Source organism: Cydia fagiglandana, chromosome 4 (assembly GCF_963556715.1).
Source record: "Cydia fagiglandana chromosome 4, ilCydFagi1.1, whole genome shotgun sequence".
Classification (NCBI taxonomy): domain Eukaryota; kingdom Metazoa; phylum Arthropoda; class Insecta; order Lepidoptera; family Tortricidae; genus Cydia; species Cydia fagiglandana.
Window position 1 is genome coordinate 20461551 of NC_085935.1, and position 144179 is coordinate 20605729.

At 37.4% G+C, this 144179-nt stretch overlaps 1 protein-coding gene across 1 annotated transcript; it reads right to left on the bottom strand.

Moving 5' to 3' along the window:
- Positions 1–18071: 18071 nt before the first annotated feature.
- LOC134664049 (transcription factor Sox-21-B-like) lies at positions 18072–88119 on the bottom strand. The gene is made up of 5 exons (XM_063520619.1): positions 87865–88119; positions 77872–78101; positions 57035–57229; positions 31352–31488; positions 18072–19343 (listed from the first exon to the last, which is right to left on the bottom strand). Exons 1-5 carry the CDS (start codon positions 87867–87869, stop codon positions 18897–18899), a joined length of 1014 nt encoding a protein of 337 aa, XP_063376689.1. The 5' UTR covers positions 87870–88119; the 3' UTR covers positions 18072–18896.
- Between the last annotated feature and the right edge of the window lie 56060 nt (positions 88120–144179).

Consider the following 144179-nt stretch of genomic DNA (forward strand, 5'->3'; position numbering starts at 1 on the left):
TCACGGACGTCTCACTTAATCAATAGGTAGGTAGGTTAGGTTCGTTAGGTAGCTTCAGATGCCCGAAGGGCAAACCGCTCAGAAATAGGAGCCCCGCGAAGCGGGGCTCCGTCTAGTTAAGTTGCGAAGGAAATTTTTTTATGAAAAGAAACAGTCCGACAAACTCCAGATTTGATGGACACCCCAGCGTTTGTCAGGCAGCGCCACGAGTGTTAAAAATGGGAACTAAAAACTGTCAAAGCGGCGGCTAATGACTCGCTGTATTACATTACGGCTAGCCTTGTTGAAGAACGTATGGCGCCGAATACATTCCGGCGGATTCTCATTCAGCCGCATTCAATACGGCTAATCGTTAAACCGCCGCATTTCAAAACGCCCCTGTTTTTGAAAACGGCTAGCCGTAATGTAATACGGCGGATTATACGATCCGACTGCGACAGATATACATACAATAAGGAATAAAACGTCAGCCGCTTTGATATTTGACGAGAATAGATTAAGAACTTGTCAGGAAAATAGTTATTTGCGCAACAGTGGCGGCGATTTTAAAGAGGCCTGCAGATTATCAGTTCGCCTGATGATAAAGGTGGGATTCCAACTGTTTGCGGCACTGTGTGGCACAAGCATTTTTGTACCGAATATGCTTGTGCCGCACGCAGGTGGAATCCAGCCTTAAGTCTGTCAGTTAATTGCAAAAGGTCACACGCTAATAGCTGCATTTCAGGTTAAGGCATGACGACTAATACGAACCAAGAGTGTGTGGCCGCTTGACTATTCTGGTCAGCGTCGACAGATATTGGCCGGACAGTCCGTGGTCTTGAGGCGAAAACTGACTACGTGTAGTCGCAGTGGCAGCGGCAGGCAGTGCCGGATTTAGACATTTGCCGCCCGTAGGCTATGCCGATTTTGCCGCCCCTATCCGGCTCGCTTATAGGTTTTTTAAATTACTTTCCTATCAGAGGCGTTTAATTTTTTAGTACAACACACCATAGCCATATTAAAATGCATATAGGGTGACGTCACTAATGTCACATTTTAGATACAGATTTATATGGGCCGTTTTTGTCACTCAATGACGATGCGACCTCGTTATATTTGCCTGATCTGGTGTTATGGTGGGTACGGCTGGGTATTTTGCCATTGAAAAACAAGGTGAGGCATTACCAATGCCTAAGCATTGGCAGTCAGGTTGGATATAGCTAAGGGGTTCGGTCGGGTCTGGCATCGAGTCTGCTCGAGGGACTATGCTATACAAATGAATCGCTAGCTTTTTGTCCGGTAGCCGCATAAGAGCCGTGTAGTACTCGTAGACGGAAGCTGCTCCGATAGTGTGAACATTACCGCTGGCGTTTCACTAGGTTCTGTGCTATTAATGCTGCATATCAATGATAATCATTGCTATGCAGATTGCAGATGACAGTAGTAGGGATACGTATTACACAGGCCGTGCTAATATCCCTTATTCTATGATGCTGGAAAGTCATGAAAAGCTTGTATCTGATATCGAGAGCTCTCTATCCATCCTGAGTTTCGGCATGGGATCGGAACAATTTAGTGAGATTCAATACCACGAACACACAAGAATCGACGATGATCCCAAAGTCACAGTGTAGTCAGATGGTGGTCAAATAGGTCACAAGAAATGAAAACGCGAGCGTAGCGAGCACAAAATTTTTTCGAGAATATAGTAGGTAGGTACATTTTTAAGGTTCCGTACTTCAAAAGGAAAAAAACGGAACCCAGCATTATACTACCAGGACACAAGAATCGACGACCATCCCAAACTTACAATGTGATGTATAAAATGTATCGGGTTACAAATAATATGTAGGTACTTAAATGAAAACGCGAGCGTAGCGAGCGCGAAATTTTTTCGAGAAAATTGTAGGTACCTACATTTTTAGGGCTCCATACTTCAAAAGGAAAAAACGGAACCCATATAGGATCACTTTGTTGTGCGACTGGCCGTCGACTGTCTGTCTCAATATAAAGGGTCTTGACATGACAGAAGGCGGCAAAATCGACAAATAATGTGTTATTTAAATTTTACAAATAAATTCGGGTCGACACTTTCTGAACGGCACGTACGTACAATATTTTTTTGACCCGAATTTGCCGCCCCCTAAAATCTGCCGCCCTAGGCTTCAGCCTACTCAGCCTAGTGGTAAATCCGGCACTGGCGGCAGGCCATTGCTGGCAGCACAGACCGGCAGGACTATAAACTGCAGGCGGACTGGTAACGGACTAACCTACCTAAGGCTAGGCACGGCACATACGGTGAAATTGCGCTTATATTGTAGGGAGAACTATTAAAATACGACAACAAAAGTAAATCGTCCCATTTACTCGGGCCACATCAAAGCATGCTCCAATGCAATTGAACCCTAATGCACTACAAACATTACCTGTAATACCAGACATAATGTTCATCAAATTAAAAAGTGTCTTCATACATTCTGCCGTACTCCATAATTTCCTTGCTTTGCTGTGTCTACACCTTAATCAATGGACGAGTAACTAATACTTACCCTTAATAATCAGTTGCCATCTTGCATCAAACTATTATTTTCCTAGGCAGACATAAAGGCGATGTTGATGCTTATGGTGTTGTTATAAGGCTGAATTTAGCATGTTTTTTATTGTAATTACGCCTACAACTGCAAACATTATAATGGCAGTCCAAACATTTAGATGACTAGTTATAGAGGAGAATTTTCTTTGTTATTATTGGACATATAATACGAAACAATAACTTTGCAATATAACTAACTTTTAGGTAAGTACATTGGTTTTATTCGGACTGAAAAAAAAAAGTGAATATCTAAAGTAGTTAAACGGGCGAGTTGGTAAAATTACCTGCGCAATCTTATTATGTACTTAACAATTAAGTTATTTTCCGAACATTTGGACACTAGCGGACTGGAGCTTAGGCCAATTAAGTCAGAGAGGTATAGGGTTACCAGATACAAATTTTGAATTACCTGACCAAATTCCTGTAGTAAATAAAACAGTACATTATTAAAGTATATTTCTTCATTAAAATTCCGGCCGCATTCCTGACAAACGGCCAATATTCCTGACTTGTCAGGAAAATTCTTGACGTCTGGTAACCTTAGACAAGTAGACACCTGTCTACCTAGGTAAACACAGGAAACGTATTTCAAGAACGTATTTTAAGAATGAGATAATTATATTGTAACATATCATTCCTGTGAAATCGAATAACTGACCCCAAACGGACACCGTGTGAAATATCCGTGATAAGCCGCTTTCAAACTAACTTTTGGTCAAAAGTCGATTATCCAAACAAAGCACGTTGACAGCTGTCAACTGTCAAAGTCAAGCACGTGGCTGTAAACTGCGAGGGAGGTGTAATTGTGTTATTGTTTGACCCCGGGGTCCGAGGTTTCTGAAAATGTGGAAAGTTTAGAAAATTGTATGTCAGTTGCAAGACTTGCAAGTTTGGGATTTCTCTGCACTTAATGGCTCCTCTACACGATGGGCCAACGCCGGCCACTCCAAGGGACGCAATTATGCGTTAGAGGGAGCAAGTGATATTATTATCTCATTCTACCGCATGGCTGCGTCCCTTGGACTGGCCGGCTTTGGCCAATCGTGTAGAGGAGCCGTAATTGAAGACGGATGTGTAGTATTTTCGAGTTTAAGAGGAAAAGGGACCGCCGTTTTTCTATACAAACGTAGTCCCGATTTTCCTCTCTGTATTTTTACATTAGCAGTAGTAGTAGTAGTAAACTCTTTATTGCACAAAAATACATAAGTATTAAAAATAACATAAAATTAGTAAGAAGTACAAAGGAGGACTTCTCTCTTCGAGGGAAAATTATGTTTACAAAATACAGTTTAATATTAACCATAGACGTTATTATTAAGTATATATAAGTATTTCGAATATCATTTTTGAGCATAGGAGGACGCATACCTAGTACCTAATACAGTAATTTTGGTGTTTTTTACAATCTTTGGTATGATAGTTAGGTTCAAATTTTCAAATTAGGTTCAAACACAAAATTCAATGTTCAACGGCAATTTTGTCAAAAAAAGAAAAAACACTACACCATTATTTCTAAAAGTGAAAACTCCAACTGAAAAACATCCAATAATTCCTTCGAGACAACAATATCAATATTCCAATTGACAGGGGATCTTAAAGAAAGCCCCTTTACTTTTAAATTCCGCCGAGGGTTGCCAACAATGGGTATTTTTCATACAAACAGGGAGCGACAATACTGTAGGGTTGTCAGATGGAGAAATCGTTAATATACGCGCGTATGTAAAGGTATAAAGGAGATTACAATGCGTTGACAAGGAAGTTTTCGACAAAATTTTATTTTATTTTATTTTATTTTATTCGGGATGCTTACTGCCTAATATACATAGGTTAATAGACTTATCTACTATATGCAAATTACAAGCTTCCACATATATAATGCTAAATAACATAAACATAAAGGTCTCAAATTAGCAGAGTATTACACTATATAGGAATATTCCTGATAAACCATGAACGCAAACTTAAGTCAGGTAACGTTAACTATCTATTGAAAATAATATTTTTAACATTATTAATCTTGCTGTGAAACAAATCTACATCGGGCATATCATTAAGTTCATTAAATAACCTGATTGTACGAGGGAAGAAACATTTTTTACGAATGTTATTGCGAGAAAGAGGGAGGCGAAGCAAGGGTCTTCTGCGCAGTTGCGAGACAGGTATATAAAATTGTACTTTGCTCACAAGATCCGGGGAATCGACTATACCTTGGGCAATTTTCATTAATAAACTTACGTCATTTGCCAATCGTCTCTTAAATAAAGGGACAAGATGGAATTTTTTGCATGACATAAGATAGTTGTCCATAGATAGCTTAAATTTAAAGGAGAGGAATCTAACAAACTTCTTCTGAATTTTTTCAATATTTTCTGCATACACCTTATAGAACGGGTTCCATATTTGAGAAGCATATTCGAGTTGAGATCTTACATAGGCACAGTATATGATTTTAATTGTTTTCATTTTTTTAAAGTCACCAGCAGATCGAATCAGAAAGCCAAGAGCTTTATAGGCTTTGTCAGTAATACTTTCTACATGCTCATTAAAAGTAAGTTTATCATCATAAATGACACCTAGATCCCGGCAGGACTTTTTAGTTATAAGGTTATGTGATTTAATTTTGTACACACTCTTATAAACATTTCTTTTCCTAGTAAAACTCATACTAAAGCATTTTGAAACATTTAAATCTAAATTGTTGTTTTTACAATACAAATCCAGTCTATCTAAATCATCTTGCAATAATTTTGCGTCAAATTCACTATTAACTATTTTGAAGATTTTCATATCGTCCGCATAAAGCAGAAACATACTATTGATAAAAATTGAACCAATATCGTTGATAAAGATCACAAATAAAAGTGGCCCTAACAATGATCCCTGGGGGACTCCGGAGGGTACCCTTATCCAGGACGACTTGAAGCCATTAAGAACAACAGCCTGAGTTCTATTTAATACGTAGGCCGAGAACCACCTGAAAAGATCACCACGGATACCCAGAGTCTGTAATTTGAATAATAATATGTTATGATCTATTCGATCAAAACATTTGCTATAATCGGTATATATCACATCAATTTGGTTACCTTTCCCCATATTGTATGAAACAAAATCGTTAAAAGACACTAAATTCGTGACGGTAGATTTTCCACCGACAAAGCCGTGTTGCTGAGGAATGATTTTAGACTTGATATTGACATAAACTTGATTATAAACAATACGCTCGAAAACTTTAGCCAAGATACATAATTTGGAAACGGGTCTATAGTTTTCTATATTATTTTTTGAACCTGATTTGTGAATTGGTGTAACATATGCCGATTTCCATATAACTGGAATTGCCCCGTCAGAAAGGGAACGACCGAAGATGATTGATACTGGGGTTGAAAGTTCACACGCACAGTTAATAAGGAATGTAGCCGGGATTGTGTCAGGTCCTGCCGATTTGTTAGGGTCAAGTGACTTTAGTAATTTATAAACTTGGTTGCTATCTACTTCAATAGAAGAAATGTCACAGGGAGTGGGTAAACAACTATCTGGGACATTACCTGGCACGCTGGAACAGCTCTGTGAGGGTTTCAGAAATGTAGAGGAAAAGAACGAGTTAAATAGCTCACTTATTCCCGCCCCGTCACTACTTGATTGATCCTGGTAGGTCATCGTGGCAGGTAGCGCGCCATGTCTTCTTTTGTCTTTCATGAACGTCCAAAATAATTTAGGGTTTTTCGTTATAGCCTCCTCCACGTATTTTATATAATTTTTATAGCAATGTTCTTCTGTTTTAACCAACCTTAGACGAAGTAATTTAAATGTTAACTCATCACGCTTATTATTATAATTTTTATATTTTTTATGAAATTTAGATTTTTCCTTTATGAGTTTAATTAGCGCTGGAGTGTACCATGGCGGATAATTAGTATTTTTGCTTTTTCTGGTAGGAATGAATTGACTTCTCAACTTGTAAAGAGTAGAATAGAAAAAGTCAACCACTGCCTCAATATCGCCAGTTCTAAGCTCAACTTCCCAATCTATCTCCGATAAACGAGAACGTATATTGTGGTAGTCACCGCGGCTATAAAATGTGTACCAACGTGAAAATTATTAAGAAGGAAGTAGGTATAGCACGTACTCATCGATACAAAAAGAGAAAACGTTTTTCCACTTCTAAATATTTTCCATTCTCCATGATTTTTAAGTATGTTATTGACACGATGAAAAACTACGAGTAGGCTTGTAGGTTTTCCGTTTTTCAAAATTTACAATACTAAAAAGAAATATTTTTATCTAAAGGCCAAACTGGAGCTGATCGGACCAAGGTCGCAGTCCGGTACGGTACTACAAAACGCCCTTAAATTAGAATTAGGGTACCTATTTTCTTTGTAAATAATTTTATTTGTAAATAATGTAAATAATTTAAGTATAAATTCAATGCTCACGGGCGCAATTGCATGGCATATGTAAATAGTTTTTAAGTATAATTAACTGAAATGTTAATTTCTTTTAAGAATAATAAATATCTTTAACCCGATTTTCCATATAGATAGCCTAATTCTCATTCAAACATTATAGGTATCAGAAATCTTAACATTATTAGCAGCCCTAGCCGACATGTCAGGAGGTAAATTATGTGTTTTTCCCAACTCGTCGACTTGTAGGTGGACAATTTATGGGAGTTGCGCTTGTATCGGACTATGGGAATGGGACTATGACAAGGTTAAGGTATATTTTATGATACGATATTGACTTCAGTCCGTCCCTCTTGCACCAGTATATAAGTGCGAGTTAGATGCACTGATAAATATCAAACGAATGTCATGTTTAAAAAATCTGAAAGCGCTTCTCTCGCAGAGACAGATGATGGTTGGACGCCAAAAATTACAAATACATAGTTACTTAAATTATTTAAAAAAGAATACTATTCAATGCAATAAAATAGGGGATATTTTAGTGTGATATCGTATGAAAACAAATTTAACTGATTTGCAAGACCAAAGTGATCCAATAAGTGTACCGCGAACAAAGTTTTGTGCACTAAAAAGCTTAAGTAGCCTATCAGTAAGCCGTGTGACTCTCAATCTGAAGATCGCGTTTCGAACCCTGGCACTACTGACTCCAACCACTGAGCACTGAGTTTCTTAACGAAATATCGTTTTTGGTAAAGAAAAACACCGTAAGAAAACCGAAAGAGTATTACATACACTGATTTAAACTTTCACGATTTTTACACATTATTAAATTGTGGTCCCCGTGGTCTCGAACTTTAGCCAGTCTTCTCCGAGTCCACGGAGATAACGCCGCCCTCGAAACGTCGGAGATAAATCTTAAAACTTAAATACACGATTAAGTCCCGTTGAAGTACGATTTAATAAGAGTATGACATAGTTTATGTAACAGCATTGTAATTGTTTCTTCAGTATTATATTTACAAGGTCTCTGGTCTGTACCAGGCCGAAGTGCCCGGTAAATGAGCGTTTACGCGTCGTGTTTGGTGTACAAACAGCGCCTGCGTCGGACGCGATTGTTTGCTTTCCTTCGTTTTGTGCGTCGGCCGCTACAGGCTGTCCTGAAAACTGGATGCAGAGATTTAGTTTTAGAATTGAGAGTGATTATTAACGATTACTTTTCATCATAATGGCTAGGCCGGATTCGACCTCTACTCGTCCCTGCATGCTTGCAATATACGGAGCATTATGATTGTTTCTTCAGTATTAAATTTAACCTAAACCGGCGAGCATGTATGAGGAATGTTATGAATGTGAAGGAAGCGAAAGAGGTATGTCAGGATCGTAGCAAGTGGAAATCCGTGGTCTCTACCTAGCCCTCCGGGAAATAGGCGTGATTATATACAGTACAATACCATTTATTTCTCTCATATAAGCTTACAGTACTTTACCAATTCGCTTACACGGTAAAATATGTATGTATGTATGTATGTAAATTTACAAGGTCTCTGGTCTGTACCAGGCCGAAGTGCCCGGTAAATGAGCGTTTACGCGTCGTGTTTGGTGTACAAACAGCGCCTGCGTCGGACGCGATTGTTTGCTTTCCTTCGTTTTGTGCGTCGGCGCTACAGGGTGTCCTGAAAACTGGATGCAGAGATTTAGTTTTAGAATTGAGAGTGATTATTAACTATTACTTTTCGTCATAATGGCCAGGCCGGATTAGACCTCTACTCGTCCCTGCATGCTTGCAATATACAGAGCATTGTGATTGGTTCTTCAGTATTATATTTACAAGGTCTCTGGTCTGCACCAGGCCGAAGTGCCCGGTAAATGAGCGTTTACGCGTCGAGTTTGGTGTACAAACAGCGCCTGCGTCGGACGCGATTGTTTGCTTTCCTTCGTTTTGTGCGTCGGCCGCTACAGGCTGTTTGTAAACTGGATGCAGGGATTTAGTTTTAGAATTGAGAGTGATTATGAACTATTACTTTTCGTCATAATGGCCAGGCCGGATTAGACCTCTACTCGTCCCTGCATGCTTGCAATATACAGAGCATTGTGATTGTTTCTTCAGTATTAAATTTAACCTAAACCGGCGAGCATGTATGAGGAATGTTATGAATGTGAAGGAAGCGAAAGCGTATGTCAGGATCGTAGCAAGTGGAAATCCGTGGTCTCTGCCTAGCCCTCCGGGAAATAGGCGTGATTATATGTATGTATGTAAATTTACAAGGTCTCTGGTCTGTACCAGGCCGAAGTGCCCGGTAAATGAGCGTTTACGCGTCGTGTTTGGTGTACAAACAGCGCCTGCGCCGGACGCGATTGTTTGCTTTCCTTCGTTTTGTGCGTCGGCCGCTACGGGGTGTCCTGTAAACTGGATGCAGGGATTTAGTTTTAGAATTGAGAGTGATTATTAACTATTACTTTTCGTCATAATGGCTAGGCCGGATTCGACCTCTATTCGTCCCTGCATGCTTGCAATATACAGAACATTATGATTGTTTCTTCAGTATTAAATTTAACCTAAACCGGCGAGCATGTATGAGGAATGTTATGAATGTGAAGGAAGCGAAAGAGGTATGTCAGGATCGTAGCAAGTGGAAATCCGTGGTCTCTACCTAGCCCTCCGGGAAATAGGCGTGATTATATACAGTACAATACCATTTATTTCTCTTATATAAGCTTACAGTAGTTTACCAATTCGCTTACACGGTAAAATATGTATGTATGTATGTAAATTTACAAGGTCTCTGGTCTGTACCAGGCCGAAGTGCCCGGTAAATGAGCGTTTATGCGTCGTGTTTGGTGTGCAAACAGTGCCTGCGTCGGACGCGATTGTTTGCTTTCCTTCGTTTTGTGCGTCGGCCGCTACGGGGTGTCCTGTAAACTGGATGCAGAGATTTAGTTTTAAAATTGAGAGTGATTATTAACTATTACTTTTCGTCATAATAGCTAGGCCGGATTCGACCTCTACTCGTTCCTGCATGCTTGCAATATACAGAGCATTGTGATTGTTTCTTCAGTATTATATTTACAAGGTCTCTGGTCTGCACCAGGCCGAAGTGCCCGGTAAATGAGCGTTTACGCGTCGTGTTTGGTGTACAAACAGTGCCTGCGTCGGACGCGATTGTTTGCTTTCCTTCGTTTTGTGCGTCGGCTGCTACAGGGTGTCCTGAAAACTGGATGCAGGGATTTAGTTTTAGAATTGAGAGTGATTATTACCGTAAAATACTATAATATTGCCCTTTCAACATAACTTTAGCCACCGCGTCACAGTTCAGTAACGTAAATGTAGTTACTAGATACACTGTCTGAAGAAAGTGAAGAAGCTTGTACTGAACTGTGATGCGGTAGGCAAAGTTATGTTGAAAGGGCAATGTTATATAGTGTTTTACGGTACTTACCTATTATTTTTCATCATATTGTATAAAACAATACAGTCATTCAACCAAGCCATCTAGACAGGGTAATAGTGCGGGTAGAGAGCGGTGGGATGCGCGCACCTGAGCTGCATACATCTCCATTTTTAGTAGCTTGGTACTACTTTACTTGTCTTACTTTTGAGCCTAGCGTCTCTTTTTTTGGGCAATTGTGTAAAAGTCTGTGACAGTCCTGCTGTGTTCTTGTGCGTTGTCGGCATTTACGCAAACATCAAAGGGAATCAGTTCACTGTTACTTTTTACACTGTGATACTGTCCTGGCCGATTTTCACCACTCCACTACTTGTTCTTGCATGATTGCAATATACAGAGAAAAATGTGCATGTACAGTCACCACACGGGATTCCATTTGGGGTATGCCATTTAGGGTTCTTGCTAAATTAGACATTACATATATGTATAGGTAGCGTAATTATTACACAACCAATTTAGCTAGGACCCCAAATGGCACAATAATCGCGGAGCGTGATGATACCTAATAGGTACCTACAGAAGAAACTGAACTAATTTCAGGACATAATGTGTGTAATTATATGAAAGACTACTTCAGTATTACTTCTAATAGATGCTACGAGTAGCTAATAGACACTGACTCGAGGATCGAAAGGTAGTAGGGAATGCAATACCGGGATACCAGGATCCCGAAATACCGGGATCCCGCATGCAATTTGCGGGATTAATCCCGCTCGTAAATTAAGCGGGATCCCGCGGGATTTGCGGGATCGAAGAGCGACGTGGTTCTTACGTGTTACTACAAGGAACACAGGCTCGGGCACGTGCCTACTGGCGAAAATTCTTCACGGAGCCTAAATGCATCTATGGAGGAAAGGGGTAATGACACGGAAGAGCATTTTGCCCGAATTTGTCTATTTATTTCATCACACTTGCTCGTAAAAGGTGTTATTTTACGTAGGCGACGCGGTCCGTAAATCTTAAATTTGTACCCAGGGAATTTTGTTATGTCGGTACGTCCGAAATTAGGCAGATTTTTTATTGTTTTCCCTCTTTTTTAGGGTTCCGTACCCAAAGGGTAAAACGGGACCCTATTACTAAGACTTCGCTGTCCGTCCGTCCGTCCGTCCGTCCGTCTGTCACCAGGCTGTATCTCGCGAACCGTGATAGCTAGACAGTTGAAATTTTCACAGATGATGTATTTCTGTTGCCGCTATAACAACAAATACTAAAAACAGGATAAAATAAAGATTTAAATGGGGCTCCCATACAACAAACGTGATTTTTGACCAAAGTTAAGCAACGTCGGGAGTGGTCAGTACTTGGATAGGTGACCGTTTTTTTTTGCTTTTTTTTGTTTTTTTTGTTTGCATTATGGTACGGTACCCTTCGTGCGCGAGTCCGACTCGCACTTGCCCGGTTTTTCCTCACAGGTGTGATGAAAAACATTGTGTGTGCCACGAGTGGTACAGGACTTACGAAATCGCGTTAATTAAGCCTTTACACACGTTCTTAAATTCTTGATTACTGTCATTATACCGTATTCTTTTAATACAAAATGTACTATTTCTAATTTTAGTTTACTTTTTGTTTTCAACCTTCATATTTAGTACTAATTCGTAAAATTGTATACTAACTTGCGGGATCCCGCAAATACCGCAAAAATTGCATTCCCTAAAAGGTAGCTTCATTGATTTGAGAACCATTAAATTAAAAAACCGGGCAAGTGCGAGTCGGACTCGCGCACGAAGGGTTCCGTACCATAATTTAAAAAAAAAAACAAAAAAAAAGCAAAAAAAAACGGTCACCCATCCAAGTACTGACCACTCCCGCGACGTTGCTTAACTTTGGTCAAAAATCACGTTTGTTGTATGGGAGCCCCATTTAAATCTTTATTTTATTCTGTTTTTAGTATTTGTTGTGATAGCGGCAACAGAAATACATCATCTGTGAAAATTTCAACTGTCTAGCTATCACGGTTCGTGAGATACAGCCTGGTGACAGACGGACGGACGGACGGACAGCGAAGTCTTAGTAATAGGGTCCCGTTTTACCCTTTGGGTACGGAACCCTAAAAATACCTTTCTTCAACTAATGAGATTATAGACCGCGACGCGCTCATTCTTTCTTCCGTGGTATTTTCAATTCTAACTTGAAACATATAACCGTTTCCAATTGTTTCATCGTTTTATTCAAATCATACAATTACATAAACCATGAATACAACTAAACCTAATAGAAATTAAAACTTATACCTAAACATATTCAATCATCAAATTAATAAATTAAAAAACACAAGTCAAAAACAAAGCAGTCAACCGTCAGTCAAATATTCCACCCCGCGTCATCCCTGGCGCAAAGGTGCCCAAAACGCTTGCCGCATTACCGCGCTGAATCGCGATGGACAACCTCTGCACCAGGAATGACCCGGAGCGGGGATCCAGGCCTCTATCTTGCAATCGGTTCCCAACCTCCTTAAAAAACTCTCTAGCCTCTGAGCACCAACAGCCAGCCGTTTCGACTGCCAGAGGCACAAACAAATAGCCGTCCAATTCCGCATACTTCTCCCGTTTTCTCAGCGCCGCCACCTCAGCAGCTGCCCCTGCTGCCCTCACGGTGCGGCCAATGTGCGATGCAGCAAAAGTGCTGACGCATGTAGCGTCCCAAAGCAAGCACTTTCCTCTCCGCCAAGGCACCAGCGTCAACCCGTCCGGCCTCTTACCATCCGACCGGCTAAGGCCTGGGGGCTCAAGCATGCATGGGACATTCGCGGAAACAAGCGCCCTCCGGATCAGATCGTTAAGAGCGTGATGGCGTGGGAATCTCCCTGCACATCGACCACAACTCAAAGCGTGGTGGCCGTTGCTCTCCACCATAGTACCGCAGATGCATAAGTGAGGAACACACACATCGCAGCCCAGGCGAAGAGCCACCGCCACCCGCATCGAATCGTTGTGCAGGAGGGTGCCCAAATGCGGAGATGGAAGCGCGTGCAACCACGCCCCCGATTCCGATTGGGACCCCGCCAGCAGCTTCCAATTGTTATGTATCTGCAGTAATATGTTCTTCGAAGGCCGCAAAAATATTATGTGACACCCTCTTATGGCTCTGGAGCATTCCACGGGCTGTCCCGTACAAACGCATTTTATTTCATATATTACAACTTTTTTTTCGGCGCTTAACCTTTTGGACGCCAATGACCGATATATCTGCACCGCAGGTCCAACACCAAAGACGGATTAACCGGTCACTTACCACAGAGCAACATAGACCTACGTGCATATGCATAAAGTTCAATTTTAGTTTTGACACTTCGGTGACGTGGCGTCCGAGTGACAGCTTTTGTGTTTGACACGGCGTCAAAAATGTTATGGCTCCTCTTCACGTTGGGCCAACGCCAACGCCAACGAGGGACGCAGCCATGCGGTAGAATCCTCCCTTTAACGCATAAATGCGTCCCTCGTTGGCGTTGGCGTTGGCCCAACGTGAAGAGGAGCTATTAAAGATACTCGTATCAGGTAGAGCTACAAATAGGATCGTGTCAGATTTCCGCGACCTTCGTTGTGTAACATATTATTGCAGTAGACTGTACACAGTTTAGTAAGTACAAAACTACTGCAATTATGGCACACCCTGTGAACCAATTTCCACCTTCCATCACAAGAGGGTGCCCTGTTTATTGTTCCTTCGTATTTCGCCACCCGTGTTTATATTATGCCCAATCACTACCCCAGTGATATCTATCAACGCATATTTTACGAAAAATCTAAGCAAAATAATAAAAAAATAAAAACATTGGGGAGCGCGCTCTTAACTAATTTTTACGTCATTATTTCATCTCCTATAACAAATTAATTTGAGTCTTATTATTAAACAGTTAAGGTTTGGAATTGTTTGGAGTTTGTAGCGACAGTCGATTGTTTTATTAAAGGGGTTGCCAGTGTTATTGCAACGGTTTAAAAATAATTGATAGGTGATAATGACAGCGTAAATATTGCTGTATTATGGCTTGTGAAAATAGTTTTGAAGTGGGGTTTCATTTTACGCACTTAAGTGTGGTGAGTTTAGTATTATGCTAAAAATACATATAAAAAGTTGATTTTGCTTTAGGTATAAGCATATTGCATTATAGTTAGGGAGGCGAATAGGGGAATTTTTTGCAATACTCGAGCGTGGCAGTTTAAGATATGAGAGATACCTTAGACCTAATAGAACAACCTTGTAAAGTATTTAGCTCTATATGTAGTGACGCGCGCCTAGGATAGACGATCAGATTAGTAAAAAAAAATGGATAGTCTGAAATACTCGAGCGCGTCAGATTAAGATATTGGGGGTTGATTTTAGTGTTTAAAGACTAAATTTAACTAATCTGACGATAAGTCCTTGACGCCGCCGAGTTATAGGGTCGCGAACTTGTAAAAAAAAAACGTTAATCCGGCATTCTCGAGCGCGATTTTTTTATTTTTTATTTTGAAGAATATAATCTAAAACTTACTAAAAATACAAAATCTGCCGGTTTCCGCATGACCGGAAGTGTGGAGGAGCCATTTCGTCTTCCTAAGAACGCGTTGCGGCATATAAGTCGCGAACGATACATTTTACAAAAAAAAGTTTAAATAAACAAAAAAGGTAATTTTATTTTACACAAAAAAGGTCTCTTTACATTTTTGTCCAAAGTTAAAACTTTTTGACTTGAAGCATCATAAAATCGGTCAGATTAAGAGAACCCACCAACATTTTTGTCAGATTAAAAAAATATGCTTTCAGGATACCGAGATAAACCTCCCCTATGAAAATCTGACGCGCTCGAGTATTTCAAAAAAACTTTTATTTTTTGCATTTTCAAAAATTCATCGTAACTTATCGTCACGCCGAAATCGTCAGTTTTTTTAAAGGAAGCTTCCTTGGGGCCTACTTAACACCCCTTCCGAAAATCTGACGCGCCCGAGTAAATTTTTTTTTTTTTGCATTTTTGACTACTTTATATGCCTACCCCCACCACGCAAACCGGCAGATTAGTATACCGTTGTTATCAGAGGCACTCGGGGCATACGTAGTATGAATATCTGACGCGCTCGAGAATGCCCAAGTAACTGTTTTTTTTAACATTTTTGAAAAACCGTACACGCCAAACCCACCGCTAAAATGGTTTTTGCCATACGAGCTTTTCTCTTCGAAATTATTTTATCTTTCGATTTTGATAGGTCTCGACGGCGCCGTTGAATTACGCCATTTAGCTACCTCGCCTCCCTAACTATTAGGATAGGGATAAACCTATTATATACATACTTAATAAATGTATGAAACCGATTAATATTACGTTCGATTTTAGGATTTACTTACGTTATAATAGCGTATCTGGCTGAATGTATACGTGTATACCTTACATTTCAGGAAAGCGAATAATGTAAAATTTGACCCATACAACTTCAGGAAGTTACGACCAACTTTAATCATTTTCTTACATCTTTATTTTTATTTTATTTTCTTCGGGATGCTTACTGCATCATATACATCATCATTATCTTGCCCTTGTCCCATTCACTTGGGGTCGGCGCAGCATGTCTTTCTCTTCCACGCCTCTCTGTCGCCTGTATTCACTTGCATTCGTTTCATATCATCTCTCACACAGTCCATCCACCTTTTCCTCGGTTTTCCTTTCCTCGTACTTCCCTCCACATTCATTCGTAATACCTTTCTCGTCACATGACTTTCATCCCCCGTACCACGCTAGGCGATTTGCATACTGCATCATATACAACATTATACATAGGTTAATAGATACGTATATCTATTCCCATACCATTATTTAAATTATACAGATCATTATAAAAATGTCTTCAGTGTAATCTCTACTGTGTTATGTAACAAAATGTCCCTTACGACCTTTGGTTTACATTCTATATAGGTAAGCAAGAAATGAGAACGATAACTTCAAAAAAATCTTTTTTGACACATTATTGACATTATTCATTGAAGGTCGTGTCCCTGAAAGTTTACTAAGGCGTTTTGTAAGAACATGTTTCCATTTCAATCGAGATTTAGGGTTAAATACGAGTAGGGTTCGTTTTTTGTAATATTCAAAATAGGCGTCGTGGTTCTGTCAAATTTGCTATTAAATAATATATTATAGGACAATCTTACGCAAATTGACCTACTCTCACTCAGTAATTCTTGAGGAAGGTGTAGGTGTGTAATTTGTTAAGGTTTAAAACCCACAACATACATGTATAATTTAAATGTAATTGTATTGTATATATTATAATGTATTTATTATTAAAGAAATAAAAGGCTTAAAAAAAACACACACAATTATTGTGTAGCCCGTGCGAAGACGGGGCAGGTCGCTAGTAATAAGTAGATATGTCGTGGCTGGATCATTTCATGTCATTTGATGTTACTTATCGTAATGCTCGTACTTTGTTCCAAATTGAGGCAATTATAAATTAGATTATGTATCAACGTAGCAATTGGGATAGAAGGTAGGGATTGAAGCAATAATTATAATTACCCACAGGGGAGCGAAGTAAGTCCATTTATGGTACTTTCCTTACATACTTTAACTAACGTAACGACGACGTCTGTATGGAACAATCATGAAAATCTGGGTTTAAAAAATTAAAGCACGAAATCGATTTTTCAATAGTATTTTATTTACGTATTTGTTATAATTTTTAATTAACTTCTAGTATATAGTCTCATCTATACATTCGACTTTAATATACAATAATTGCCTTTGCAAAATCAGCCAGGCTTTGAAAAAGTGTTACATCGAAATAATTGAGCAAATTAAGGACATTGATAATTTGAAAATTGATTGTTTTGATTTTATTTCAATCAGTGCACTAGGATATTGATAATTAATAACAGAACAAAATGATTGAATAGTAAAACAAAACAAAACACATATTAAATCATCAATATAATTATAAACACAAAGCAATGATTTGTATTTAAGGATGTGTCAAAACGCAGTAGGTAAGTACCAGAATCATCACAATGTGTTTGTTGTATCTTAAACAAAAATTGTTTTAAATAAGGTAAGTTACCCTTACCTTAAGTGGCTTAAATAAATAAAAATACTGTTCTCCGAAAGAAAAAAAATACATTTGTACTTCTAACATTATTATTCAGAAATAAATTATGCTTGAGATATAAAAAGGTATGGCAACATATAAATGCATGGTTAGGACATGGCCACTGACACTAAAATCGCTGCGTTTTGTGCGAGCGTTTTTTCAACCGCAGATGAACGAAAACAATTGCTTCTAAGGCCTTAAATCTTACCTAGATCTAATGACGAAACTATTAATTTAAGTTAGCTTAATCCTTTATTATGTACAAATCAACATTATTGTTCAAATATTTTATTTACATTTAGTTAACATGTAGAATCGTTGTGAGTGATATTGGACATATTGTTTAGAGTACTTTTTTACTTTATTTGTAGCTTTTATATAACAAAACGAAGTGTGAAATTGGTGAAGAATCGTACAACATACTTGTACTCAAGTATGTTATGGTAATTATTATAAATAATAATTGAAAGACAACATCCATGAGGGGCCCCACTGATTAACAGTCCGCCGGACGGTATCGGCCTGTCAGTTAGAACAAAATTTTGACAGTTCTGAACAACTGACAGGCCGATACCGTCGGGCGGACTGTTAACAATGGGCCCTTTAATAGGATAAATTGCGAGCATAGATGAAATTAACATCAGGTTATTTGACCTTTTCCCTATTTACCCCGCCTAACCTTATTTAAATTATTGTTGAGAATATCTCACCAACCAAAATATACCGCTTTGAACTTTGATAATAAAACTTGGTACGACAAATACGTAAGCCACGAGGCTTGAAAGATACATTAATATTGGACTATAAATATCTACCAATACTTTACATTTACTTATGCACTAGGAACTTCAATATTTACAATATACACGAATCTAACGGCCTGATTAGAACTTTAAGATATGTACATCAAAAATTTGCTAAGGAGAAGACATGGATCGGATATGTCAGTGTCAAAAGTGACGTTTCTTCAAACAAAAACGCTACTTTTGACACTGACATATCCGATCCATATTCGTATCTTTAGCAATATTTTGACGTGTCTTCAAGTTCGAATCAGGCCGTAAGTCACAATATAATTTCTAATCCTACAAGAGGAAACCGAAAGAGGAACTTTGGAAAACACGAAATCGTGAAAAATAGGAAAAAAAGATGCGCAACTGGGCAATAACGTGGTGCAAATACGGACATATATTTGTTAAGATAATGGACTACTTTATAACACCTATGGGTAAGTGTACCCATTGTCTACAGTGGTGCATACGCCTAGGTGTAAAGGACACAAATGTTAAAAATACAGTCCGCTTTACCCCCAGAGGAACCAACACAAAACTGCAACACTGACAAACTTAAACAAAAACGAGCTCAATAAATAAACCGCTCGCGCAACTTTTAACGAACGCGCTTACGTGTCAGGTCAGAATATGACTGTCAGCGGCCGTCGGAACTCGCCGCCTTGGCTAGCCTGTGTGTACTGAGCTGGATATTGTGGCATGAGGATTCCTGGGGAGCCTTGATAGTAAGGAAGTGATGGGGATGGATTTGATCCTGAGGAGGAGCTGCCTTCAGTACGATCATGCCCCTTGACGGCTGTGTCGGGAGATTCAGCTGGGGAACGCGGGGATAAGCTCGACGGCGCTGGAGCGACTGAGTTTAAGCCAGCCATGGCCGCTGCGGACGCTTCAGAGTACATCTTACTGATGTCCATGGGATAAGACCGCTGCTGCTGCTGGTCCATGTACATGTAGGCCTTGGAGAGCGCGGCGGAGTCGAGGTAGCCCCTTGAAGGGTCGGGGTACATGCCGTAGCTCCGGTATTTCTCGGCCTCGATGGAGTACTTGGACATGTCCATTGTAGAACCCACCTGTAACAATAATAGGACAATTTAGTTCTTGGTAATTACATCCATAAATATAGGTAGGTCAAGTCTACGCTCTTTTATAAGAAAATCGTAAAGGTTTGTTACATACACATTTTGATAAGTGTAATTAAATAGTAAATAATTTAATCATAAAATGTTCCATTTTATTTTATTTCGATAACATATAAATGAAAGTTACTGAATGCGTTTTACGCTAATCGAAATGAGATGAATTTAATGTTAATGGCTTTAATGCATATGGCTACATGTCGAAATATTTTCCGATCACCACCTTCACAATCACAATGCATTTAAAAACATAGTTAATTTTATTTAAATTATTATAAAACGTATGAATGGCCACAACTGGTTTAATCCGGCTTTGCATTAAGCACCTCATTAATAACTTCATTCAAAATATAATTTATTTATAAAGTGATTCATACAAATTGAATGACACCTACAACCAAGAATGGCCTTTACGCCCTTCTTATTATTTGACTTTAGGTCGTAAGTGCCAGAGATGTGGACATTCATCATATTGCACCTTTGTCCACATTATGTTTTTAAAGCCGTTTGGAAAAGTGTGTGATTGTGTGACTACAAATCACTGGGACAAGGGCACAAATATATCGATTATTTGTAATTTAATGAACTGTGTCAGGTATTGTAGGAAAAATATTATATGAAGTATACACACCGCTCGTGCGCTGAACGAATAATATCCGTTTATGAAACACTAAATTAGCGAAGTACTTTCCGATTGCATCTTTTTAACTCTAATATTTTAGAGAATTTTAGATGCTCGATTTAAAGCTTTGTAATGTGTAGGTACATTTTTAACTGGATAAATAATTGAATAAATAGGTAATATAACTTTATTGGGGTAACTCTCGTTATACAATGGAAGCAATTAAGTTGTAGATGAATCAGTCTTAGAGTTACACCATTAACAGTCTGCAGCGATTTTGATAGCCCACGCAGTGCAACTGTTATTTATATACGTCATAATTTCATAGCCGTTTGACGTTTAAAATAATACTTGCCTTGCGTGGGCTATCAAAATCGCTGCAGACTTGTCTCGGTCTGACTCTAATTATGTCCACTTTAAAATGTTTTTTAATAAAACGGTCATAAAGGGTATCTACATAACACCTGTCATGTAGATAGTCCTGGTAAAGTATCTGTTGTACCTAACATGTTGCCCAAGTTAAGTGGAGAGGTAAGTAGATTACCTAAGTAATAACGGGTCTGCATGATATGATATGTTTGCTTGTTGATTAATTGATTATGTTTCCTCTTCATCAGGGCCGAATTTCCGCTTAGGCCAAAGGCCCGGGCCTTGGGACCTAGGCAATCTAGCATTAATTTTGAGATGGAGAAGAGGTCCTAAATTCAAGTGCCATAATAAGTGCCTAGGTGATAAATGAAACGAAAATTAACAGGAATCTAGTCAGGATTGCTTTAATTTTCTGTAAAAAGCAATCGTAAATAAAATACAAGGGTCACGGAGTATAAGAATATTAAGTTTAGTTTCATACCGAACCGTCTAGCGCGAGACGGATTCAAACAAGGCGCGATATTCGAAATTCGAATGAACATTTAAAACTAGGGGTTCTAGGTTTCTAAATGCTCTCCATTCTACCCAGCCGTGTGTCCCGCATTACCCCTAACATACGACCGCGCAGCGCTAAATCAGGCTTATCCAGCGACAGCACTTTACGTACTTACAATACACCGCTATTTTATAGCGTCGTAAACTGGTGACGCTGCTATAAGCTGTGTCCGAGCGTTAAAATTTTAAATTGTTTACGAGCAGGATTATCCAGGTTTGAAAGGGAATAATGTGGTAGAATTGAATGTCGCTTACGGCTTTCTGTGTTGGATAGGTGTGGTCTGAGTTTAGCCTAAGGGTTTGATCAGACTTGTTTATATAGACGATGGCAAATATGTAAGAAGTATAATAGTAAGACCAAACTCCACTCCAAAATACCACTAGTTTTAAATATTTAGGCAGCATCATAACAGGAGACTCAAGATGTACGCCAGACATAAAATCTAGAATAGGCTTAGCAAAACACACTTTTTACAACAAAAAATATTTAATGACTGCAAACATCACCATCTCACACACCATCGTCATCATCACATCTGCAGGCACCTTCTGGGCGAGCTCGCTCCATCGTAGGCCACGTCTACGCCTCGGCTAGTCTGTGGCCATGAGTAAGCCCATTCATAATAAAAAAAAAAAAAAAAAAAACAACATATCGAAGAAAACCAAGAGAAAATTCATTAAAAGTTTTATATGGAGCATAGCGCTGTATGGATGCGAAGCATGGACCCTGACACAAAAAGACAGAGAACTACTAGAAGCGTTTGAAATGTGGTGTTGGCGGAGAATGGAAAAGATCAAATGGACAGAAAGAATCACAAATGAAGAAGTGTTAAAAAGAGTAGGAGAGAAAAGGCAATTGTTGAGGACAATAGAGAGTAGGAGAGGGAAAATGATTGGTCATCTTATACGACATGACGCTTTTATAAATAACATAATAGAAGGAAAGATTGCAGGCAAGAGAGGAAAGGGAAGGCCGAGGTTATCCTCACACAAACACAAATAAAAGAAAAGGTAGCTGTAATGTCGTATAAGGAAATCAAGGAGGCGGCCCTGGATAGAGTCAAATGGAGAGAGCTACACCGACAAGAGTCCAACTCTTAAATTTACGACGACGATAATAGTAAGGCGTAAGAAGTATAATATTACTGTTACTATTCATGCTGTGGTACAGCTTTCTATTGATTGTCTGCTGAATAAGCTTTTCTTAAAAAGGTTTCTGACCCCTGCTTAAGGGTAAAAAGATGGCCGACAAATGAATAGCAATAAGAATACGGGCGATGTCAATGTCGTTCTCGTATTGATGAAATGCGTAATCGATACAACAGGTTGGGGACGAATGGAATTATTGATCCAGTTCTGTGGAAAGGTCGGCAGGCGTCGTCTTTTCATAAAATTTACTATACAGGCTGTAATCGTTAAGTGTAGCCAGGCGATAATTCCGTAAATATAACAGATATCAGAAAACTTCAAATTGATATCGAAAGAGCGTTACCCAATGAGTAAAATTACATTAATAACTTTTTTAAAATAAAAGTAGAAATATCCCAAACATTAAATTCAAACCCTCCCATACATTTAGTACGACGACTCACCCCTCAAAGAACGTCGGTGTCGTAAGAGATAAAACTGCTTGAGATTCATTATTTGACTTTACTTGGTCAGTCTTACGGGTTAATTTATCAAGAAAAATGCCCAAATTAACCATTACATGGCTAGGAATGTGCTTAAAAACCGTGGCTACAATTGATATGGAGGTTAATAATTTTGGCCGGTACTTACTGAACTGAATCTTGCCGAAAATAAACTGTCCATTTTGTCCCTCCCATACACAAGTTATTTAATGAAGATAACTACGCAGTACCCTTTCTTCCCATTGCTGTCAGATTCACAAACAAATAATACCTTAATTGAAACCGTATTGTACGGCGCTGCCTTTGTCCAACTATGACGTGACTAAACGGACTCTAAAGCAGTTTTAATTGATCTAACACGATTGAATCCAATTAATCGAATGCGTGTTACGATTGTGCTTATCGCGCATCGGCTTTCGCTTTCGAAAGGATTCGGCGAAAGTTTTTGACAAGTTTGAGAATGCCTTAAGGTGACAGTCCATTTCCAACGACAGAAGCACTACCATTCATTTTACTATGGAAATTGACAATAACACCGACGCGTTCGTCCTAATAGTGCAACTGCTGCTGCCTTTAGGTACTCGCGATTGATCGTATAAATAGTTCAATTGTCAAATTGGCTGTCAGTTTTCGAGGGCTAAGTTTTGGCTGATATTCTTGTGACTAATGTGAAGGAATGAACGTTACAATCGCGGCAGTAAAGTGGCGGCGAATGTCACTTTTATCAAGGATATTGTTGGATACATCTGTGGCAGCAACAGCAACAGTAATGCTGCAGTTGACATTTGAACGTCACCTTTACAAAAAGAGACGTGTCGTACACATTTTCATAAACTAATTACGGGTATTTTTTTTCTTCTATTATGGCTTTTGGAACCTTAGCCAATGTCAAGTTGTGAAGGTATTAACAGTTAGGGAAACAAGGAAATACGGATAATCGGGTAGTTTAGTGGTGTTTTATTTAGATCTCCGTTGACATTTGCTGGGACGTCAGTCTTTCTGTGACCGCAGCTGGTGAAACTCAGCTGAAACGTCGGAATTTAAGGTAAAAACAATGAAATTCGCGGTAGACCCGTTTGTGTAAAATATTCAATTTGTGTACAAAACGCCAGAGTTTAAAGTGTTAAAAAGAGACGAGTAAAATATGGTCCCATATTAGTCACAAACTCGTAAACAGCTAATTATCCATAGCCACGGGCAAACTATAACCCGGTGACCCACACCCCTTGTCCATGTCGCAGTCGGATCGTATAATCCGCCGTATTACATTACGGCTAGCCGTTTTCAAAAACAGGGGCGTTTTGAAATGCGGCGGTTTAACGATTAGCCGTATTGAATGCGGCTGAATGAGAATCCGCCGGAATGTATTCGGCGCCATACGTTCTTCAACACGGCTAGCCGTAATGTAATACAGCGAGTCATTAGCCGCCGCTTTGACAGTTTTTAGTTCCCATTTTTAACACTCGTGGCGCTGCCTGACAAACGCTGGGGTGTCCATCAAATCTGGAGTTTGTCGGACTTTTTCTTTTCAAAAAAAAATTTCCTTCGCAACTTAACTAGACGGAGCCCCGCTTCGCGGGGCTCCTATTTCTGAGCGGTTTGCCCTTCGGGCATCTGAAGCTACCTAACGAACCTAACCTACCTACCTATTGATTAAATGAGACGTCCGTGAAAACATTACACTTTGGGGAAAAAAGCGTAGGTAGATAATTATTAGGTTAGGTTCGTTAGGTAACTTCAGATGCCCGAAGGGCAAACCGCCCAGAAATAGGAGCCCCGCTTGCGGGGCTCCGTCTATTTAAGTTGTGAAGGAAATGTTTTGGAAAAGTAACACATGTAGTGCGGTGGGACCATGGTAGAAATAAATTAAATTGCAAACATTGTCAAATTCCGGTTACGTAGGCGACCGAAAGAACTGGTCACTCTACAATGTACGATGCGGCTAAACGTGGGCCGCCTTATTGAAGAACGTATCGCAGTGACAATCCGGCTAATCGTCGAACCGCCGCATTTCAAAACGCCCCTGTTTTTGAAAACGGCTAGCCGTAATGTAATACGGCGGATTATACGATCTGACTACGACATCCATACCATAATCGAATCACCACAATGCTCCAAAAAACGCGCACTCACCATTTTTAATACAGGTAAAATACTGTTCATACTCAATGGTAGCTGATTATATTGTTTCTCGGACGGGGGTCGATTCCAAACGTTAATCGAAAAAAATGCGTTTCATTCGATAGTTCGGGGTCTATTAAAGCAGCACAATGGTTGATGGATCGGGGGGCTACTGATAGGTTTTTCTTTTCAGTTTAGTAATAGGCTGTACAATATCTGTCTTCCTTGGAGAAAGTAATTTTGTGGATCTGATAGCAGCAGGGGTGTAACCCTGACTTCCAAAAAACTTCGTTACAGATTTTATTATGGCCGAATAAAAATAAACAAGGTTAATATTTGAAACTACTTATTAGTGTGTTCAATGAGCATCATAAATGGAATCAAATTTCCCGTTTCCTTAAATAGATAAATATAATTGAAAGAAACCATAATTTTATTAAAATTGGTCTTCTAAATCACATCATTGAAATTTATGAATTGCGATACATACCTATTGAGGTTTTATTTGTAACTTCAACTTCAAAACAAAATCGAGATTTTCCTTTTTTTCTTACTTAAGAGCTGTTGTACGTAAAATTTACCTAATCGTGTCTATTTCTCACAAATTACTATCAATAATTACCTATAAATTTACTTTTTCTACCCTACCTACATATGTCTTACCTAACCCTTTGCCTATGTATTAAGTACTTATGATTGTTGTAATAAATATCTTAATTTGTAAACCATAATTACCTATATGATTCTCATATATCCGGCTTCAATAATAAAATTAATAAACTATCCCTAACACTTCAGGCTATCAGGACATAAAGTGGTATTTAAATCAGAAACTATAAACAAATAAATATGCATCCGTTACTCGAATGAGTCACCCACGCCTGCAATCGTAAAATTTCTGGAGTGGCATCGGTATCCGATCTTTGAAATTCTATTTATATGTAATTTGCTATAGTTATGTGTTGTAGTTAGGCTAGCTTGACATATGCGTGCCAGTCATGGATATACAACCAACAAGCGCGGAATAATATACAACGCTGCCAACGTGCCATAGAAAGATCCATACTTAATATAAAATTAATCCAAAGAAAGAGGAGCAAAGACATAAGGCAAATAACTGGTGTAATCGACGCATTATCATTTGCGCAAAAATTAAAGTGGAAATGGTGTGGCCACACAGCACGAATGCATAAAGACAGGTGGGCAAAAATAACCACCCTATGGCGGGGCCCGTCGGGGACAAGGAATAGAGGGAAGGCTAAAGAAAAATGGCTCGACGAAATCGTGGCTACAGCCGGGCAAGACTGGTCACAGAAAGCAAAGGACAGGAAAAACTGGCTGTATCTGGAGGAGGCCTTCACCCGAAGAGGGGTCTCTACAAAATAATAATAATATATATATTTTTTTTACTTATTAAAACATTTTTTAAACTTTCTATGTAACATGTAGAGAATTAATAAAGGCTTTTAATTTTTTATTTATTTATTTATGTGTTGTAGTAGTAAGTAACTAGTATGTTGTACTTGCAGATTCTACTCGAATCAATCTAACATAGCAAGAGTCAGACCAAGATTTTATAGCAGAATTGATCTTCTTGTCAAAAAAATAGCAGTGTTTTATGTTTAAATTTTTTCTTAGTCATATTTTGAGAATTTGTATTTAATGAAACTGATGATTAATAAGTTCGAAGCCACCACTGTGTCTACATAACTTGCGCTTAAAAAGATCTAGCAGGTTATGCGACAAACTTATCTGTAATGGCGTCTCATTACTAATTTATTATTATTCAATACAATAAATTCTCGCTAATGGAGTTTTATTCAGTTTTAAACATAGATCTGCGAATCTTTATAGCTATATTTATTGCAAAAGTATGGTTGTTAACTTGGTAATACAGGGTGATCAAAAGATACGTTGACAAATATTATTTCTTTCTTACTTACCTACGTTTTTTACAAAATGTCAACTATAAGAAAACGTAATTTCCTCAAAACATACTTGTTACGCTTTGATTAATGCAAACACTTGTTAAAAATTATCAGAAATAAGCTGCTACAAAAAAACGACGTGTTTTTGAGCCAGCGTGTATATAGTTTAGAAGCTTTATTTTGCAAATAATAGATGGCGTTGGCGCTACACTCAGACATCAGCTTACGCAATGCTTAGTTGACAGTGGCTTTAAGTAGGTACCCTACACATTTAAAAATAAGGCCAATAACCTATAACCTAAATCAGAGCTGAACTGGACTGAGACATAACGCACCCCAGCTACTTGACACTAGCTTGTACAATTAATTCCGCCATCCTCCCCTCTGTTTGGCGTTTAATCTCCCGGAGATGTGTTTAACACTACGCCATCTACGCAAATGGGCGTAAGTAACACGTTACAGGGTGTACCTGGCATGGGGGTTTGAAATGGAAATTCTTAAACTTAAGCTTTAAGTATTATACATCCTCATAAATAGGCGCAAGTAAAACTCTATAGGGTTTAACAGCAAGACTTTTAATAAATGTGAAGTCTAATTTATAGGTAATTAAAGCTGTGGTTACATATAACAGACAAATATAAATGTAGACCGGCATAATTTACCAGAAGGAATGATCTAATCATTGTTCTGTCATGAAATAGGAACTTTTGATAAACAAATACCCTAAGTGAACCCATATGTAAATTACTAGTATAACTGGTTTCAAAGTCACTAAATAGTTTTTTCATTGTATTTTTTGCCAGTAATAAAATTAATTTAAGTAATTGACTTCGCTTGTCATACCTACTACAAATGGAAAGCTAAAACAACCTAATAAGTTTTAGGTACTTGAGGAACAAGGACGATCCTTGCAATTCAAGCTTCAATGACATACGCACCCTGTATAGATAGTCACTTACGTCGTTTTACATGGAGTGTGTGAAAGAGGGTTCCACCCCGGCCTTATTGGATTAACATTGCTTTTTGCCATTTTTAATTGTAATTTTTGATTGATATAAATCTGGTGGGTTGTTAAATATAAATTGTTTATCTTGAGAGGGCATACGCTTCAGATTACGGCTGGTAGTAACCGTCATTAAAATTTAAAATTTTAATCCTTTTGATGATAGGGACAAAAAAATACTTTGGACCCACAGTAACGTATCTTACTTAACACTATCTTTTATTTAATGTTTTGGGAGATCATTTGATGTCAGTTTAGTTTATGAGTTACTAGCGACCCACCCCAGCTTCGCACGGTTATACACCTAAACAACCTCTGGGTTGGATACTAATCCTATTAAGACCTAGTTTCCCCTATCGGTTCGAGGGTCAGATGGCAGCCGCTTTCGTAAAAATAGTGCCTACGTCAATTCTTCGGATTGGTTGTCAAGCGTACCTCAAGCTTCCATGAGCCGTGGCAAAATGCCGGGATAAGGCGAGAAAGATGGCGATGATGTAACTGGGCATATGTCGTGAAAGCCCCTTGTATTCGACTCCCTCGCAAAATGTTTGTTTTCGTAAGTCCTCAGTCAAGCGATGCGCCCCCCGATGAACAGATTAATGAGATCGAATCGAGAGCACCGCCCCATAGAATTAGTAACGATTCTTTATGAATATTGAGTTTAGTCCTAAAGGGCTATTCATAAATTACGTCATATCAAATGGGGGGGGGGGGGCTGGACATCGGATGATGTAAGAGGAAACGGGGTCATTCGAAGAATGATTTTTGGATGATTTTAGGAGAGGGGGGGTCAAAAATAGATGACGTAATTTATGAACAGCCCCTAAGTCCTTAAGTGATTAGCAGGAATAAGCAGCCGTTTTGGTAAAATATTATATTAATATTATTATGTGAACATGTAGATGCAGGGTAACGATATAAGGAAAATTAATGAAAATTAGACATGTGCATGTGTTCGTAATAATTTTCTATCGATATCAATTTTAACCTTTTTAAGTTTTGTTTCGAGTCTGCAAATATAGTCTGGTTTCCTTGTAATTTTTTCATGGCATTTTCCCTTAGTCAAAATGTGTATAAAGTCAATATACAAACTTAAATTTTGCGTTAACCCCCTCTTTACAATCATCACACACTAAGGGATAACCCGCAAGATGGAAACCTCATAAATAAAGGTAGACAAGGAGGGTAGAGAAGTTACAGACAAATGATGACATTAGTTACAATTACAAATAATCGGTCCTCGTTACAACACTTACAACAGTTACAACTGTTACCCGTCGCGTCGCACCCTCGCAGATTAATGTTATCGAGTGGTTTGAGATCCCACCCAAATTGGTGTAACTGACAGATTTTCTTTTAGAATTAGGGGTGAGTATTTTTTATACAAGCTAGCTGGTTTTGCGTAAATGTATACTTTAGATCGATTGTCTATGACAAAAATTTAAAAAATACAGCGTGCTTATACCTACTACTACTAGGTAGGTAGGTAAATAGGTACACTGAGAGAAAAATCATCACCAGGAATTAAATAACAGTTCTGTACTGGGGGAAAAAATGAAGTTTTAGTAATAATTATGGACGTTTCACTATATCTGTAAAGTTTATTTATTTCCACAAACAGCTCAGTAATCCCAAATATAATTTCAACAAACAGATATTAGAAATTGCAAGAACTAATAGAAATTACTAAAGTCAATTTGTTCCTATTAGTTAACTCTCCTTGTCCCCGGATTAAGTTTATTTTTGTAATTCTAAGTGTATTTTTGTTGTACTTTTCTCTCAGTGTAGGTACTTATTATAAGCATATGCATATTCTCTATTCCGTGAGCAATGTGAGCATGTGGAGTCAGTTATAGATATGTTAATCTCCTCTCTCTACTTGAGCGATATCAAAAAGTTACATTTTCTCTATCATGTCGTACCATACGCCTAACGAATTGATAAAAAATATCAACAATTTTCTGCCGGTAAATCTCAAACGCCTGCAAGTTATCCCGGATCCTACAAAAAATAATTACATCAACAACTTTTACACGCATTTAACGCATTTTAGGTAGTTAATAATCTTGTTAACAATACAAGTTTTTTACTCAAAAATATTAAAAAGGTATAAGGTAGAGATGAAGACAATATGTCGTGTCATTACACGCTTGTCCAATAATGGTGCATGACGCCGCAACGCTGTGAAACTTACTTACATGGTTCGTAACGGATACTACGCCCATATGGTTAAGTACGGCTACCATCAGTTTGTCATTGACATAAACGCTATCGTGAACATAATTTACTTTCTATATATCTCTTTCGCACTAATATGTCAGTACGAGCGAGATGCATATAAAGTAAATTACGTTCACGATAGCGATTATGTCAATGCCAAACTGATGGTAGCCAGGTGCTGAGAAATGCAGCAAAATGTATAAGTTATAAAACCTAAAGCCTTGAAGCCTGAATGCCATTATAAGGTTGTTTTTTTTAGAAAAAAAGCTGGAAAACTAGTTCATTAAATACTTCGTCAATGACCTACAATTCTTAAGGTCCTGACTCCTAATCTAGGGCGCCTTAATAGCCCCACCTTTTTTTTCTCAAAACATTGAGAGAGTTGTTCATGATTTGGTTATGCATAAAACGTTGTTTTAGCTGCCGATTGCCGGCATTCCATAAAACCCATATTACGACCAGTAGCCAATCCGATCGACAATTTGGCATATCGCATTCTCTACGCACGCACTTCTTATTTCACGCGATTTACCGAAGCACTAAATGGGTGTAAAAATAGCAAACCCGCTTAATGTGTGTAAAAGTGATTTTGCCGCTTCTGGCGCATTAATTATAATGTGCTCGATCATGCAACAGGTAATTATGGAAGATATCGGTTATCCATTAGCGCGATTTTGTACGGTTTGAAGATGGGTCTTGGCAAAAAAATGTGATGACTTTGTGATGTATTACATAGTATGCTAAAGGGAAGGCTATATCCCATAAGTAAACTAAGTTTACCCTAAGTAAACTAAGTTTACCCTAAGTAAACTAAGTTTACCCTAAGTAAACTAAGTTTACCCTAAGTAAACTAAGTTTACCCTAAGTAAACTAAGTTTACCCTAAGTAAACTAAGTTTACCCTAAGTAAACTAAGTTTACCCTAAGTAAACTAAGTTTACCCTAAGTAAACTAAGTTTTCCTTTAAGAGGATAGTAAAAGACCACTTTTCCGTATCACAAACGTAGTTCCCATTTTTTAATTATTGTAAGAATTAGGAGCGAAATAATAATTCACACAAATGTTTGGAAGCTCCAAACTCTTTTAGTAATTATAACATCAACAAATATTAACGGAAGGGGCATAGCTGTAGTTAAGGTAAAAATAAATTCCATCATATCAATACTTTGTATGGTGAGGCGCTCTTCGACTCAGAGAGTTAAAACAATTCTAGGTCCCGATATGCTGGACAGAAAATCTCAAGTGGGTCGTAAGAAGCTCCGAAGCATCTCATCTAACTCACACCTGAGGGCCACAAAACGCAGGCTCAGAGCGTATAATCTCCACGCTGATGCTACAAACGCTCACCGACCGCCATCGCTCATTAATATACGGTCGGTGAGCATGCACGCTTGTGAAGTTCGTAGCGTGCACGCTTGTGACGTTCGGAGCGTGCGATCCGTGGCGGAGGTATTAAAGTTTCTATATATGATATCACTAGTTTAATATATTTACCTGTGCATTAGGCGTGAGCGCAGCAGAAATGGCGTTTTGCTGCGCGGCTGCTGCCGCCGCCGCCGCCATACTGGCACCCAGCGGTCCGTACGCCGCGCCGTAGTAGCCGCCCATCTGGCCCATGCCACCTCCCATGCCTGTGAATAAAAAAAATATGATTAGTGATTATAGAAAATTATGTTCATTAATATTAATTTTATTTTAGAAAAATTAGAAAATTAGGTCAACGCCTACGAGAGAAAAGCGGCGACCCCAGGTCTGGCGCATTTTTTAATCCAGCGTATTTCGCTAGCCGTGTAAAGAGGAAACGCCAGCAGCGTGCTAGATACATTTAGCCGGGTACCTATGGCCTAATAGCATGTTATGTGTTGGCCCTTCATTTTATATTTACTTACCTAGTTATAAGTTTGTAAATTTCTGTTCCTATTTGTATTTAATAAATTAAAATAATGTTCATTTTCATTTTATTTTTAAGTAGATAGTCGTATTTATTGCTAATTTAGTTTATTATTCATGTTCTGTAATCGTTGTGTAAAAGCACTTTGATTACTTTGCCACACACGTAGATATAAAAACGAGACCTAAGGACCCTGTACCTGGCAGTTGGTGTGTCCAAAATTACTGCACTTAGCGCCACTTGCACCATCCCACTAACCCGGGGTTAACCGGTTAAACCGTTAACCCAGTGTCAAATTGTACTGGTAACCATTGGTTACTCCATGTTTAACTGATTAACCCCGGGTTAGTGGAATGGTGCAAGCGGGCCTTATGGAATTAAAACTGCACGAGGCCATGCGCGTGACGAGGAACAGAAGCCTATGGAGGAACCTCGTCTTCAACAGAACATGATGTCACGATCTCATCAATGACATAGATTAGAATACTCTTTACTGGCACGCCTCAGTAAAAGATACAGCTTCAAGAAAAACAACCTTAAACTGAGGAAGAATCGCCGTTAACATGACGTATATGTCCCGCTTTGGCTGGACTGTGGATATTTACGAATGGATTTATCGGGCACTAGACTTAAGGCTTTTTTGTATAACTCGCCTATTTTGTCACAAGTCACCACTGAAGTCAAATTATACAGGTGTTACTGACTACAAATTACTGACTACAAACTATACAGGGGTTTTAAATCCAGGGCTCGTTCTACTCGCTAAACTGAGCTACTTTTATTATGGCACCAACCCCGAAATCCCAAAAAATTTTTTTACATTTTCATACAGTTTGTCTGATCAGATGTCGACGTTTTCTATGGAAAAGCCAAAAAAATTTCCCCGATTTTAGGGTTGGTCCCATAGTAAAAGTAGCTCAGTTTAGCGAGTAAAATCAAGCCCTGGAATTAAAGCCCCATTGTCAGACACATACTGTATAAGATTTTGTCTTAGTTTAGATCTCTCGACTACCCGATTACTTGCCTCCATAATCTTGTTTTGTTTGCGTGCTGTGTTTCCGTATAGCTGTAGCTATATTTATATTGTACCCGATGTTTTGACGTAAACAAACTGCACGAAAGAGGGAAATTAATCCGAGCTCTCAAATTTCAAAACCACCGCTCAAAGGCGCCAAACTTCGGCTCAATATCGAACCATTGATAGTTAATTTGATTTGCAGAACCCTTACAAAACTCAAAAGCTGCATTATTAACCCTAAAATAGCTGGCGAACTTCGATCGTCTCCGCCGCCACAATGACGACAAAAACTCAATTAATTCTCGCAAGAAAGGGTTAAATTTACTAGCGAAACCGCAAAAATGCTCTAGAATCAAAAGTGTAGCTTTGAATGGATAAATTTAATTAACTGAAGGCTTTACTTTAATTTCAACCAGAAAATATACCTGAGAAGTCTAGCTTTAACTACATTAGTTTAAGGAATAATTTCGTGCAGCCAAGACTGTTTTTTTACTTTAAAAACACAGCCCATGAAATTCCGAAGTTGAGAAAGTTTTTATGTTTTCATTTGAGATTACAATTTGGAGTCCACTCCGGTTTTAGCTGCGTCAAAGTAACTCTAAAGGGTTTTGTTTCGAATCCCTCAAGTTAAGTCAAGTTGCTCGGTTCGTGTTTACAATTTTCTGTTATTATTTATGCACGTGCTTAAACTTTTATTAATTGCCGCCAAAGTGGCTGCTTAGAATATTTCTATTTTTTTTATTTTATTGTATGTTGACTTTTTTTAGTTGTATGTTGAGTGGGTTTTGTGTTGTGTTCACGTGTTATTTTGTCAAGTTTTATTTCACATCTGAATGCTTGAAATTTTTCTTGTTTTTCATAGTTTTCTTTACTTTTGATCTTTTATCAATCTCCACAGTTAAAAGAAAATTTTACTGTATAAAATAAACCGGTTTTTCCGTTTTACCTTTTTCGGTATCCCTATTTGAAAAGATTTAGATGGTACTACCCCATTCTCATTATCGCCCCAACGTGATTTGCATACAAAAGCGCACGTGAAAAACACCCGATCGTCCAGAAAACGTAAATTTTCCGTAAAATTTAACACATTCGCCCCACAATAATTGAAAAGAGCCCAGAAAGGAGACCCTTTCAGATCCGAGAGGTAAGCCAGCAATGCACGTTATAATATAACGTGTTATAATGGGCATATTGTGAGGGGAGGACCGTCATTATGTCCTGGACAGTGAGATACCGCATTGAATCTCTAGGACTGCAATGTTACATTGTTGAACGGCTTAGGGAGTAAATTTACTACTATAGAGGCCGATCTAAATTTACGTAAAGTACGTCTAAAAATTTGTGATTATATTTTTCTAAAAAGTCTGGTTGTAGGTATAGGTATCTACTGTGCCAAAATATATATACTAAAGATAAGTAGAAGAAAATAATTATACAACATCAGGAGAGCGCGCACTACCTAGTTACTCTTCAAAATAAGTAAAGTTTTAAACGGATCAACGGATCGGATAATCGTATCAATACTATCAATGCTAGCATCAGTATTACATATATTTATGTTGAATTAAAACAACTACACAAAACAATTTGTAAGTATCATCATCCGCTCAAGCACTCCACGGAACACTTCATTAAATAGAGTTCCCGAGACCAGAAAACGTCAAGCTCAAAATTAATAAAACCCTTCAATAGATTGAAGGAGAAAATTCATCACTTTCACGCCAATAGCAGACAGACTAGAAAATACCACAGAGATGACAGCGGATTTAATTATAAAATATAATAATAAAAAACCCCGATCGTCCCTTACAAACACCCCTGCACCCCAATCAATCCATTCTCAACCTTAATTCCTATTCCACTCCCACTTTTTTCATCGCAAATAAAAATTGTCGGCGATCGTAATAAATTGTAGACTCGACGTCACCGTGAGGGCGTCATATTTTTATTTAAATTCAAAATTCGAATCTTCGCGTTCGATTTTCGAATGTGAGTGTACGTTGACATCCTAATTCGGTACCTATTCTAACTCGATGAGATACTCAGCGAATTATTTAGTAGAGAGCGAACGTTTGACATCGATTGTCGATTAGGACGTCAAGTGTAAATATAAATAAATTAACTGGATGGAATTCGAGCTCCTCTAGAATGAACCCGATTTTCCTGTTTATTCTGTAGGTGTTACTTTCGGAGATTGCCAATTAAACGAAACGTAATTACTTTCTACAAATACATTTCGATATAAATAAGCTAAATCGAATAGTCTCGATTAAATTTTGGATGGCGGTTATTATTTCTAAAGCTCACGGGAATATTTAAGCGAAATGAAGTCCATTAAGGGATTCCTATGTTAAGACTGTTCCAATATTTATACATTATTACTGTCAATTCATTTAATTAAATTGATCAACAAAAGAACGAATCAAAAATAAATACAGAGGAATAGAAAGCTACTCCCACAACCTCACTTTAACGTCAGTTAAACTCGGTACCAATTAAAATTGTCCCAGTACATTCATAGCACGTCAAATGAACTCCCAACTAAGGCATGTTTGATAAACACCTCTAAGGAACTGACCGGTAGTTAATGGTCCTCCACTGACCAACTATGTTACTGCCAATACGTCGTAAGTTACTGTGAATGCTTGGTCGTATACGCCTTTTCTTAGTTACTTATGCCTTTATGGTTTGGTAATGCAAGCGGCATTCGAGCACAATGAAATAATTAATTGGTGCTCAGGCTTGGTGTCAACATTGCTTACAGAGCGCAAGCAAATCGAACACTTAGACGGACCAATGTAACTATGAACTAGAGATCCATAATAACTATGCTTGGCTGGGGAATACTCTTATACTGGTTTCTCTGAGCTATCGTTCCACCAGCACTTGGCGACCGATTGTAATATAAGCTCTGGCCGGCCGTTAGGAGAGGGCTTAACAGTCTGTCTGAGGTGTGAATTTGAATTTGGAATGTTTCGAACTATTTCGAATTTGGGTGTGTTCGAAATTTATAACGAAAAAGTTGCCTTCATAGGCATTTTCTCATTTTAAAGCACACACCAAATTCAGAGCCCGAGTCTACAAACAAATTTAGATATTCCGTGATCATACAATTTTTTTCATACAAAAAGACAGTGTCGAAATACTCTAATTGACCCGTAAGTGGCAGTTAGATATGTATATTATATGAATTCTGAACAAAATCTGATCGTATGTGATGTGCCTAAGAGTTACAAATAACGGGTAGCCTAGAGGTCCAAGGCGTTAGCCGCGTAAGTTGAAGGTGCCGGTTCGAATCCGGCGTCGGCCACTGGAGGACTCTTGGTATCTTTATCTTAATCTTTAATAACAACTCTCTTCCTTCCTTGCCGTATCCGGCAATGGCGACTCCATCAACAATTCTTATCCGCATTATGAAATGCCTTAATGTGGCTCGCAGAACCAAACTTTGTCTTGAAGATGCGATCACACGATGCGCAATGGAGTTGTCCCGTCGAGTTGCGTGTGTATGTGTAGGAGGGCTTAGGTCGCGTCTTGCGGATATGACGCTTAGCATCTAGGTCTTCCAGACGCTGCTGCTCAAATTGATCTACTTTCTTATGAACACTAGAACGCCATTCCGATCTTTGTAATGCAATGCACTCCCAGCAGTCAGTCGGTATCGGTATGACAACTAGGTAGTACATCAGGTAGTAGTGCGACTACTCAAGAAAACACAAATCGAAATACAAATTTGATTTGTTCCCCAAGTTACCTATATACCGGGTGTGGCCTGTAACACGAGCAAATAATTAAAACATAGATTGTACTCCTCAAACGGTGACACTTTTGTTCAACAACTTTAAAAAATTATGAAGCATTTAGACTCCCTATTTTTTATACAAAATAAATATTATCTTCAATGGACGCCATCGCCACGCCATTATCATTATGATTGACGTTGCTTGTCACGCCTTAAACATAACAAAATTCGCAATACATTGCGTCTTAGAATAAACTTTAAAGTGTATTAAAAATCAAACCACAAGTTATTTTTAAAAGTTGCTGAACAAATGTTGGTCAGAATGAGGAGTACAACCTACAGTTTAATTTTTTGCTCATGTTACAGGCCACACCCGGTATATAGTCAAATGTAATTTAAATTATGATTTTGAATCGGTATTGTATTTTGAAACCATCTCTATTCGGCATAATAGGAATCTGTCCTTAGTCCGTAATCTGAAATGGAAGAAAAACAAAGAGGGCTGGATTCTACTGGGTTCTATTGAAAGGAAATATTTATTTGCATAATGTGTATTCTCAGGAATTTATCTAAACTAGCAAGATTTCTTGCATTATTCGCGTAACCTATCTAGTTTTATGTATAGGTACAGTTAAGTTTACATATGTAATTATGATACTTATATATAGGAAGCAAACAACATTTTTTCAACCAAAAAAGTCACTTTTGACACTAATCAGTATCATATTGGAAACAGATCGAAAAACTAAACCTCGAACTGGTCTGTATGTCTGTGCTATCAAAATTGCCGCAGAGTTAGCTTGGTCTGACTTTAACACTAGTAGGTATTCTAACGTTACCGGACACCAGAACACTCTCTTATTCGTGATAGTTAGAGAAAATTAGACACATATAAAGTTTTATGAAGGCGGTTCAAATTCCATATGCGTAATTAACTTTCACATTTGTCTTCATCCATAACACAAAAGTAATAAATAACCTCACCATGATTAGCATATTATATACGCCATATTGCAACGGAAGTGTCCAATAGCGTGCGTCCGGAAGCCCCCCTCCTTCCGGCCGCGTGACGTCATTTACATGACATTGGCACTTGCGCGCGGGCCGCCGGCGCGGGCGGACGTTTTTTTGGGGAAATGACGCAGGAATGGCGTGTCATTGTTGTTGGGAAAATAATGCATATTAGTTATTATTAGTCATTGGTTAACTAGGTCTGAAATTGAGATGCAAGATATGGTGTGGGCTGCATATATTGACAAAAAAAACAGATTTAAATCAAGTGTACAGTTAGCTACAGAAATTGAATCCACTCTTTCCCTGCATAGAAATTTGCAGCTCTGCAGCTGACTGTAATTATTTACAAATTAAGAGAAAGTATAGTAATAAGAAAGAACAGTGAATGATAAAAATAGTAGATAGGCAGGTGCTGAATGACAAATGATACTATTAAAAAAATTAAACTATCATTTAAAATAAAAGTCATGGCCTGACGACGTACCTAAGAAGGTACGTCGTAATCGATGGTATTTCAAGTCCAAAAAAACTGATGCTTTTCAAAAAAAAAAAATTATCAATACATTATAATAACCGAGCATTTCTAGACACGTTAATTACTAGATATTCCCCGAAATTACCGAAAAGCAATAACGCACACAATGCAAACATTAAGCGTGTCGTGATTTGCAGAACGCGACTAATCTATCAATTTAACCACGGTTTGTTAGGCCCGTAACAACGGCATGTTCCGAAAAGGCGTAACTACACTAACATGACTGTCTTATTCTCATTCCCTACCTGACACTTGCCCAAAACATATCAGTATCTTTTTTAGAAAAGTCCTTTTTGACGTTTTTCTCTGTTCTGCTCCTTTTCTGGTTTGTTCTGGTCGGTTTCTGTTTTAAGTTTAAATTCTTAATTCTGGTTGCCCTAAAAATCTGTGCCGTATTTAATTCATACACGGCTTATGATGAACGGCAACTTTGTGTCCTTGTGATTTATTATTTTGTTGTTTTTATGGCACAACACAAGCTTTCTTGAGCTTACCGTGGGGCTTAGTAAATTTCTGTAAAAATCTCCCATAATATTTATTTAAGTATTATGTTTTTACGCCAAATAAAATCCACCACCATCGTTGAGAGGCCATTGCTTTGCTTTAAAGATTATGCAAAGAGGGACATGATTGCCTTTCATATCGACGACATAAAGTGCGCGATTACGCATAGTTCTTGACGATACGCGGGGGCCTACCGCGAAAAACGAAAATCGTTTTTTTTTATCGGTAAGCTCTGTCACACTGATGAAGCCCAAAACTTCGACTCGCGAACCAATAGCAACACCCAGCAGGGACTGGCGCATCCGCCCTTCTTGTCAGTTTGTGTTTTCGGGCGAATTTTCGCTTGTCATTTGCTGGATGTCGGACCGGTGATCTATTTTGAGGGTGACGAATCTATACATTTAAGGGATGAAGTGGTTCGTTCGTAAACAGAGTAAAAAACTTGAGTGTTTTGGCAGACGGGTGCTGATTCATTTTCGCGCTGGGTAGTATGTATACTAGTAATGTATAGTATGAAAGGTAAAGGGGCCTACTAATTAACAGTCCGCCGGACGGTATCGGCCTGTCAGTTAGAACAAAATTTTAACAGTTCCGTACAACTGTCAGGCCGATAACGGCGGACTGTTAATCAGTGGGCCGGGGTCCCTTTGTTTCCCATAAAGTTTTAAGTCATAATGTATTGTTTGTCATATTATCGTTAATCATAAAACTGAAACCGTTAACTTTTCAGGATTTTCCTAAGGTTATTGTATAAATAGGTTAGGTTAGGTTAGGTTTGTTTTCTGGCGAGGTTGCGGAAGAGTACTTCGGCGTTCCTGGGACCTCGCCGTATAGCAGCGAGGCGGCAACAGAGGGGTTTTAGTGGGTAAACCTGGGGTCTCATGAGCCCACAACAGGGAGTCCCACATAACCATCCCGGCCCGTCCCCGCGCCGGGGTGGTATGCGTAAAGCATTTCCACTCTTAAAAAAAAAAAGGTTAGGTTTGTTTTATAGCAATCCTGAAAAGTTACGCGTTTCTAAGAAAAACCAATTATGACTAACGAAAATTCGGACAAACAATAAAAAATGACTTAAAACTATTTGGGAAACAATAGAGACCCCAGTGGGCCCCTTAAGACTCAATCCATCCTCGAGATATTTTTGAAACTTTGAAATTGAAAGTTAAATCGACATACCGTTGCTGATTTATGCTAAAAAAGTTAAGAAAGTCCCACTAGCATGCTCTACAAAATACGCTCGCAAATGATAAACTCACAACAACTTAAGGATGACTCACATTAGACCGGGTCGTGTCCGACCTGGAGCTACCGGTGCATTTTTTTCTATGAAAAGCATCACGTGATCGCTTGTCATGTCATGTAAAAGTAAGCTCCAGAAGTTCCGACCCGGATACTGCCCGGTCTAACGCGAGTCGTCCTTTAGGCATATTTCAATGCACTTGTGAATGCCAAAAACTACCACCTAACCAACATAACTGCTAAAAACCGTTAAAGTCCATGGGTAGCATAATATCACTCATATAATATGAGTCCTATCTTAATCTGACACTCTGGAGGAACTACAAAAATCCCCTCTTGGACTACCTCAACTGTTTGCTACCAAGCTCCCATACGACCAACACAACTGTTAAATGGTGGCGACAATGTTTACGCAGGACATTTCGTGAAGTATTTGTGATATTCTGAAGTGAAAATAACATGTAATTTCCAAATAGAAATTAATTTAATCTAATATATCGAGGAACAACGGGGGGCATGTATGTCTGTGTGGTTTTATTGAGATGGCACACTCATAATAGTGTCGTTTTATTTATTATTTACTTACTTTACTAGTCTAATAAAAGCAGGCAACTGATTGCTATCATGCTCCCGAGCATACGACCAACACAACTGATATTGGTGTCAATGTTTGCACAGGACATTCCGTGAGTACGAGTTCTTTTATCGAGGGACAAAGGAGTGCATGTCTGTGGTTTTATTGAAAGGGTATACACAGATAGTGTCCGTATATAAACCTTATTACATCGACATAAAGTCTACCATTAGTAAAGTGTGGCGCTGTCATAGTAGGAACACTCGCTGCACGCGAATACGTAGTATGCTCTTTATCATACCTACCTAAGGCGGGAAGGTGTGACAGAGAGCACATTACGTTTGATTTTACTACAGCTACTTGCCACGTTGACACAGGTGCATGTTATGTTATTGGTTCTATTGTACTTGCCACTTGTTTGATTCGGTTTAAATATAACAGACTTGAAGACAACGATCCTTTTAACTCGTGTGGTAGGTTCAGTTTGAGAGGATTTTCAAATATGACGTCAAATTATGGAGAAGGATGGAAGGTATAAGCTGGAAAGAGGAAAACAAAAACGGAAGTATTAAATTTAGTACAATTCAAAATAGAAGGGGAAACATGTTGATACGTCACAATACTTAGGTACATAAAGTGTATAATTGAAGAAGGATTAGAAAAAAAGAGAGGCAGAGGGAGACAGATACGTGAGTATTTGGACTAGGCCAAAGAGAAAATCAACCTAGTGACGTATCAGGAGCTCAAAACAGGGGCAGAGAGAAAACGGAATGGCGGTTACTCCACCGACAAAAGCCATCAGGCGCTTAAGAATAATGATGATGGTGAAATTATTTCGTATAATGGTCAGCAAGCGAACAGACGAGCGCCGGATGAGAAGCGGTCCCTGTCGCCCATGGACAAAAGCAACATCGGAGGAGCTACTTATGCGTTGCCGGCCCCTGAGAACCCTGAATACCCTGAAGAACCCCATGTCGTAGCACAAAGGAGATACCGCAGGAGGTAACTAATTCCATATTCTGCACGTTCTGAGAAGAAACGAGTCTTGTGGTAATTTGATTATTGAATTGAATTAAATTCATCATTCTCTTGCCCTTGTCCCATTCACTTGGGGTCGGCGCTGCATGTCTTTCTCTTCCACACCTCTCTGTCGCCCGTCATTTCATCATTCACTTGCATTCGTTTCATATCATCTCTCACACAGTCCATCCACCTTTTCCTCGGTTTTCCTTTCCTCGTACTTCCCTCCACATTCATTCGTAATACCTTTCTCGTCACATGACTTTCATCCCTCCGCATCACATGCCCGTAGCACGCTAGGCGATTTGCCCTTACTTTTTCTGTTATGGGTGCAACTTTCAGGCTTCCTCTTATATACTCATTCCTTATCCTATCCATTCTCGTCACGCCACACATCCATCTCAACATTCTCATTTCCGCTACATGCAAACCGATACTAAATAATTTTTAATGAATTTTAATAATATACGTGTGTTGTAAAAATAATGATTAAGCCTAAGTATAGAGATTTTGTCAAGTTCTCTGGTCGATGCTTAGTTTTTTTTCGCTTAATTGTTAGTTGAAAACAAATTTAAAAAAATTTGGAGAAAAGCAACGCAGTTATTAATTTCGGGTAACCATAAAAAAACATTTAGAACTACGCGCTATACATACCACATAACAATACCAACAATAAGCACTTTGTTATACATAATGAAAAGAAACATGTTATAAATAATATAAATGTTATTTATATTTAATGAAAAGACATTAATCATTTACAACAATTGTTCTCAGAACAATAGTGAGCAAACATCAGAATAAACGACCAAACTGCGTCAATTAGCATTATTACATTGAAAACAAGTATCTACGTAGGCCGTCCATACAATTTACCTTACAAACATGCACAGAACACAGGTTGCGAAACAATAACCTAATTATGAAACTGTTTGGTCAGGCGAGCACTGTGTACATAATACGCGACCTTTACCTATACAAAGGCATTATCTTTACTATATTTACAAGTATTTAAGACTTTTTTAAACTAGAGGTGTTACAGCGTATTCAATTGTTTGAATTTATAAATTGAATTGGAACAATTACTTTGTATTGAAAAATGTGGCTGGAGAAGAAAGGCATTCATCTTTTATTTGAAATTAAAATATGTGGCGGTAATTATTTCAGACCTATTGGAATTTCTTAAGATGTAAACACAAAGAATTAATTCAAATGTTGCGACAACACGTATTTAATTTAATTTGATTTTATTTTGATAGAAAATTGAAGATGGCTCATAAAAATGAGTCTACTGAGCTCAGAACAATACCAATTTTAATTATACCTAAGGTGCAAAGGGCAATTTCGACTGCGGGGAAATTTGAACTAATCGAAATATCTTGTAGGTATTTTGCTTTCTTCGTAAAGTGTTTTGCCTTACCTATCGAACAAACCCCTATTTTTTTTCAAATCGATGATTTTTGGTGGGCCTTCCCGAATATATTATTGGGCGTATGATAATATGTCTAAAACACATCATATCATTATGTCAACACTTATTAGCCGAAAACCCATCAATTATTTCTAAATTGGCTGGCTGGGAGCGTGTGTCGACACCCTAACGACCTCAATGTGAACCAAAATCCTATACAGTATTATTAGGGTCACGAAACCACTACTTTTTTTCTGAAAAATTGGTAGCTATAGATGGTCAAGCAAATCTTGTCAGTAGAAAAAGGCGCGAAATTTAAATTTTCTATGAGACGCTATCCCTTCGCGCCTACATTTTTCAAATTTGCCGCCTTTTTCTACTGACAAGATCTGCTTGACCAAGTATACATAACTTTTTAGAAAACTTATGACTGGTCAGGGATTGCGCACGAAGGGATTCGTACCATTGCTAAAAAAAATCACGTTTATTGTATGGGAGCCCCACTTAAATATTTATTATAATCTGTTTTAGTATCGTTGTTATAGCAACAACAGAAATACATCATCTGTGAACATTTCAACTGCCTAGCTATCACAGTACAGTTCATGAGATATAGCCTGGTGAAGGACATACAGACGGACGGACAGACCGACAGACGGACAGCGGAGTCTTAGTAATAGGGTCCAGTTTTTACCCTTTGGATATGAAACCCTAAATATGTGAAATTTACTTGCAAACTTGATGGTAAAAATAATTGAAAATCACTATTAGGGGTCATCCATTAATTACGTCACACGTTTAGGGGGAGGGAGGGGGTCAAGAAAATGTGACATATTGTGACATGGGGGAGGGGGGAGACACAAACTTTGTGACGTCACTTTAACTTCATCAGTAACCGAAAATTTATTTAAATTATTTAGTTCGCTGTATATTTAAATAACAAGTTTTTAAAACGAAAATAGTTTTTAATCGTTTAATTTTCTTTCCTAAGCAGTTTTGGGTTATAAAAGACTAATATTTATATCGTCAAAAATATTTTGATAAAATATTAATAATACTTAGGTACTTACTTAATTCGATTTGGCGATTTCGTAGAAAAAATGTGACGTCACACTAGGGGGGGAGGGGTTTGCCAAATGTGACCAAGTGTGACAAGGGGGGGGGGGGTCAAAAAACCTAGAAATTGGTGTGACGTAATTAATGGATGACCCCTTATTTAGCTTAAAAATCAACATTTTAAAGAGTGTTCAATTTTTTTTTACTATTCACAATTACAAATCTCAAACGTCACACATCACACTTAAAAACTGTATATACACACACTTGCACAAAACGTCAGTACGTTTTCGAATCAAATATTGGTAACCCTCAGTGTGAACTTACCCTATATTTGAGCTAATGTGCCAGTGTGTGCTAGCCTTTAGCGGCACGTGTTCGTCGCGTGTGCAATAGCCCTTTTTATAGGGCTCTTAGTACAGTTAAAGTAGATATGTGTAGTTATATGGTAGTTCGGGAAGGGACATTTTTGAAAATGTATTTCCATCTAAAATGGTTAACGTAATGTTAAATGAAAATGGGTGGCCGAAATGGAAAATGGGCGGCCGAAATGGAAATTGAGCACGCAATACATATAATAATATGTATATACCCATTTTAGGTACACGTTTTAAACATATCGTTTTTATTTTTTGATTAACGGATTAAGTTTTTGGGCTTTAATCGTAAAAATACGCAATAAATCGGTTCCTTCCACGCACAGCTAAAAAGGTTAGTATTTGGTATTCCATTGGTCCAATATCTTGGTCCAATTTGTATTTTCGTCTCACATTTTGCTTAATGAGAGACTGAGACCCATTGCTCATTCGACAAAGAAATTGGATAATTGGAATACCACCCTAAAACTGTCAATTGTGGTATTTTCCAACCGATACGACCTTCAAACCTTCAGTAAAAGAATACATCTTCCAATTATACCTAACTATACCTTCTAAAAGCAATGGTGGCCGAGTGGATATGACGTCTGACTTTCAATCCGGAGGTCGCGGGTTCAAATCCTGGCTCGTACAAATGAGCTTTTCGGAACTTATGTACGAAATATCATTTGATATTTACGACTAGCTTTTCGGTGAAGGAAAACATCGTGAGGAAACCTGCATAGGTACATCTGCGAAGAAATTCAAAAGGTGTATATGAAGTCCCCAATCCGCATTGGGCTAGCGTGGGGACTATAGCCCAAGCCCTCTCGCGCATGAGAGGAGGCCTGTGCTCAGCAGTGGGACGTATATAGGTTGAAATGATGATGATGATGATGATGATACCTTCATTTTCCCTGGGCTCTTTTTACGATAGGAATTGAAGGCAAACGAGCAGACGAATCGCCTGATGATAAGCAATCATCAACGCCTATGGACGCCTGCAACGCTAAAGGGGTTGCAAGTACGTTACCGGCAATCAACATGGGAGTAATCTCTTTCCTTGAAAGTTTAAAGGTCTTATCGGTCCGGAAATACAGCGGGCGACATCACAGTAAGACATACAGTACTTTTAGTATTTTACACCATTGCCACCAACGTACATCTCCAGTAGGTATTTACCTAATCGAAGTTTACTATCAGTACCTACTATACAAAGACCACAAACAAGAAAATAAATTATAATAACATCACAAAAACTCGACCACAACAACACATTACACCAAAATTTAATTTTAAAGATTAATTATTCACCCCAACTGCGACATCAATTAACTTAAAAGCCAGTGTGCGGCCGCCCTTAACTAAGGGCCGTTGCACACGTGCTGCCCCGCCCACGACCGCGGCTGAAGTTAAATTTGACAGCTCGGCGGTTTGGAAATGGTGGCCAAACAAATGGTCGCTTTAAAATCGGATGCCAATTACATTTTATTGCAGTTTTGAGAAATAAAACTCATTTCTGGACTTAGTACCTAATGTAAACGTCGTAGTTAGAAAACATTCTTCACTCAGGACAAATTCATCACAAGTATTTGTGATTCATCACAATGAGCCCCCTAATGAGGCACTGGCTAGGTTTGCATGCGCCAGTTCCATATGTACCGGGTCATAAGTTAAGTTAGTTTTGTTTTATTTTTAAATTTTAATGTATTATTTAGTTTTATATGATGTTAACCCTAATTTTAAGTTTAGTAATAATGATACTAACCCCAATGGACCTAAAGTCTGAAATAAATGAATTTTTTTTATTATAATAATTACTTAAAAATTTCACTCGGCTTACTTGAATAAGACGCACTGAATTCGTTGAAAAATATTTTACCATCTTTAAGAGGAAACGGGATGAAGTCACGTGACCTCTTTATATTTCTGCATATTAACATTATACAACATATTTTGACGCAAGTTGATGACAGGATGTTACCACAACCACAGAATAAATAATAGTACTAGGTACAGAAGACTCACTCTCTAACAAAACGCGTCTGTCACGATCAGGACCGATATGGCCGCTAGGTGGTGACAGTGCCACGCGCGGCTTATGGCAAACCCCAAAATTAGGGTCGAACGGATGTACTTTTAGCTACCTGTAGCAAAGCGACGAAATCGCGGAGTGAACCACGCCTGCCACAACCCTATGCTATGTCACCACTGTGCCCCCTTCGTATTTTTTTTTTCTTAGTTTTTTTCACACTTTACATTGAATTTTATTTCGCTCCTTACTCTTAAAGACGTACTATAGCCATGGATAATATACAACAAATTGTGTAAAAATATTTTCCAAAAAGTCAATATACAGGGAGGAAACTGGGGACTATTTACGTGTGTATGGAGAAGCGGTCGTACACTATCCTCTTAATATCCTGCAAATCAAACCCAGACCTCCAGGCTACAAACACCAACCACTGCACCAGTCAATCCCGCAACACCAATTAACATGAAAGCCAGTGTGCGGTTGCCCTTACATAAGGGTCGGTCCACACGTGCGCCCCGCCCACGATTAGTGCTCTCACCAAGGGGTCAGATCAACCCAGTTAACTAATAGTTACAAGTTACGTAACTTTGACTTTGATATGTCTGAAGATCAGTGAGTCAGCGTAAATATTTTTGGTATACATATAAGTATTTATTTATGATTTGGTGAAATGGTGAACTTACTGCCCGATTCGAACTTTAAGATACATGAGTTAATAGATCTAGAAACGATATGGATTAGATGTGTCAGTGTCAAAAGAGACGTTTTTATTTAAAGAAACGTCACATTTGACACTGAAGTTCGAAACGGGCCGCTTTAAGAGTCCACTGAATTTCATCTTCCCATACAAACGGAGCTTCGTTCTCATTTTAAAACTACGTGTTAGATTGTAAAGGCCCCAGTACACAGTGGTGAAGGATGGGCCATGCCACACCCTGGCCATTGTGTACAGGGGGCTATGGTATGCAATGGCGGACGACTGCCGTCAGTTGTCAGCCGTGGTGAGCAATCGGGGAGTTGTCGGTTTTTTGGCACACTTCAAAGGAATCGTGGCGTACCGTGGCCTGTGGTGTTCACACAGTCGCCATTGTTTGTTTAGTTTCTTGAATTTTGACCGCTTGATTAAATGTTAATAGCCCAAAATGTCATTATTGTGGAGCAATGAAGAGACTTATCAGTTTATTATAGATTTATATCAATCAGAGCCTGCAATTATGATTTTTTTTTGTTTTTTTTTTATGCACCATTGTGTGAACACCTACGTGATATAGGCCGACTGTTGCGCACTGCAAAGCATGGCTTGGCATGGACCATCCTTGACCACTGTGTACTGGAGCCTTAATGAACTTTGCACATACTCGTACAATGACTTGAGGTGTATTAGGCCTGTACAAATTAGGTTATATAGCTCCAGCGCGTATAACAAACTTAATAGTGTAAAAATATTTTTTATGAAAAACTTAAATTAGCTGGATTTTTTATGCCTGTCAAATACAGATGTAATGGTTTGTCATCTACTTAGCTGTTTGAAACAGCTTTAAAAAGAACATTTGTACAGCTTCCCATTTAAAACAATTGTAATACAACAAGTTATTGCATAATCGCTACGATAAAGTTCCTTTCAAACCACAAATATTTCATACAGTTAATCATTTTACAATTTTCGTACAACACAAAACGCGTGGGCAGGTGTCACCGAGCGGCCGTTTTAGCCCTTTCATTATGTATTGTAAAGGTTTACGATCCCTGTGATACTTTATAAAACGTGCCAACTGTTTATTACGGCTTACATTGTAGGACAAATTCGGCTGTACAGGTTAATTCGAACGTACACTGATATCAGAATGATATCAAATTGATGTATCGTGCATTTCGCTCGTAATTGTCCGAATATGTATTGACGCGGGCGAGACGAAGGATATAGTCTACTCGAGAAACTGAAAACGGTGAAAAATAGAGATACTATACTCCTAAAAATACGTGTGATACCTCATTAGATTCGTAATCATGTCTAGAAAAATGTGTTCGAAGCGTTTATTAGCTCACAAAAAATATCAAAAGTTATTACAAAAAAACAGAGAAAAAGAAGGTATTTTTTATTTCCTCAATATCTCAAAAAGTTAATAATTTTAATTAATATTTAAGAAACCAAAATTATTATTATAAAAGAGGAGGATATTACGAATAAAACATTCCATACTTGCTGAACTGTATCTCTATTATTTATACTTTTTATTCCACGCGAACACAGCCATCCGCAATATAACTAAATAACATGATTCAAATAGAGTTATAGTTCGTTTTTTTTAGCATTAGAAAGAACTCCACAGAAGCAAGCGTGCAGTTTTTATCAGGCTCTTTAATTGTTAATAATTATTGAATTATCTAATGTAGCATGGTCAGTACATATAATTTACTTCAAATTATTACCGCTAAAAGTGCCGGATTTGGAACCACAAGCTTACTTCTGCGAAGTTCTTTCTAATGCTAAAAAAAACGAACTATAGACCAAGAAAAGTCTTATTTAAGCATGTGTTATTTATGCGTCATATTTTCATAACGTAGAAGCTTGACGTTTAAAATAACACTGACACTACGTGTGCTATCAAAATAGCTGCAGACTTTTCTTGGTCTAACTCTAAGTATCATTCTGATGTCAGTGTTTGTTCGAATTGGCCTGTTGTTCTATGTAATCAGAGGGCAGTTAAAGGTTTTTGAGTGATTGTGCGATTATACTTGGAGCAAAACAAATGATTTTTTTATAAATACCTTTACGTAATTGTTAGAACTTTGACGAGTGCGAAAGAAGGATGCTATAGCAAATTTTAGTATCCCTTTCATACCCATGATGTATTGTGAAAGCTTTGGGAACAAATCAAATTAGTTATGAAATATTTTTATTTGTGTTTTTTTGACGTGATAACGTCTTATATATCGATTTAAACTTTCACGATTATTAAACATTATCAAACTGCATAACGGGACTTAATCGCGTATTTAAGTCTTATCTGAGACCACGGGGACAACGCCGTCCTCGAAACGTCGGATGTAAATCTTAAAACTTAAATACGCGATTAAGTCCCGTTGTGCAGTTTGATAATGTCTTATATATCGATGAACACCGGTAGCAAGCACGAAAAGTGTCACGTTGTGGACAGATCTCCATGGTAACGTTTTTCATAAATGTTATCTTATGACGTTATTACGCAAAATTTTCGTCCGTAAACCGACTTTACAGACAACCATATTTTTTTTTATTGGGAGAAAGAAATTGGAACGGGTTTCACCGGGACCGAGAGGCCTAGGCCTCTAGGGGTTGATGGTGGCTAAAGACACCGGTTCGAATCCTATGTACCTACACTAATTGTATCTCAATTAATTAATACTTTATTCTAATAAAGAGAATATAATTTAGTTCATTTATAAAAAGCGCTAAGTTTATTAGTTTTAGTTAAACGCGCTGGTGGCCTAGCGGTAAGAGCGTGCGACTTTCAATCCGTGCGGGTTCAAACCCCGGCTCGTACCAATGAGTTTTTCGGAACTTATGTAGGTACGAAATATCATTTGATATTTGCCAGTCGCTTTTCGGTGAAGGAAAACATCGTGAGGAAACCGGACTAATCCCAATAAGTTTCCCCTCTGGGTTGGAAGGTCAGATGGCAGTCGCTTTCGTAAAAACTAGTGCCTACGTCAAATCATGGGATTAGTTGTCAAGCGGACCCCAGGCTCCCATGAGCCGTGGCAAAATGCCGGGATAACGCCAAGAAGAAGAAGAAGAATTTAGTTCATTTATATAAACAATGGCAAGACAGCGAACTAAACGGTCTATTCTTCAGATGTCATCGGAACTATACTTTAGTTTAGAGGTACAGCCGGCCTAGCCAAGGTTACAATCGCTATCGCTTCGACAACGAAAAGCATTATGTCTCTCTATCACTCTTCCACATTAGTGTGACAGTGACAGTTGCGTTTCGATCGCTACGGAGCGTAAGCGATCGGCATCTTGGCTACACGGCCAGAACTACATCACAGCGCTTCGTAAGCTTACGCAATATCCGTCCATGGCGGTGCTGCGTTTAAATAAGCGGATTCACAGAGCGAGTGGAATGGCGAGTAGTTTAGTTCATTGACCGAGCGCGAGCAAAGCGTTTCCGTTTCAGAGAGCTTAGCTACGATGACAATCGTGGATAAAGTATGGAAATAGTGACGTGAGTTTTCGTAGCATTTGTAATCCCGATACATTTTTCGCTTCGTTTCGTGTTTGTCGATACGATTGTCGTCTTAGCTAGGCCCCGGCTTGGGTTTTGTTTTAGTAAAGTATCGGCTGTCCGGGTGTTCTCCTGTGCAGGTCTCGTTTTGGAAATGTATTTTTAAATTACTTACCTAACACTATCATGACTCGAATCATATCTACAGTGACGTGTCCATGTCTTGTATTGTATAATTTGTATATCTTCAGCATGAATGCACCGAAGGTAGCATTATCGGCATTCATTCAAACATTACTACAAAATATTAAGATTTAAAATCAGTTGTTTTAGGCAAAATTGCTATACTGGCAAATAAACTGGAAAGCAAACTAACAGTGGTCACGATTTCCATCTCAAAGGTGTTTATAAATATAGGGGCATTTCACGCCAAGCGGGCAGCGAAAAAAGTGTCAGGTCATAGAATTTGCTGAAATTTGGAATAATTATACTACTTGATATTCTAAAAATACGCATTTTTTTATTTTTTTTTTATTTGGCACCGTTTCCGGTTTGGAAGCATTTAAAAAATGGACGAAAATTGAGGAGAGCATTTTACAAAAGCTGATGCAGCTATTATTTAATAAACTGAAAAATAAGTTTAATATTGGTTTGTATACAATTTTAATTGCTTTATCTTGCAGTTATAACAATTTTGATATTTTTTAATTTTTTCATACAAAAAACCGGAAATGAAAATTTCAAGTCAAATTTATATAAAGTTCGGTATTTTTGAAATTTTTTATTTTTACCTCAAAATGTAGCTTATAGTCCATCAAAAATACATGGAAAGTTTGAGAGTGGGATCTGCATTAGTTTCGGAGATACATGAACTAAAGTGCAAACGTGCAGGTCTGAGTAGGGCATGCAGTACCGGTCCCGGTACCAAGAATTTCATTTCCCGGTTCTGGGCATGGCCGGAACCGGGATTCCCGGTTCTTCCCGGTTCTCAAGGCATCTTTTGATTACTTTTAAGAAATTGTTTCTGTTAACGTACAATCTTTATGAATGACTTATTTTCATATAAATAATTGCATAAGAATTAATAATTGACTTATTTTATTATAAACAAACACTTAATTGGCGTTCCAACCTATTTTACGAAATTAACCGGCACACATTGGCTCCGCCTGGGCCGAGCCACACGGCCGTAGCGTAGTCGATGCACTCAGCACTATATGACGGCACGGCCTGCCTTCACGAATGCCTACTTTACTAGGTTAATTTATCGGGTTATTTGGGTCCCCCGTTTCATAGCACTATTATTAAATGTTATATAATGTCCCGAGCTAAAGTACTAATACATTACTACTATTGAAATGGGAATAAATAGTCATATGATGAGAACCGGGAAGTACCGGTACCGAGTCTTCAGTACCGGTTCTTTTGATACCATAAAATTCCCGGGAATTCCCGGGAATATGAGAACCGGGAATTCCCGGGAGCATGCCCTAGGTCTGAGCGTCGTACTGGCGATTCCTTAGTTACCCAGTCAAATAAAGGTTTTGTCCCTGGAATGACAAATAATAAGCTGGAAACTCGTATAACCACACCTTCGTTTCGGCGGTCTTTAAATTACGATAAAAGTCATAGAAAACCTCGTGTTCGCGCCGGAGTTTATTCAAGGTCAAAGGTCACAAAAATTGCTTTATCACGAATATCAAGGTTTCTATACCTCCAACGATGTTTACATATAAATGAAGATTGTAGAGCATACAATTTGAGACAAATCATGTTCAGGGCATTTTTCCCGATCCTCAACCGTTTTGTAGGAATTGTCGGATAATTCGGATATAGACGGCGCAAAACGCTTAGCGGTCAGCCATACGCTCCGTAATGCAAGTTCACCGTGAATTCCGGTTAATAATAACTTCTATAAAGTTATTTATTTCATAAGATGCTATTTACGGATCATACGCTGATTTTAGAACAAAAGTTGTCTCTCCTGTGGACAATAGTTAACAGCTTGTGTGATTTGATTTGATTTTGATGAAGCTTTTATCGCGGACTGTACTTTTTTTCAGTTATCTGCTCAATTCTGCGAATATATTTTATGGCCATGATGATGGGCTGATGTCATTATATATTCTTATTTATACATTAAAAACGACCAGCTTCGCACGGGTTAATAAAATTATACATAAACCGTCCTCTTGAATCACTCTGTCTATTTAAAATACACAGGGACAAACAACGGGAAGCGACTTTATTTTAACTTATGTAGTAATGTCATTAAAATATTGCATTGTCATTGGTTTTTCATAAATATGCCAAATTTTAACTCAATGTAAAACCAACAAATAGTCAACGTTTGCAAATGTTGAAGACAGATCGAAAAGATACATATTTCCATCGCCAGTTAAATAAAATATTGTGGAAATGTTTACTTGTATTATTTGTACTTCAACTTTACCTCTTTTCTGTGGACACTAGAGGCAACAAACCCTAATTTTCTAATTAATCCTAATGAAGGGGTACTTCTTTTACATATTAGCCTATTTCATAAAATGAATGCATAAATGCACAAAAGCTGTTAACTATTGTCCACAGAAGAGACAACTTTTGTTCTAAAATCAGCGTATGATCCGTAAATAGCATCTTATGAAATAAATAACTTCATAGAAGTTATTATTCACCGGAATTCACGGTAAACTTGCATTACGGAGCGTATGGCTGACCGCTACGCGTTCTATGCCGTCTATATCCGACAATTCCTACAAAACGGTTGAGGATCTGAAAAAATGCCCGAAATATGACTTGTCACAAATTGTATGCTCTACAATCTTCATTTATATAAAAACATAATTGGAGCTATAGAAACCTTGATATTCGTGATAAAGCAATTTTTGTGACCTTTGACCTTGAATAAACTCCGGTGCGAACACGAGGTTTTCTATGACTTTTATCGTAATTTAAAGACCGCCGAAACGAAGGTGTAGTTATACGAGTTTCCAGCTTATTATTTGTCATTCCAGGGTCAAAACCTTTATTTGACTGGGTAACTAAGGAATCGCCAGTACGACGCTCAGACCGGCACGTTTGCACTTTAGTTCATGTATCTCCGAAACTAATGCAGATCCCACTCTCAAACTTTCCATGTATTTTTGATGGACTATAAGCTACATTTTGACTTGAAATTTTGATTTCCGGTTTTTTGTATGAAAAAATTAAAAAATATAAAAATTGTTATAACTGCAAGATAAAGCAATTAAAATTGTATACAAACCAATATTAAACTTATTTTTCAGTTTATTAAATAATAGCTGCATCAGCTTTTGTAAAATGCTCTCCTCAATTTTCGTCCATTTTTTAAATGCTTCCAAACCGGAAACGGTGCCAAATAAAAAAAAATAAAAGAATGCGTATTTTTAGAATATCTAGTAGTATAATTATTCCAAATTTCAGCAAATTCTATGACCTGACACTTTTTTCGCTGCCCGCTTGGCGTGAAATGCCCCTATAAACAGAAACAGCTGTTTTATGGCTCCTCTACACAATGATCCATCATATTGGCCCGCTAAGAAGGGCCAACGTATAGAGAGGGTAGTGGTGTCGGACCGCTTATGGCGCGATAGGATGGCAACGGTTAGTGCGTACGCATCTACATCTACATAACACCTGGCGCATTCTATAGTGCATGCTGTCAACCATCGCATTAGTCATTTCACTGGTCCAGCGCTGGGCCATCGTGTAGAGGAAGAAGTCATAACCATCGCATGGTCACCTCGCTGGACCAGCGCTGGGCCATCGTGTAGAGGAGCCATTACTCGCCAATTTACTTGAAATCTAACTGGAAAGCACTAAAGACAGCACCGCGTGCCCATCGTTGTTGCAACGAAGTGTTGGTCACGATCTCCGTGACAACGGTTTTTATAAATCTAAACACAAATAGCCGTTTTTTCGTTTCGATAACGGTATTTAATATTGCGTGATTCGTAGAGAAATGGGTGCGAGTGTTATTTTAAACGTCAAACTTCTATGAAATTATAACGCTTGCACTGCGTATGCTATCAAAATCTTTGCAGACTTATCTTGTTTCAACTCTATTTGTTATTGTTGTTTTGATTGGTTTACAAAAAATATTGTAAACTATTTAATAAAGTAAACGCAAATTTCTATGGGACACAGCTGTATCGATTTTTTACTAGGTATGTATAGTTGTATATCAAATGTGTGTTTTTTATTTTTGAATAGGTACAGTCACCTGCAATAATATGTTACACAATGAAGGCCACAAAAATATCTGACCTGATCTATTTGTAGAGCCATAAGAGCGTGTCACATATTTTTGCAGCCTTCGAAGAGCACCATATTATTGCAGGTGACTGTTAGGTACCCAATATGTAGGTATAATAAAAACAAATGTATACCTACAGGTAGGATGGAGGATACACAAAATTTTATTTCTACGCTACAAAGACTGAAATAATACTTAAATAACTACAGTTTGACTATTTGATCTATCTGCAATGCGTCCGTCTCTGTCTCAACTCTCAACCCTATAAGTAGTAGATATACCAATGACCTTTTATTTATGTAGACGTGTGACGTTCATAGTTGACAAAACTAAAATTTGATCCAACGATTTTGACAACTTGACAGGTTGGCGTCACCCATGATGATGATGATGATATCCTGTTATCCCTCATCAGGGACATAGGGCTCTCAGAAGGGATTTCCATTCTTCGCACCCCACCCATCACCCCCACGACACCCATACGACTAACTAAATATAGGTTCCGGAACCTATATTTAATGGCTCACGATCGTGCGCCTGGTACCATATCTACCTCAATTTACTTACATCTATGCCTATAAGTAGTAGATATACCCTCTTATGGATTAGCACTTCGATTTTCATAAGTTTCCCCCTATCTTTAAGTACCGTAAAGCACCGTCGTGTATTTTCATCTAATACACCACACGCTTTCACTTAACCATTATTACATCGCACTATTAAAAACTCCAACCCCAAATATGAAAAGCGTAGTTTAAGTTTTGCATTTGACAGTTGACAGTTTCTGACAATGGCTTGTGGGGTGCGTCATTCACGCCCTCTGTCGTATTGACAGGCGATTTAAATTATTGAAAGATCTTTGTAAGGGTTTTAGGGTTATCCGCGGGAGGGTCAACGACTTTTCTCTTTGACCTGCTATTTAAATGGCTTCCTTTGGATTCGTATTGCATCAGTTAGGTATTCGAGTTTAGTTTACTTCTCTGATGTAGGACTTTTTATTTTTGTTCTTTATTTTGTAGGTTTCTGTCGAAATCCAGTAAACATGGACGATATTTTCAAAGGCAAACTTGCTAATAGACTTTACAATCGTTCTTTGGATACCAGTATTTATGTGCAATAAAAAATAAACAGACATACTAGGACTTAATCTGACGTTCGGACTGCACCAGCGTTACAGCCGGCCTAGCCAAGGTTACAATCGCTATCGCTTCGACAACGAAAACCATTATGTCTCTCTATCACACTTCCATATTAGTGCGACAGTGACAGTTGCGTTTCGATCGCAACGGAGCGTAAGCGATCGGCATCTTGGCTACGCGGCCTGCTTCCGACAGCATTGCTGCCGCAAATGTCAAAATTCCGAGCAGCAACATCGATATCGACATTAATATCGCCCTGCAACACAGCAGCAGGAAAGCTCAAAATTAAACCACCAACGTCGCGTTGTATATTATATACTTACCTGCATTCTACAAGCATATGTGATTTATGCACATGAAGCATAAGGACCCTCTGATTGAAAGTCACGTATATACTTTGATTGTATTCCGAAAAAGGGGTAGTCAGATCCAAATACATGGAACGTGCCGTGCATTCAAGATGTACCTATTGATGAATGCTTTTTGGTTGATGAAGCAAATACCTACACGATACATTTTACAGACGATATTGATGTAAAAAAATACACTACCTAATCTTCAGAACGTTAATATTAGGTTACATTAATTTTGCTTGGTAGAATAGGATTTTGAAATACTTATAGTTTAGTTATTTCGTAATTCTTAGGCAAATGCAAGATGGAATGTAAGATGGTCAAATAAACTAGGTCTTGTGTATTGTAGGCACGCTAGGATACGATATGGAGTACGGACATCTCCTCCTGTCTACAAGGGACCCACTAGCTCTTAACGCGTACATAGGCTCGCTAGGATCCGGTATGGAGTACGCATATCCCTCCTTCCTTAAGGAAACGTTAACGTTAAAACGTTAACGTCTTAGGTTACCATCGCGGCCTGTACTTGTAGTAGAGAAATTATCTCAACTGCTTCCTTTACTGACGCTTTTACGAAGTATTCGTTTCGCTTCTCCTATAATAGGAAGTACAAGGGACTCACCAGCTCTTAACACGTCCATAGGCACGGTGGGATATGGAGTACGGATATCCCTCCTTCCTTAACGGTTTAGGTTACCGTCGTGGGTATCGTCGTCGTACTTATAGTGGAGAAATTATTTCTACTGCTTCGTTCACTGACGCTTTTACGAAGCTTCGCTTCGCCTAGAATAGGATGTACAACTCACCAGCTCTTAACGCGTCCATAGGCACGCTGGGATATGGTATGGAGTACGGATATCCCTCCTTCCTTAAGGTCTTAGGTTTCCGTCGCGGCCTGTACTTGTAGTCGGGATGTTCCTTCATGTGCATGGCTCGGAGACGCTTCGCTTCGTCGATGAACGGCCGCTTCGCGTCTTCGGAGAGAAGCTTCCATTCAGCCCCTGGGGAAGAAAATAATGGATTTAAATGTGCATTTTTTTAAAGAAAAAAATGATTAAACTTGTATTCTATTAGGTTGCAAGTTCGCGTTTTGCCTAAAGTAGTGAATTTTTCCTTTAATATAAAAAATGGTAGTTTAGCTCACAGGCAGATAGGATAGGTATCTGAGTTCAAAAACTGTGGATTAGAGTAGTGTTTTTTAAGATTTGTTTCTAGCTCTGAGCTGGGTAGTGTACCTATGGCTAATTCTACGTTATTACGAAAACAAATTAGATCACAAATGATTAGCTCTTTACAAGGCTTCCCTTTTTTGTATGTAAGTATATAAATGTCAAATTATAGATTAACGTACAGCTATTACAGAAGAATTAGTAAAAAAAACTCCTTTGTGCTTGAGATCAACATCGAAGATGCAAATATTTCTAGTTCAACTAACTACACTGACAGGCTCAAAATACCAGTAGATGTTAAGTTGAAATCAGAACCTAAACAATGCTTCCATTTATAGTAAAAAGCTAGAAAATATGCTCTTAACCTGCACTCGATGCTGAAGCCGGATGCAAACCTCCGCGTATTTAAATAGCGGCAAATTGCATTTAACTCAAGTGTTCAATATCCGAGAGCCTCTCACACGACGCCATTACTAACCACTATAACTATTCGCTAATAGGCACATTGGAAACAAAAGAAGGCTGTGCCATTGGCTAAAACAAAAGCATAGCGTTTACAAAGTCAAAAACATTGAGGAAAGGACAAATAGACTGAAACGTAGAGAAAAAGTCCAATGGACAGCTACTATCTACACGCATTGTCATTAGAAATGACGCTATTACTGCACTGCACGACAATTCTGACAACCGACTAGCAGTTGATTATGCCTGACAATGCTACTGTCATAAGCCACCATTATGAAACAAAAACAGAAAAGTAATTTGCTCTAACCATCCCCCATTCCGCCGACAATGGCATTGAATCGATACAACATAATCGAACGCCCGAACGACCCGTCTCCCGGCGCGATTCAAGAGACCAACCCTTTGTCTCCCCCCATTTATGGAAGGCTGTATTCATCGATACCGTGGAGGGGGCCGGCCATTCAAAGAGACAAGACAATCCCGATTCAGGGCAGCACAAAAGCGAAAACAATGTCGCCAACACAGAAAGGAACAATCCGGCTCGGAGGACCAACTCTCTTCTCTCTCGCGCTTGTGACTGTTGCTATAAGGGCGACCAGGACGGCAACAACAATGGCGGAAAGCGCCGCCTAATGACGAATTTGCGCTTTTCATTCCGCTACAGAAGTTTTTCCCGTTTCGTCATTATTGTCAATACTTGGGAGGGTAGTCCTTTTGTCGGGATGATAAGGATCGTGTACTTAGCGGCATAATGCTCGACACTGTGGTTGGAGATTTTACCAAATGAGATTTCGCTTTTTAATTTCCTTGAAATGGCGTGCGTTTTCAATATTTTTAGCTGGCAGATAAATCGAGCGTAAATGACAGCTGTGACTGTTGCGTGTCGTTTTAAATTATTGGCAGTATAATTTAAGCATGTATTGCACAGACATCACACAGACATCAAGATATTTTCAACAGGTTGTTTCTTCGGTTACTGATAAGCTACGTAAACTTTTTGGTGCCATTAACCATCAAGTTACAGGCAACCAATTTGCTTATGGTTATAATTAGAGGTATACCTGTAGAATCTTTGCCACCAAATAAATTTGGTACCCTTATTGCAATAGGTATCACGTCAACATCCAACTTCTAAGAGCATTGTCGTTAATGACCCTGCCTATGAAGCAGGAGGTCCCAGTCCCAGGTTCGAATCCTGGTAATGGCAGTTGTTTGTATGCTTATCACAGATGTTCCTGAGTTATCTATTAAGTACATCGTCATCTAATACCCACAACACAAGCCTTATTGAACTTACTGTAGGCTTAGGTTTTGTTTTAGAGTGTGTGCATAAATATGTATTTTATTTAAGTACAAATTAGCCTTACATAATATTATGTATAATTATGTTGTATGCGGGAATCAAGAAAACTACTGCAAAGAAAATACAGAAATGTACATGTGTATACATTATAAAGAACCATGAACTACATTCACATTACTTCATTCGCGTGACGAATTAATGACATCTATTTAAAGTAAGCATTTGTATGCAGACTGCAATGCTAAAAACAAATGTTCCTTTTGTGAGCGCCACAATGCGCTTAGAACGACGCAAAGAGCTCTTTGAGGTAGGGTTACCATGCTTTGCGAGGAAACTGTCTTTTGTTTTAATATTTTTCGCATGAATATTTCATGCTTGACTTATAATACCTGTACAGTTGGGGACTTAAATGTTGTTTCATTTGAATGGATTTAGTTGGACGAGTGGAGTGACAGTTTGTTTACTTACCTTGGTTGATGGATGGATGGATAAAAAATACAAACATCTCCATTGACTATAGAGCGACCATATAAAATGTGATATTCTACGGGTAAAAGTATCTTATTAACATACTAAAGCGATGCTACGCGACATAAGCGCCGACCACCACGGTGGTGGTGGAACATCACTAACATTTTACTATGATGGCCAATAGGTTATCAACAATACTCTGAAATATAAAATAATCATTTTCATTGGAGTTACCAAAGTAGGTATATAATTAACAAATTAATTGAAAGAAAAAAAAACTTTCTACTCAAAATGTGTTGGCTTCAAGGTTTGCCGCTCCAGGACGGAACGTTAGGGTCTTTTAAATTGCTAGTTTGATTTATAAAACATCTCCTACAACTGAAAAACAATGAAAACTGAAAAAAAAAAACAAATTAACAATATCTGTACCGTAAAATCACTCCAATATAGTCCAAAAGTTAGGTCCAAAATTAACCCAAATATTTTCGTTGAGGTGAGGCTTCCATTTTAAATTTTTAGTGCAAGATATTTTTAAATCGAAGAAAAAACTCAGACAATACCAAAAAGAATATTGGTATTGATACAGCTGGTAGTACTAGACTATAGTTGGTTTTACGGTACCAATTACTTGTCGCTCATAATTAAAGACAATCCCAAACAAACCTACAACCGCTGGCCACCATACTTCGTGTATAGCAACTGTCACATTCGTGGAGACAACTGTCACATTCTGCATCGTTGTCCATCGCCACAATGAGTAATTGTGATGTAAATATGAGTCGACATTGAGTATACGAATCGAGACAAAGCTGTAGAATGGCTGTTGCTTTGTGTTTGTCTGCTGGTGTGTTAATAAAATGTGAAAAGAGTCATTTTCTATAGCAGTGCAAAATTTTATAGGTTATTCTTAATTTAATTTGACTTGACGTGTAGATGACGCATGCAATACTAAAATTACATTTTCCAACTTTTATGCAATATTCAATACATTATTACATTGCCAGAGGTTGACCAAGAAAAGTCTGCAGCGATTTTTATAGCCCACGCAGTGCAAGTGTTATTTATACGTCACAATTTCATAGAAGTTTGACGTTTCAAATAACACTTGCACTGCGTGGGCTATCAAAATCGCTGCAGACTTTTCTTTAACTATAATTACCGAGTAAATACAATGAATTCAGTCAAGTCATGCAAGTTCTTGACTCGTCTAAATGGGGCTTAGTTTAACCCTAAGTGTACTTAACCAATTGCGAACTATGTAGACAAACATACAATGATCATCATCCTTAGCATTGAAAGGACCAAAAAGATGCTTTTCACTTTAACCTATTACTTTTGCAAAAGAACGCAAATCCGAGGGCGCAATCTAACGTGCAATGCGTCATAATGCTGAGTTCAAACGAATTCCGAAACAATGTCTCATTGCATACGCCTTTGACTGTCTGTGCAACCGCTGCAGTTAGCGGGTTTTAGGGTTCCGTATTATAACACTAAATACCACGTCGGTGGCAAACAAGCATACGGCCCGCGTAACTGAGACTGCTTACCGTAGCCTATGGACGCCTGCAACAGCAGAGATATTAACATGCGCGTTGCCGTTGCGGACCCTTTAAAAACCTGTACACTCCTTTTTTGAAGAACCCCATACTAAATCCAAATAGTTAAAAAAAGAATTTAGATTAATCTTCAAAATTGTACCTAAAATAAATCTGTGGAGTGGTTTGGTTGGTCTAAATGGACTTCTGTAAAAAAAGAGTTAAAAGTTGGAAGGGATAAAGCTTAGATGGATGAAGATGAAAGAAAATCTAATACATACACAGGTTTATGATGATAGTTTCTCTGTCAAACTGAGCTGTGCAAAAGATTACACATGGTTTATTATAAACTAAACTCCTACAGAATCCTCTGTATTAAAAACATCGATCTTGATTGGTTTAAAGTTTCCATAGCAAAATGGTTGTCACCAGAATCTCTCCAAATTATGCTAATTGTGTATAAAAGCGGAAAGGAATCTGTTGCTTTTTTATTGAAACTTAACCTCAATACTCACTACTTATTAATTCTAATCGAAAAGGCACAACAACATTTTTTATTACTTGTTTTATAACTCTGCATAACGCTGGCGACAAACTCTTTTCAACTAAATAAAGCAAAACTTTTGTTTCTTCTCACCTTGATCGTAACAATTATATGCAACAAAGAATAAAACTTTTACTGGTATTGTTTTGTTAGGTTAGATTAAAATGGAAAATGGGACCAAAGTTTACATAACTCTTTTACTGTGGTTAAAGTTAGACGGGCTATTGGGGGCCCCAAGGGGACACAATGTTACATAGTGTTCAACGTGGTTTAAAATAGGTATATATATTATATACCGGGTGTAGCCTGCAACAGGAGCAAACAACTAAACTGTACGCTGTACTCTTCAAACTGACCAACATTTGTTCAGCGACTTAATAAATTTGGTTTTGATTAATTTACAAAACGTGACAAGCAACGTAAATTACACTGATGAATTGATGATAGCATACATTGAAAATAATGTTTATCCCTATGAAAAAAAAATCTAAAGACTTCATAAAGGTTCTAAACTAACATTTTATTATTATGGCTTTATTATTACTTAATTTTACTACTTAATTTTACAGTGCATTAGTGTTAGCTGTAATGCTGTAAAATTTGATTTCAATAAATATCAAATTTTATCATCAGGAGTACAATCTATGTAATATTCTGTTTCGTGTGTGTGGTGATTCCATGGGAATCTGCCAAATCCTACACTGGAACAGGTGACGCTAAAGAAAACTCTGTGACGCCAAAATGGTTTCTATTTAGCTTTTAAAAATATTTTAATTGTATGTATGTTTTTTTTGTATGTATGTTAGTTTGTAAGGAATGGGTTTTAGTTGCCTGAAAATAAATGATATTTAATTGAATTATTTAATGTCATTTATTTGCTCGTGTTACAGAAGTCACCCGGTATACGTAGGTATAGGTATTAGGTTGCTTTGCTCAAATATTTTTTCATTTGTGTATTATAATTGTAATATATTAAACCAACATAAAAGCGCAGCAACACTAACAGTAAAAAGGAATCTATTAACATTTAATAAAATCATGACCTAAATAACGTTTCTTACCATTTCAATTTTCCGGGCGGGGGTACGCCCGCCTTCATGCGTCTTTGTGTCACCCCCTAGGGTGGAAAACCCCCTTTTCCACCATTGTCGTATGGCACACGAGCTTTCAGAGTAATGAAGAGCATTTTCGTCCGATTCTGAACACAATGTGCTTTAATACAGCACAGAGAGGCAAGTCCTTTGTTGCGATTTGTATTGTGCCTAACGTGTGTGTATTGTGATGTATGTTTGTTTGTTTTTACGATTGTGCAAACAATGGGTTTGTTGGTAAAAAAGTGCGGATGTAACTGGAGGTATCGATCGTGGGCAAAGTGGGGCCTTTTATGTAGCTTTTGTGGAGGTTGCATGGGAAAACGCTGCAACTATTGGTATTAGGCATTCAATGTAGGTACCTACGTAACTCAAATACAAAAGGTCTAGTTTGCATGTGTAAACTCTTCTATGATTAAAACGTTCACTTGGTTTAGATAATAATATGTGATAATTTATAGTATTGTATTGCGTCACAAAAGATACAATCATAAACCTTAAAAAAGACACATTATTTTGGAATGGTTAAATTATTGGTAGGCAATAGTACCCAAGTTAATTGTAACGAATAGAAATAAATAATTTGTATTTTTTGTGTTTTATAAGTTACCTTTGCTTAGCAACGATACGTTGCCAACCAAAGTCTATTTTTCAGACAAAGATTATAGTGTTTTTCTCCCACGAAAACAATTAAGTATCACAAAATAACACTTCAAACTCTCGTGTTTTGTACACATATAATTTATTTAAGGTAAAAACAATGAAATTATATCGCGGTAATTATATTATCAAAATTCCTAAAATACAAAGTGTTTCATGTTTGATCTAACCCGCCATGTTTTCATTTACACCCCGCATTTTACTTAATTCCAGTAAAATCTACGAAATAATTACCGAACACGTGTTTTGGTTATTGGTATTAACTATCAACTAGTTAATTAACGAGTCAATTTGGGTTTAATAGGGGTTTTATAATTACTAGGCAACACCCGCTACTTTGTCGTTAAAACGATTTTGACGTGGTTTTGAGCTTTTATGGCAAAAATGGTTATATAAATAATTTGCCCTTGTGTAATCATTAACTTATATAACATATATAGAATATAACAACTTAAATAACACGCGAGACATGCGAAAACTTCATCGTTTTTCAACTTCTCATGAAAAGCTTTATATTTTTAAGGAAGTCAATTCGTCGGATCGTTCGTTACCTACACCTACTACCTATTTGACACTCTGATTAGATTCTCGTAATCTAAAAAAATAACGTCAACATAAATAGTCCAGGAGCCGACAAAAAAAAGTAATAAGTAATTAAACAATCCCACCAGAGACGTTATGCAAGCTTAGTGCACAAGGGCAGATGTGACTCTGCCTTAGTTATGAAATACGCCTTTTTGTGTACGTACATTTTTGTCCCCTACGGCTGCACGGGGCAGATAAGCCTGCGTAAGTAGGCGACAATGCGGCGGTTTCAAATTAAAAACAGTAATGTCTTTTACAGCGATTTGTGGCGCGTTTGTGGACAGATATGTAAAGTTGGTTTTTTAACCGACTTCCAAATCTCAAAGAAGGAGGTTATCAATTCGGTTGTATGTTTTTTTTTTTTTTTATTTTTTTTATTTTTTTTTTGTTTGTTACTCTATATCTCCGTCATTACTAGATCGATTTTGAAAATTCTTTTTTTGATTGAATGTATATGCATACAGATTGGTCCCGTTTTTGTCAAAACCCAGTTCTGATGATGGGATCCATGAGGAATCGAGGGAACTCCTCAAATCTTAAAGGCATACATATAGTGATTTTTGGGTTTTTATCAACAAATCAAGCATATACACCCAAAAAAGTGACATTTGATGAAGTGGAACTGCTGATGATGATCAGAACGGAACTCTTTAACGACGCATAGTTCACGGTTGGCGATTTGTCCTCTTCGTTATGTTTGTTAAGCAAGTTAAGTTTTTAAGCCACATTTTTGTCAAGCTCGAGTTCTGATGATGGGATCCATGAGGAATCAAGGGAACTCCTCAAATCTTAAAGGCATGCGTATAGAGATTTTTGTATTTACATCAGAAAATCAAGCATTTTCATTAAAAACTGTTGCATTTGATGAAGTGGAACTGCTGATGATGATCAGAACAGAACTCTTCAACGACGCATAGTTCACGGTTGGCGATTTGTCCTCTTCGTTATGTTTGTCAAGCAAGTTAAGTTTTTAAGCCACATTTTTGTCAAGCTCGAGTTCTGATGATGGGATCCATAAGGAATCAAGGGAACTCCTCAAATCTTAAAGGCATGCGTATAGAGATTTTTGTATTTACATCAGAAAATCAAGCATTTTCATTAAAAACTGTTGCATTTGATGAAGTGGAACTGCTGATGATGATCAGAACAGAACTCTTCAACGACGCATAGTTCACGGTTGGCGATTTGTCCTCTTCGTTATGTTTGTTAAGCAAGTTAAGTTTTTAAGCCACATTTTTGTCAAGCTCGAATTCTGATGATGGGATCCATGAGGAATCAAGGGAACTCCTCAAATCTTAAAGGCATGCGTATAGAGATTTTTGTATTTACATCAGAAAATCAAGCATTTTCATTAAAAACTGTTGCATTTGATGAAGTGGAACTGCTGATGATGATCAGAACAGAACTCTTTAACGACGCATAGTTCACGGTTGCCGATTTGTCCTCGTCGTTATGTTTGTTAAGCAAGTTAAGTTTTTAAGCCACATTTTTGTCAAGCTCGAGTTCTGATGATGGGATCCATGAGGAATCAAGGGAACTCCTCAAATCTTAAAGGTATGCGTATAGAGATTTTTGTATTTACATAAAAAAATCAAGCATTTTCATTAAAAACTGTTGCATTTCATGAAGTGGAACTGCTGATGATGATCAGAACAGAACTCTTAAACGACGTATAGTTCACGTTTGGCGATTTTTCCTTTTCGTTATGTTCGTTAAGCAAGTTAAGTTTTTAAGCCACATTTTTGTCAAGCTCGAGTTCTGATGATGGGATCCATAAGGAATCGAGGGAACTCCTCAAATATTAAAGGCATACGTATAGATTTTTTTGTATTTTCATCATAAAATCAAGCATTTACATTAAAAACTGTCGCATTTGATGAAGTGGAACTGCTGATGATGATCAGAACAGAACTCTTCAATGACGCATGGTACACGTTTGGTGATTACGAATTTCGATTTTGACTTGGACACGGACCCGGACTCGGACCCGGACTCGGACCCGGACTCGGACCCGGACTCGGACCCGGACTCGGACCCGGACTCGGACCCGGACTCGGACCCGGACTCGGACCCGGACCTTGACCCAGAAAACCACTATGATACCTTAACTAAATAAACAACTATGATTACCTATCATAAAATTAATGTAGGTATAAAGTACGATGATGCCAATCTTACTAGCCCCTCCCGCTTAAACCCCCGTACACCGCACGGCATGCGCCATTAAGTGGGTTAGGTTAGGTTTGAACAGCGATCCTCACAGAACCGAACAAGGATTAGGTTAAGTTAGAACTGCGAGCCTTACAGAAACGAAATGATGCTTGAAAAATGGGTTTGATTAGGTTCGAACTGCGATCCGCACAGAACCGAACTGCTATCTGAGGAGTACGTGGGTTAGGTAAGGCTAGAACTACGACCCTCATGGCTCCTCTTCACGATGGAGCAACGCCGGCCACTCCAAGGGACGCATTTATGCGTTAGAGGGAGCAAGTGATATTGCTATCTCATTCTACCGCATTGCTGCGTCCCTTGGAGTGGCCGGCGTTGGCCCATCCTGTAGAGGAGCCATTATACAGAAGCGAAATGCTAGTAGAAAAGTGGGTGGTTTTACCTCCTTTTCTACATAGTGTACCATCTACAATAATCTTTCATCGGCCCCCATGGAAGTCGGTTTTTTTTTCTTAAAAATTATTATCTGTTAGTGCAGAGAAAGTACTAATTCTATTTTTATATTAAAGCTAGGGTATATTAAAGGTACCATGTGATAGTACAATTAAATATTTTGCTACTTTGAATTTACTTTAATTCTTCTAATACTTATCCTCTAGCCGCCCATACGTCAAACCTTGCCAAGCAAAATTAAATTTTATTTTGTCAACACAAAGTTCAAATTAGAATGGAACAGGAGACCTTTTTATAGGTCTCTGGGCGGCTAGAGGATATAAATTACATGATGATTAATATACTTACCTACAAATTGTACTAATGCTATTCGAAATAAGGTAGTTCTTACCATGAGTAAAGTAGCGTTGCATTTGCCTTTATACCTACCTACCGCTATACTTTTCTGTAACGAAGTAGTGGCGATAACATAATACAATTGTAAATGGCACCGAGTTCTGAACATTGGTAATAGGCATTCACCGTTGACATTTGCACTTCTCAGTTCATCGACCCATCTAAAAAAACTAACAATATAGCTGCTGAAATCTATTACAAGCCACAACAGTAGCGTAGCACGTAGACTAAAAAAAGCAAAGAAAAAGCAACAGAGCTCCCGGCCTACCCGAGAAATAGTCAGTCATTCTTTATTATTCAGTAAAATAGTCACTTTAATAGATTCCATGGCAACAATACCTATAGAAGCACAGAAAATATACATTCTTCATAGTTAAAAAGTACCTTTATGGTGGCTTTATACAATTATATACGGTGTTCGTTACAAACGAAAATGGGTATTAAAGTATTTGAAATACATACACGCTTATGACTTTTTTCGCTTGAAACGTTAGCCAGCGAGTTCAGCAGCCAATAGCGAGTTACGGTTCTTTAATTACTCCATCTGTTACAAAAAGTTGAAACAAAAAATGGCTTTAAAAGGGGAAACTGGTCTATGTAAGGAGCGGGGCGAATCGCTGTAAATTAATAGCGGGCATATGTTGTTACGATATCTTTTGAAACATTATAATTTTCAATTTTGTACTTAAGTAGCATAGAATAGAGTTGTTGTTTGCATGTATTGGGATTTCTTTTTTTTAATAGAAGGATTATGTAATTTTCGTGTGAAGCGATTGCGTGGATAATGTGGTACATATTTAACCGATGACTTGCAGTTTATTTGACTGGATCTTTGACTATGTAATAGCTGTGAAGCTTCTATGCACATCGTTTTAGAAAAAGGTCAGTGTGGACATTATATAAAAAATATATTAAGTAATATAAACTCGGTTATAGCTCCCAGTCCCATCGTTCTACCATGATTATAACGGGTGTCGCAATAACACAATCAAGAAAATTTACTGAAGGCTACGACGGCTGCTCAAACTACGAGTAACCAACAATTGTTCAGTGACTTTTCAAAATTATGAAGTCTTTTGAAATCCTATTTTTCATAGAAATTAAATACAAGAGTGTAATGCGTGTCACGCTTTAAACATAACAAAATTCGCAATACATTGCGTTATAGAGTAAAATTTAAAGTGTTCTAAAGATCAAAATGGGTACAAATTATTTTTAAAAGTTGCCGAGCAGATGTTGGTTAGTTTGAGGAGTACAGCCTACAGTTTAAAATTCTGCTCGTGTTACAGGCACACCCGGTATAGGTATCTACGTATTGCCAGTGCGAAAATATAATTACATATCAATTAAAATATTTATGATGCTTATTAAAGTCGGTATTTTTATATGTGGAGCTGGACTTCCGTACACATATAACACAGACGTGTAAAGCCGCTACGAAAACGCTCGGGTTCATAATGAGGGTATCCGCGCAGTTTAAAAACATCAGGGTAGCGATATTGTTGTACAATGCTTACGTCCGGAGCAAGTTAGAGTTTGGAGCCATAGCGTGGGACCCCAGGGAGGAAAAATACCAGTTAATGGTGGAGAGAGTCCAAAGACAATTCGCCCGATACCTGTACAAGAGGCAGTATGGATACTACCCTCTCCTGTATCCTTCGCTTTTCGTCTCGGGTATGGTGGGGCTTCATACGCTGGAGCTCAGGCGGAAACTGTTGTTGTTGTTACACTACTATGGAGTAATAAACAACACAGTAAATAATCCGAGTGTACTGGCTCGACTCGGCCTGTTCGTCCCGGTGTGGCGTCCCTGTCCCCCGGGCCTGAGCGCGCTGCCCGCGCGGCGCCCGGCGCGCCTATTCGCGGGGTGCCCCGCGCGCACCCGCCGCGCCGCTAACTCGCCCACGGCTCGGGCTTTAGAGCTTCTTAATGTCTTGTCCAAGTTTGCCCCGCAGATCGACATATTCGCGGATAGTGTTGGTAGTTTTGGCAAAGAGCTCTCAGTATTCCTGAGTCGTTATCTGACCAAAAAATGTGTGACATGAAAAATTTTATAATAATTTTAATTAAATTTTTAATTTAATGAAAAAATGGATGAAGAAGAAGTGTATAGCTAGTTTGTAAGCGATTTAGTGCATCTGTTATGCTTATGAATGTCTAATAAATAAACAATTAAACAATTAAATAAGTAAGAATTTGTTGAAATTAAGGGTTATACAAAAATTTGTAATTTTAATACTTTTTTTTACGTAGGTAATACATAAATTACATACAAATATCACAAATTCCTAATGAGTGACAAACTAACATCCACATTGAATAAAACATATTTTTGACGATATATCTGATATTTAATTAATTACCAATAAGAATCTACATAGTGCCTACGTCAAATCATGGGATTAGTTGTCAAGCGGACCCCAGGCTCTCATGAGCCGTGGCGAAATGCCGGGATAACGCGAGGAAGAAGAAGAAGAATGTACATAATACATACCTACTTAACATATGTTACCATCATACCATACATTATCCCCATAGCAAAACCAAGTCCCCAGTCCCCTACAATCATGATTCTACGAAATGCATATTGAAACATGAAACAAACATACCCACCACCATATACCTCTACAGCCAACTACCGAACTAACTTAAAACGTCACATAAACGTTCGCAAAGTATGGCTTCTTGTAGCTCTTTAAATTAGCAAGGTTACCTGGAAATGTGTTAAGTGTGAGACTTGTGAGGGTGCGATTTGCTTTTGTGCGTGTAATTATTAATATTAAGAGGAAATCCTCCATTTAAGGTGTTATGCGTACAGAATTGAGGGAACACTTTATGCAAATTTAAATAGATATACACAGAACGTGCCTCGGAAATCAAGAAAAAGTCATTCTCGAATAGATGGCGCCATTACCTTTGGCCTATTCTCGGCTAGATGGCGTTGACGACACCGTTTGATGAACAATTTTAACACATATCAATGAAAGTATATACATGGGTCAGTATGGAATAATAAAAATTAAAAATAATTTATCCGTAAACATATTTTGATTAATTATACATTTTCAATTGTATTTTAAGCTTTAATCGTGTGTCGATAGATGGCAGTAAATGTACCGTGACTATAAAATTTACTTTGGCAATAGCCCTCTATATACTATCTATTCTCTTTGCTGTTAGCCACTTGCACTATCGCAATAACCGTTAACCGGGTAAACCTTTAACCATGCATGCATGCATGTAGGCATGGTAACACCAGGTTTAACCGGTCAACCCCGGGTTAGAGGGATGATGCAAATGGCCTTAAATGCAAACATTTCTTTCGGTTTTTAATCATCAATTCGTCATGTTTCAGTATCCTGAACAAAATATTTAGATTTGTTTAGCTAACAAGTATACGATTTTTGAGAGGTCTTATCATAAACACGCCTGCCGGTCTACATGTCCCATACACACAAGTCACACAACTGCCTACCCCTAGATTACAGGCGTGACAGTCGAATGTGTATGTAATCGCTATTACGTAACCTGAGACAGTACGAGGGCGCTCCCCTGTTAATTAATATTAACTGAGCGTTGGAGGTGCATCGGACAGAAAACAAACAGGGGTTTGTATAGAGATATAGGACTGCGAGCTTGTAGGGAAACATGTTCGATAAATCGATGATGACATAATTTAAAATTTGCTGAGACAATTATCACAGCAAATATCATCGTAAAAATCATAAATGTAAAATTTCTTCACGATTAATTAAGACCTACTTACTATCTTATTATTATATCAATTTTATTTTATATGTCCTAATTTTCTTAAATTCTAAGTCAATACATAATGTATCGCGCTTTTCATGAGGTTGAAGAATAAGATATTTTTAGGCGATGTTTACCTTCTGACAGAATTTTAAGTAGGTATGTTATTTTGCATTATTCGTCAAGAATCAACAAGACAGGCCAGTAGGGTGTCCATAAATTAGGACCAAACGTTTTTAATTATGAAATATGGAATTGTGGTTTTTACGTTTTCATGTTTACAAACGGCTTTAAAGTCCATCTGTACTATCATGAGAAAACAACATCTAAAGAAGACATTGTGTTGTGTGCCTATTCTACAGGCACAGGCCTGGGTAACTTTGAATTGAAATCGACCGTTGGTCCTATATTATGATGATACGAAAATGTTACACATTATGACAGTGTTTGCATATTCCAACCATTTTCCACTATCCTATCAGGTAAGTATACATTTGTTCTGCCTTTTCGATGCCATCTTGCCCCAACTTTGCTCTTTGCTTTAACGCTGATGGCACAGTACGGATGTCTACTGTCTCCAATTGTCCCTCAATTGCTCAAAGGTTAACTGGAAGAGATCCCTTAAAGGGATAAGTTCGCCGTTGTACTAATGACGAATGTTATTCTTCCTGTTTTGTTTTGATTTTTGTACAATAAAGTGTTTTACTAGGTACTTACTACTACACAAAAAAAAAACTTTTTCCTTTCGCTCCCCATCCTCGCGCCCCGTATGTCGCACACCAGCAAAAACGTTCCATTGTACACCTACAGCATTTCGATTGATTCCGTAAACAAAACCGTTTTGTTCGTCGATTTATTAGTGCCGAACACAGTTACACCCTTATTGTACCGTAACAAGGGTGGTTTTCGAATGGCACTTTAAAGTTCGTAGATACGTATTGACAGGTGGACAGATGTGAGGGTGTACGGTCTCTGGAGTGTACTATTGTTTTTATTGACAATAAACTGAGGTAATTTGGAGTGCGTTTGATATCCTGTTATTATGCTGTCTTGTTTGAATTATTATTCGGTTTAATAATCAAGTACGCTCCGATTGGTTAGTACTAAAAGAACAGAACTTAATGAATATTAGTGATGACTTTATTTTTGAAGTTATTGTGTTATTTCACGAGCTCTTTCGATCCTAATAGGTGAAAAAAGCTGTCCCAAGATTTTTTTCCATTCCCATACAGTTTTCGTAGACTTTGTAGAACTTTAAGGGAATGGAAGGCACGAAAATGGATGGAAATTTTGGGACACTGCACAACCTGTAAGAGCAAAATGTGTATAAAGTTTACAAAGCATTTCTCGCGGAGAGCGGAGAACAAATTCATCCAACTCTTGAAAGCCATGAATAAATTATTTGTATGTTTGTATGGGACAATACGGTCCACTTTTAAACGCACCATTGTCACCCTACTCGCGAAAGCAACTGTTACTGACTGTTTTCCGATGACGGTGACAGCCGTTTTTGTTGAAGACGGGACGGTTTCACGTTGGATTATGTTTACATAAGGAAGGTTAGAAAGATAAAATATTCCTATTTTTAGAACTCTGTACAGTCGCCATCAGACATATCGGAGCAGCCGAGGTGCTCACAATATCTGAACACGGACTCTAACGCATTGACAATAGAGGCGTGTTCAGATATTTGTGAGCACCTTGGCTGCTCCGATATGTCTGATGGCGACTCTAACTACCTATAACGAAACTGGTGAAGACATTATTCGCGCTTGTGACATGTGTCTTAAGGAAATATTTAGTCTTAATGGCGATATTAATAAACTAAAATGCGGAACCTTTGTCTTAAGATGAAAGGGGACGATATCACGTGACCGCTTCTCCAAACAATATTCAGAGGAAAATGGGGACTATATTTGTACTCGTATCAAGAAAAACAGCAAGAAAACACGCGCCAACCAAAACCACAAAACAAAACAAAATAGAAAATGGCGACGTCACCAGCAGGATGCGTTTATTTTGTCATTGCGTCTCAGCACACAAGCACAGTGTTCAGTTCCAAAATAAGAATACACCTACGACAAAGTGTCGGAAAATAGGATAACCTACCTAGCCTACCGCGAGCCACATTCGACGTGTTACCTCACTGTCGCACTTGTGAATTCGTACGTAAGTGAGGGAGGCAACATGTCGAACATGGTTCGCGATAGGCCCTCTGGGTGTCTAGCCAGCGGCAGATTTCCGATTTCAAATTCAAATAGAAATACGCGGGTAAGTTTCGTTATTACGAATTGATTTGTGACAATAGATGGTAACCAGAGTGGCCATGCAGAGGCTTGTAAATCATACCAATCGCTTTACGCAAGGCATAAGTTCTGCATTAATTCCAGAATATGTGGAAAAAGTCAAAGAAGTTCGTTCGTTCATCTTCTTTTCATTATAACTAGTTGATTCGCTTTCTGTTGCCATGTGAAATTGTTTATTGTCTTCCAATATTACTTAACACGTATTCATATTTCTTGATCTTTCTAGCACAGTGCGAAGTTCGCAACATATTGTTTCACTTGTTAAAATCATTCTCATCAATGACGCGAAAAGCTATGTAAATCTGACATAGACAGTAGCTGGAAAACAGCCAACCAATCTTCACAAAACCTTTTCTACTCCTTCGCTCCCAGTATACTTTGACTTCCAGATTAATAGGAACAATGTGCGAATAGAGGTCTAAATTAAATTGGTCATGTTTAGTAACTTAGTGAATTTTAAAGTCTTTCGGTTGTTGATTAATTCGGTGGCCGTCCCCCGCTGGGCTCACGGTTGATTGCGCTCACTTTTTGTGATTCAAGTGTTTTTTATCGGTTTAAAATTTTCAAAAGCTCTCGAGGCATAATTTAAGGCAGGTTACAGAATGTTTTCTTATAGAATGCCGGATGGTTTGTGGTGTTTATTTATTTTAATTAAATGCGGATCTTAAGAGGAATATAAACAAAGTTAAGTACAAAGTGAGTAAGGCCAATTACTTTAATTTTATTATATTATTTGCATAGGCAATTAGGCAGTAGGCATTCTGATAATTTTACAAAACGTATAACCTTTCAGAGAATGCCATTTGGCATTAAGTCCGCTATTTGAACGTTGTTGTATATATTTTGTGCAGTAAAGTTTAAATAAACCTTTCATTTTTGATTAACTATACGTGTAGGTATGTACCTATATTCATTTACCTATTTATCCCATACCTTTCACAGTAACTATATTATTGTATTAAACATCCTTAATTTATCAAAAACAAGCTGGATCATGATATTTTCAAGAAATAGACATATAATCATATTATTACCTAACGATAAAAAAAACTCTGAAATAGGTTCCCTGTTATAAACGAAATATTCGGTCAAATCTGATTCTTTAATATGAAAGAAACTTCCCTTAATGATCGCAAATTCTGCCTTTACGCACGTTTTGTTTCCATAAATTGCACAAATTGCCAAACACCAACATTAAAGAACCCAAAAACCATAAACAAACCCAAATTAAGACGCTCGCTATATAAAAACCCGTAAATTTGTGTTTCCGACACATTTGCATACAAATAATGGTTCTTGACGAGAATTTAAACATTTACTTTAGGTAAATATGGGTAAATTGGACGGCGTATCGCAGGGAGCAGACGTATCTGATATATCTTACTAAAAAGTTGTTGAAAATCTGCAAAATTTTATTTTTTACTTAACTTTAAAATGTCTCCAACATTTTGTCTCATAAGTACCAATAAATGTAAAGACAAATGAATTTCAATTGCATTTCAGATTTGACTGACGTTTATGTACCTATCGGCGCGATTCGGGAAATGAATTAGAGATTCAATAGATATGAAATAGTAAAGACAAATATCTAGTAAATCCATTACCCGAATCGCGCCGTATGTCTTATGTAAAAGTATAACCCCATAAGAGGTTATAAATTTTGTGTTTTTTATTGCTACTTACTTCCGGACTCCGTCATCATGAAACCAACAGAGCAATGCTAATAATACTAAGTAAATACTTCAAGTGTCCATCGTAGGCCACGTCTACGCCTCGGCTAGTCTGTGGCCATGAGTAAGCCCATTCATAAAAAAAAAAAGTGTCAATCTTGAACTCAATAAAATTGTACCAGAAAGTTTATTTAACTTATAAGATTTGTATGAAACAGACCAGCCGACACATAATGCACATGCACAAGTGAAGATGAAGACAAAATAAATAACAGCTAGTAAAAAGTAGCACCAACTCTTTTATAGTACCTGAGTACTCATGTATACAGTTTTAACATTTTGGAAAGAAATTAAAAATAAACACCTATTCAGTAAGACGGTTCACCACCATGTTTCAGGAGTTTTTCATCTAACAGTTTTTGACCCATTATCTAGACACGCGGCAGCGTGTCAAGCCAAGTTCAAGCAAAGGAACTGGCTAGCCAGCGCCGAGTGTAATATTACACGAACCACTTGGTGCCACTTTTGACCCTTCTATAACTCAAAACATCTTTGACGTAAACACATAAAACTACGTGTGTTTAATTATATCCATAAGGATATCTAGAAGCCCAAATTTCATGAAGCTAGCTCAAACGGTTATAAAGGTATGAAGGTCAAAAAGTCGTAAATTTTAAGACTGACTTATGACTTATAGTACCTAAACCTAACCTACTTCCAGATGACCTAGAAGGATGAAATTTGGAATCCAGCTTGGTTATTGTGTGTAACCGTAGGAAAAAATCTAAAAATAAAATAAAGTTAAAAAATAGGGGGGGTCCCCATACAAAAAAACCACTTTTTATTGGGACTGACATATAAGTACCTAAACCTAACCTACTTCCAGATGACCTAGAAGGATGAAATTTGGAATTCAGCTCGGTTATTGCGTGTAACCGTAGGAAAAAATCTAAAAATAAAATAAAGTTTAAAAATAGGGGGGGTCCCCATACAAAAAAAACATTTTTTATTGGGACTGATATAAGTACCTAAACCTAACCTACTTCCAGATGACCTAGAAGGATGAAATTTGGAATCCAGCTCGGTTATTGTGTGTAAGCGTAGGAAAAAATCTAAAAATAAAAAAAAGTTAAAAAATAGGGGGGGTCCCCATACAAAAAAATATTTTTTTATTGTAGCGTTGGAACCGTTACAAGCAGATATTTGAAACTACCCCAATATATGTATTATTATATTTGCTATATTAAAATAAAGTTTAGTCAAAAAATAAGTGGTGTCCCCATACAAAAAACTTTTAATACGCTCTAAACAACCGGCCAACGGTGTGTCGTCGGCGGCGCGCGGTACCACATAATTATACAAAGAACAGAAGTAAAAACCATACAGCGGAAACACAAGAAAAAACATTAAATCTCAATACCTGCCTAGTTTTCTTTACAAAAAGTATTGATATCCCACCAAAAACATAAATGTAAAAAAGGAGAGCCAAGTTCAATACAAAAATTATGCTTGGCTGTGGGGCTCACCGCAAAAAGAATGGAGATCTAAATGAGTGCCACTGCCAAGTTCTATGCAAAATCCAAATATGTATTTATAGGAACAAAATAACATTATAAACAAGTATTAAACTCTATTTCCTTGCTTTATTGGATACCTATAACAATTGCTGTTATTTAAAAAAATGTGAGATCTTAAAGTAGGTTAGATTTGGCTTGGCCAGGTTTTATCAGAATTACAATATATATAAAATGATTGATATTTATGATTGATTGATTGAAAACTGGCCAAGTCAAATCTAACCTACTTTAAGATCTCACATTTTTTTAAATAACAGCAATTGTTATAGGTATCCAATAAAGCAAGGAAATAGAGTTTAATACTTGTTTATAATGTTATTTTGTTCCTATAAATACATATTTGGATTTTGCATAGAACTTGGCAGTGGCACTCATTTAGATCTCCATTCTTTTTGCGGTGAGCCCCACAGCCAAGCATAATTTTTGTATTGAACTTGGCTCTCCTTTTTTACATTTATGTTTTTGGTGGGATACTATTTACACTTACACATTCAAAATTGCAAAATTCCCAGATGGAAGGTCAGAATCTTCTCATATTTTGGTACGGGGAACGGATTTTCCATTTAGTGAAACTTTCCTTATTATATTGTGAAATTATTGTGACAGAAATTTCATAATTATTCAAAGTTTTAGGAAACCTAACATACACATCTGTATTTCTATGCATATGTGGGTTACGTCAAACATATTTCAGACTTAATCATTCACTTGTGCATACCGAGACGAGGATAACTAATTAAACCAAATCATTCACTCACAGATCCGCTCAGAGCGGTGAATGGTCAATTTGCAATCAAATGAGCCCTTTACACAGAGCAATCTCAGGTGCTTTCCATCACAATACGTCGGGAGATAAGATCAAGAGCGAAGGATCAGCTTGATGGAAGAATAAGACAATGCCTTTGGCTGTTGATAGCTATTAACTTAAGATTCACTTAGATGAGATTCTAACATTGTTTAAGTGATGTGAACATTGTTAAGATGCGTTGTTAAGATGCCTAGTTAAGATGCGTCAATATTGTCAAGGCAAAGTGGATGTTTGAATATTTTTATGCTGTTTCTGGATTTTTATTAGTCATCAGGTCATCACTTCCTCGATTTATGTATTTAACTAACTAACTAAATTTGGTAAAAGCTGCATAAGTGCACCACACCGAATTGCAGCAGATTTCGGACTTGTGCTTATAATCATTAATGGAACTTTTGTTCCTTTTATTTTATGGCGATATTTTCCGAGACTAAAGTCCGTCTTGGGAAAGAGCAATTCATGTTGCATCAGTTATTGTAGTGGTTATTGTAAGATTCTGGAATACTATTCCAGAATGTATACGCCCCATCAGTTTTATTTCTGTTCAATTCTTCTTCAACCACGTCGTTCTATTCTTTTGCAATCACTGACATCAGATTAATTTCTCATTCTTCAACAATACTCTTCTTCAAGTTCAGGACATCTATAAATGGACCTACTATATCTATAACTACATATAACTAAAACTCACCTAATCTCTTAGAGATCTCAGAATTGTGCATCTTAGGATTGTCCTGGGCGATCTTCCGCCGTTGCAGCCGGCTCCACACCATGAACGCGTTCATGGGTCTCTTGATGTGTTCCTCTGGGGACTTCTTCTGACCAATCATGGGCATAGAGCCGATGGAGCCCATGGACATGCTCATGGGGAAGCCCATGGAGCTGCCGAAGCTGGCTCGGTCGCACATCGCACCAGCGGCACTGGGGGGAAAAGGATAGCGTTAGAAATTATTGGCGGGTTGAATTACCTAGATATATCTAGTTGGGTGTCACATAATGTTGGCATTAGCACCCAATAGGTAAGACAAATCCTTACAGACACAAATGACAGTGTGATGTAGACATCTATGTTCGACAGACGAAAGGCCAATGGAAAATGTCAATGAACATCCGTCCGTATAAACCAGGATTTAAACTCACGACCCTATTCGGAAGTCAAAAGCTTTACTACAATGCGTTTTCGACCAGTAGGTAAAAAATTAATATATTATTTACACAAAATCATTCCCATTCCATCTTCAACAAAATCAAACCACTAACAAACCTCGGGATAGAACTAAATTAAATACTTCCAAATTCCAAAACGGCACATGTGCCCTACAACCGCCATAATTATTCGCCATTTTGACATAACACGTTAAAACCTGTATTACAGGAACAAAACCGCATTTCAGCACGTAATTACCCCTCAAATTTGCATTAACGTTCAACAAATCATCGCGGACAAGTAAATTAATGTCCTATTTCTATCCCGGTGTAAAACATGTGCAGGGATTAGTGGAGTGCCGGATGCCGTAACGAGTTTTCTCATTCCCGGGAATACAGTATAACGACAATATTGCTGGCAATGTAATCAATAAGTTTACTTAAGCAGTCTACTGACGACCCTTCCAAATCGATGCCGTTACAATGGATTCATCCAAATGGACGGCATCCTAATAAACATTGTACGTTTTTGACAGTCACGGACCGATTTTGGATTGCAGCCACGCTATTTGCACTGTTGGAAGGCTTGTCAGTGGCCACCTTTAGGAAAATGTTTAACATAGGTTTGTTATAATATATGATTCTGATTTATAAATGATTCATGTTTTTTAAGAAGTTTTGTAGGAGGAATTGGAGATAACTACAAAGTATAAAACTAGTATTACAAAATAAAACATATTAGTATAAAAATAATATCTCGGTATGTTTACCCTAATAGGATGTTATTGTGCTTTCCACTTTGTTTCTGTACATTCTTAGTACATATTAAAATAGTAAACCCTTTCCCTTGGCTTTAGAAAGCAATGTAAACAAGAAAGTGTACATACCTATCTGACACAAAAACTGTCGCAAGATTTACCTATGTAATGGCTCCTCTACACGATGGCCCAGCGCCGGCCACTCCAAGGGACGCATTTATGCGTTAGAGGGAGCAAGTGATATTGCTATCTCATTCTACCGCATGGCTGCGTCCCTTGGAGTGGCCGGCGTTGGCCCATCGTGTAGAGGAGCCACTGTGTAATACACAATTACACAGCACATATGGGTTTTGTGGAAATTGCAATTGGCACGTGACGATCATTCCCACTCCAACCAATATTGCCAGCAACTGACAACGTTCGCAGCGCGAGCAATGCAAAAGAGAGGGCGCAATATTGCCGGCAACCTTCCCAGTTCGGGCAATATTCCCGACAACGGTACGTCTCTATCCGGGATAATTTGTCAGGGTAAAATAGGATTTGCTAGTCACTTGCACTTAGCTGGAAACGTAGTTGGATTCTAATAAGATGGGTTATTAGTTCATTTATAATAGAATTGGTTCAGAGTGTGTTGAATTCTGTAGAATGTGGTAAGAATGAATGTATTTAATAGGTATTAGATTTTTATAGATAAAATTGAGTACCTACTCATGTAAACTGCTCTTCTGATACTCTTGTAATTCAAGATAAATATACTTGTATTTTATGTAATTTTTCTCATTAAGCGAAATGTAAATTTCTTTGAGAAAAATATAGTTCTTTAAACCTAAGTACAGTCAGCATCAATAGTAACTGATGAAACAAACGCGCCAAAAGTATCTACCCTAAAACTACTTTTCAAAAATACACGGTGGCTAAAAAATTACTGCATTCCCGTTGCCAGGGAGGTTTTGGGATTATACTGATCAACTTTTATTATGGGACCAACCGTGAAATCGGGAAAAAAAAATTACCCTCCCATAATAGATAATGGACCAGTCAAAATGTTATGAAACATCCAAATTTGCTCATTATAATCCCAAAACCTCCCTGGCAACGGAAATGCAGTTATTTTTTAGCCAACCTGTAGGTAAATGTCTACAGTTCACGTTAAAAACTGTATATATGTTACAGACTAATTGTTGTAGGTAGGTACATATAGAGATATATATATCTCTTTCTGTTCAGCTGTTATTAGAATGGTAGATAGATACCTACTTTATATAATAAGAGAATGTAACGAAACCAAACAAAGGGATATACATCAAATTGTGTAAAAATATTTTCTATAATGTCAATATCCAGATAGGAAAATGAGGATTAGGTTTGTATGGAATCTTAATTGTTATATATAAATACATATTTTTCAATAACGAAATCAAAACGAATAATATAAATAATTGGATCTAAAATGTGTCCAATAAGTAATAAATAACCTACATATACAATACAAGGTACGAATACAAGTCACAATAAACCACTTTGCGAACGTCATAAATCCAGCTAATTGTCGCGAAATACCTTCCAGAGGGTCTTGAGACTCCCAATTAAAAACAACTTGGACCCCCCCAGCTCCATATTAATATTTTCCACCTTTATGAACGATATAATTGTCGCTAGTATTAAAAGTTGCAATATTATTCCCAAAAAAGACGTAACTCAAAAACCGGTATTTGAAATTGAACTTTAATTCTATACAAATAAGGTTTAAAATGTAATTATACAGTTGCGAGATGCGACGTTTTTAAATTAATTTGAACACGTGGATTATCGTATAGGGTACGAGTACCTATTCGGGAGATATTAATTTTTAACATAAGGGATAACGAGTTTGGCTCAATTATTGAGAATGAGTATGTTAATATGTGTGACATAAATAAAACATGTTTTGGTTCAATGTAATTATGTATTAAGGTAATGCACGTGTCACGAATTGGCGATGTCATGATTTATTATATTAATAAACCGTTTAATATAAATAGTCGCTTTATTATTATTAAGGTTTAATAACGGAGCGGGTCGTGGTTTCAATAATTGACTCGCGCCTACTAAAACTATATACCTACTACGAAATAACATATTATAATTGAGATTGTTTCCGTTAAAAAGTTTACTCTTGTCATCTACCACAGGTAAAGAAGTAGGTATTTAGTGTATTTTTTTTCCAAAATTTTAGTCCCAGTAGTTTCGGAGATAAAGGGGAGGGAATGGTCGGACAGACAGACAGACGCACGAGTGATCCTATAAGGGTTCCGTTTTTTCCTTTTGAGATACGGAACCCAAATTGAGGAACGGAAAAATTGGGTTGATAGGTACCCAAGGATGTTACATTTAAAACATATATTTGTAGTTATATGTAATAGGTAGTTAAAATATACTTCCAAAAGCATACAGTGGCTACAAAAATACTATTTGCTACTTTGCTTACAAAGTCACAGATCTAAAGCGGGCCACAGACCATCAGTTTTAACTGCACAGTTTTAACTGTTCAGTCAAACTGTTCAGTTAAAACTTTATCTAATGAAATTTCGATTAGATCGTCAGTTCAACTGCACAGTTCAAAATTTGCCTACACACGTACGTTTTAACTGAACAGTTTGACTGAACAGTTAAAACTGTGCAGTTAAAACTGATGGTCTGTGGCCCGCTTAACAAATCCGCTCATACAAGCAAACACGCTACTGGACTACGCTTACCAGAAAAAATATGGGGCATTATCTATGAAAAGGGACCTTATTGTCGATGGCGCTTACGCCGCACAGTTTCGCGCGGATTTGTATTTATATCGGAGCATATTTAATAATGGCGTAAGCGCCATCGACAATAAGGTCCCTTTTCATAGATAACGTCACATATAGTCAACATAAAAACATTTTTAACCTTAACACAATGACATAAGGTGCAATTATGACTGTCATGACCTTTTCTAATCTATGTCTTGACCAGTTAACCTGACTTGCATCACTATATGAACTACGGATAATCAGGGATCACATAACACTGGTTATATGTATAGCCAGGGGTTGTCAAGCGTTGGGAAGACATTTGCTTAACCAATTAACAAGACTTGTCGGACGAAAAAACTGTTTGAAATGTCAAAGGCTGTGGGACTGGGAGTGGAATGTGTACCAGTTGGAAACTAAGTAGAACATTTTAGATGTTCGTAGGGTATTTGAAGAATATCTTTAGGTTCATTCCTGAAAATTCTCATTCGCCTGGCCTTACCTATTCGCATATTCCCATTCCGATTCTCATTTTTGGTGACCAAGTAATACAACCAAAACCGCTGAGTGGAATCTTCGGGAATTTGCAAATATGCATAGCCAGGGGAATGAGATTGTTGAGGAATGATCCTAGCCGGTAGCCTAGTCAGTAGTGAACCTGCTTGCGATGCAGTGGGTCACGGGTTTGAAATGTTTGAATCGTGGTGGTAGGGTAATTTATTTGTGTATTTATCACGGATATATCTATTATAAATATGTATTATCGTCTAGTACCCACAACACAATGACTGGGCAGAGAAACACGTATCTAAAGCGCTAACCTCAAGTTAAGATTAAGATTCGGCACCTTCTGAGTGAAATCGGCGCACGTCGCTAACTACCAGCGCAAACGCACTGTTTGCGGCGGCGAGAACACAGCTCATTAGCGACAGTGTGTTTCGTCCATAATGTACCAACAGCTCTCAACTGGCCATAGGTAGTCCTTGTGTCTCGGCAATACGGTTCAAGAAGTGTCAGTGCCATTGGGCCACATACTCACTGATACTTTGCGAACCTTATTTGCTAAGACATAAGGTTCAACGATGGTCAAAGTCGTTAAACACTGTTATGGATGAACAAGTGGGTTTTAGCCGGCGGTGTCTAATAAGTAATCATTGGTGCTACATAGTTTTTTCGTGGAAAACAAATGTTTAGTTTTGTGGTGTTATTTCTGGGTCAGAAGATTTCCTTTAAATCCATTTAAAGCGGTATAAAAACGTTGTTACAAAAATTAACCGTTTTCATAAGTGATACATTCACATTATTATATTACTTGGATATTATTCTACTATTTAGCAACGAGGGTTAGGTAAGTAATTAGGTATTTCAAGTCTATGTAGGTTTTACATTATCATTTACAGGAAACAAATTAAAAGTGGAAAAATTCACTGTCTTGGATGGGAGTTGAACCCACGACTACTGAACCGCTAGCCCAGTGCGCTGCCATCTGAGCTACCAAGACTTTACCCAATACAGTGAAACCACCACCATACCATTATACAGGATGACTAAAAAAATAACTGCATTCCCGTTGCCAGGGAGGTTTTGGGATTAGGTATACTGAGCAACTTTTACTATGGGACCAACCACGAAATCGCGAACAGGCTGTTTTATACATTTTTTGGTTGATCCATTTTCTATGGGAGGGTTAATTTTTTTTCGCGATTTCGGGGTTGGTCCCATAGTAAAAGTTGCTCAGTATAATCCCAAAACCTCCTTGGCAACGGGAATGCAGTAATTTTTTTGCCACCGTGTATAGCTAGCTGTAGACAAAAGACCTTAGTTACTTAGTTAATTTTCCACCAACAATAATAATACGGGGTGTTTCCTGTAACAGGAGCAATAAATTAAACAGTGGGTTTACTGAGTTGTACTCCTCAAATTGACCAACATTTGTTCAGGAACTTTGGAAAATAACTTATGTTTCGATTTTTATTACACTTTAAAGTTTATTCTAAGACGCAATGTATTGCAAATTATGCTATGTTGAAAGCGTAAGCAACGTCAAACACACTGATGTCAGCGTACATTGAAGGCAATATTTATTTTGTATGAAAAAGAGGGATTCTAAAGGATTCATAATTCTTAAAAGTTGTTGAACGAATGTTGGTCAGTTTGAGGAGTACAACCCACTGTTTTATTTATTGCGCCTGTTACAGGAAACACCCAGTATATCATAAGCTGACGAACATTTTATTACGCACTGGTCAAAATAACAAGCCAAGAGAACCATAATCGCCACAAAAACGGAAGCTGAAAATACGCGCCAAATTAAAGCATTGTTTTCAACTTTTTATCGCCGAACAACATCATTTGAGCGCCATTTCTAGGGTTCCGTAGCAGAAGTGGTAAACCAGAACAGAGGCAGAGAACATTACCATTATACCTATAAGAGGAGTCTTGCGGGAATGAACTTTGAAATTCAGCGGAGCGGAGAGCGGAGGAGATGTGGATTATCTATATACTTTATTGCACAAAATACAAATAAAATGTACAAATGGCGGACTTAATGCCTAAAGGCATTCTCTACCAGTCAACTATAGGGCTAAACAAAGATGTAATAAAAATGGTGCGAGAAGAAAAGTAAGAGAATTTAATTAGGAACTACTGCAAACAACTGAAAAACATAATAACAACCAAACCAAATAATGCTAAAGATTGTTTCCCGCACGTTCCCTCTCGTCTCCGCTCATCTCCGCCTCAGGAAAGGCAGCCTAAGGCCCCCCCCCACATCTAGCGTCTTTCGAGCGTCGGCGTCTGTCGGCGTCTGGTCAGCGCTATGGAAAATGACGTCGCTGCGCAGTTGCGTCGACTCTGCGTCGACGTTGCGTCGAGCAGCGGCCATAGAATTGTAGACGCCGACGCTCGAAAGACGCCAGATGTGGGGGGGCCCTAAGAGGATATCCGCGAAATGGAATTTATATCTAACAACAATACCATTTTTAGGGTTCCGTACCCAAAGGGTAAAACGGGACCCTATTACTAAGACTTCGCTGTCCGTCCGTCCGTCCGTCCGTCCGTCCGTCCGTCCGTCCGTCCGTCCGTCCGTCCGTCTGTCACCAGGCTGTATCTCACGAACCGTGATAGCTAGACAGTTGAAATTTTCACAGATGATGTACATATTTCTCTTGCCGCTATAACAACAAATACTAAAAACAGAATAAAATAAAGATTTAAATGGGGCTCCCATACAACAAACGTGATTTTTGACCAAAGTTAAGCAACGTCGGGAGGGGTCAGTACTTGGATGGGTGACCGTTTTCTTTTTTGCTTTTTTTGTTTTTTTTTTTTGCATTATGGTACGGAACCCTTCGTGCGCGAGTCCGACTCGCACTTGCCCGGTTTTTTTTTAATTGTGGTAACTAGGTTACATTAGGTACAACAGAGCAAACTTATAGGAAATCAGTTACATTCAATAGACTGAAAATGGAATGAAACCCTCGGCACGCGACTCCGACTCGCACTTGACCAATTTAATAACTGGCATAAAAACGAATTGCGTATTTAAGGTGAATAACGTGAATTAATTTTTTTTTTAATTGTCCGTCGGCCGGCACAAAGACTAACTATTGTAAATGTGTAAAAAAATAAAAAAGGTACTTTATGGCGTCGGTCGTAAATGTCGGGAGATTGTGCGTTCATTAGGCTATCTGTAAAATACCTAATTGGTTGGGTTGTTTAGCGGCTAATGTTTAGGTAAAAAAACTATAATAACATAATATGTATATTTTTATTGTGATTTTGGTAGCTGATTAGGTACTGTGAACTAACGTGCCAAAAGTATCTGCCATCCTGGAACAGGTACCTTTTTTCCAAAGAGAGATATTAGGTACCTACCTACACAGTATTACAGGGTGCTATGTTACATTTTCAAGATAGTTGAAATGCGACATAATGTCACTATGACAATGTTCAAATTTCAGTTCGACAGAGGCCGCGGTGGCCGTTTTGTATGTATAACTAAACATTCCAATAAATGTCATTATTAAAACGTTAAAATAAGATTTCTACACATTACACCCTAACGACCCTAATTCGTCGCCAACGGGGGTGGGGACCCCTTTTGACCAATTTTAAAGTAGCAGTGCGGCTAGCATGACTTTAACGGCTTATTTTCGATCCGCTAGTCGCGCGAGATATTTGCTCTCTTTCGCAGTGTAGGTAATTATAATGAAGGGGTAAGCTATCTTGAACAATGTCTTATCTGCTCAGCTATAGGTAGGTACAGTCGCCATCAGATATATCGGAGCGGCCAAGGTGCTCACAAATATCTGAACACGCCTCTATTGTCAAAGCGTTAGAGTGCGTGTTCAGATATTGTGAACACCGTGGCCGCTCCGATATATCTGATGGCGACTGTAACCTACTTACCTAATACCCATATTTTCGAACATTTGTAGGTAAACAAGATGAAATGTATCTACCTATCTATGGCTCCTCTACACGATGGGCCAACGCCGGCCACTCCAAGGGACGCATTTATGCGCAAGTAATATTGCTATCTCATTCTACCGCATAGCTGCGTCCCTTGGAGTGGCCGGCGTTGGCCCATCGTGTAGAGCAGCGGTTCTCAAACTTTTTTTGGTGACGGAACCCTTTAGGAAAGCGAAATATTTGACGGAACGCCAAATTAAAAATTTCCGTTCGTCACTGTGGACCAGATATCCCTATAGAGGTGCTGGTTTTTTTCTTATTATTACAAGAATTTTCGCGGAACCCCAACAGAGGCTTTGTAGAGAAGAAGAGAAGAAATGGCTGGTGTAGAGAAGCCATAAAGTAGATGCATTTCATCTTGTCGAGATTTCGCATTAATGGATCGGCCGCGGGATCACCTCTGCCTACCTAGGTAGGTACGTAGTATCTTCAGGTCACCATAAAGATGACGTTCGGATGTGGACTGCATCTACATTACTGTTACAACATCGTTGCTGCCGCCGCTGTATCTGTCGATTTCCTTAATAATTATATGACAGAATGAACATTAGGTATAATCGCAGCAGTAGGTATTTTATCAAGGTTATTGACAGATAGGTAAGGTTAGCATTCCATTTCTGACCGCAGCTGCACCACTAGTACGAACGCGTCGGTAGTGCTGCTGAATGGTAGTGCTGCTGTCGTTGGAAATGGACTGTCACCTAAAGCGGCAACCACAACAACGCCGCAACGGTATAAACCTGCAATTGACATCCGAACGTCACCTTTAGCTGTAATACCTACGTACTAGGTTAACCTACCTTTACCTAAGATGTCGTGTGAATTTATGTACTTACGATTTATTTTGTTTACATCATTTTAATAAAGTACTAACTTTAATACCAGTACGGATATGATGGTCGTTCTATGTCTACGTGACAGCGTGATAAAACGGTGTCCGTCACTATCCCGCGTTAAAGTGACAGTTATTTTATCACGTGGATAAAACTATCCGTAATAAGCCTGAGGGTCTATTTATTTATTTGATTCAACATAAACAATATCAACATGAATAGGTGATAAATAACCTGCCAAATAATTTAGGTACATTAACCTAAACAATACAATAATAGATCTTACAATACGTAGGCGAGTAATAATGCTTATAAGAACATCAACATACGTCTACCTTCACTATTATCGAATGAAATATATGAATATACCTTAAGGAAATATATTAAACTACCTATACTTACAAAGTTTTGTTCATTGTTTAGTTTTTAGTTTAGTCAAATCTAATAATAGCTGCTTTAAAACAAACTATTATCATTTAGAAGTTACCTAAACTTTCAAAACTACTTACTTATTCTAATAAGACTTCTTCGGTAATAACGGTCAATGCTACCTATCTACTGGAACGCGCCGAAGAAGCAAATCAAATTCCTATTGTTCATAGTTCAATCACCCCTTCCTCTTACCTTCGACTTCATTATTTCAATCTACACTTACCCAGTCATTTAAAAAAGCATTCGGAAGGTGTTTTATAGTGACATCTTGTTTATTTACCTCATAAAGTGCCCGCTGGCACGCTGATGTAAGTCCAGCTCCACGTTGTCGCTTTTACGCACCGATAAAACACCCAACAGTCCGCCGCACTACACGAAAACCAAACACTGTTTAATTAAAAAAACAAAACCTTCAGCTAATCTAGCATAATCCGATCGATTAATTCGATTAGCGTTTTATCGATATTATCGCGTGCGAGTCGGACAACCGCCGCGCGCGACTCCCGGTACAATGGCGACAATCGACAATCGTGCGGCGCGACTGCGGTGACCGCGCTCGCAACAAATCCGGCGATAAACTCGCGCGGCTTCGCCAATCAGAGCGCGCCAATACGCCCACGAAAGCGCGCCGCGCGCTTCTATTGGCCAAGCAACTGCCATTGCCTTACGGATGTTGTTATGCAGAACGAGACCAACTGTTCAAAATTCGAAATAAGAATTTAAACGTTTTCGAGCCGGTCGTAGCAACGTAAATTGGTTGCGCGCGTGGCGGCCGTGTTCTCTTTCAGTTGTTCTTGTCTTCTTTTTGTTGTTTAAGGTGGCTCGTTGTATGGAGAGGGATATTGGTGCGACGTTCTTGGGATTGTTTCTCCTGAATCGCTCAATGCCCGTTTCAGCCGCCATTGTATTGTCCTCATTGGTTCACGAATAGCTTTACGAATCGATTTAGAAGGCTTCTTCGTAATTCTTTGTACATGTATCTTTTAAATATCGTTAAATACATATGCATAATACCTACCTTATGCACCTACTCATATACTTTTTAACTACCTACCTATATGTAGTTCGTTTTTTTTAGCATTAGAAAAAGACTACACGATCTTGACGTGTCTTTTAATTTTATTGAAAAACGCTTTTAAAAATCAGCAACTATTATATATAAAAGCAAAATAATGTACATAAATAAACGTATATTAATTATATGATTCATAAAATTGTTACATATTTGCCGTGAATATTTTTTCAAAAGTGTTTTTCAATAAAAAGATACGTCTAGATTGTTTACCCTTTTTCTAATTTAATAGTATGTACCTATAGTAAAATAATAATCTGTATAGGTAAAAGTAAATAAAAATGTAACCTGTCAGCAATTGGGAAAAAATATAAACAATGTTAACAAACATTCACTTTTCTCTACGTACGAAATGCTATAATATAATACCTATATGTATGTACACATTAGGCATAAGGCATAATACACCTCAACACAACGCACACAAATGTATTCACAACCTGTGTGGCTTACATAAATAAAAATGGGTGGGTGTGTAAAGTGCTTATGGAGCACCTGATACAAAAATAGAGATCGAACACTTTTGACGACGCATATCAAACTTAAGATTTTGAAGAGATATGTATCGGTAGAAGGAACAATTTAACATATTAATTTTAATAAAAAAGATAGATTAGTACTATACTGTACTTACCCAGGTATACCTACCACTAATTTTAAATATAGAAAAGGACTTACATTTTAGAAAACTGTTGAATAGAAAAATTAAGCAACAGTATATAAAACCTTTATGTGTATAGTACCTACCACTCAAATCTACATAATCGCACAGTAAAGTCAAAAAAATATATCCCCAGTAGACGCAGATATACATATGCAGTAATTGTGCATACCTGAAGAAGAAGCGGTGAAGCGGTGGTGGCCGAATGGTATGACGCCCGACTTTCAATCCGGAGGTCGCGGGTTCAAATCCTGGCTCGTACCAATGAGTTTTTTGAAACTTATGTACGAAATATCATTTGATATTTACCACTAGCTTTTCGGTGAAGGAAAACATCGTGAGGAAACCTGCATATATCTGCGAATAAATTCAAAGGTGTATGTGAAGTCCCCAATCCGCATTGGGCTAGCGTGGGGGCCATAGCCCAAACCCTCTAGTGCTTGAGAGGAGGCCAGCAGTGGGACGTATATAGGCTAAATTATTAATTGTGCATACCTATATATGTAGGTAGTTAGGTACCTCGTCGTAGCTATGATACATCTAATATTACCTAAAATATCTAGGTACATAGATATGAATGACACTAGCAACGCTGGGTTAGGTACCTACTGTAGTGCACATTTGATAAATTATTAAATAAGTATTTCTATTTATTTTCGAAAGCTTGTCATTGATATAGATGAACACTAGACTGCAATTTAAAGCATATTTTATTCACTTACCCGCCGCTTACCGCAATTATGATTCAATATCGAAATATTATTGCGGTAAGTACATATTTACCTACTAATACAATCTTGGTAAATGGATACTTTCCAAATTCGTATTATTCCATGAAGACACGTATTAAAAGATGTAACAAAAATAAAAGTTAATCTTCAAAGTGATCTTAGGATCCCTTTGACGTTATATTTTGTAAAACAGATTTATTGTAAAATATATTATAACCGCTCAAAACGTTTTGCTTTAGATCAGCAATTGATATTCGAAACGGTAGAAAATTTTGCATTTGAATCAAATATTTTTTATTCTCATAATCTCCATGTTATTCTTAAAAATACAATAAAAATAAGTATATCGATTTCCTAGTACAAGACCGTTAGAATATATTAAGGTCAAGAGGATCACAAGGGTCGCCTGAATATTTTTCTTGTATAAAGAATATCATAACGGATATTGATTAAAGAATAACAAGGAATCATGACTTCTTTCACTTGACTACCGTTCGACATTCGAAATCGACATCTTTAGAAAAATTAACATACGTCCATCATCCAGGATATGATCCGAAAAACATCAATGCGAATTGCAAATTCGAAATCGATACGAATTTACAAAAATGTCATTCGTTCTTTCAAATTTAAATATCGAACATCGGTATGGCCAGCAATAAATGGAAGGCCGTTTAAAAATTACGTTTATGAATATGGCACAAAAGCGGGATTCGATATTTGAATTGTAACGGTTCAAAGGGACAGCGGGTCGCGCCCCCCGACCCCACAATGCCCACAATGCACCATACGCAAATTAACTACATACAGTATACAATTTTTATTGCCAATAGAAAAATCCTATTCACAAATTCGCGCCGCACAGGTCTTGTGCCAGTAAAAAAGGAATTTTAAACGGCAATAAATGATTTTTACATATGGGGCACGGTGTCATACATATGGAGATTTTGCAACATGCGTACAGGTAGTTTGGTTTATTGGGTGCAATGTGTACGTGTAATTTAAATTGGATTGTTGGATCACAACTGAATTCGACAGACCGTTACAAATTTGATTATTCACAAAGCGATATAAATAAATTAGTATTAGGCAAATGATTCCATTAAAAACTAACATTAAATATTAATGCTTTGTAAATTTGTTTTGTGAGCGAATTGGATTATGTCGCTCCGAGAATGGAGTAAATAAGCATGTAGGCACTGTTGTTATATTGACAGGATTTATTGATAACTCAGTTAAGGTGCCGAAATACCATGTCCTACCTACAACACAGTAACAGCATACTTATGTTGTAAATTACTGATACAAGGACTCCTTCCAACCACAAATGCTGAAACTGCACTGTTTTAAAGATTGATTTAATGCACAGGAAAGTAGAAACCAGATATAAAGAAGATTGTTAAGAACAATACAATATTTATATACATGAAGTAACAGTTCAAATTCAAAAGACTTTGCTGCTGAAAACACATAGTAGGTATTTTCTGCGGGTTAATTGGTATCATTTGTTGATACCATGCAAATGATGACAGACTTTCTGAATATTATAAGCCCCCTGAAAGCGTACAATCGGTTCCGCCACCATCGGGTTATTTCCACAGAATCCTGCCTGGTTTTGAAATTAGCAGCGATTTTATACCATAGGACCATATAATAAAACACATTTTTACGAGCACAATTCAGCACCATACGAGCTTTTAGAAATTATGTCCTAATTTATCTATTCTGCACGGATGCAGCAAATCACTAATTCCGATTGTACAATGAAATTTTACACACCAGTAACAAATAATTCAATAAACTGACATTACCATATTTACCACGTACTACTTCCAGTCAAAAACGACGAATGTATCTATCAATTACAATGTCGTTTATGATTTTTGACGATCACTTTAACATAAAGATTGCTCTGCCAAATGTCAAATATGGTAATAAACCGATTGACGTACAAAACGTTCCATTTTCAAATTTGTATCGCTTTGTGCAAATCTTTGTACTTACAGCGTGCAAATCCGTTAGATATCATTTTGATGCAAATTATGGATAAAAGTAGTCGATTTAATATCGATTGCGTTGCCTTTGTGTGTGAACGGGCGTGAACGAATGGTATGGAAGATTTCATTTGATTGACAATGGTTTTGACGTCAGTATCATGTACATATTTAAAATAGCTGCTACTGATATCCTTGGGTGTGCTCTCAACCGTTGTATGAAATGCAGAAGTTACTATTAATCTTATATAATCGTTCATACCCTACTTACTTTACTCATTCGTATCATCACTATAAGATGGATAGTATACGTTATGTTAAAAGGTTGCCGACCGCTGCGTTAAACGATCAGGAATAATTAAGCCATGTGATACATACTTGAAGTAAATAAAAAGAAAAAAAATCTCTATATACGGGAAACCTGTTATTGAATTGTTTCTAGTAATGGTCAATATACCTACTTATATGTAAATCCTAGTGTAAGTACACTTACCCAATATTTATATCCATACCTAACCTAAAAGCATACATATGTATAGTCAAATAAAGAAACCCGTCATGCCTAACCGCATAGAATATTTGTTTTTCATTGTTACCTACACATTTGTCAACCTTTTTGGGTCTTCAGTAGCAACAGGTTAAGTAAACCGTAAAATCGCTGCAAAGATTACACGCCGAATGACGCAAACTGTCGCTAATACCTCTTTATTTACATTTCTCACAGCCGATTATCGATTCATTCGATGGACAATCGATGAGTGAATGGTTGTGTCGTTGAGTGGCTTGCGAATGATGAGCGTGTAGTATTGAATTGTTCTTTTTAGGGTTGCATTATGCCGTCCACTTGTAAATGTTTGACGAATTCGGAGGCGTTATTTGTTAAAACAAAACGGTAGGTATTATGCCGTGTACTGTTCAAGAGACGCTACGTATTGTTTCAAGCTTATGGACTATATTTTTGGTAAAATGTTAATTCTGTCTAAACTAAATCTAACCATACAAACACACCCAACTCGTCAGTAGAAAAAGGCGCGAAATTAAAGTCTTCGTGCCTACATTTTTTTTTAATTTACTTACCGTCCTTTTCTTCTGAAAGTGGGTGTGTTAGAGTATATTGTAGGTACCTACCTTACCTAGGTACTTATGTAGATCTCTATCTATATGCATATATAGGACGCAGAGCAATAACCACAAACAAACCATTTCGTTCGTTCGTCTTTACGAAATTTGGATTTTCAATCGCGATTTCGCGGTATGCCTTTAGATAGACCGTTTTCGAATTTCGAATCTAGGTCTAGCCTTATTCTAATGGTAACTGCTCGTATCTATGGGGATGACTGCGTACCTACCATATAATGATAGACGACCGGTCTGGCCGAGTGGGTAGTGACCCTGCCTGCTAAGCCGATGAGCCTGGGTTCGAATCCCAGTAAGGGCATTTATTTGTGTGATGAACACTAATATTTGTTCCTGAGTCATGGGTGTTTTCTATGTATATAAGTATGTATATCGTCGCACGTCGTCCTAGCACCCATAGTAGGTACCTACAAGCTTTGCTTAGTTTGGCCTAGGTTGATCTGTGTAAGATATCAAGAAAAAAAAAGAAAAATGTTAAATCCTTCAGAAAATTCGGTCGAATGGAGAAACCTGTAGAGTGTAGAATGATGTTTAAATAAACATCAATGGCTGCAGATTTTTGGCTTCCTAAGTAGCTTGGGATTTGTCATCTGCTTAAAAAATCAACTTGCACTTTTATTGTTTCATTATACAGGGTTTAACCCATTTTGCATAGCCATGGGTGTTGTACAATTGCCATCAGATATAAGTACTTATAGGGTAATTGCGTCAGTTTACCGTCCAGTGTCAGTTTCCATACAATTGACGGATTAACAAATAATAGGTACATTTAATTTATAATTTGCTACTTGTATTGCGAAATATATATTTTATGTAGATAGATAAATTGTTTAGATATTAAAGGTTGCAATAAGTCCAAATTTGTGCAGCAATGAAGGTTTATATGTATTCAAATTTCGTCAAGTGGACGAAAACTAGAGCTGGAGAAAAAATATGTGAACACTGAAGATGCACTTTAACGCATTGACAATAGAGGCGTGTTCAGATATTTATAAAGCGAATTGAATTGAAAAACCGGGCAAGTGCGAGTCGGACTCGCGCACGAAGGGTTCCGTACCATAATAAAAAAAACAAATAAAAAGGAAAAAAAAAACGGTCACCCATCCAAGCATTGACCACTCCCGACGTTGCTTAACTTTGGTCAAAAATCACGTTTGTTGTATGAGAGCCCCATTTAAATCTTTATTTTATTCTGTTTTAGTATTTGTTATTATAGCGGCAACAGAAATACATCATCTGTGAAAATTTCAACTGTCTAGCTATCACGGTTCGTGAGATACAGCCTGGTGACAGACGGACGGACGGACGGACGGACGGACAGCGAAGTCTTAGTAATAGGGTCCCGTTTTACCCTTTGGGTACGGAACCCTGAAAACAAAAAAGTAAAAAAATTACAATGAAAATTTTATAAGGCTGTATCTTCTAAGCCGTGCGTCGTTTGACTGTATAGAGTGAATTGCTATAAATAGTACTTACCTATTAACTAGGTATATCTTAACGAACCACGCAAAAATATCTGACTAGTTGTTATATATAGTATACTGAGCAAGATACTATTACAGGTGCATTTAGAAGCACGGCAGTGCATAAAGTGCATTGGCCAAGGTCGTCAACGTAAAATTAATATTCTAGTTTTTTACTATAAGTATGCGGAGTTTCTTTTTTGGAATTTTACTTAAAAATTGTATCGATTTTATTCGAAATTCAAGACGACTTCTCATTCTACTAATTCTAATTTCTATACGGTACAAAGTCAAAATTGGTTCCTCGATAAACTTTTAAATTTAGAGCCTATTTTTAAAAGTATGATATAATCCCTAGAAACGGCGGCATTTTCGTCTCATGCCCATTCTGAATGAAGTCACACGTCCGGACTTACCACCATTGTTGAAAAAAAAAAAAACAATTTCCATCATACTCGTCCGTTTCCGGCGTAATGCTAATCAGAGGCACAATGACAATTTCTTACAGCGTTTCACATTGTAAAGTCCTTATGTAATTGGCATAAGGTTTTATTTCGCTTGGCTAAAGTGAATGCTTGAGTTACTTGTATAGTACTAAAGACGAGTACAGCTGGATAGTTCAAAATTCGACTTTATTGAGAGGTAGGAACGATGTTTATAGATGCATTGTTGTGGGTGGAAGATAATCCTTACGATAAAGGATTTATACATTTTTACGTTAGATAAGTATAATAACAGAATTTATACCTTATTACTTCGTGTTTAGGGCTAAAAGTGAAGCTAAAAGAGATTCTAATAAGTTTAATAGCAGTTTCATTTTAATATGAATTTAAGGGGTAAGTCTTAAGGTATATTTTGCAGTGGTTACAATAACGTAGTACAAAAGTCCTTTACGTTACTTTATGTTACTGTGGTTATAAGAATAATCTGGTTTTTATTTACATTGAGTCTATATTAAATGGTTTGTTAATAAAGTGCCGGTAGTGAGCTATTGGTTTATTATGTTTGCTTTGTACAAGATGCGTCTTTTGAGGTTTGCTAAATACAAGGATTATAGGTGTTGTGAAAACTGGCGGTATCTTTCAGATTTTTTGTCGAATAGGAAGTTTAGATTTAATTTTAAAATTAGTCGCTTAGAGGCAGTTCACTTTGTCTAGCAAACCACCTACTTACCTAGTACCTACATCCTACATACAGGTTCAGTTCATCGTTTCAAAAGTTAGCTGAATGGTAATTAAATATTTACTTACAAATTTAATTATATAAATAGGTAATCTTATATAAACATTCGAGTTGACCTATTAAAAATGACTGGAACAAAAATTCATAAAACCCTTCCAGGTTTTATTTGTATGTAAAGAAAGCCACAATCAAATATAGTCTGGCAAACCCAATTTGTAAGACAGTAAGTAAATAAGAAAAAAAAAACTACTACTAGACAGTATACCTATGATTATTTCTATCTATATGTTTGAAACGACACAGTTCCTGGCCATACTATAATATTGTAAAAAAAAATAGCAGACAACTAAAGCTAAATCAATCAGCAAATTTCAGTAGCCCTTGCCAAGAACCGCAAATCCTTATTTTGTGAATTAGATCATTATCTGCCTTAAATAGCCGGATTTTAAGTTCATATCCGGTCTTACCCGTGTTCATAAAACTTAATATAACCCTTATTCCATCAGTTTAAGGGTTATTTTCCTTGTTAAGGTTCTCGTAAATGATACAATGATTATTGTTAAGTCAAGAGCTGTAAAGCAGGTGCTTTTGGAAAGTGGGTAGTTTGATTTTAAAAGGGTATATTTTTGAACGAATGTATGATTTGATGTTTCTTCGCAAAAGGGTTGAATTTTTTTTTACTTTAATGAAGTGAGAGTTCGTTTAGGATAATCCTTTAGCAGTTTTTACAGGCGCGTGTTTGGTACAAATATTTTGTATGGGTTTTGTGTATGGATGGGAAGTAACGGTTCCGGCTAGAGATGGGTAGGGGTGAGTAAATACTGAGTATTTACTCGGTATTTACTCAAAGCACCCGATAAATACCCGTATTTACTCATTTAGGTGGGTAAAAACGATTGCTTATAAAATATTCAAAAAGTGAGATTAAAGAACAAAATTGTCTTTTGTTGAAGAGTGCTAACGTGTATTAACAATATCTATAAAATAAAAAGCATAGAGGACGCTTAATTTAGGAAAAAAAGGTAATTATTAGTGAGAGGAAAATTTTGTTAACAATTATGTTTTAAATAAGAAGGTATTTACTTTAAAAATATGAGTACTTAAATTCTACCGATGTTCTAGATAAGTGCATGTCGCGCAAAAGTGCGTGTTTACGCGGCACTTACGACCTTTTATTAAGGGTTTTTTAAAGAAAACTCAAAAATGGCTCAACCGATGATGTTCAAAATATTGCTTTTTGTACTCTATTATGCGGCTAATCTCCCGATATGTTTTCATATTTTTTCTGAACTTTGGTTCTAAAGTTATAGAGAGGGAAACATTATTTTGGCCTTTCGAAAAGGTTTTTTTCCAAAAATATTCAATTTATCCAAAAATGTTCTTAGAAACATTCCAGTTATTTTTAAAGACCCATTTAATGATGTGCAAAATGTTGGTGGTTTCTGAGATTTTTTTTTGTGACAATTAGTTACATGTATGGAGTGCCCCTCTTAAAAATACATTTCTTACAATTTTGAGTACGTAATCCAGTAACGGCTTACAAAATATACCTATATTTCAAATTTATATGCCCCTTTCAGCACTCTAAATAGTTTATACCCACCAATTTGGGTATAAACGAGTAAATACGGGTAAATTGAGTAAATACTGAGTATTTACTCGGTATTTATCCGTGAGTATTTACTCACTACCCATCTCTAGTTCCGGCGTAGGTAATCCATGGTTTGATGAAAAAGCTACGCATTTTGTAATGTGACAATATGTAACAATTTCTTTAAATTTGAGAAGTGTGTTGAACTAAAGATGGTAGCTACTTTCAAATGTTTTTCTAAATGACGGTGAACATAATTCATTCCTTTTAAACTCAACCATCTGACAGTTGGCAAATCTGGGTTGCCGTGGTGGTTTCTAACCTGAATTTTTGCAGTTCTTGCGGAAAAATATTAGAGAGTAATATTGTTCTTCTATCTCAAAATGTATCATGTAAGAATAAGAGAGGATGAAATTCTTTGAAATTGTGATACAAATATTTTGCTTTAGGTTGACATTCAAATAATAGCCATGCTAAAAATATTTGAGTTGATTCTGGTAAGGAGTTTTTGGAATATAGTTAGGAAGTTTTACACTTTACAGTATCAAACATTAGTAGAACTGTCAACGGCTTTAGTTGGCCACGCAGTTCTCACGGAACTTAGCCCGTGCCCAGTCGGCACTGTCGACAATTATATGAATTGTACTCGTACTTATTGCGCGTGCAATTGTTGTGCAGATCTGTCACTGTCAAAATGTACCATCAAATGTACGCAATGTAGACTAGATATGATATGTAGTATCCAACATTAGTAGAACTGTCAACGGCTTCAGCTGGCCACGCAGTTCTCACGGAACTTAGCCCGTGCCCAGTCGGCACTGTCGACAATTATATGAATTGTACTCGTACTTATTGCGCGTGCAATTGTTGTGCAGATCTGTCACTGTCAAAATGTACCATCAAATGTACGCAATGTAGACTAGATATGATATGTAGTATCCAACATTAGTAGAACTGTCAACGGCTTCAGCTGGCCACGCAGTTCTCACGGAACTTAGCCCGTGCCCTGTCGGCAGCGTCGACAATTGTATGAATTGTACTTACTTATTGCGTGTGCAATTGTCGTGCAGGGCTGTCACTGTCAAAATACTTGCTTAGAGTATGGTCTTAGAAATAAATATCAGAAATTAACTGTTTTTTTATCTTTAAATGTATTATTTAAGGAAGAAACTATAAAATGCTTTAAAATTTTGATTTTTATGTGCGCGGACGGCGGACTAAATGAATTGCCAAGGTCATTTAGGATGATACCTAAAATATACCATCGAATGTAGACACATGTAAAGAGAAAGGGGGAATGGGTTACATCGTACCAGTTTTTACACTTTTTACGTCGGTATTTTGTTTATAAATGTAGGGTTAGTAGTTATATTTATATTCAAAGTCAGAAATCAACAAATATCCAACAGTTGACAACCCTAAACGTAATAAGGAAGTACAGGGGTGTGAGCCGCATGACCTCAAGTTACCCATCACGCACCCTCAGCATCTTCTTTTTTCTCTTTCTTTCTTTTCTTTTTTTGCCTATTGTCGACGTATCTAGAGCAAGCGCAAAAAAACGCAATAAATATCATTGAATTGTATTTAAAAGGGTTTTAAATTTAATATCCGATCGATTGGGGTCGCTCGGAGACAATGAGCTGCGAATTCAGAACGATTGAACGATTTTCTGCAATCACTTTAGGGTTGCGTGAAAAATTGTTGATGCAAAAACGCGATGATAAACCGAGAAACCAGTGTATCGTTTTATTTATTTAAACTTTATTGCACAATAGATCAGAGCACAATAGATCAGACAAATGTATCGTTTTATTTATTTAAACTTAATTGCACAATAGATCTTCAATTGTGTATAAATGGCGGACTTAATGCCAAAAGGCATTCTCTACCAGTCAACCATCCACCCAGCAGAAACACTAAAAGTAGATGCAAGAAAACGAAACAATCTAAAACTACCTATAGTTTTCCCTTTGAAACTTCCCCGTTATTTAAAAAATAATATATGTACCGAAAAAACCTTTTAATTTTAACGAAAACTATAATAGAACATTAAAATTCAATAAATCGTTAATCACAATAAAAACTCAGCCAAGTTGCTTTCAGTTAGTTTGTGTAAAATACTTCTTTCCCATTGAATTACAGGTTTCTTTATAGTTTTTTTTATATTATAGCAATTTAACCCTTTATATGAGGCACATTTAAATATTTTACTACATCTACTCATATTTTTTTCCTATACAAAATTTTTAGGACATTAAAGAGACAACGGGGTTTGAATCGTGATTTTCTAATCTAGGCCGGTAAAAGGGTTATAGCCAAAAACTTAAAAAATATATCTGATACTAACTGAACCCTGTACCCGCATCGCCCGCTCTCCCCTGACACTCTGACAGATCGCCTTGACGTTTTGGTGACGGATTGCCTTGTTGCGCAATGTACTCCTTATTTCATTTTGATTTCGTTCTTTGTAGTCTTTTTACAGAAAGCACAATACATTGCAAACGGCATTGCAATGTTTTTTAATATATCTTTAGTTTTTTTTATCTTAACCGTGCAACGCCATATGACTTGGTAAAACCCGCTTAATACGAATGTGCTTAAGTAATACTATTTCTTGCATTCATTTTATTACAAACGGCCCGGCTTATCACTTTTCCTTTATGAAAAGTGACGACAGGGTACGTAGATCACTGGTTTGGGTATAGCCCGTTCATTATTTCTTTAAAGATATATTGTGCATAGGTCGTACATAAAAACTACAAGAATTAAGAGCGAATTCACTTCTTGACATACGTTTTTATATTTTTCATACGCTTTCCCATTTTAGGTACACGCGTTTTACACTTTTCTCAGTTTATTAATATTTGTGTAAATATAGCTTACTATATTTGGTATTTGTTACGTAAGTTATGTCATTTTAAGAATGTAATAAGCATAATAAGATCAATAATTATAATCATAATCATTTATTTGCACATAAAAACAAATAATATACACAATATTACTTCTCAATCTCAAGGTAATTCATGCAAAGTGACAGGTTTACCATACTCATCGTATTTAATTAAGCCATAATGTTGATGAACCAAGTATAAAAACCAAGTTCTAGTCTTTGGACACCCAAAAAAAAATGTAATACTAAATCATTTATGTTGATGTAATCTGTTGAGTTGAGACATCATTTTTCTCATTAATTTTTGGGTAATTATATAAGCAATCATGCATGGTTAAAAGAGCGATATTTCATTTACTTAATTGTGTTTTCGATACGTTTAAATTTATTGTAATATGTACAATATCTATCAGACTTGGCAAGCTGCTCTTCCAAGCAGCTTTCAATAATTATACAAAAGCAGGTATGTATTATAACAAGTTGACTTTTTGACCACGGATACCTATGTTTGTTTATTTTATAATTGATTTATTGATGACTACAATATTAGTTATTTAAATTAGGTACACTGTTTAAAAGATTAACAAGATACCTATCTGTCACTCAAATTAACTATAATAATTGAATATGTGATTTTGTTTCAATAATGATGAGATTAGCATTCTTATTGTATTTCGCATTTAAATATTTTGAAGGTGTTTATGTAAATAGTTAATAATCCATCCTTAACATAATTATTTACATACAGGCCAATTCGAACGTACATTGACATCAGAATGATATCTGATATCTGAATCATGTTACGTAGTTATCGTGCATTTCGCTCTTCATTATTGTTTGAAGATCATTGTCACTTTTGACACTGACATATCTAATCCATATCGTGTCTAGACCAAAAATTTTACGTATCTTAAACTTCGAATCGGGCCGTTAGCCATCAGTAAGTTAACGCCTCCCCATAACCACTCAAAAACAGTAATAAAATTAATTCCGCACAACGCGTCTCAATCGCACTAATTCTGCATAATTCCGCAATAACATTAAATAAATAGATACATTTAGTGACAACTCCATTCTCCCCGACTTCCCCTAAAGGGTTACACACCAGCTTATGAAATGCGGGCGGCGAAATTTGTAACTACGATTATCACGTACTTTTTTCACTTAACGCTCAGACGGTGGCGACACTGATGACTGCAATGATAATTTTGTGTTATGAAGTAGGGATGGTCGGATAGGGGAAAGTGGGCGGAACGGTGTCAAATTTAATAAATTACGTGGAAGATAATGGTCTTGGATTATGGATAACATATTTATTGTGCTTAGGGTCGGATGTACGTATGTTTTAAGTGATGTTCGTGACAGAGATATGAGTTGATTGTGTTGTAGACTTATAGTAGTAATAAGTTATTGGCAAAAATTTCATTTTTGGTACAAGCTTTTATCGCTGACTGTACTTTTCTTACGACAGACAACTAATACTCATCGAGACAATTCTAAAAACCCCTAACACAATTAGGTTGCGTTGTTTCATCACAGAGTTCCTACGGCCACCTCCTGTTTCCATCATCAGATCAGCTCGATGTACTTACTATAATATTGCATTGTCATCCGATTTATACATGCATGCAAAAATTCAGCTCAATCGGAAACCGGGAAGTGGATCAAATTTAACTTGCAAGATTTGATTACAGACAGACAGACAGACAACGGTCAGGTGAAAGTAAATAAAAGCTGGTAAAAAATGAAGGAAATGGAACATTGCAAAAAAAAAACGTTTTTGTGACAACCAATTATGTCTCAACTGATATATCGGATCTTGATCCAAGATATGATTTATATTGTTTCAAGTCATTTTTTGTCAGTGTGGAACTGTTTTATAAATGGGCCGATTTTTATAAAATTTGGTAAGTTTGAAGATCTTCTCGTTCTGGGCGGATAAAAACGAAATTGGGTTAAAAATGTATACTGTAATTTTCTGTGGAGTTACGTAATTAACATACGGCTTAGTAAATCAGAGAAAGATTTAGTCAGTGAAATTGCGCTTCTTACATTTTTGAACTTATCTACCAAGTAGAATAATAATAAATATTAATTTTTAGGGTTCCGTACCCAAAGGGTAAAACGGGACCCTATTACTAAGACTTCGCTGTCCGTCCGTCCGTCTGTCACCAGGCTGTATCTCACGAACCGTGATAGCTAGACAGTTGAAATTTTTACAGATGATGTATTTCTGTTGCCGCTATAACAACAAATACTAAAAACAGAATAAAATAAAGATTTAAATGGGGCTCCCATACAACAAACGTGATTTTTGACCAATGTTAAGCAACGTCGGGAGGGGTCAGTACTTGGATGGGTGACCGTTTTCTTTTTGCATTTTTTCAGTATTTTTTTTTGCTTTATGGTACGGAACCCTTCGTGCGCGAGTCAGACTCGCACTTGCCCGGTTTTTCTTTCAAATCACTGTTTTAATCATTGATTTCTTCCGTTGCTTACATTTGCTTATTAGAAAAAAAAACTTCCACTTGGAACCAAATAATTAGAGTAATTCTAATGGGCAAAAATGTCAACCGAATAAGAAATTGTAGGACCACCGAACCACAAAACAGATAGGTTTGTGACCGAACTATTATAGTCCAGTAACCAATTATGGTCCAATTAAGTATAAAAATAGCATTGTAGGCTGTGTAGGTCCTTTATGCATTCGTGTGTATTTTTCTTCCATTTTTAGGGTTCCGTGCCCAAAGGGTAAAAACTGGAACCTATTACTAACACTCCGCTATCTGTCTGTCCGTCTGTCCATCTGTCTGTCTGTCACCAGGCTGTCTGTCAATGCACCGTGATAGCTATTAGGCAGTTGAAATTTTCACAGATGATGTATTTTTGTTGCTGCTAACAACAAATACTAAAAACAGAACATAATAAATATTTATACAACAAACGTGATTTTTTTTGCCATTTTTGCGTTATAGCACGGAAGCATCCGAGCGCGAATCCGACTCGTGCTTGGCCGGTTATTATGAATATATATTGCCATTGAAATACGACACTTCAATAAAAGACACCTGAACCAAGATATTCGGTTAATTTTGGACCGCAGTTGAGAGTTTTTGGACTAGGGGCCCGATTCGGATTTTGAAATAAACATCTATTAGACATCCATTAGACATCACCAAGATACGATAACGATATGTTTAAGATATAACCAGTCAAATTTGACATTTGCGCGATTCTGGAGATACTCTTGAACGATTTCCACAGGATATGACTTAGAGATCTAATTCACATCTAATAGATATCTTACTCTATCTAACGTAAAAGTGACATTGGTTGCCTGAATTGCGCTGCAAAAGAGAACTAGTTGATATCTAAACAATAACGTGTCTAAAATGGATCTAGTACGTGTCGTCTCTTGTGAATATCTTGAAGTTCGAATACGGCAGTTGGTATAGTTGGGTGGTTTTACTATTGAGCGTGGTGTCGTAGATCGTGGGTTCGATACCCAGTCTACCATTTAAGAGGGGGCTGGAGTCGTTGCTCCGTGAAGAAGATTCTCGAAACTAGAATCGAAACACGTCGAGCGTTTATTTGACTTATTAATACATGAGTAACCCGTTTAATATATTTTTAATATATTGCTATATTCGTTATGCATATTTATAGAAAATCCAACTTTACCAAAATAGTATAGATAGTAGTGCTAGTATTGTTAGTCAATAAATAACCAACTATCACCAACCAGAGGGCGTACTAACCGTGTCCAATCAAACAAAGCATTGTCGCAACAATAAATAATTACAAATAATAAGTGCGCCGGCGCATTGTTGCCATAAATAATACCCATTATTTATGGGCCGTGTTTTAAATCTTATTTTATGGGAACTGCGGTCGCCCGGCTTAACGGCTTAGCAGGTGACAGCTACTGATAGCCACGAAACCAAAACGACTTCAAACCCATTAAAGGGTAACCCACTTACGCCATTTTGCATTAGGGTAACCTTCCAGTTTACAAAGATACTTAGGCGCTTGGTTCAAATGAAAAAAAACTTTATGTGAAGGAACTAAGGATGGTTGCGTACGAATGGATATTGTGGTTTTGTAATGGTCATACTGGTACTGGTCAGAATTTGGCTACGTCATTTGATGATATGGGAAATGCAATTAATGTCCTTTTGTATTCAATAGTCACCTACCATATGTAACCCTATAGTAGGGTTGGGGTTTTTCGCGAATGTATGGTAGGTAAGTTCTTGTGAAGTTTATAAACGTTTGAACATGCAGGGGATTTTGTTGCTGATAAGCCCTGGTAGAAGTTTCACTTTTTTACCTGAAATCCAAACAAAATAACCTAAGATGTGTATCAGTATCATACGAAATTTGACAGATCCACAAACGATCTACAAACTCATTTCAATTAAAATATTAACGTCATCCAAGCTAAAAACAGCCAAATTGACACCGAGATACTTATCGATACTCTAAACTTCAAGTTGGACAATACAAACTTCCATAAGAGCTCATTATTTTCCAGGATACAATCAAACTTGAACCAAAGCACTTTATCAATTAGGTTGAATTTTAAAGAAAACAATGAATATGTTTTTGAGAAGTCACTCCGTAGACGCGAAGTCACCAATCTTTTCCCACGTCGGGAGCAGCTTACCGCCTCATTTGGCAGAAGGTCGTAAGCGACACGGTTTTTATATGGAAATATGTCCTTTGGTGGGAGGAGGGAGGTATATAGCCGCTTAATAAAACCCTATAAAGGTCCGCAACGAGCCTGATCAGATGCGCGGGCGCTGGTGGCCACAGTATATACGAGATTAACAGATTCATCTTTTCAATTCAATTACGTATTTTATTTCAGGCCTTTCGTCCCCCAACTAGCAAAGTACAAAGATACTTATAGTATATATGAGCATGCCTTGCTTATAATGATTTTATGGAGCATTTCATTAAATTGTCTACCGTTGTCCCGTACAAACGCGAAGTTTCTGAAGATTTAAAGCTATAAGAGTTTCCTTTTCTATGACAAATGGTCAAAAATATGCACAGAAAAATAATCGCCCGCTTTAAATGCCGAGAAAAAAATCGCAACACAGAAAATAAAATGCGTTTGTACTGGACAGCCCGTGGAATGCTCCTTATAATCAACTTGCAGAATGTCACTTAAGCCTTATAATACTCTTACAAAAGCCCAATTACTCCTAAACAACTCTTAACCTACTTTATTAAGTCTTGAGGGCACTACAGATACAGACTACCTGTTCCATCCAATGTCCTAGTATTTGGTGTCATCTGAGTTGGGTCCATTTCGTGATGCACACTTATTGTTCTTGCTGTTGTTGTCTGTACATGTTCGTACATGTTTTGTGATCGTCACGAATAAAAATCTTTTATCTTTATTATCTTTATCTATTTTACGATTAAATCTGCTCGCAATCACCTTAAGAATGCTACTCTGATGCTACTCCTGTTAGGCTGTTTAATATTGGACAATTTACTTTATCTAAGAAATATGTTGCTTTTGAGGTAATGAAATCGTAAATTTTTACTTTCTATTTCTGGGCTTTGTCATTTATCTTATTACTCCGTGACGTGTGTAGTTTTGTCTTTCTATTTTACACAAGATAGCTCTTTGTGTCTGTATTGCTTTATCCTTCATACCCGGTCATCTGAGCCTCTTTCTTTGAAATGCTGCCATTAACACAATAATTGTGATTTTCAAACGTAAAACTTAAGATTTCTTATTTAGAACGTCCTATGTTAAGATTTCTGCTGTCAAGCGTACTATGTGAAGTCTATGGAGTTTAGAAATCACTAAAAGTGTAATCTATCTGCATAGTTACACTCCAGGGTAGCTAGCCAAGGTTACAATCGCTATCGCTTCGACAACGAAAAGCATTATGTATCTCTATCACTCTTCCACATTAGTGTGACAGTGACAGTTGCGTTTCGATCGCTACGGAGCGTTAGCGATTGGCATCTTGGCTACGCGGCCTGGTCTTCTGTGGTTCAGACAATCTAATAGAACACGGTGACCTGCCATTATCTCAACCCACGCATATACTGCCTAAGTTTAATATTCGACACATTCAAAAAGCATAATTCCTCACACAATTCAAAAATAAAAAAAGGCATTAAAAATATATCCCTCATCGGAGATAACACTCCATAATGACGCGGGTCCAGGCGGTTAGAACAAACAACATGGAGGCTATCAATACAGCTCCATAAAAACGACTTAAACACCATACAATCACAATACACTTACACCCTTTTAGTTTCAAGCACAGGATACACTTTCAAAGGAAAAAAGGCATAGGGTAACCCTATCCCGTTCACGTAAATGGGTGTGTACACGTGTGGGAGTGGGACGGAATCGGGTTTCGAACAGGTAGACGTGGTGTCTGCCACGCCAGACAACCGGGCACCAGTTTTGTTTAATACAATTTTGTTTATGGCTACTTTCGGATTTCTTTTATAGTTAATGGTAGGCTGTTGAAAAATTTCACTTTTACCGTTTTTTGGGTAATTATGTGAAAGGGTTTTGCTAACCCTTTTTAAACAAAAAATATGGTAAGTTGGTAGGTACCTAACACATTAAACTCTCGCGTTTTGTACACATATTTAATTACACAAACGGGTCTTCGGCGATATAATTTAATTGTTTTTACTTTAAATTCCGACGTTTCAGCTGAGTTGCACCAGCTGTGGTCACGGAAAGACTGACAGAAAGAAAACTAAAACTTAAGGTCGATTCCAATATCATTATAACCTATGACATCGGCAATTTGGTACCCAACATGGTCATATTGTTCAGGTCGCGACCCTGCATATGCTGCACGGACTCGTCAGGCCACATGTCACTAATTTAATTTGATGTTTTATTTACAATTTGTTCATCAACGATTTGTCACGGACTAGTTTTAATAATGATTTCATTAATTTGCTTCAATGGGGTAGACAACTGTCAAATTAACTTTGCCAACGATGGCCGGGAAGTCATTTTATTTATTTATGCGAAAATGACTTGAACTTTGTATCTTAAAAACTGTTAAGTACCTACACAAAGAAAATAGAGCAAGAAATAAAAGTTTTGCATGTAAAACTAACGGCTCAGCGTAACTTCTATTGTAATGGGAGCGGCTTTTTGGTGGCGTATGCGTGATTCTTAAACAAATCATTTAATTGTCATTCACAGTAATACGATAACCACATCATGCCAAGAGCATCAAATGTGTCCATACAAACCACCAACGCCCATGTTATTCCACTTTTATACGAGTTGCTTTTTCCAAAGACTTGGCATAATCTCACGCACGACTTACTAAAAACTAGTTTTCAAAAACTCGCATCTCACACACTATTTTGTTTTAAAAATGAACCATGTCTCACAGTAGTAAAGTTCAAATTGCATTAAAAGCAAGAGTATAATATACGCTCGCGAAAAATTCCCATCTTAATTGCCTTTCAGCTCAAACTGGACACCGGTCCGCAAAGTTAAGGACTCTCCACACGGCCCAATCTATAAAGGCCTTTCAGACTTGCTTATTTTGAAAAAGACATATTGCTGTTCCTATCCTATGGCACATAAGTCTGTTTTGTTTTAAAGGACTACTATAAAGCTGGTATAAAGGATCAAAGGTGGCACTTGCCTTGCTTTGATTCGTCTGAAGAGCCTCTATTAGCTATTATGGGTGACGCTTTGCATTCAGTTTTGATGTTGGTGTAAGGTTCAGTTGAAAGTATGAATTTTCTTTTTGTCGATAATATGGAGTACTTGTAAAAATGAAAATATGATAGTGAAAAGGTTATTTTTTATTGTGTTGATCGGTATAATAAATCAAATTACTTTTCTATGACACGACAGGCGATCACGTGATGCTTTCCATAGAAAACTATGCGCCGGAAGCTCCGGCCCGGACACGGCCCGGTCTAGCAAGAGGCATCCTTCATGCAGTAGAGTTTGGAACCACTGTACCCAAATAGGTATGTATATACCCTATATTTCTGAAATCATCTGTTCCTTTGGTAAGTAGCTTGCTTATCTTTGGACTTCATTCTCAGACCATATTCATGGTAAGGTAGCAAAACAGCTTTATGATCTAATCCTAAGCACAAACATTGGATTCTCACCCATTCTTCGACAAACCGATTAGTCCAGCCACCTTCACGAACGGGTTGGACTCGAAACGGGTAAACCCGTTCTGCATGCGGTTCCGGCGAAGGGTTCTGGTTATAGGTCACTTGACGACATGAGGGTGTGATTGTTGTTTATTAGAGTCCGTTGTTAAAATATATGATAACTCAAAAATGTATCTATAGCAGCTGTGGATTTTGAGGTGGGACGTTGAATGAAACGACTTGCTTCTGGAGTATCGATTTATAATGTCTTGAAAAACGTAATGTAAAAGCTTATATAGGGCTAAACTAAGCGAGTATGAGTGGTTATTTAGGGTTATTCCGAGCAACTTCTATTTTTATGACTTATGCCTTAACGACAACCGACAATAACTAATGTTATGCTTTGTATTGGGTCTCACAATTTCTTCATGTTCTGTTCACAACTCGTAAAATATTACTTCAAATTGTAGTTTAACGTTTTCGACGTCAATGGCGGCTATATCCGCACCGTAGGTCAAACGCCGAAGACGGATTAATCCGACACAGACCACAGAGCAACATAGAGCTACGTGCATATGCATAAAGTTCAATTTCAGTTTTGACACTTCTGTGACGTGTCGACTGGGGTCCGAATGACAGCTTTTAGTGTTTGACACGGCGTCGAAAATGTTAAGACGAATGAACGATGTTCCTATCGCAGATTCCACGGAACCCGCTCCAGTCTACTTCCTACACATTCTCACAATACCCTATTATCAGCTCCCCAGTTGTCTTACCAAACTAGTATGTTAAAATATAATCCTAGCCGCAAGTCACGGTCCAACGCGTCCTGAAAGGGGCACTGGACATTGACAAATACGCCAATACCCTTCTTGGACAAAACGACGTGTTTCCGTGGGAAAACTACGGCGCTTAAGCCCTTCTGGCAAGGAGGAAACTACCCTTTGTTGACTTTGTCTGCGAAACGGTCATATGACGATGCAGCTTATGGAAACAAAATATGCGTTTGTAGGCAAGTAAAATTCTAAATCCGCTTGGTTCGATGACGGAGGGTTAACAACAAATTGTTGTAAAGATATACGCTTACAATAATTTGTAAAGTATTCACAATTTGTATGTCAGTATTAATAAACTTATGTATTTGAAATCTCAAGTAGCTTAAATGCAGGAATCCAGAAGAGAAGATAAATTATTGTAGGTATCACTTTAATGTTGCCACCTGCTGCAAAATGAACAAAAGTATAGAATTATTAAAAGATTTTATTTAAAAGTACCACCTACATAGCTATACATATAAGGACTCTTTAGAAAAACGTGAAGTTCAAATTACTTCATAAGTCAAACACGTAACGGTTTACTTGAATCATACAGGAATTCTTACTTCAGTAGTCTGTCATGAGAAACCAGATTGACCAAAAGATTTATATGAAAAAGCACAATAACATTAAGTATTCCCAATGTTGCTTCCCAGTATAGTTTAATCCATTTCTCAAAAATTCAGGTACTCGACACCAGCTAGCCAAGAATGAAGCTATCGACAACCACAAAGCATTCTTTGTAAACGCAACATATTATGACGAACATGCATAAGACATGAATGGAATGGAACGTAGCATCCCGCCATTAATATCTCCGAACATGGCCGCGCCAGACGCTCTGGAACCGAAATAACAAACGACCAAAAAAACTAAGCATTATTTATCTATTCCGATTTTGTCGTGTGTTCGCCGCGATATTAAAATACAAACATGAACAATGACACTTCATTGTTGAAAGAAAAAGGTATACGGAAATTTATATCCACCGCCTCTGCGCGGACAATGGACGGGCGGGGATACTTCGAAAAAAAAAAAACATCAATGAACGCCACAATTCTGGGAATAGGAGGATTTAGGAGCAAAGTCGGCGTGAAATTCGCGTAGGAGCACTCATTACCTCCCTGACATAGTAGCGGGTCTCATTGTCGAGCTACCTTTTGTTGCGTAAGATGAGTTCGGAATTGAAATTTAATGGAAATATCAAATGAAACTCTTCGTCTTTGGTCGATCCTCGACGCCGATAATGGCCTAGTCGGAATGAGCCGTTTTATACTCATTGATGTTCATTTCTTGATGTTAAATTAAACTTTGTGGGGCACAATGATGAATGCTATTGGAGCGCTTTGAGTTTAGCATTGAATGCTATAGATAGGCATTGTTGATGAAGGCAGTATGTATACTAACAATCGTTATTGAAGCCGCTCAGAGACGAGTATTTCATTAAATAAACAGAGGGAAATATTAATAATGAACAACCCATTTTGTCTTGAGCGTATATTTAGGTATCTTAGGTAACTTTACTCTATAGTACCTACTTGTAAAGAAGCCATGCATAGGCTTTTATTGTTAAGTTACTAAAGTATATATAATAAATTTCACTTTTGTTAAGTTAACAATCGAGATTCAGTTTTAAAAGTATTGTAGCTTTTTTCTTATTAGATTCTTTCCTGGTAGGTACTCCTTAATCAATAAAGTAATAGAAATAGAAGATTTATTATCAATAAACACGTACCTGACTGTCATATTATAGGCTTACGGGTCCGGAGCTAGGATTTCATGTGTTACAGAACCCAGATATTAAACAAAAATAATATTTGGTTTCAAGCTTCAATAAAAATGTTGATTTGTGTTTTATGCTGTTAAAGACGTCTTATTGGAATTCTTAACATTCATTATTATTATTCCCATAAATTCTGCTTGTAACTGTTAATAAAGTGTATTAGGGGAATTTTGAAAGCGTAATTTTGAAAATCGCTATCCACTAAATCAGAAGCCCTTCATACAATCTTATTGCACCTTACTTTTAACTGCATTTGTAAATACAAACATTCCCTATCCTGATAATTAAGTATTATTGTCCACCAAGAAAACAATATTATCATTCTAAATCTTCCCAGTATATTCCTTCGAAGTCAAAATCTGATTAATTTGTTCCTCCACTTAATTTGGCAACTTTGAAATTGATCTTAAGGAGTTCGACTTGGACTATTCGGTCGCTATTAAGTTTATCAGTTAATATTTTATTTCAGTTTGCCTACTATACAAGTTATACCTTTATACCTAATTTAAACACCTATATGATTAACTATATACAAGTACGAGGGTTCAGTCAGATGATAATATAATGTAGCAATAACCATCTTCGGCAATAAAATCGAACACAATTAATTCTATAGTATTTATCTTGTTTACCAACACCATAGTAACTAGTATTCGCAGAACGATCAAAATAAAACTGTGGGCGTGTAAAGGTGCACTCTCACGGATAATGGCCACCGGCTAATCCCAGGTTCGATTCCCGGGTATTGTCGTCATCTCATGTGTGCGGCCATTGTGGAGGGCTTAATCAATTAAATTCATCGCGTTCAGAATTATTCCCATCGATCACAAAGCGTGGAAGAGTCGAATGCTTAGACCAGACCAGTGTAATCCTTTTATCGATTACGCCTAGTGGTAAAGGTTTTCGAAGTCAAATTATACTGGGCTGATGAAGAACTTGACTCGCCAGCGCCTGAGCAAGCGATGAGAATATCCGACGAAAATTATGCGCGTGAGTTGTTTGCTATAGCGACACTCGGAGCTTTTGTCTGTTGATTATTTTTCAAGCTTGTTGCCTTTATTGGATCAGGATATGTCAAATAGGTATTGTATATATTCAAAAGGTTCGGATTTTGCGTGGAATTGTATCTTGATTTAATCCAAATGTTGTGGGATTGTAGGCAGTATTTATCATCGTCCTTGGGATTTTGAGCTGTACGTACTTGATTGGGCTATTGTTACTCGTAGAGATGGACAGCTGTTTCTATTGGTTGATAAGATGATTATTTTCCGAAAATCAAAAACGGTGTGTCTTTAAATCGTAGTTGAAAGTCCTTTAAATTAATTGTATTCAAAATTTTGGACTTGTTGACAATGTTTTTTCAATTTTCCCTATGCTGATTATTTTAAAAGTAAATCGTATCCAAAAGTTACTCAAAGGCTTTTAATCGTTAAGGAAACCGAGCACTCGAACCGAACCAGCCACTTCGCCGAAATTTATTCACAACCGCAAAATGTAACAAAAGTCATACGGAGGCGGTCCCTCAAAGCTCGATTCCTAATCCTACTTAAGAAGTTTCACAATACAAAGTTTACACTTCAGAAGCCACAGAGAATGAAGCGATAGAAGCAGAGGATGTTAATGAAATAGATAATAACAATGTGGATAAGCCGGTGCCTCGCCGTCTGGTGTAAGATGCTCTGTGATAAATTAGAGTTTTAGACTACCAACTTAAGTCGATTGTTGGTCTTTCCGGACTACCTCAAAAGCAATTGTGATCTAAATGGGTTATTTAAAATTGTACGGTAATTCTTTATTAATGGAGTTATTGTAACATTATGTGGAGATTACGCATCCGTTTTATAGCCAGAAGTGGGTAACAGATGTTTTGATAATGAATTGTAAATTATAATAAAGAGATTAGATTCACCGTTAGGTACTTGGTACCTACAATAGCTTGTTGACGCTGACCAAATGAAGTGTCTATTGTTGCAGATTTACACACGTGTGAAACTGTTGGATTATTCTGTACAAAAATTGTATTCTCAATCATATTACATAGCCATTGCAACTTAATATATTTGTAGCGGCTTTTTGTACGCTAGTAGATAGGTACTTAGAATGTGCCATGTACCTAATGTATAAGTAAAGTAAGTACAGACCATTTTGCTCGTTTCCCATATAACTTAACCTTTTACCTACGGGCTATTAAATTGCTCCGTCACCGCCCAATACGGGCATGTTTTGGCGAGAGTCAGCGGTTAGGCATAATTTTACTTACTTGTAACTTATGAAGTATTACAGCTACACACTTGAAACTTCACACACACAATAAGTATAATGTGTTTAATCAATAAATAATCACTTGGAGTAATAATATTCACTATTTTTTCTGCTATCAAGCAATATACCAGTCACTATGAAATTGAAGATTTTTAAGTTACTACTCGCGGATTTCACAAGTTTACGTTTAAGAACATTAGTTTATAATATACTTAACACAAATAAACATTTAAATAATGATAATTATGAAAATTATGCATAAATATCAATCACAAAAAACGTTGCACTAAAACAATTTGCTACTTATGGAAAATAGTGATGTGCATCTATCGACACATTTGTCGATATATCGATAACCTAGTAAATGTAAAACTGTTATTTAACAAGTTATGATTGTGGTGAAATTATTATTAGGTACAATAGTACTTAATAATGATTTCATAAAATGTTAAATTCCAATATTTGAACCAAAAACGGTAAAAAACACTAAAAATAACACTCCACACACTACCCCACCGTACTCTCATATCGACAACAAGTCAATGAAATGTGAAAACAACACTATTGTCCGCCATATTGAATTCAATTATTAGCACCTCTGCAGTACGGGTGTCAACTCCAGTTGCCAGCAAAAAAGCGGTAATTTTAAAATTATGTTTATGGAGCCATCTACCGAAATATTATGATATTTTTTTCTTTGTATCTATACTAATCACAGTGCATAATGTGACCGCTATTACCAAGCCACAAGGTCTAGTTTTGTTTTAAAAAAATGTTGAACACGACCATTACTTCGATCAACTATAGTTGACACCCGTACTGCAGCGGTGTTGCCTTACTGGCAACTCTGGTTGACACCCGTAGGTAAAGGGTTAATAACCTGTTTGCTACAAATCGGCCAGTAAAAGTGTTTTTATCTGTTTGCCATTTGTATATTTGCGGTTTGTTTGTAATTCTCACAACCTTGGAACAATAATATATCCCGTTCGGCCGTTCGCAAAGCGGCGAGCTGATAACATCTCTGAAGTTTTCAAAACCTGCATTTATGAATGAAATAAGAAATGTGGACAAAGATGGGATTACTGGACGATCAAAGCCCGATTGTCTAGCGTATTCCTTAGGATGAATGAATTGGAAATGAATGAAGTCCTGAGCTTACATACTAATGCTACTGTTGTAAATATGTATGAATGAAACTGAACTAGGTACAGAATGGGTTCCGAGGATGTCCTTTGAATGCTATCGCTTGATCTGGTAAAGTCGCCGCTTCCGCGGTTGGCCCCTTGCTGCCTTGATCCGATCTGTCAATAAGCAAAGCGGCATAGCTATTGATGTAATCAGTAAGTACCTAATTGTTAATTTAATCGCACTTTGTGTAATCAGGTTTTTCATGTCTGGGATTTGTGCAATATGAAAGACATCAGTCGCTCGATCATCACGCAACAATTCAACTGAATAAACTTAAAGATTTAAGTGATGTATGATATCCAGATATTCACCATGAAACAGTTCAACTGAACAGGATTAAACATGTTAAAGTAAATAAGTATAAACATAATGAGAACGCAGATGTTTCGCGTATATTGAATGTATTCAACCTTAACAATTTACTTGCTAAGGTACTCCAATATGTCAAGCAATTTACGCATAAAAGCTATTGGTCAGATTGTGTTCGTTAATCTGAAAGGTTTAACCACAGGACACTAGTGTTCAGGGCACACCTTTCAAGCACACTTGACTTCCGGCTGACAATTCAATTGTACAAATCTGGGAAATTGACCGGATGTGCAATCCTTAAATCTAAAGACGAATCTCATGAAAAAGTTAGTAAAGATTTTATAGTTTATGAATAAGGTGCAGAATTGAATGAAAAATTTGTAAATGAATATAAAAGTTTAGTTCCAATAAACGCAATGCTGGTAAACAATCAGAATTGTAACAAAGTGTTGAATGATACAATTCGCACAAAGAATTTTATGAAACCAATATTTATGGCCGGATGCGACGCGGCGAGGTATAGTTTTCGACATTGTTTGTGAGGGATTGGGAATAGATGAAAGGCATGTGGAGACAGTTTCGAATTCCAATAAATCGTGCGTGGGCGGAGCAGCGATAGGTGTGGAGTCGCTTTATTATAATTTTGATCCGAACAAAAAAGTGTTCAATATGAACTGTCTATAGATAAATAGTTTCAGTTTGGTATCATTTACATTTTATTTGACACAAAGCTGAAATAAAATTTTAACTAGGGAGTATCAGATTGATAAAAATAATTTCTTTGACCCAATAAGTACCTAAGCCTATCATCTGATACGCTAGTCATTATACCGATCTACCTAGTCGGTAATAGAAAGGTTACGACCAAAATAAACCAGATGTAAGCATATTAAATTTGATGATCTCTTTGATGTCAATTCAGGTGTTGTGTGGGACGTTATACTGTACTATATTATAATATTAACCGACATACATTGAGCCAGTTAAATGCATTTGGTTAAAGAGCTACGTTAGGTTAAAATTTTGAGTTAGGTAGGTATAGTATGTAGGTATGTACCTATAGTAGTAGAGTAGTAAAAGACCCTTGCTCAAAACAAGTACGCAACATAGAGAAAAAACAATAATTGTGTGCTAAGATAAACTTATCTCTTTAAGGGATCTCTTCCATACCTATCCACTATATTTTTTCGAAATCTCACCTACTCCTCACCTCCAGCGCAGACGTTTATAATTTCACAATATTAAAATGTTTCGCATTGACCCACCCGACAATGCAACAATCGCACAATAGGTATAGGTAACAATGACACTATGGCAAACATGTGAGATGCCATTACTACCTCCCATGATCACAACGACGTAACTTCACAACTAATTACACACCAAACAATACCGTATGATGATGTAGATAAAGTAGAAAATCCGAGTAGTATTCGATGCTAGTTCGGATGTTAGATGAAAGATTTGTCAGTATTGTTAGTTGCAAAGTACTATTGTTGGAATAAAAGAGTAGCTAAAGATGGTCCCATTGTAGGCATTGTGGCTGGTGTGTGGGGACAATGGGCTGATCACGTTTAGAAAATTTTTGGACAATTTCTGACTGTTTTTGCAACGGGTTGCACCTTGATGCGCAGGGCCGTATTTGGTTTTTTTTAGCCCCGTAGACACCAAATTATGTATGCTTTACAGAATTTATTGTTTATTTGCTCATTAATTTTCTTAATTTCAATAAATACATTAAGTTTATAAATGTAAAAGCAACTAAATAAGTCATTAGGGTGCCTTTTCTAATTGCCTTAGAACATATCTTTTAAGATTACATTTAACTTATTATTTAAAAGTTGTTACTATAGTATTTTTGACATAGCTTGGGTACGGTGACAGCTGTCATTTTAATACATATTTTGCGTTATAAGTTCTATAAATTGTATGTAGATAACAGCTGTTATCGTACCCAAGTTATGTGAAAAATACTATACTGTAGAGGCATTTCTAACAAATATTTAGTAAAAGAAAAGAATTGTTTTGCTAGTATGTTTCCCGATGCTTCACCGTTGATTTTTTTCTTAATAGTATTACCTTACCTATTTATTTATTTAAACTTTATTGCACAAATTTACCAAAAAAAAGAGTACAATTGGCGGACTTAACGTCTTGAGGCATTCTCTGCCAGTCAACCATTGGGCTAAACAGAGACAGTAATTAATTTGTTGCAGGATTGTAAATAGTGGATATGAGAATAGACACAAGTCGACACTACAAACTATAATACTATACTTACACCTATTACTGAAACTGAAACTGTTGTTAATAGTAACACCTATTACTGAAACTAAAACTGTTGTTAATAGTAATATCTATTACTGTACAATATATCTACACAATTTCCGTCAAATTAGCTACGTCCATATTCTTTTCACCCAACTACATACCTGTACAAATTAGTACCAGTAACAGGGTGGTATATTTTTCTGAAATACTTGGCACTGCACAAAGGGCCGATTCGAGCGAGCCGAAGCCAAAAAGGGGGCAGAGATGCGCAAAACGTGGGCCCACTGGGCATCGAGGCAACAATGGCTGGACAAAAACCGACCACGTTTTCGGAATTGCGTGGTAGATAAAGGGAGACATTGAACGGAGTTTCTTCCACATGCTTGAGTGGAGATAAGTCAATTTTGTTCATTCAGAAATTATTGGGCTAACGGTGGATAAGTTGGCATGCTTTGTAGCTGACTTATGTAGATGTTTTTCGTTTTATTTCGATGCTTGTATGGATTTAACTATCGGTGTCCTCATTCTATCTAGGTATTAAAGAGATTAAAACTATCGCGATTTATATTAATTACCTATTTTTATACAAAAACTTGTTCGCGTAAATAATTATTTTTTTAAATTACATCTGACGTTCCGAGGGTGACACTGTCCCCGTGGCCTCGAAGTCCGAGACAATGCCCATCGAAGTCTTCCTTGATACCTGTCTACAATGCTGTCCTCGAAATATCAGAGGTAATTTTAAAACTTAATTATACGCAATTACGAGTAAGTCCCAGTTTCATAAATAATAATAATAATAAAGATTTAGTAGAGACCACAGCACCTTGGACACTCGAAGGCGTTGTTCCAAAAATTTGACGCGTAGTAACGTCCTGACTAAAATGCCTGAGGTTACGCAGTTTAGCTCGGCCAAACCACTAAGAAGTTCATCTTATTATCTTGAAAATGGCACACATTGCAAAGAATTGAGATTCTTTTAAGAACAACTGTCAATTGCATTATTTACATATAAAGGGTACGCATCCCCCGCGGCGGTGGAACAATGAGCGTATGGCGCAATAATTTGCTACGATTGTTTATTATGTTTGCAAATTACTATACAAACTGTTGTCCAGTTTGGATTTCAGGTGTAAGGAAGAAGCGGTGAGCGGGTAATAATGTGATATTGAATTCAATTTTTAAAAATAAAATGGCTTCTGTGTATTGGGATGATTTAGCCAGTATCAAGGCAGGGAGAGCAAAATTATATGTCAATTTTGCCAACTTCAAAAGTGTGCAGGACTTTACAAACAGCCACGTGGACTGCCGGGTGACTAAATAAGGATTAAACGCGTTTCAAGATTAATTATTCATCATCAAGATTAATTATGCACACTTTGATATTAGTTTTCTGAATAATAAGCTATCAATTTAAGTTTAAATAACACCTCTGATGATGGCGTCTTGTGATTTTTTTTAAATTATGAATAAGCTCAACCGGAAGTCCGATTTGAACTTTAGCAGATGTAATGTTGGAGTAAAAGAAATAAACCGTCACGTAAGTATACAGAATGACAAACACGCCTCAAAAGTTAAAAATAAGCACAAATTACAATATAAAATATGGCAGTTGTATTCTATTGATTTGTAATGAGGGATAAAATTAGTCCAATAACGCTGTACAAACTTCTAAATAAAATATTTTATTTTTAATCTAACAGGCCCATAATATGTGACACTGGCTTCAGTTTAACTTATTATTTACTTGCTGTTTAGAGTGCTTAGCAATTCCGAAAACGCGCATTTTCATAACTTGCGTCCTAACGCCCTGAAGCAATACACATGGCACCCTCGAAGATAATACTTTAAGGAAACGTGCAATAATGCCACATTATAGATCGAACAATGCTCCACAGCATTGAGAATTAACAATAGCCGAAGAATTATCAGTATTATAACGAGAAAATTTATTAAAAACGGCGCATTCCAAGCCTTTTTCATAACGATAATGTAAAACAAAATAAATGTCACTAGCGTGCGTGGGCTATCAAATCCGCTGTAGACTTTTCTTGGTCTGACTTTAGGTGCATATCATCAAGTTTATCATTAAGTTTGAACAGTTGTGATCTCATCGTAACGATAAATAAAAATACCTTATTCAGTATTCAGTCATTTATTGCCTTCATAGGTATATAATAAGGTGTTACATAATAATTATGATCAGCTACGAACCCTGTAAGGGTACTTAAAATAAAACATACTATTTATGTAATAACATTCGATTATTACCTACGTAACTTACTTAGGTAAATAATTTACTAGTTATTCCTATTTACATATTTTGACATAAAACTTATTATTAGACCCCATTGAAAGCATAATTGTACAGCGTTCCGTCCGCGGTGACCTCGTCGTGTGGATTTAGTTTATAAATAACGCACAAATGGACCTCGTTGTCCTAATCCTGATTTACTGACTTACCTGCACGACCATATACCATACGGCTGCGTTCATATACCTTAAGGTGCAGAGGGTTCAACTAACAGAGTTTTTGAAAAATCGTATCGCTTTTTTATATCATAATACTTTTGCTAAATATATGAAATATGGATCTTCAGGCATTTTCTAGTAACTTCATCGATTCGAAATCGATTAAACAACTTTCACTCGAACAAAACGAAGTAAGTAAAATGCACCATTAAAAATTTGTAACTATTTTTGCAGAAATGCTATTAACGTGAAAAGTTAATTAAAAAATGCGTGGGTATATTATTTTCACTAAAATTAATCGATGACTGTTTTTGTTATTTAGGTAAATTAATTAAGAGTAACATTTTAAAAAACGGCACGCACGGTTTTCCAATGTCCACTTAGTGCTTAGCGAGCTGTGTTCAGAGAAAGACTTGAACTTACGGCGCCTTAAATAAAAAAATATTTCTCGTATAATCTTTATCGATTGAGGACATTTTTGTGTTATAAAATGTAATTATTTCTCGTTTTGGTCCTTTGACGTGTAAATAAAATGAAACGAGCTGAGCTTTATTAAATGACTTTATGTTTGGTTGTGGATGCTTTAGTACATTATTGAAGAGTATTATTGTCATGGGTCCGTTAAAACATAGCATTATTGTATAGATTAAATAAAAAATATGTATTTTTTATTGTTTACTAGCTTCTGTCTTGTCGACTTCGCCTGCGTGGGATGATAATGATTGATAATAAGTTTTTGGCAAAAATTTAATTTTTGGTACAAGCTTTTATCGCCGACTGTACTTTTTTTTCCACAGGCAACTAATATTCATCGAGACAATTCTAAGAACCTCAAACACAATTAGGTTTCGTTGTTTTATCACACAGTTCTTATGGCCACCTCCAGTCTCCATCATCAGATCAGCTCGATGACACCATAATATTGCATTGTCATCCGACTTACTTACATATGTATGCAAAATTTCAGCTCAATCGGAAACCGGAAAGTGGATCAAATTTAACTTGCAAGATTTGATTATACACAGACAACGGTCATGATGTGAAACTAAATAAAAGCTTGTAAAAACTACTCTTGGGTCTTCCCGAGCGTCGTCTGTCTCCATACCAAATATCTTCTAAATCGGTTCAGCATTTTAAGTGTGAAGATACCAGACAAACAGCTAGACTATTAGCTTTATATTAGTAAGGAAGGTATTAGTAGGGATGGAAGGAATACAGTAGGGATTCGATTTGTGGTGTTTATGTTTTATATTTAACGATGAGTCGTCGTCATAATTCATTGATAATAATTATGAGATTTAGGATCGGTATAACTGTTAAAACGTTCGTAAAATTGTGTTGTATGGGAAGTTTTCATACTTCTCCACTGAGTGACGGTGGTCAGTTGATAACTAAGTCCGTGATTGCCAACTGGCCTTTAGTATTAGTACCTAAGTGGTATACCTAATAAATATAAATTTAGGTACCTAAATGTCTTTCCGTTATCGTTTCATATTATTTAAATTATCATTGAACATTTTATAAAAGTTTTTGGTCTATGAAGTTTATTACCAGTGTAGCCTAGCCTTTACAGCACAAGATTATGGCGCTCTGTACGGTATTAGTTTCAATTTGTAAGGGCGCGTGTGCATTAACGTAAGAGCCTTAGGGAGTTCATGATGGCGGGCGGTGAGTGAATCCGAGTGATTTACGGGACAGTTGTGGCAAAGTCTAGCACTAACTGAAGTCTGGACACAGGCGTACATTCAGCGACAAAGTTTGTACCTACAAACGCAGAAATAATGTGTGAATCATTTGAAAGTGAAATTTGCGCCTTGTATTAGGTTAGGACGACTCCTTAACACTTTATTATCCTGGTACTTATGGGATTGTTCAGGAAATATTATATTTAACGGCCTCATAGCCCTAGCCTGCAAACGAGGTCCCGTGTTCGAATTATAAATATAAAATACTTCATCAGTTCTAGCCACGTCCCAGCTTACGAGTATATGTATGAGACATATCGCATTCCCATACATCTGCATTCTACACTTCTACAGTTCCCCAATTACTTAATTAAATAAAAGTAAACGGTAATAATTTCCCAGTGAAGTATACTTCTTTGATACGGGCATGCCGCGTGTACCACACCTCCAACAGACCAACACGGGAGAGAGTCCCGAATCGAAGGCGGATCGGTCCTGCTGCGCGCACCGCCCTGCAGAAATAACTAGACGAACGAATTCACACGCATGATGTAGCTCTGGTATGTTTTGTCAGGGCAAATCAGAAAATAGAAAATTTATAACATAATTGTCAGTTTTATTAACATCAAAATTGTAAAGTAACCTCAGAAGACTACATATCACAGAAAATTGCGGAACGAATTTTAAAATGTAAAGTTCGTTTAAAGTTTAAACGAGTAGGTAGAGTCCATAATTATTCTAATCAAACATCACTAGATAAGAAGACTATAGATAAGAAGATAGAAAATAGAAAGATACTCATAACTAAGTACTGCTAAATCGTTTAATGTAAATATATCGCAACGCAATCATTAAACTAAACTTTTGTCTGTCTAACAACTTAGTCAGTAGAAAAAGGCGCGGTAATAGTCAAATTGTCTATGGGACTAACCTTTCGCGCCTATTACGTTTTTAAATTTGCCGCTTTTTCTACTGATATAAAGAGCTTGACAGAGTAAATATAACTATACATGATTATTATTTTCCTTGAGATCGCGTACCAGGGCACCACGCAGCGCGAGGAGTCACACCTCTTCAAGTAGAAGGCGGGCTACTCCTGCTGAGCGCACCGCCCTACACACTGTAACATTAGGGATGAAGGAATTCACACGGACACGCTTCCCAAGGACCTGAGTCTATGCTTGCCATACATATAATATTAAGTAAAATTAAACTAATCTATTACACAATTTAAAATAAGCTTATAAATAAAAATACTCACGAGGTCGCCTCCATGAGTCATGGTGCACAGGGGACTGACAGCGTAACTCTTTGGTTAATGTTACCAGAGGGCTGGCAGCTAGGCCAGACTTTGGCCAGGTTTATTCTCTGGCCAAAGTAGCTGCCAGCTCTCTGGTCACCTGAGACATCTACGAAGCGCTGGGAAATATCTTTAAATAAGAATTTCGCGCTGGGCCCCCACGGTCCCAGTACCGACACCAAAAGGTGCAAATAGGGATGAAAACAACATAAATAAAATTAATTAATATTTGTATCTCCTTGGATATCACGGGCCTATAATCCCGGTTTTTTGATAGGCTTGCGTGGGGACACAGATCCAACACGTAGAGGCTCCTTGAAGAGCTTTTATGTCATGTACATCGCCTGCTGGAATTAATATTATTTTTATTCTTCATAATGTTTATTTATTAATACATAGTTATGCTATTTGTTGAACTGTATAATAGAACGGTTATAGTTTTGCATTAAGTACGAGTATATTTAGAGAATCCTCAATTTTATTACTTTAAAGAAATAATAGCGGCACACCATAATTTACAATCACATTACCTTGTTTAATCTTTTAACGTTTTATTCCAAATGTAATTCTCGTAAGAGCTGTCACTTTCCTCTCTAATCCACCGCTAATGCCGTCAAACTGACACATTAAAACGTTCAAAATGTCATTAAAAACATTCAAATTCACATACGCATAGCCGACACAAAATTATACACCCCAAGATCATAAAAAGGCATTTTATCCATAAAATTAACATAAAGCATAATTAGCCTTTTTGTAATACACTCCGCGTCTTGTATGAGCATAGACAAATAGATCAAGGAGCCATAGTGCTTGCGCGCACCCTCGAGGGACACAATAAGTCATGTTTACATTGTATGGGAATGTATAATTTTATAGAGAAATATGTGGTCATGAGAAAATTAGAACGGTCAAGATTACATTATGGGAAGCTGCGGTGTCTCGGATAATATTTTGGATTTGAATTTGTATTCTGGACCCTTGCCTCACGCCTGCCTAAAGTAGGGAGGTATTTTTAATATCTTGGTGTACGTAAATGAGTACGCAGGCGATTTTTTATAGCCTGTACTTAATGAAAATGCACAGTACTTGACATTGTCCCAGTAGGTAGTTTCCACTAGCCTTTCTTAAACTTGAGCAAAAGAAGCGAAAATCTGTCAACTATTGAAATCAGCTTATTAAACAGAGGATAATAATATCTTACACATAACTAGTAGATATGGATGTTAGTAATCACTGAACGTTGATCGAGCTCAATAAGCATGGATATCTTTAAGGCGCAAACTTATCTGCTAAACCTCTGTCTGAAAAATATTTTTTGCATTAATTTATATTTGTTATAATAGCCGCGATGAACTTTATCTTTTACTTTACCTTTACTTTACTGAAAACATCCGTAAAGCGTGCAAATAAACATCAAATTATCGCCACAAAAAAGCGCAAATCGCGTTTACAGCGCGTCTTAACGCGCGTCACAGCGTCCAAACAGCGATCCTGAGTTATGGCGCGCGCACAATGCGTAATCAATAACAATTTCACTACGAGAATGTAAACTTGATTTGTGCGCCGCGAGAACGTAGCTGGATACGCTTCGTAGCTTTAGGATTTCTCCGCACGCCAGCTTTTAAAGGCTCTCATTTTCCTTTGAAAACCTGACGAAAAGGTTACATTTTATCCACAAGAGTGTGGCAAAGTTGATGAGGATGTTGGCTGGTAGATTTGACTTTTAAGTTATGATTGATAATGACTGCCAACCAACTAAGCGGTGAAGATTGAAATATTGGCGCGTAGAGCGATGGCGGAAGACAGCAGGAATAAATACGAACAATTCCTCGGAGCGTTCAGCGCTCAGGACGTTATACACAGCGCCAAAAAGTCAACCATCTGAAATATGATGATAACCGACAATTAGAGTACCTAGCTTGTTAGGGATCCGTGCCTCAAAAGGAAAATATGAGCCCTTAATAGGGGCACTAAAATTACTTGTCCTCTTACATGTCTGTCCATCTATCTGTCTGTCTGTGGTAGTTATCTAATTGAAAATATCCTCAGGGCTCTTCTTGAACAAGGCTCGAACGCCCTACGTCCATGTCCGCGCATCGAATCCGCGCTAAGTATTATAGATGGCGCGAACATTCAAAACACCGCCTGTTACTTATTGTGCGCGTTAGTTATTTTATAACTGTGCCCAATGCGCCAAATTGTCTGCACAATGCATTGTGCGCTAAATAATGTCCAGAAATGTGTTTTGACTGAAGCATTGTTGGATTGTGGAATTGTTAGGCAATTATGACTTGTGTTGTGAGTTTTTTAACAGGGTTAAATAAAAAGTCAGTACCATTAACATTCAATTTCCATTTTACATAATATTTTTTAAACTAGATACGAAAAACAATAAGGCACTCTAAAACACTGATTAGTTATGTATTATTTTTAAAATTTAGTTTGTAATGTATTACCTAAATGGAAAGACATACTCTTACTTCCTAGTTACGAGCAGACAGTTCAGTTTATAAGACCTTACTCTGCGCTACACGATGCTATTTTTGATACAAACCTCCATCGACCATTGAATAAGTACCTAGCTTCTAGATCTAGAAACTGCTGCATCTAAATCCAATTAAAATATGTCAAAATCCCACCTCTTGCCTTGACTTATTCAATGTACATACTATGTAACTACAGGTTTGTCCGTGTGAATTCCCTTGCTTCCCAGCTTGAGGGCGGAGCGCCCAGCGTGACCGACCCGCCTGCAACTCCACTGCGGACTCTAGTTCTCAGGGCGCCGTGTAATGCGTTTTTTTTCCAAGATATTAAAGGTAATTTTACATAAAAAGTAAAAAGTAACGTGCCTAACACATATGAATAGTTAATGTAACCTACATATATGGATATGGATCGACGAGTTCCAGAAAGACCTGTGTGGCATACAAGCGGCTGAATCGTTAGATCGCACGGAATAGGAACGAATGGCGAAATCTAGTGTCGGAGGCCAAGATCCTCTTCGGGTCGCTGACCCAGCGAAGTAAGTAAGTAACCTACATTGAAGTATGGTTCCTAGGATAAAATTTGAATCTTAATTATTTATTTTACTGATTGTGAGAGTTAAAATTACAATAAAATAAAAAAAAATAGCCTATATACGCCCCACTGCTGGGCACAGGCCTCCTTTCATGCGCGAGAGAGTTTTTTAATTACACTACATATGTTATTTAACACTAATTCACCATCCTGCTTCTTCATCATTTTCCTCACGTTACCGTTCCCGGCATTTTTGCCACGGCTCATGGGAGCGGGGTCCGTTTGGCAACTAATCCCGAGAATTGGCGTAGGCACTAGTTTTTACGAAAGCGACTGCCATCTGACCTTCCAACCCAGAGGGTATAACTAGGCCTTATTAGGATTAGTCCGGTTTTCTCACGATGTTTTCCTTCACCGAAAAGCAACAAGCAACTGGTCAATTAATTGTATAAGTTCCGTAAAACTCATTGGTACTAGCCGGGGTTTGAACCCGCGACCTCCGGACCATCCTCTGCTTCTTAAACTACAATTTAAAATTCTTATTTAACTTTTGATCACTAATCAGGTATTTAAAGGGTTACTAGTTACTACCCAAGTAGCACAGATAGCTCTATAACTAATCACTTTTAGTTCTATCTAACGCTCTGCGCGTATTAAGACACTTATAACAGCACTATCGTGGTCCTACAGCTGTATAATAGATCTCAGTGATATTTATATAGCTTAGGGCTGATTAAAAGCTGCATTACCGCTCTGAAAACTACCATTAATACGCAAAGAGTGATATAAAGGTATATTTGCTACGACCCTATACAGCTTTAAGGGTTATCAAATGCTTTAACCGTTATAAGGTCTGTTTAGTGGATAAAATTACGCTATGTGCTGTATAAGGAGGTAATTGTGGACTTTTATTACGTTGACTTATTAAGGGAGCACAAGTGAACTATTATGAAGCTAATAGACGTATAATGGAACATATGTGGCACATAATACAGCTTGTCGCTGAACATGTTTACCGCTAAGCAGCTTTTATTACGCTGACTTTTAAGGGAGCACGAGTGAACTATTATGAAGCCAATAGACGTATAGTGGAACACACGTGGCGCATAATACAGCTTATAGCTCGATATGTTTACCGCTAAGCAGCTTTTATTATTCTGACTTTTTAAGGAAGCACGAATGAACTATTATAAAGCCAATAGACGTATAATGGAACACGTGGGGCGCATAATACAGCTTATCGCTGAACATGTTTACCGCTAAGCAGCTTTTATTACGCTGACTTGTAAGGAAGCACGAGTGAACTAATATGAAGCCAATAGACGTATAAATGGAACACATGTGGCGCATAATACAGCTTATAGCTGAACATGTTTACCGCTAAGCAGCTTTTATTATTGTGACTTTTTAAGGAAGCACAAATGAACTATTATGAAGCCAATAGACGTATAATGGAACATATGGGGCGCATAATACAGCTTACCACTGAACATGTTTACCGCTAAAGCAGCTTTTATTTCGCTGACTTATTATAAGGGAGAACGAGTGAACTATTATGAAACCAATAGACGTATAATCGAACACATGTGGCGCATAATACGGCTTAGCGCTGAACATGTTTACCGTTAAGCAGCCTATATACTACCATTGAGACTGTCTGCATAGCGGCTGTTTAAACGTTCACAAGATGCCTTATAACTGTTTAGAGGTTCACTAGTGTATTGAAATAACGACTTGGACTTTATAGTGGTTCACTTAAGTATCTTTATCAGTCGTATGCTGCATATTAGAATTTTAATGGTTCACGTTGCTTTTTAACATTGACCGCCATTTTATCGTAGATAACCTACAAAATTGGTATTACTTTTTCAACTTTTAAGGGTAATAATATTTTTTTGTGCATGAGTTCTTAACCTAAATCATTAGTTTAGTACTTTCTATAACTTATTATTAACTTTTTATCTCATAATTCTGTCCAAACCACTGAGATAGTTTTTATACATAGCTTATTTATATGATTAATTTAAATAAATACTGATTATTTTCGTGGCGCACTGAAATTTTCTTAGATAATGTATATATATAATGTCAATAAACTTGCATTCCCAAACATCTTTCTCGCATTAATATATAAAAGATCATGTATAACTAAACACTTTAACAAAATGACTTATGGTGTCGTTGCGCTTGACGTTTTCGCTTCAGTATAAATATGTTCACCTCTGCGTTCGTCGTCAATGTCACTATACTAAATAATAGCTGTTTTTTAAGGCAGAGGTGTAAAAGTATGTTATTCATTATCTTTTATTCAGCCCAACGTCAATCTTTCCCGGTATTAGGGCGCACATGTGACATATTAGCTGAATAAAGGGTAACTGGTGGTCTCTTACCCAGTCAATATACACCTCTTATAACTCCTGTTACCCCTTATAATTCCGTTAAATTGCTGCTACAACGCTCTTAAGTAGCTATGTGAACTTAAGGCTGCTTAATTTGTGCCCATTTAAGAGTAATAAAAGCTGAAAAGACGCTTATACAGCTCATATGCAGCTTTTTTATCCAGCTTCAAGCGTATTCGTATTTCATTATGCGGCTGCTATACAGCTAATCTGTGCTACTTGGGTATGACACTCAGAAGCACTCTCAACTACTCTCTAGTTAATTTAAACCACTTATTTATTTAATCGTATGGCATACATGTTTTTACAAAATAGGCAATTTAAACCACTCATTTTCATGGTAAATAAATACTCACACTAAACGCATCAATCACACTTAAACTTCAATAAATTAATTCATAATTCCTACTATAATGCATTCATAATATTTTCCATACACGCTACCAGCAGGACGTCTGGTTCCCTTTACTGCCCTAGGGCCGTAAGATGGGTTGACCCATCACGCTGCGATGATTGGAGACATTCTTACTTTCTGTGAGGTAAGTCATGAGAAAAATAGGCGGGTTTAGTGTTAAATGAGTTTGCTGTGACTTTGTAATTGTTGGTTTTGTGAGAAATTTGGATTAGGGCGTGGAGTATTCAAGTAGCGATTAAAGATCTAAAATTTGCACCTTATGACACTACTTCCGGTACTATAATAGCACACAGGGTGTTCGTAGGTTAGTTAGTTAGTATGGACAGATGTACTGTCGGACTGAGCTAACTCGGCTGCGAATTTTCAATAACGAAGTGTGGCCATGTCAGCATTAACGCCAAATATGATACTACCTCACTGATATATTATAATGTCACTACCTCACTTTTGTATATTCAAATCGGTGCGTAGACGAACTCTATAAAGCTGCACATCAAGAAAATTTGTTCTAAGTCCGCGTATTTATTTTTGAGCCACCCTGTAAAATACGTAGTTTAACATATTGGATTAGGCATACTCAGTTTTAGCGAATGGGTTAAAGGCCTGCTACACGGTCGCCGACAAGCCCCCAAACCGCGTGGCCTTGGTCTGTCCCGGACCGTGTAGACGGTTGTTACCAACAAAATTTGACCAAAACTGTCCAAGGACAGACCAAGGTCAGACGGTTAGATGGCTTGTCGGCGACCGTGTAGCAAGCCTTTTAGCCTCTCGAATTCAATTGTAGGTAAGCAATATATTTTATGTATTACGTAAACTGTACCTACATCTACACAAGTATATTTATAGCACCGCTATCAACCTAACGACCCCAGTTTTTATTGTGTAAAACCTTTAAATTTTAACAACGCCATCCGGCTGATCCGTCGAACAAAGAATCGAACTGAATGGGATGTTAGCTTCAGGTGTCATATCCAAACCCATTCAGAGAATCCGTCATCGAATCAAATCTCATTGTCAAAGGCCAAGAAAAAAACCTACATAAAAGATTGTGCACGCAATCTAAGAATCCAATACCAGGCACAATGTAACTTGTTATTTTAGGCCGACTACTGGCTCAGATGCCATTCAAAGGTGTGAAAACGATTAATTTGGAGTATCGTTGAAGTAATTTTTTGGTGAGAATGTAGCCGAGAAAAAAGCAACAATGTTGGTAGCTTTTTTAGTCAAGGAACGGAATTAGATCGATTGTAATCGTGGTATAGAGTGCTTAATTTAGGGATAATACAGTTCAAACTTCAAATGGTGTACCTATCTGGTGTACCTATTTTGTTAAAGATAGTAAAATTCAGTCGCATACAGTCAAATAACCTTCAGCTACGCTGTAATTAATCCTAGTACTTTTTTTTTTAGAAATTTATTATATTTTAGAAACATACAGTCGTTTACAAACAGTACTTAATACAATATTGCTAAAGTTTAGACCTAGAGTTTCATTTGTTACTTACATAAAATCACAGTCTGTTTTTTAAAAGTTACCCAAAACTAAACATTTGAGAGCGTAAAGAAAGGAAAAGATGAATTAATACCTAAAGAAAAGCACGTTTTAAAGTATTAATGGAACAAGTAAATATATCTATGTTAGAGAGCTTGTCATTTTCGTTAAATAGTTTGCAGGCACGTCTTATGAATATATTTTTCACCACACCAGCTTGGAAAGACTTACTTTGCACTTCAAAAACTGATAGCAAAGTTGTATTTTATTCACATGTGAGGCAAAGTAATCAAATGCAAATTTTGAGTTGTTTTCTTATGTTTGCTGGTAGAATTGACTTTTAAATGATGATTTTGGATGATAGATATTTAATAACATTCATTTGGATTTGATTTGGCTTGATTTTGTTTGATATTTTACATTTAATGTTATCTTCGGGTTGGTGTGGTGAAAAATTTTGTGTTTCACTCGGGGGCAAATTTTGTTTAACCCTCGTGCTTTGAAACCCTCACAACGCTCAAGATTCCATTTTACGAACCACTCGCTGCGCTCGTGGTTCAATTTTGGAATCTTTCGCTTGCTCGGGTATCAATATTAGCACGAGCGGTTAAACAACAACTTTGCCCCCTTGTAAAACAAATAACTATTGTGCGTAACACGTTCTACTGTTGGGAATCGAGAATAACCTTTTCTTCTGACAGTGGCGCTGACGTCTACGAGGAACTCTGAGCTGTATTTGGTGTAGTAGGTAGTGAGGGGACATCTAATATATTGCGCATAATTTTATAGCCTCGTAAGTCCCCGCGTACTTGTACAAGTACAAATTAAGGATAGCACTTCAGACCTGACATTTTAACTACATAGATGGCGTAACTGCCTAATGTACTTACTGAAGTACAAAATTTTTATTCCTCATTTACCGGGTAGTTTTTTTACAACGGCATCACTGACACGGTCATTCTCATTCTATATTCTATGGTCAATTTCGCCATGTTAGACAGGTAAGGTCAACTGTCAGTGAGTGTCACTTTTTCGCAAAATGGCCACACAGTCAGGTCGCTGGCCAGCACGAGGTAAGATAATCGGTTTATATTCAACTAATCACTTGTTTTTTCTGTTGTCATACGAATGTATTAGTATATTTAAATTATAAATATTTTAAAATAATAAATATTTCAAAGAAACCTGTATATTTAAGGAGGTTTGTGATTAGTCAAAATAATTTGTACTTACGGTAGTACGTTCGGTCTAACTAACAAGTATTTTTTTTCTTATTCTAGCATTTGATAGAAAGCAAATATCACAATAGTTAAGGAACGCTTCCCACGCAGCCCCGACCTCCAGCAAGACACCGACGGCAAAACATTAAACATTATCTTCAGCGTCGATAGAAGGGTTGCAGACGCGCCTAACTAATGGGCACCTAACCGCATAAACAAACGCACCCTCTGATACAAGTGCAGGCGCATGTAAAGCATCACCTATTTTATGGCGTTTGTCAATTAGTGCCGCTCCCACGGGATCGACTCTTCATTATCTTAATGGCACCGCAGCGACAGCATAAACGCTCCAGAAACTTCTCGTGGCCTACGTGACTCCAGACGACGCATCCCCGTATCTTCCCACGGTTTCGGGATGAATATAAACAGCAACCCCGACCAGCGGCGGGCAGTTCTCATCCAGTTGGCATCGAGTCCTCATCTAGCGACCAGGCTACACGTGAGCTCCGAATCGCTCGGTGTACCGGTACACCCTCGCGCTTCTCAACTATATTTAATTAACCTCATAATTGTAAAACCCAATAAAGTAAATACCTCCTCATCGGTGTTTTATAAGAAGACCTCCGTTCTCTCAAGACACTTAACTGGTGACAGCGACGGGCGAGTCTCCCAGCAAGCAGCGGCTACACATCGTCGGCGCGAGCTGGAAGGTTTCAACCTGAAGAGATTCAACCACTACCTTATGAAGACCACAGTATTCATCGCACTGGCGGCAACCCTGTGAGTTTTCCTACATTATCCTTTGAACTTCCTAATTACTTGTGTGCATTTCCACCAATTTTTTTTTCTTCTTTTATTCAAGAGCCAGTATCTAATTATACGATTTAATTAATTTAATAACGCTTTAATTAATTTAATTTGAATACGAATTAATTAATTAAAAATGGCATTAAACCATACTACGATTGAGAAATATTTGCCGAAATATGAAGGCGATAGGCAAACTCTAGATTTCTTTTTAAATCAAGTAACAATGCTGGCTAGAGCAGCAGATGCTGAAGCAAGGGCCCTGTTTCCAATTATATTAAAAAGCAAATTACGCGGGGAAGCAATTAAAGCCAATGCTCACATGCCAAACAACACGGTTGAAGACATTGTAAATTCCTTAAGATCTAAATTTGGTGACACTAGAAGTATCGAACAAATACTTTCTGAAATCACTCGCATTAAACGGTTCCCTAACGAAACTGCACTCGGATTTGCTGATAAAATAAAAGAACTTTTGTACGCAGCTAAAAATAAAGCCGATTCTCCGCAAGCAACATCCATTTTAGAGAACGTTTGCATTGACCAATTATGTAAACACTTGGATATTGCGACCGATCGATTAATCCGTTCAGCACAACACACCACTTTTGATGAGGCTTACAATCAATTAAAACACGAATTGGAAGTACATCCGGAATACTTCCAAAGAAAACAAGAAAAATCATTTAAATATAATCCAAAATCCAACTACAATAATAAAACCTTTAATCAACATCCTACAATAAAACATAATTTTAATCAAAACCGTGTTACTCAATATCCACCTAACCAATTCGTTCAATTATCTTATCCTAATCAGCAAACAAATAATAATAACCAAATGCAATGGGCCAACCAACCGAGACCAACTCCAGAACAATGGCGGCAAATGTACCCGCCAAAGCCACAACCCCAAAGATCGAACGACCATTTAGATAGCGACATCTCTATGAGAACCGCAACTAGTAGACGACCTATAAATAGACCGCCAACACAACGACCGGTAGAAGTTTTTAACACAGAGATAACCACTAATGAACACAACATAAATAATTACAGGAATAATTATGACTCAGATGATGGCGATAATTTTTTTCAACAAACAGATCCACAAAACGAATTGACGTAAAATTAAATTATTTGGATAAAGATCATCTCCCATACATTACTATAAACGAATGGGGAGGAAAAATCTTAATAGATTCTGGTAGTAATAGGTGCCTTATTGGATCATCTATATTAAAATCTAATAAGAATTATAATGAAATTATCGATAAAGAGTTCACAATTACGACTGCTCATAGTAAAACAAAACATCGTGGGGCTATTAATTTAAAATTATACCCGTTAGGCGAAGACATAGAACATGAATTTTTGATCTATGACTTTGACCCTAAATATGCGGGAATGATAGGATGGGACCTGATTTTTAAGCTTAATGCTATAATTCACCCAAAGAAATGCGAAATTATCATGCCAAACAAAATAATTCCAATTAGTATAGACTATCCGGAGAAGATCTCAAAAATCGATCCACTCTCGGATAATCTAATTACGTGTGTATCTAACAAACCGGACGGCGAATACTTTATCCCTGAAATCGGGACAAACACCGTCCTCATTAATTGTGCATTAGTGTCAGTGATAGATGGCAAATATAGATTAGGTGTCACAAACCTAAGTCCTAGGCCACAAAAATTTAAAAATAATTTTGACAATTTCTTACAACCGATACCGAATGGATTAAAATCTGTGTCGGAAGTATTAGACAATGTTAAAATAAACAAAACGGAAGCTAGTAAATTAACGATTCGAACGGATCACATGAATATGGAAGAAAAAGCTAAAATTACCAAGTTAGTACACGAATTTAAAGATGTGTTTCATACGGGTCAAGAGCCACTTACCTTTACCCATACAGTTAAACATAAATTACGTTTGACAGACGATACGCCCATTTATGTGCGCAATTACAGGAAACCACCAAAACAACAAGAGGAAATAGACAAACAAGTTAACGAGTTACTTAAGAATGGCATTATTCGTGAGTCTAATTCTCCTTGGAGTTGTCCTGTTCACATTGTACCAAAAAAACCTGACGCATCAGGTAAGGTTAAATGGCGTATGGTTATAGACTATAGGCAATTAAACGCAAAGACAATCGAAGATAAGTATCCTTTGCCCAATATAGAGGAAATATTGGATAAATTAGGTAGAGCTCAGTACTTCACTACGCTAGACCTCGCGAGTGGGTACCACCAGATAGAAATGCACGAGGAAGATATCGAAAAAACTGCGTTTTCAACTAATCATGGACATTGGGAATTTTTACGTATGCCTTTCGGTTTAAAAAATGCTCCGGCTACATTCCAACGGTTAATGGATTTAATATTACGTGACCTCTTATATAATACATGCCTCGTATATCTAGACGATATAATCATTTACTCAACTTCGTTGGACGAGCACATACAAAAATTACGAAAAGTATTTGAACGCTTGCGACAGCATAATTTAAAAATACAACCAGATAAGTCTGAGTTTCTTCAAAAACATGTAGAGTACTTAGGACATGAATTAACACCTAACGGTCTAACACCTAACCAACGCAAGGTACAAGACATAATTAATTTTCCAGTACCAAAAACAGAAAAAGAAATACGATCCTTTTTGGGATTGACAGGCTATTATAGGAGATTCATTAATAACTATGCTCAAATAACAAAACCATTGACTAAGTGCTTAAAAAAACGCGCCAAGATTATAATAGATGATGAGTTTTTAAAGTCAGTACAGAAGCTAAAAGAATTAATTACAAACGAACCTATTTTAAAGTATCCAGATTTTGACCAACAATTTATAGTTACCACAGATGCTAGTGACATAGCGTTAGGAGCGGTTTTGTCTCAGAAAGAAGATAATGTCGAAAAACCAATCGCTTATGCATCTAGAACTTTATCTGACACAGAATCTAAATATTCTACAACGGAAAAAGAGCTACTTGCGATAGTTTGGGCTTGCAAACACTTTAGACCGTACTTATATGGTCGTAAGTTCATAATTTACACCGATCATAAACCTTTAACTTGGTTAATGTCTTTAAAAGACCCCAATTCTAGGTTAACTAGATGGAGACTTAGACTAGCGGAATACGATTTCGAAATAAAATATAAACAAGGCTCTATTAACTCGAACGCAGATGCTCTGTCACGGGTAAAAATTAATTTTAACGATAATGAATCAATATTAGCTCAGAACGGTAGCGACATGGATGAACAAATTAATTACAATGATAACCGCGAGGAAATCCAAACACAGCACTCACAAGATGACAACATACACCAGGGAATCCCTATCATGAATGATGTCATAAATAAAAAGCCACATCAAATTTATTTTAAACTACACAATAAATTGGATAATATAAACGTGCGAAAGGAAGACGGTAACGAAATCATAGAAGTTAGCCTGTATACATCTAAACGACCAGGAGAAGCACTCAGAAAACTTGTACGCGAATATTTAAAACCAGGTATTCACTATTACGCTTTCTTTTACGTAGATGAATTATATAAAGAAATGGTTAAGATCCTCACTAAAGAACATAATTCTCAAATTCGTATAACTCGTTGTACTGAAATAGTGGAGACCGTAGTTGAAAAGGAAAAGCGAATCGATATCATAAAAAGTTATCACGAAGGAAAAACGAATCATCGTGGTATTACCGAAACTTTAATGCACATTAGTAGAAAATATTGGTGGAAAAACATTATGTCCGATATCCGCGAATATATTAATAACTGCTCTATTTGTAAGGCAGGCAAATACGAACGGCATCCAATGCGTCCACCAATGTTATTGCCACCAATAGCTTTGCGACCACTTAATCATATATTTTGCGATGTTGTCGATATTGAAGGCAAGCTTTACTTATCTATAGTAGACGGATTCTCTCGTTTCGCAGTAGTGAAAAGATTAAAAGATAAGAATAGCTCAACAGTTATGTCAAAACTTCTTTCTTACTTTGCACAATATGGTGTCCCTGCAGAAATTACGACTGACGCAGGAAAAGAATTCGCACTACTTAAGGAATTAGTTAATTTATATCACATTAAGATTAATTTCACTACGCCTTATAATCCAGCATCACACGGAATTGTCGAAAGATTCCATTCAACTTTGAGAGAACATTGTCGATTGCTTAGTGAACAATATAAAAATAAACTACCGCATGACGATAAAATGAAACTCGCATTGATAGCATACAACAGCTCGATACAATCAGACACAAAACTAACGCCACATGAAATCTTATTTGGACATATTGAAACGGAACCTTTGTTTAATTTCCTCCATGATTCCCAGTTGTTAAATACGCTATTGGAAAAACATAGAGAACATTTAAAAACGGTTTACGACTACATATACAAAATAAAACGGGATGCTCAAATAAAACGAACAGACGAATATAATAAGAATACCGAATTACCAGCCCCAATAGTCGAAACTCACGAAAAACTCCCAACCACTAATAAACAAGCTAACGTATTTTGTACTCGCCGAAAGACTTACATTCGCGACACAAAAGCCCCAAAAATATATTTGGATAGTCGAGGTAAACGACGTGCAGCAAATAAATTGAGGCCTGTTGTTGTTGCAGGTTCCTCCAAGTCCAGGGTAGTCAACCCTACCAAATCAAGAAATTAGAAAACCCCAATGGCGTGTACCTTGACAAAATAGGACCAATTGCGGAAGTAGAAGGCTACAGATATCTCACTAAAAGATGCAACCTAACCGAAATCCTTGACACTCTTAACAAATTAATGTCTAGTAGAGATAGTAGAGTTAAAACTGATGATTACCACATTAAAAATCTTTATACACATTTATTAAGAAGATTAACAGGTTTAATGAACCAAAATGTTGGTCGATACAAACGCGGCCTCATTGATGGTCTTGGAACAATAGTCAAATTTTTAGCTGGAAACCCGGATGCGAATGATTTGAAAGAAATTAATAATAACATTCAAACTCTTACAAATAACCAAGAAATATTACTTAGCAACTTAAACGAAACTATTAACAAAGTTGACCTAAGGCTTAAAAGTATTACGAAACGTTTAAACTCTATTTATGAAATAAGTTTTACTAATAAGGAAAATATTGATATTTTAACTACTTTTATATTAATGGAAGATATAATTAATATCTTAGAGTTAGGCATAACATTAGCTAAGCCAGGAATACCTTGTAAAGACATTTTTGAGGAGGCAAACGATGTTGAAGTTGATCGTATTATGGTTTACACTGTTAGTAATGTCATACACTTTGTTGCAAAAATAGCGGAAATTAAAGCTAAAAGTGGTAATGCATACAACCTCATCCCTTTCCCAACTCATGATGGCCTAATCCTCGAAATCCAAAAACCTTCAATCCTCATTAAAAACTCATGGTACGCCTACCCAAGTGCTGAACAATGTAAAGCTAAGAAAACCATGATGGTCTGCAAACACGTTTGGTGGAAGGACTCCAATAAAACACCTGACTGCATCCATCAAGCCCTGCTTCTCAAAAACAACCACACGTGCCTTACGACGAAACTAGAAGAAGAGGAAGCTATCACAACAATAAACGACGGCAATTTCCTGTTATACTCAAGAGGACCACAACGAGTAACCATCAATTGCAATGAAACGTTTTACGAAGTCATCCAAGGGCCATATAAATTACACCTTAATCCCGGCTGTGAACTACAGATGGCAAACTTATATACTAAAGTGATCTCGAAAACCAACAATCTATTCAAAGAAGAAGTCCAGCAGATACAGATGCACTTAGAACAAAAAGCAGACAAGATCCAATATACAGATGAAGATTTACAAATATACCTGAAGCCATTAGAATCAACAATCAAATCAAACATACATCAACACATTTGGATACCCAGCGTATGGAGCATAAGTATCTTTTTGTGCCTCATCGGGTGCGCCATATACCTCAAGTGCACCCAACGTCGCAGCAGCATCGAGAACACGGGCGTAACAAGCTACACCCTTAGTTCTCTCTTAAGGGGGGAGGAGTTAAGGAACGCTTCCCACGCAGCCCCGACCTCCAGCAAGACACCGACGGCAAAACATTAAACATTATCTTCAGCGTCGATAGAAGGGTTGCAGACGCGCCTAACTAATGGGCACCTAACCGCATAAACAAACGCACCCTCTGATACAAGTGCAGGCGCATGTAAAGCATCACCTATTTTATGGCGTTTGTCAATTAGTGCCGCTCCCACGGGATCGACTCTTCATTATCTTAATGGCACCGCAGCGACAGCATAAACGCTCCAGAAACTTCTCGTGGCCTACGTGACTCCAGACGACGCATCCCCGTATCTTTCCACGGTTTCGGGATGAATATAAACAGCAACCCCGACCAGCGGCGGGCAGTTCTCATCCAGTTGGCATCGAGTCCTCATCTAGCGACCAGGCTACACGTGAGCTCCGAATCGCTCGGTGTACCGGTACACCCTCGCGCTTCTCAACTATATTTAATTAACCTCATAATTGTAAAACCCAATAAAGTAAATACCTCCTCATCGGTGTTTTATAAGAAGACCTCCGTTCTCTCAAGACACTACACTCAATTTTTAAATAACTTTGACTTCAAGGACTCGGATAATGAAGATATGTTCATATCTGAATCCGACCAAGAATGAAATAGGGACTTTTCTTCGTTTTCGGAATATGAAGAAGGAGAAATAGAAGTTGCAGTACGGGTACGTTTATCTAGTCATCGATTTCAAAGTGCTCGTGGTCAATGAGGTGGACGTAGCCGTAGTAGAAGCACAAGTGCACAAGGGCGCCACGTAGGCAAAGTACCAGGGATAGACCTGGAGATCTAGGTCAGGTTTTGAACACCCAAATCCAACCTCCGTAGATGTAGTATGGTATTAAAGTAATGAAAAGAGGTATTTTATTCATATTTTTATAAGATGAAGATTAGTTATGTTGAAATAAATTAAAATTTTTACTTTAGTAATGTTTAGAGAAAATATATGATTTAATTTTAATATTAAATAAATCCTTTATTTTTTTTTATTATACTGTGTAAAAACCCAATGTACTCACACAAGTACTCATACATAATAAACATACCATAAAAAATACTGAAAATAAAATCTCAATTCATAAAATCTCTAAAATCGACATATTTTTGTTTCGGTCTGAAGCACTATTCTTGGTTTGTACTTGGTATAGTACAGCCGGCAGATATGACTACTACTATCGGAAAAACACAGGACTTACGAGGATAGAGTAAGACGGAATCTGCGATATCTCGACGGTTACTGAGTGTTTGAAGTTTGTGGTGGATCAGTGATTCGCTATAACTACTCGTATTCTTCCTAGTGGGGACATAGTTCAAAGCCAGAAACCGCTACCAACTTTTAGTGCTTTAGGTATGTTATTAGGCATGATATTGGGTCTCAAAAACTGCCGAGAGACAGCGAAGCAACCGCGAAAATCGAAGTTCGCAAATTGCGGGCATTTTTCTCTGTCAGTCTAATTACGCGTTCATTGGAGTAAAAGAGAAAGATCTCCGCAATCTGCGCAATTTTCGCGGTATAGGCCCTCTTGCCAGCTACTACAGTGGATCATTTGTTATATGTAATAAAGATGAAAATGACTTCTTTCCAATATATTTCTGCATACTGAACCAAACTTTTATTTCACGTATGTGAGTTATGTACATATTTATATTTATTTGTACATACTTAATAAGTATATTCGCAGGTAAGTATTAACATAGTGTGAATGAAACTGTTATTGCTATCTATTCTCGAAGATCTGTTCTGTAGGTATCAATCAAAAGGAAGAACGTGTAATTGGCTTCTTATCGGCTGCCTGTGTTGGTATAGTAGCGACTTGCTACCAGTCTCTTTGAACATTAATTAATATTTTATCTTCCAACATTTGCTATTCACGCCAGTCAAAGTCACGATGATACCAAGAAACAGATCGTACAAGGAAAACGTCGTGTAAACTAAGATAGAACTAAAATAACGACAAAAACCGATCAAACACTAGCCCGACTTGCACATGAAGGGTTCTGTAGAAATAAATACAAATAGGTATACTTATATGATATCAAATATTTATATAAATCATCTGTCACGATATTAAAAGCCGGATGATGATGATATCAGGTGTATTAGGTATTCTTTTATGAACAATAAGGTCGCTGGAAATGTCGTTCTTTGAAGTCGAATTTAAACTATTGTCAGACATACTAACATTAAACAATTTTACGACTCACCTGTCTTTGTTGTCTCTGCTCGCATTGTTAGTGCTTGAGAAATGACACCTAGGCTCTCCAAAATATGTCGCGCGAGTGACTAAAAACAAGTGAGTCTAAACCGTAAAAATATTTAATTCTTTGAAGTCATATTTTAAATCTCAACTTTATTGCTGCAACAATATGTCTGCCTATGACGAATCATGACATACAAGTCTGTGTACCATACATATGGATGGACAGGTGAGGGATTACCAACCTTATAGTTACTGAACCCTAAAAACGTAGGTGAACGACCTTGATGCCAATCGTCGCAATCGAACGCACGGACCCGCAATTCTATAAATTAACCAAAAAAATCGTGAATTGGCGACAATGGAGATTCGCAAAATGACGAATTGGCGGAATTCATGGGTTAAATCTGAGCAAGATCGTGAGCATGCGCGGCACAAATGGAACAATCCGATTTTTTGGTTTGTTGGCTTAGACGATTAGCTGAAAAGATTTGCTTTGTAGACTAGGCTTTTTACTAAACGTCTCTTTACGTGACTGTTTCTTTGAGCAACCTTGACATTTGGTAGTACATATCCCGAGAAATACAAGCAACAAAAACAATTACACTGAACAATTCATGCGTCACATTTAACTAGTGTATAACACTAGCAGAGCTAAAATGAATTACCAAAACGAATATGTTGTAGACGCGTTACTAAAAGTTACCACAATAACTTTCCAAACAAGCCCATAATTCAAGTGGTTTACCGAGAAAGCGTCGCAAAGCATACATTATAAAATCGAACCTTGCCAATTGTCAGACTCACGCGCCTCAGAATCCAACATGGCGGCGGTGACACGGCGCATTGTTCAAACAGAAAAACGACACAATCTTTTTTACCTTTTTCTTTATCTCCTATTCCTCATTCTGTCCCGCTGACAATGGCGCCCGCTGTGGTATTTTACTTACCTATGTTTGTTTTGTTTTTAAGTCGCGTTGAAATTTTCAACGCTCTTGTGTGCTCGCTCTCTGAAAAATATGGGTTATTTAGTTAGTAACTTGCCAATCCAGTATCTAATCCTAATTGTACAAGTCCAAGGCCACGATTTGTCGGCATTGTCGCTCACAATGAACATAAGACGGCGCATATTATATCCATTCATATCATAACGTTTATAAATACGTTTCACGGTAGCATTGTGGACGTTGTCTCGACTCCCCGAGGATATTCCGGACAAAGAATTGTTCATAATGGCTGAAAGTTCGGCTCTTACAAAGCTGTTCGTAACCCGTCATTTTCGTATTGGCTATTTTTATGACAATAAGTCTATTGTGATCGCGCTGGATTGTTGGTGCGTATTGTGCGATGGAATTCGCGAAACTGGAATTGTCTCAGAATTGGCGCTAACGAACGTCGCCTGCGGCCTGGACATGGTAATAGTCCCCTTTGTGCCTCGTCCCGGTACCCAACAAATACTCGCATTAAATTAATTGTTTCTTCACGAACAGATGCTGTTTAGTTCTCAGTAAAATACTTTTTTCAATTCACAGGTTGACAATAATTCAAATTACTCCACTTTAAGCCAACTATAGTTTAATTTCATAGGATATTCGCAAAGAAATACTTTAATTAAACTTATTGTTTCTTCTCAAACATGTGCTTTTTATGTCTTTGATCAGTCTTCCACAATGACTGGTTCAGCATTGTATCTGATGTTATTTAAAAAATGCGCTCCAGTTTCAAAAGTCTTTTAGCCAACTGGGCATTTCATTCATTATTCGTTGGGCTTTGTTTGGGCCCGCGCGGAGTCAAGCGGTGCGTGATAATATTTGGTCGCTTCACAAGCAGCCCACCATTGTCGGAGCTGGTCTGTCTAGCCACTTCACCGGCTCTTTGTGAGTGTCTTTGCTGTTTGTTTAGAATCTTTGCGGCTCCTGCATGTAGTAACTGCGTCTGGGCAAACATTGGCGATTGTGGACGCCCCTGTTTGAACATGATGGCCGTCCCAATTACCTGTGTTGGGGATAATACATACCATTCAGTTTTGTGAAGCTATTTGGCTTTGGACATGAATATTGCTTTTAGCTGTCTTGGGACGACCAACACTAAAATTGATTCTATGCTTGAATGTTGAAATAAAGTGTTTATTCAGTTAAATACATAGTTGAACCTCAAATCAGGTAGCTTATTTTCCTCATTCCTGTTTATTGCCAGTTTCATCCAGTTAAATCAATTTAGGGTTTGGTTTAACAAGAAGCGTTTCAAAATATTTGTCCGTAGAGTATTGTCAGTATTAGTAACCGTGAGAACGATCTGATTTACTAAATCAGTCACCCCTAGGGCCGAACTCAGCCTCGCCATTCACTCGAGGCATCAGAGTGGAAAATTTAACTGATTCCGTATCTTGATACGTACGAATCTAAAATATTTTCATATCGCCTAAAATATGTACGGTATCCTTATTTTTATCGACTTAAAGTTCAAAACTGTTTGCCTCCTAGTTTTTTCGTAAAGTTTCTGTTTCGTGGTTGTTTGTATTGTCTATCTTTTGTATAACACCCTTTGCTTTTATAGAATTAGTTGCTCTTGTCTTATCCTTTTTGTGGTCAGACTACAATGGGGAGTAAATGGGATTTTAATTTATTTTTCATACTTACCCTCTTGGTTTGTGTAGTAAGTCGATATCGTTAGTTTTGTTACGTATTCGGGTCACATTGTAGGTTTCTTTTTGTGTTAGACAAAAGTAGACAGTCACAAACGAATTCAGTGGACCGAACTTACGTTTATTTTTTGTGACACTATATTACCGACTGTTGAACGTTTTATATTTGGTTGCGACTCAATCTACTACGTTTTACTTTTATTACTTGCAATTGTATCAATAAAAAAATAAATAAGTAAAAAAACGACGTCAACATTCATCTTGATACTCTTAAAATACACTCATGGATAAATTTAGAGGAATGAAAAAAAAAGTTTAACTACCTACTAATTTTCAAATTACTTTAGGTGCTGTAATCCAGTAACTAAACCTTTTTTTCGCGTCCCTCTAAATACCTTTAAGTTCCTCTAAAAGTCTAAATTATGTAAAGTATATATTTTTAAAGACTCAATAACTTTTAACTTTAAAAGCTTTTGTTCAAAGACGTTACTAAAGCTGGTACTTTATAAATACAAACTATGTACTTCATCTTGACTTCCAATTACTTCCTTGACTTCGACTGTTTCAAGTGTCATTATGCCACTGTACACTCTGCCTTCATAAAAACATAATTCCTCAAAATAGTTGAACCTATTTTAGTCTTTATTACCATCTTTTAAAGCCGCTCGTAGCTCGTTACATGTCAGCACTTCAAAACATTTACGTGGAACACCGTACACACTTAGGCAACAATTTACTACATTAATTGTACAATTATTTTTAACCATTGTATTACATCGAACGGTAGTTAGTCCATTGTGCCGTATAGTGGCACGTGGTCATACAAAGAAACCACTTTCGGCCACTCATTACGATTTAATGGTCTTACGTTTTTTAAAAAGAGAATCTTGACATGTACGCTCGTCTTACAAAAATCACTGACGCTCGCTTCAATTGAATCTGAATCTTATTGTTCTGCGTTACGGTTGATAGCGTTGGTATTGGTTACATTTGTAAAGACAGTGATGAAACATTCGTTATTTAAATTTGACGGTTAGTGTCGGGATAAATTGTCGACCTCGAGTCGGTTGTTCGAATTCACGCGTAATTACAACAGTTATCGAGTGGCGTCCGTTTAATTTGACCACTTGTTAGGAGTTGACGTGATGTGTTGTTTTTCGAGATGCAGCTCGTCATTTCGGTCTCTCTGTGCAATCATTATAATAACTAAAATCTATACTCTCGCATGACAAAAACCTAATTTAAATTATTTCGAAAATTACCAACAATTCCATTCACGCGCATGCAAATATATTGTACACGAAGGAACTGGATGTAACTGTGCGCTGTAGTACGAATAGAAGATAGTACAAGAA

Excerpts from the sequence above, each read along its gene's own strand:
- LOC134664049 (XM_063520619.1), bottom strand. Across the intron at positions 31,489-57,034 it reads TATGGACGCGTTAAGAGCTG|GCATGGGAGGTGGCATGGGC; the intron begins GTGAGTTGTACA and ends TTTTATTCACAG. Across the intron at positions 19,344-31,351 it reads CGCTCACGCCTAATGCACAG|GTGGGTTCTACAATGGACAT; the intron begins GTAAATATATTA and ends TTATTGTTACAG.